The sequence below is a fragment of the Squalius cephalus genome (genome assembly GCF_949319135.1).
Source record: "Squalius cephalus genome assembly, chromosome: 7".
In the NCBI taxonomy this organism is placed as follows: Eukaryota; Metazoa; Chordata; class Actinopteri; order Cypriniformes; family Leuciscidae; genus Squalius; species Squalius cephalus.
Window position 1 is genome coordinate 22,863,370 of NC_137128.1, and position 144,179 is coordinate 23,007,548.

A 144,179-nucleotide genomic window follows, 5' to 3' on the forward strand; every position below is an offset into this window, starting at 1 on the left:
ACCATGCTTTTGCTTTCCCCCTCTTGCCTTCCTCTCCAGCTATAATGGCAGAAAGGGAGCAGAACATATTCAGAGTTCTGTTTTCATTCAGCGTTATTAGAAATTCAATTCTGTACAAATGATTTTGGAATATCACAGCAGTCGCTTTAGCTGTTCAGCGTGACCCATTTTCGTGCTGCTAGTCATGCTCTGGGTGCCGTACCTGCAGATTCAGCTCAATGGTACAATGCTTTTATTTAAAATGATCCCTGTAATACTATTTCTACCAGAGAATCGGGAGGCAAAATACTGTAACGAGTATACATTTATTAACAGCTCAGCAAGCAATATTATAATATAAAGTTCTTTGGCCCCGTCCGTAGCTCGCAACCTGAGGGCACGGAATCTGCATTTCCTGCCTGAAGACGAAGGCAGGGGCGCAGCCGACCCCCTGAGAGGAATGGACAGGGACCATCCTGGTGGTGGTGTGAAGGATGGAGGTAATTGATGGCGTCAGCATCTGCGAACTCAGACATGTGTAAGTATCGAACTTTTATACTGCAAGTATTAGAACATGATTGGATAGATGAGTCTTCCCGGCAGAACTTACGCTAAAGCTTTCATTTCTCACTCTCAAGTCCACTCAATGTATATCTTAATGGTCAAGACAAAGTCAGATATGCTTTTGATCAAGGCTGGCGACAATTGTGAATTCACAGTGGAACTGTGGATTAAAAAAAAAAAAGTGTTATTTTAGCATTATTTTTATACTAATATATTATCAATTAATTTTGAATTAGCTTTTATTTTCATATTTTCAGTTCTCATTTTAATGTTAGTTTTAGTCATTTTATTTGCTTTTGTTGACATTTTTAATTTAGCTTTATTTTTGTATCAGTTTTAGTCATTTTAGTACTTCAGCTTAAACATATTTTATTTCCGCTTTATTTTGAATAGTTGTAGTTTACAACATCACTGAATACAACATATCCCAAAGAAATTATGTAAAAAATCAGCTTCTGCACAGATCGACAGAAGCTCTACGTTGAAGGTCAATAAATAGTAGCTCATTAGCCAGGCTTCAAATGATTGAACAACATTTGTCAATAAATAAAGGCTGATAAAATATCTATGTATTTGCATTTATGCATTTGACATGCTTTTATCAAAAACTGACTGTGTATTCAAGAGATGTTATATCAGTAGGTATAACTATTAATATATTACAAACCCAAATCCAGAATTTGGGACCCAAAATGTCCCAACTTTTCTGGATTTGGGGTTGTATATTACGGTATGTAACAATCACTCGTACACAGCTAATCGTTCATTTTATTGCACATCTCACATAGTGAGGCGTTCCTGAGCAACTTCTACTGCCAACTACAGCGTTTACCAGCCAGACAGTGAAAAATGCTTCACTGCCCACTGCCTGTGTCTTGCCAGTCATTTTAGGATGGATTTCCTACACTATAAATTAATCATCTAAACACCTTCACCTAAATATCTTAATGCTGTTTTTGTCCATGCCACAGTCTATGCCTATGGTTTGCTCACTGGGCTTTGAAACAATATAGATTGTGAAAAGTGATATACTAATAAAATTAACTTGACTTCACATGTTAATTCCAAAGGGTGATTATTTGACTTCAGTGAGCAGTGCATTCGATGTGTGTTTTTGTTTCTGTGATTCCTTTCAGCACCTTTAACTTCAAACATGCGTTAAGGATTTGGAAAGTGCTAAACTGGGCCAGGTAACAGTATCAATCTAAATCTTAAGCGTGGAATTGACGTGTGTGCTCTCCTGTCTTCACAAACAAGGCTTATTAGCGTTGACATGCTAAATCTGCTGTCACTCCGCTTTTTAAATTTCCTGCCTCGCTGCACATCCCCCATCAGCAGAAACGGCCCCTAATATGCCTATACTGTTCACAAAGTGGCATCAATAGCTGCTTCTGTAAGAAATACAGGAGGTGCATGAGTCGAGAAAATGAGAGACTGCAAAAGTGCTTGTTGAAGACAGGGCTCTGCTTTTTCTTGGATTTCAATATATAAAGTCCCTCAGAATCCCACAGCTATCCAGTAAAAAATGAGGCTGAAAGGAGGAAGAAACTTTACCTCCACATTATACTGTATCTACAGTAACAGGTAGTCTTTCACTTTGGATCTACAGTGACACTGTCAATCAAAGCAGAACAGAAGGCATTAGGATCACTCCCTACTATGCTGAAAAGGGCAGCCAAACAGCATGTTCAAAGCTTATTAGCTCTGACCTATGCCACCCTAACACCTTATTGCATACTAGTGAGAAGCACCTCAGCCAAAATAGCCTAAAAATTTCACATGAACAAATCTCAGCTGGTCTGCTAAAAACCAGTGGAGTGTTATGAGATAATTACTCACCAGTTTTACTGGAACCAACAGGAACAATATGCCATTAAATCACTGCTACTCAAGGACAATTGTTTTGGAGTGCAGAATGGAAGCCAACAGTAGCATATATGTGGAATAAAAACAGTACCTGGTTTTCCATTGTAAGATCATGATGAACCTATATAAGAAGCAATGCCGTCAATAAAAATGCATCAGATAATTTCCTCCATTGTTCTATGGTGTTTCAGAGCAGAGCAGTTGTGGAGCTGGCATTTACTCCACAGGCAGCTGACCTTTGACCTTGGTTTCATTACTCATGTACGCGCCCTCAACCTTGCTCTATGTCCAGGCTCTTTAAAGGACACGCTTCAAAGAGTTTGTCTTATACTGTTACTCTTTGATAATCCAAACTCACAAAGGATGACTGAATATTTCAGAGCTCAAAAATATGGATGGCCTGCCTCCCAAGAGCCAGTTTGAAAGAGTTTTGAGCATGTTGACTGGATAGTGGGTGGTGTGGCGCAATGGATAAGACACATGCCTTTGGTGTGAGAGACCCGGGTTCGAATCCACTGTGAGACACCAATGTGTCCCTGAGCAAGACACTTAACCCCTAGTTGCTCCAGAGGCGTGCGACCTCTGACATATATAGCAATTGTAAGTCGCTTTGGATAAAAGCGTCAGCTAAATGAATAAATGTAAATGTAAAATGTAGTCACTTGCCCTAGTGACAGCTCAAGCTCCAAGATTCCACCCTTGAATACTTAACTAATGAAAGTTTGTTAATATACAGAGATTAAAAATAAAAGGTGGGGTTGGCGTGACGGAGTGATGCGTTGTGATTGACAAGATGTTTTGTTTAGAACTCTAAATGATTTCTAGCTTTAAAACCTAGTGAAAACTGCTTAATGAAAATCAATATAAAGAACACAATAATACAATTCTGACACTTTTGATTTATTTGTCTGTCTGTGTTTAATGATCTCTACACGAGGGCAAGTACAAACCTTAACTATTGGCCTGATCTACCAGCAGAAACTGTTGATTTGTGATATTTTTCCATGTTTTTCAGATTTCTATTATCCTTGCCATCGATTTAATTTTTGGCCCATTATCATTATCTATGGCATACAGTACAAAACATAGCTGATTGGATTATAGTTTCCCACACATTCTTATTGATGCATTCAAGTCATTTTTTTCCAAAATAGACAAAGCCTCTTGCAACATTGATGTAAAATTGGTGTACACAGAATCAACAAACGTGAAATTTTCAGCAGCAACACAGCACTATCCTGAAATGGAAATTGACTGTTCAGTCAACTGGCCCAAAACTCCCTCACACTGGACCTGATGTTTCATGATTTTTGTTGGTTTTCTGAGGGAAGGCTGACAGAAATAGGGATTGAGATCTATTAAAAAGTTCAAGATGGTGAAGCACTAGAGTAGTACCTGAAACAATACTTCAGTTCCTTGTGGATTTTCAGCCAACACCCTGAAGAGTACTGAAAAATGCATGAGGTATAAAAATATACCACACATTGTTCCATCTATGAAACATTTAGTGGGGTGGGAAACAGACGTATTATTTCAAGCATAATATACAACTAATAAAAAATTGTTAAGTCCCCTGAACCGACTAGGGATTTAACATGTGTTTTCTTTGCTGATAAAAACCAGATTGACTGATGCATTATGGAGGAGCAACATGTGACAGCGGGGGCAATCTCACAAGCTCTGTCTTTACAACAAAAAACAAAACAGCTTATCTGACAGGGAGGCAGCTGGGATTTAGACTAACTAGACAGGTGCAGTATGCTTATAGGCTCTGAATACTTAACATGCACATAATAATGAACTGTCATGAAGATATTATCACAGAGATAATTGGTATATATAATATTTACCCAGAAAAAGACTGTTGTGTATTCATGGTGATAACATTAATAATCTCAAAAATAAATTGCATCTGATTTTTCAAGTTTTCTATCCAACTTTTGGTTGAACTATGCTATATTACTTATTGATTTGTACACGTTACGGGCCAATGAACTTGGTCATAAGAATGCTTAAAAAAGGTTTATCTCATTATTAACATTCTGTTCACTGATATATCAATATTATTTTCTGTGGAACAAAACAGTAAGATATTTTAAATGTTCTGTCATACAAAAAAATCTGTCATCCAGATTTGGAGTTGTGTAAATGATGACAGAATTTTCATTTTTGAATGAACTATTCCTTAAATGGTTACAAGCAGTGGTCGAAGTGCCCCGGTCCACCCACATAAGATGTGTCAAAACTGGCCTGTATAAATATTAGCTATATTTTTTCTAAAATTATTATTTCTTACATAATTTCCATAAACTTTGCTAATGTTCTGTATACCACTATAATTACAGTAACTAATCCTGATTCAACCTCATGCTTAAGTCTTATAAGTACCGGAGAGATACAGGACATAACCCCAGCTAATATAATGATGGAAATATCAATGTAACAAGCCATGTGATTAGTTAAAGGCACATTATGTAAGATGTTTGGAATATCCAAAAACCACTAGAACAATGTTATATATTTTGTTGATTTGTGTACTTACATTATCCCAAATGTTTCTAAGAATGTTCAAATCCAGAGAAATAAGTAGTTTTAACCAGAACACGGACCGTGTCCGTGTGTCGCCTATCAATGACATCATACACTCGATTTCCGGTTTCCGATTTTTCGTTTTATTTTGTAGAAACCATGGAAACACTAAAGATGTTTGAAATATTATGTGTTTTATTAGACAGGTGAGCAACTGTTTGGATGCATTCATCAAAAGAAAACTAATCATTGTTTTACAGCTCAACACAGTTAGTCTTTTTGTTTAAATCTCATTTTCTTGATTTACTGCGAGCACCATATTTCCCATGCCTAATATCGATATAGCTCACTGCAGTGTGCAACAAGTGTCTCATATAGTAGCTGCCAAGTGAACGCACAGAGTTGTATTATAACAACTTTCAACACACTCAAATATATAATATGATAAACCAGCGCTGCGTTGCCCCACATACGCATGACCGGAATAAGCGAAAGCGGTCTGCAGCATAATAAAAGCTCCACTGCTCTCAAGCTTTGTGTCACACTTATCTCTCATTAGCATCACTCTAACGTTAATAAATCTTGAATACATTACCGATCATCCATGAATATGATTTCTGCCCGAGTCCCGTCGTATTCTCCACCGGCTGTAGAGGTGAAGTCAACAACTCCTATAATTCCGCGAAATCAAGGCGTCATTAAGCTACGCCTTTATTTTGAATAAACGAACTCTAGTGGGGAAAAATTACATAGTGTGCCTTTAACTTTCAGCAGTTTTTACACCTATTATCCTACATGTTAGTCTTATGAAGTATCTGTATCTGAAGTACCAAAACTATTAAAAAATAAGGATTTACAGCAGCGTCAACCACACGTGTTCTCATTTCAGCACAGCACACTGTGAGCAGGCAATCCACCGTACAGAAACAGCTTCAAGCAACATAACCTTCATGCCCCCAATAAAACAAACCAACAGCCATTCAGCCTGCCAGCAGGAAGTAAATGCCTGAATTTGTAGGCTGATGATGGTACTACAGCTGATGCCCATGGTGGCCTGTGCTGAACTGTTTAGAGATTTGTTATGGCATGTATGGATCAATGTGAGCTTTTTTTCATTAAATACATAAAATATCAACATTTTCAAAAGGTTTCTTGTAACTAGTGCTTGAAATGGGGGAAAAAGTGCCAGTACTCTCTTGTGCACCAGCTGGCATATGCAAAGCATCATAAAAGAGAACTTCCGATAAGGTAGATGTCTCTGCTTGCTTTCAAGTAATTTTTCGAGATGAGAGGTAAATCCCATGATGCCCTCTGGGTAGTGTGTTGTCATTACTAGTGATGGGAGAAAATAAGCTTGAAACATCACAAGCTGGTGATACCTGCTGGACAAAAGTGTGTAAATTCTACGAAAACACCCCATTCCATAGTATTTTTATTTTATTTATTTTCCTATTATGGAAGTCAGTGGGGTCCATCAACTGTCTGGTTACCAAAATTCTTCAAAATATCTTCCTTTGTTTTCAGCAGAAGAAAGAGATTCATACAGGTTTGAAACAACTTGGGTGAGTAAATGATGAGAGAATTTTCATTTTGAAGTGCTATTCCTTTAACAGAGGGGTGGCTCAATCCTCCTCCTGGGGAGCCACTGTCCTGCAGATTCCAACCCAAATTAAACACACCAGAACCAGCAAATCAAGGTCTTACTCTGCATACTAGAAACTGTGTTGAGGCAGGTTGGTGCTAAACCCTGCAGGACACTGGAGGGCCCAGGACCGAGTTTAGACACACCTGTGTTAACATAATTTGTTATCCATAATGTACAGAGTCATTTACTTGTACATTAAATTTAATTGCACTTAATACATTTACTGTATATTAAGGGAGGGGAACATTTAGATGAACTTAATCTTCTTACGTAAACTTTTTTTTTTCTTCATGCATATCTTGTTTAATACATTTTTCAAACCCCTCAAAAAAAAAAAAAAAACCCTGTTGATGATATACAATCAAGCATACAAAGGGACCTGAAATAAAATGCCACGGTACATGATGAAAATGACCAGACTTCATTCTAAACGAACTATTTAAGGCATTAATACTGATAACAAGGCCTTCCCTAATCTGACAGATGCTTACTAGACTCCTCCTGCAGGTAGACATATCATAAAGATCCACTATGCAGCCATTTATCTCTCACTGCTCATTCTCACTCTAAGAAATATCGCCTAAGACTTCTGCTGCCTCCCGGTTTGAGATCCATCAGAATGCACGGAGCATTGATACATTCGCATAATAAAATGAGGTCAATTGGCTCAATCTTGCATGTAGAGTGGGTCAAATCCTGCTGTCCTTCATTTTATCTCACATATCTTCACATTCTGTTTATCTCTCACCACCATCAATATCCATGAGCATTTAAAAAAAAATTCCATGCCCTGGTCTGACTCTATAAATACACAGTGTGCCACCAGTGGAGCATCACGCTTGGTTAGTCCTGCCATCTGTCAGGAAGGAGCAGGCAGTGCAGAGCACAGGCCAGGCAAACCACCAGGAGCAGTAGGGCCTGGTCACAGGAGAGCCACATGGCTTGGCCTTGTCCCTCAGCCCTGCTTTTGGGTTATTCAAACTCACAGGCATAAGGACAGAGATGCCGTCTTTAGACCATCGCTGGTTGCTGTTGGCTGTAAGCCTCTGAGGTCTTTGGTCCCTTAAAACCAGCCTGATATTAATGTGGGGCACAGATGAGAGTGGTGTAATAATGGACTGCCAAGCTTTTAGGAATGCTGTATAATGGGTCCATCATGAACCATGGTATTTATGTAACTACTGTATGTAGAGCAGTTTCACTTCCATTTACTTTGAAACTTTGAGATACTGTAGGTGTATTGCTAGATAAAATAATGCAAATGAGATCTCATGAATGTCTTCAGCAATGAGAATAAATGATTGTATAGTTATCATTTACTCACTCTAATGTTGTTCCAAGGAATGTCTGGGTCCAAACAAGATCAAACAATATTTTTTGTTTCACCGAAGAGGAGTCATGTAGGTTTGAAACAACTTGAGGGTCAGTAAATGGTACATTTTGGGGTCGCCATACTCTCCAACTTTATTCTCAGAGGAAAAAGATCCTACTAACAAAATTCCAGAAAAACCTTTCTACTGAGGTAAAAGTTGTTGGAAGATAAGCAAATTGTGACAGTTTATTAGTAGACAATTTGTGTATGTCTTCCTTCACTTATATCATTGGATATATGTTATTATATTTTTACGTTGCTTTTGTTTAAACACACCAGTTGGCTTGTATCTATATTTTATTTACCCACAGAAGCCAGTTGGCGCCTGGATTTTGAACCCTGCATGTGTCTCCTCCAGAGTGCCAGAAAATATCTCATCAAAGTCTTTACTTGGAAGTCTGCAATCAAAAGTAAATAAACAAATAAATATCATTAACTCCAACATTTCTCAACAAATTCTTCAAGGCTGAATCTGAGCTATTGTGTGCGATCTGCATTACTTTTATAGCTGTATGTATACTAATATAATAATTCTCTTTTATTTCTCCTAAGGAATTTTCAGAAAAACATCTGAGACAAAGTTGATACTTCCATGATGCATAAAATAAAGAAATAAAATGTTCCAGGGAAATAAAAAGCCTTCCATCTTCATAACCATTGGAATTAAATGTTATAATTTCCATTTAATTGTAACTGACACTGAATTCCAAATGAAACAGCTATCACATATTCAATTCAGAAAGAATAAGCTGACCAATTCCTCCATGAACAGCTCTTTCTCCATCAACAGCTCTCTGAACAACAACATCAGCCACGGACTCCACCCTAAATTAACTCTGTGCATAAATATGCAAATATCACAGCTTATTTTGGTCTCGCCTGCCTAATTACTTCTTCTGTGAATATTGAGTAAGATCATAGCCAAGGCAAATTTACTGATAACTCAAGCATTAGGAGCAGGCAGAGCAGGAGTGGCCTAAAACAGCTTAATGAAGTGCTCTTGCCAAAGGGCCCCATCGCACTCTGTTTATCTCCCCCCGACCTCATCGCTCACACTTCTGTTATCAGGAGTGTTTACACTGGCGCTCCGCTCACAGGCTGATTAATTAACCAGCGCCTCTGCCCCGTCACACAAGTCACATTGGGAAGAGTTTCACAGTGTGAAAGTGCAGTCCAACTCCTCCCTCCCTTTAAATAGCAAATTGATGGATGCAGTCTGTCCTTTTGCTGACTCCATTTCTTAAGTCACCAGCACTTTTTTCTCCACGCTATAATGCTTGACAATCTTTTCTGATGACACCTAAATTGCAAGCATGGTTGAATAAACGGTGCCACATGTCAGCGTTACCCTTGCCCGCATGAAAGAGGGACGTCGCTTTTGCAGATTATTCCCATCAATATTCCACTGTTTTTCTATCTTTTATATAGAGTTACCAGACTATTTTTAGCCTAAACTTTCTTTGCTATCAGATTTGCTATGAAAAATGTGTAGCATTTGCTATATTTTGAGCCCATCCACTGCTGAATGGCAAGGTGTTATGTAATTTATTGATACACTGACATAGTGAGTAATGCATACACTGCCGTTCAAAAGTTTGGGCTCAGTAATATTTTCTTTTTTAAAAGAAATGAATACTTTTATTTGGCAAGAATCTATTCAATTCATCAAATATAACAGTAAAAACATTTATAATGTTACAAAAAAATCTAATTTTAAATAAATGTTGTTTGTTTGAACTGTCTATTCATCAAAGAACTCTGAAAAGACAAAAAGGTTTCAATTTTAAGCAGCACAACAGTTCTCAACATTGATTATTTCTTGGGCACCAAATCAGCATATAGAATGATTCCTAAAGGATGACTGCTGAAAATTCAGCTTTGCATCACAGGAATAAATTACATTTTGAAATATATTAAAATAGAAACCTGTCATTTTAGATTGCAATAATGGTTCATAATATTGTAACGGATGTGGGCCAGTAAGAGCTGTGCGTCTAAACCTCACATGAGATATAGTCGCGAGTCTCAGCTGACCATTTGTCATCGGATAACACAAGGCCCTGTCCCAAATGGCACCCTAAGCACTCGTGGTCTTCCTACGAGTCCGCACTTTCGTGACGTAATGCCGCTTTGACTGTCAGGAAGAAGTCTGCTGCGGAGTCCACATCAGTGCGGGCTCGGCAAAAGTGCGCATCGAGGGCGCATATCGACCGCAAAGGGGGCGCTCACGAGCACCCTTCTGAGGCCTAAATGACAAATGGGACACCCTACGGTCTCACGGACTTGACGGACATGCGCACGCGGCAGCCATTGTAAGTCCACAAGACTGAAAGTGCATATGAAGTGTGCCATTTGGGACAGGGCCCAAGAAGTCAAATGCTGCATCCAAAATCAAACACTTCCCTACTATATAGTATGACAGTATGCCAACAGAGTATGTCCAAATTCATAGTATTAAAAAAAAAAAAAGGGGGAAAGAAGGATGTTTGGATTGCACACTGGATTCAAGTCCAATTCTGTGCAATTGATGTACCTTCATGTTTTCCACCCCTGACTCGCTCGACTAGTGTCTTTAGTATTTTAACCGTTAACTGTTATTAAATGAAGAAAATATTTGGAACAGGAACATCCTCATGAGCAGTGTCCTTAAATCTAAAAAAAGACATCGTAGGCTTAATGGTAAGGCTAGTTGAAAGAATCAAGTCCCGATGAATCATCTTTGCAAATGGACACACTCCAGAATGAAGTCTTGAAAGCAAAAGGTCACCTAAATGTCACCTTGTCCAATGGTTTTGACTTCTGCTCAACGAAAAAGAAAGATCTACAATTCATTAAAGATGCTTCAGAATATCTTTGGCTAGGCTCCCTGTCGTTTCGTGTTGCTTTCAGACTAGTTTGCAATTTTGATATTTTATCTGTATAAAAGCATTGAATACCAAACAGGTCTCACTAACAGCTCTTTCCAAAAGCTATTGCATTTAAGTGCACTTTCAGGGCAAGCAAAGTGATAGCTGATGTCATGTTCCTCCAGCCAGTCTTTTAATGGAATCATTCCTGTGGAGAAAGACCACTCAGGACAAACTACTGCATACAGACTAGCACCTAAGAGCACTAAAATCTAAACAGTATTATCCGCTTGTAATGTCCCCTGACATACCCATCTCAAGTTCAGAAAAGTTCATATTGAAAGACTTTTAATACTTTTACTTGACCAACCAGAGGCGATGCAGGCTACTATCATTTTCATATTAGAATTTTTACCTCAAAAAATGAACATTCTGTTATCATTTACTCACCCTCATGTCATTCCAAACCTGTATGATTTTCTTACTTCTGTTGACATACACAAGAAGATATTTTGAAAGACATTGGAGAAAAGAATAATAATCAAAATATGAGCAAATCATTTCCTTTTTTTTTATCCTTTAAAAAAAATCTGAAATTGCTCAAAACCATAATATAAAAACATGCTGCATTTCTTTCTTTTTTTATCTTTTTTTTTTTTTTTTTGACTTTTTTTGACTTTTTATAATTTGTTCACATTCACAACAAACTTTCCATGGCAAGCAGGGCAGTCCTAAATATTGAAAAGTCCTGAAGCCCAAGACTGACATCTGGTGGTTTATGTTGATACCGCACAATCGTGCTTTAACTGCCCTGCATTATGCAATGTGGGGAAATCAATCATGCCTATTTCTGCTACCACCCATAATCCTGCTGGGTACCTCATTAAGCATCTCCTGAATGGAAGCATATAATAGAGACATCCTAACTCAACACAGCGCACCACTGGCTCATTTTATCACCACACATCACCCTCCACTGCTGCCTCTGAGTGCTTATACACCCCATCCCTCCTGCCAGCCTTTCATCTCAATACATCCCACCACCCTACCTGAAACAGAGAGAGAATAAAAAAAAAGAACAGAGGTGGGAAGGCAGTAAGAAGAACCAAAAAGTGTTGCTGGGAGGGGGTTTGACCAAGGAACAGAAAAGAGGGAGAAACAGATAGATGGAGACAGATATGGCAAGTCTTGTCCTTGGAAGATGATCTTTGATGGCTATCCCGAGGTGTTGGCAGAGGATGAGAGAGAACACCAGTGAGTTTTTCCTCATGTCTTATACTTTTGGAAACGTTCAGCCTGCTGGCTTCAGGAAACAAGATTGTGGGAATCAAGTTGGTTTGGACCTGCACAAGCCATTCGTAAGCCTCTGCTGGCATTGAGCTTGTCATCTGTTCATTAGCATTTGACTGAATGTAACAAGTAGCCACTAGGGCTAGGTGATTGATTGATACTCATTTAATTTGATATATATAAATACTCATTAATTGATACTATCTATCTATCTATCTATCTATCTATCTATCTATCTATCTATCTATCTATCTATCTATCTATCTATCTATCTATCTATCTGTCTGAGGAATCATTGTTTCAACTAAACGGCAATTATTGACAAGTAGTATCATTATTTAATGCAATAATCCAACTGTAATGCCATTTTGTTAGAGTTTCTTAATCTTCTTTCCAACAATGTCTGTTTGGTTGAAACGAAGGTCTCTGATTTATTGATTGGTTGGTTGATTGATTGATTGATTGATTGATTGATCAATAAAGAGATGATAGATAGATAGATAGATAGATAGATAGATAGATAGATAGATAGATAGATAGATAGATAGATAGATAGATAGATAGATATATAGATATATAGATAGATAGATAGATAGATAGATAGATAGATAGATAGATAGATAGATATTTTTAAGACTATTTCACTTTTTGTGAAGATCATTGCATTTTATTCACTGTCGACCAATGACCCCACTGCTAGTGGTTGTGTTATTGTGTTCAAGGGTGTTATTTTCATGAGTGCTGGAACAGAAAAGCTCCAATCATAACACGCTGATTTAGGGTCACCCCAGACTGCTCCTTTGAAGGAAATGGCTTGTAAGTTTGAGGGCTGCAATTTTGCTTAAGTGACAGCATAGTTGAAAGGGGATGACTAAGAATCCATCAGCACGTCACACAACTGGTATATTCTACTCTGATCTCTTAACATGCATCGCCTCCCTAACGTATCATTTGGGACAAGAAGTATGGAATATTTGTCATCTCATCTGCACCCTATCACAGAATTATACAATGAATAATGTCATGTGGAGTTTTTATCATAAGAGAACGAATCACATTAGTCCTTGTCTCTCTCAGGATAAGGAGCATTATAAGTCTCTCAAGAGCAAGATTTGCCAGGGGTCATACTGTGTTGTTTGTCTTCTGCACAATAAAATCAGATGAAAACTGTGTCAGTTTTCCAGAGCAGTTCTGAAACAATCCAAATAACATGGGTCAATGTCTCCCTCTTGTGGCAGAAGTGCACAGTGCATAAACCTTCACATGTGTTTATGGTAGGCCTGATACATTGCACGTGACGTCAGTTGTACTGGCTGGCGGGCAAGAACGTCATTCTCTAGCAACGAAAACCAGTAAACTAATCAAAGATCTTGCCAGGACGTTGCCAGTTTTAATATACAAAAGTTGGTGTTTTGAGGTGTACACGACATGCCAGATAGTTGTTGTGCGATTGGATGCACTAACCGCGTTTGTTGCCCGCCAGATATCACGTGACTGCAAAGTATAGAGCCAGTACTAATCTTGTAGTAGTAAGGAAAAATGTGTAAGGGGGGAAATCATGTTTTGACTGCAAATGGGGCAAATGACTCACAAAACGCTTGCACACGCTAATATAATCTTCGACAATTTTCACAACATGGTGCCTTAATAAGATTTGGTCTGTTTTCATAAGATTTCAAGACTCAACATCATTTTCAGACACAAAAATATTCGTCCTATTTTCACATATACATGTATGATGAGGAGACTATCATGATCTCATTACTCAACGTGTATTATCTGGGGGGAGAATAAAACAAGGCAGGGACGGGGCGGGGAGGTGATGGGGGGGGGGGGGGGATCTATCCTGTTTATTTGATTCAAATAACGTCAATTAGTGTATTGTAAGGTATCTGACAAAAAAATCAATAACTTACCAATTGGCTCTTGAGTGACGCTTTGAAAAGGACAATATGCATAGCCTAGCACAATGAGTTGTAGCTAACAGCTGCAACAAGAGTCTAAACACCAACGTACAGTATAGCTGAAATACTTTTGTAATACGAATAAATAGGATACAGTGTGAACTCTAGTAGTCTAACTGATACAAAAGAAATACTAGCCTTCCAGTATATCATAAAGCGTAATATAGCCTACTAATACCAGTGTATTATAAAGCATATTTAGCCTACCTTAGGTTATCTTGAATCTTCAACTGTGCACACACTCCTTTATAAATATGCAAATATATGTAAAATTAAATCTGCACATGACCTTAGAGGTGCACTCAGTCGTTTTTCGCTATTTAAAAAATAAAGTTTCACATATAAAGAAATGAATGCACGTTGTTGTACATTCATTATCATTATAATAATGGACACTTTGAAGATGAATTCAAGGTGAAATATCAGTCTTCTATAGTCGTCCCCTCATGGCCGCCGCAATGCTGACATCACATGTATGAATGTATGCATGTATGTATTTAATTATTTAGGTACAGTAATGGACTAAATTGATGCTCTGCCTATAGGGAAATTGACATTTGTACCCTTTATTTAAAAATAATACAAATACAGATTGTGTAAGCATATTGCATAGTTGTGCTTGGACTGGAGTCAGTTTATGTGATAACTCAATAAACCATGCCAAATTGTGCTGACATAATTTGCCAGGCTGTCATACAAAGAAATCATGAACACATACAAAAACAGGAGAGAACCAAGACAATATTTAGACCTGATTATGGTGTAGTCATTGTATGCTTTTTCCTGTGAGCTTTTCAATTTTCTAGTAAGAAAAAAAAAAAAAAAAACCTGTAGCTGTAATGTGACTTTTTTTTTTTTTTTTTTTTTTTTTGCCAAATGCTTTTGTCAGATAAATACATTAACCATGTTTAGTGTCTGGTTCTTCCCTCATATTGATTTCTTTTTCTTTTTTTTTTATGTAAAAATAAAATATTTTCCTTATATTTTGATGTAGGGTCATTAAAAACAAATATCCTCTCCAGACATCAATTTTGGCCACCACTGTAAAGCTTTCATACAGTGAACAAGGTGCTTTACACACAATTAACATACTTTAAAACAAAACAAGCAACCCAAACAATATGAGCGCACCTTTCAACAGCTGCTATTCTGTGTTTTTGTTTTCTGAGACCAAAGGGAATCCAAAAAAGTGATAGCTTGCAGACATGCATTTATAAATCTACAACAGAATGGGACAAAAAGTTTGTAGAATATTTTCAAATGAAAGCACATTTAATGTTAGTGACCTACTCCTCTGTCACTATCACTTAATGTTCATAAACATGTAAAAATCTGTGTCTTTTCAGTTCCCTCATTTAACCCTGAGGGACTCTAAGAAAAGAGCTCCTCAAGTTGAATCCTTTTGATTTCCCTGCATGTTGAGAGTTGGCCCGTTACCCATCAGCCCGCGGCCAGTCAGAGGGTCCGGTGCCATTTCGCCATTGTTCAGTGGCCAACCGCAGTGTCCATCCCTAGCCTTTTTGCCCGCTAGTCTTCGCTTTGGCTGACTATATTTAGTCGATTATGAATATGCAATAGTGCTGAGAGTAATGTGGCCAGACACGCCACTGTCCGGCCCAATAATGTCAAAGTCATTAGCAGCAGGAAACAGGATCCACATGCGGGGGGATAGGGCCTTCAAAAAAATGTGGCCTGTCCACTCCGCTGCCTGTCTCATATGGATGTAGAACAATGACCAGAGCTAGCGATATGCACCGCTAACTGACCTACATATAAAACATCCTCCACATTCGCACACACGCATTGCCGTCCAAGAGAATCATGGGAGAAATGCTGTAGATCTGTCGGGATGGATGCAGAATCATGCTCAAGGTCTTGTGGTCCTTCCCTGAGATTATGAATCTATATAACTGTCAACATATAATGCCATAATACAATTAAAATCTAATTTACCCTTTATCCTCATGAGAATCTTTCAGTATGTCCAGCATGATTTTAAGCGTGTTAACATGGCAACCGCAAAATATTACAAGTTAGATAAATTAATGGACAGGACAGAAATGTCTCATCAATGCTCAGTTATATTCTAAACCGAACAGTCAAAACAGTTGGCCTCTAGTTAAAGGGATAGTTAACTAAAAAAGAAATATTGTGTTAGCATTAACTCATCCTCATGTTATTTCAAAATTGTGACACTTTCTTTCTTGCATGTAACACAAAAGTAGATCTTTCTATGTTCTCGTTGAAACTGAATGGATACCATCGCTGTCAATTGATTTTCAGTGTATAACGTCTTATGTTTCAGTCTGTTCCTTATACAAAGTTATTGTATGCAGTGTTTTTAGTATCATTGTAGTTTTTGTTAATACTTTAATTTATTTTTGTAGTTTTAGCAGCAGTTTTTAGTTGTTTTCATTCATATTATTTTAATATGTCTATATTGTTTTTATTAAGATTTAGTGTATTTAGTTTCAGTTAATTAAGTACTTAAACTTAAACCAAATAAAAAATGAGAAATGTTGCCTTGGCAAATTTCAGTTAATCTTTATTTTATTTCAAAAAATGACTTTTTTAATGATTTTAGTTTTAGTTAACGATAATAACCCTGTTTGTATGACTTCCTCAAACTTCCCCAAAACAAAATGTTGAGTTCAAATGAGCTACTTTTATCATGATTATTATTATTATCATATTTTTAGCTTGACAAGTGTCATTGTATGTAAAGAGCTTGAATAATCTGCTAAATAAAGAAGACAAGTCACAGGTTTGGAACAACATGAGGATGAGTAATGATTTTCATTTTTGCATGATATTAATTTCATTTCAACTAAAAGCTGAGACTCTATCTATCTTTATATCAATAGTGTCATCATCAAAGTGAGAGCACGCATGTTTAGGTCAGATTCTGCTGCTGTGAAGGAGATGCTCCTCATAATCACTCTTTGTGTCTGTAAGAAAAGGGCAGCAGATGATATGAGGGTGAGGTGTCAACCCTTGTCCACCGCGGATGATTCCTACAGGAAATGACTGTATGAGACTGTGTTCCTCCTGCCTGCCACACCCCATCCCATCACCCCAACTGGGCTCCATCTACAGGAGTGGTAATCCAGCAATATGCAAAGGTCCTAACAAATGATCTTCCAAAATTTCTATGGATGATTAGTCTTTGTGGTCTGTGATTAACTCATATTCAATGCAGCCTCTGGCTAAACCTTCTGCACAACGTTCATCCAAATGAATGTTCCATCAGCTGCAGGTTCCTGGTGGAAAAGGCTGTGTGTGTGTGTGTGGTGGTGGTGGTGTGTGTGTGTGGGGGGGGGGGGGGGGGTGTTTCTTAAAACATTCCACACAAAAAAACAAAAAAAACAAAAAAGATTTTGGTATAATATATTATATAATATCAATGGAAGCTTGTTTCCGCCACTGAATAATAAATAAATAATAATAATTGCGACTTTTTATCTCACAATTGCGATATATCAAGTCAGAATTGTGACTTTTTTCTCAGAATTGCGAGATATGAAGTCAGAATTGTGAGAAATAAAGTCGCAATTCTGAGAAATAAAGTCGCAATTTTGAGAAATAATGTCGCAATTCTGAGAAATAAAGTCGCAATTGGGAGATATAAAGTCAGAATTGCATGATATAAAGTCGCAATTGCGTGTTATAAAGTCAGAATTGTGAGATAAACTATTCTGAGGTAAAAAAATAAAAAGTCCCTTTTTCCCTTAGAATTGGACTTTATATCTCACAATTGTGAGTTTATATCTCACAATTCTGAGAAAAGATGTCAGAATTGCGAGATATAAAGTCGCAATTGCGAGAAAAAAAGTCAGAATTCTGACTTTATAACACGCAATTGTGACTTTATATCTCGCAATTTTGACTTTATAACACGCAATTGCTACTTTATTTCACGCAATTCTGACTTTATATGTCGCAATTCTGACTTTATAACACGCAATTGTGACTTTATATCTCGCAATTTTGACTTTACGCAATTGCGACTTTATTTCACGCAATTCTGACTTTATATGTCGCAATTCTGACTTTATAACACGCAATTGCGACTTTATTTCACGCAAAACTGACTTAAAGTCAGAATTGCGAGATGTAAACTCGCAATTGTGAGATAAAAAGTCGCAATTATCTTTTAAAATGTTTTATTTTGTGGCGGAAACAAGCTTCCATAAATATCGCTATACACAACCATTCAAAGTTTTTAAAAAGTTTTAGAAAGTGTCTTATGTTTATCAAGGCTGCATTATTTTTAAAAAAATAAAAATTGAAAATTGAAATTGAAAGCTTTGTCCCGTGTCCCACAAGACACAATCAGTGTCCCGGATTTCAATTATGTCTGTATTATTTTATACCTTCCCCGAAGTTACAATACCACAATAAGAAATATAACAAGAAAAAAATGTGATTGGTTTTTTAAAAATCCACCATGTTGTAGCTAGAGCCATAGCTAAAATAACCAACGCATTCGTAGAGAGGTACTTTTCTGCTGATGGCGACTGCATCGATGAAGTAAGTGGACTTCATCAAAACTCATTAAATATAGCTACACCAAAATTCGGATATCACCAAATACACACTAAATTCGGTAAATACACATTTATTGTTTGCATAGTCTAATAAATGAAAATAAAATAATTTAGTTTAAAATGTGATTTTTACCTATACTGGCTTACTATTCAGTTTATTATATTTAGTAGACTGAATAGGTCCAGTAGAGTAAATTACATTGTATCACTCGACCTGGGCAAATTGAGTGCCAGTCACAGAGCCGGTCACAATTAGTAAAGCTTAATGACGATTTATGACGAATTGTGAATGACGAATGACGAATGTTATCATCCAACGTGATGGCAAATAAGCTTTCCAACCAATGGAAATCAATGTTTACATAATATAATAGTAGTAAATTTATCTTTCACACACATGTCCTGCACAATCACATCTACTGTCCCGGTCAGCCTACAGTAAAAACAGCAATATTGTGGAATATTATTATTTAGTATTTTTTTTTTTTTCTGTGGCTGGTGAGAGTGGAATGTATGTGAGCATATTGTTGTGTATGTGTGTATTGATGTGTGCTTGTGACCCCACTGATGGGAGAGCGTCGGTGAGATGTTGATCAGGCCTGACAGGGTGTGATCATTACCGGGCCAGGCCAGTGAGGTCTCAGCCCTGCCACTGTAATGAGATCAGCGGGAGTCATGGCCGCTGCCACGCTGCATGACCCCGCTCATGCGACAGCAGTGCGCTGAGATGGCTAATTTAACGCTGGTCATCCAAGCACCCACCACCCCATACTGAGCTACTGCTTGTGTAGTGTGACCTCAAGCATGTGGAAAGCACATTCATGGGACACTGACATTTGAGTGACTGCAGTCTAATAAAAATAACAGACACTAAGTGAATTTAGAATTGTTAATTTTTTTAAAAGAGCATGGACATCAAATGAACAGTCATCTATTGTGTAAATGTATATTCTTTTTATTAATTCAATTTAATTATTAATATTGTATTAATGCTATTTATTAATTACATATATCATTTTATTTACAGTTTATTTTATATTACATATATGAGTTTGCAAATACTTTTTTATGTATTATTATATTTGTGTGTATCATTTTATTTTTTTATTTTTGTTTACGGTTTATTTTCGCAGTTTATTATTTATTTTTTTTAACTTTGCAGTATGATGAATGTTTGCGTGCCAAAACCCAGAAACAAGTTGGCATTTTAGCACTTCTACATGCATACATACATGTAATGTCAAGTCAATGTTTTTTTTTTTTTTTTTTTTTTATGGGTTTTTGGTTAAATGCCTGAAATAAGGTCTGTACATCAGTAAAAAAAAAAAATATATAAGCTTTTATGTGTCTCAAAAAAGGCGGTTGTTAACAAATGACTAAATGGGACTAAAGAGGTTGTCTGGGACATTAAACATTATCTCGCAGAACAGGTAAACTTGTTGTAAGGGTTATGTTTAGTTTCATTGTGTTTCATAAGTTCTCATTCATTATTGGTTGTCATGGTTATGATTGCTTTGTGCACCTGTTTCTTGTTCATTTCGCTTTCTCCTGTGTATTTAAGCCCTCTGTTTAGTTCTACTCATTGTTAATAAAGTTACACAGCTGTTATTTATCCACCTCTTTGCTGTGCAGATGCTGTGCAGATCAGCTCTGCATTGGCAAATGGTTCCCTTGGCTCCACCACGGGCCACCCCTTCAGCTTCGCCAGGCTCCGCCTTGGTCCTCAGTCCCCAGGGGACACCCTGGCTCCACCTTGGCCACTTGTCACCGTGGCTACGCCTTGGCCTCCAGGACCTACGGTGTCGCCCAGTCTCTGTGTCTCCTCAGCTCCACCCTGGCTCCCCCCAACATCGGTTCTGCCTCGGGCCTTCGTCCTGGATATGCTCAAGGTCCTCAGCTGTCTCCTCAATCCACCATCTCCTGCCTGGTTCCTCCTTCTGTCAGCTCCTCCCACTGTCCGTCTTCCAGTGTCCGTCTGTCTTCAGTTCTTTGACCACTTCCAGAGCCCCTACCCTTCCTCCTCTTTTCGAATTTGTTTGCTGTAATGGCGAAGACGCCTTCCGGGAGGGGGTGTAATGTAAGGGTTATGTTTATTTTTTATTTTGTTTTAGTTTGGTTTTCCCTGTTTCTGTTTGCCTGAGTTCTTATTAATTATTAGTTGTCATGGTTACTTATTGCTTTGTGCACCTGTTTCTTGTTGGTTTTCTCTGGTGTATTTTGATGAACAAAACATGTAAGATAATTAAACTATGAATCACTATGGGAACCAACTTCCGGGTTCGGCTACAAAAATATATCATCACTGAAGCATTCTAAACTCACGGACTTGTTTGAGCCAATGTTACGGTTGGGCTGCTATGTTTATATTGAAATGTGAGAACAAAAACGCACCAACCTTCACATTTTTTCAACTTATTTAAAATATAAAAAATGAACGTGTAATTTTTACATACAATTAAACTCAGATTTAAAACTCTCTACAGACAGGACTTAAGATTTTTAATACAACTTTTAGTTTTCTCAAATACAGTAGAAAACTTAAATTGAAAATAACCAGACATTCACTGCTCATACGACTCAGTTTTTTTGTTGGGGGGAAAATGCATGGACTCAGTATAATTTAAAGTTGGCTGGAAGCTGCTCAATATTTTACTGGCACCAAAGCTTATGTGTGCAGAGCTCAGATAATTCAGCAGGTTTCACAAAGAAAGCCTTTGCGAGTGTCAGGAAGGGGATTTCTCATCCCTCCTGCGAGTGGCTGATATGTAGAGCCTGTGCGTCTGGACCAGACGGCCTATCTCTGGGATTTGTCCTGTCCTTTCAAACCTGAGAAGATCAGTCGTGAGATGGAATGCCAAATGACACAGAGGCGACCGGGGAGGCTCCTACAGCGCTAAACAGATAAAAAGAATTAAACGGAACTGGTCACAGATGTTCCTATTGCCCTTTTTAATTTCCCAATGCACAGAGCTGGATTCACTGTCAGTGGCATTGAATGTGTTCTCCTGGTATATGGATGAAGAAAAACAAAATAGCTTGCAATATCAATGGTCACAGTCAAAATTATTATATATATTTGTTGTTTCAATGGGGATTAATTTAGGGATTTTTGTATTGTTGTCTATTTTAAAAATCACATTGTTCTATTAACTATAATGTCAAAATAAGCTGTATTTTAATAGACATCCGTGTGACCATCCTCTGTCTGGAGATCTAGATATATATCTACGACTTTCAGCAACTATATTTCCCCTGTGGAAGCGAAACAAGACTTGACATTACAGAGGACAATTTCACATTTCATTTCTGTTAGCGTTCACATCTCTCTCTCACGTGTTGACAAGTGGAAGATGTGGTTGAGCGGGATTGAGGATGTGTAGGGTGAAAGACTGGGTCAGTATGGGCCTGTGGAGGTGGGAGACATGTTAAAACCCTCGTGCCCCTCACACTCATCAGCCCCCCTCATTGAAGGCAGTGAGAAATGGCTGCCAGAATATGTATTTAAAACAAACTGCCAGTTCTCCTGAGGCCAAGCAGCCCAAAGCTGTTCTGAGTCCAGAGGCATGAGACCCTGACAGACCTGTGAAGTCGAGGTCTGACCTTGGCCCACTTTCACTCTCCGCACGAGGAAACGACAGAACTCATGGAGCAGGAACATCATGACATTCAGGTAGTGAGTTGCAGAGATCTTACTGATATTCATGCCTGGACCACCTAAAAAAAAAAAAAAATAATATATATATATATATATATATATATATATATATATATATATATATATATATATATTTGTGTTTAGGAATGGAACCACAGAGTCACAAATCAGTCAAATAAAGATGTTGATTATTTACTGTAACAACCACCTATTTGTTTATGTGTCTCCACAGCACAAAGTGGTTTGGCAAAAATGTTAATTGTTATGAATCAGAATAAATAATTTTAGTAATCATAAAATAATCGAATTTAATTTGTTTTTAGTTTTATATAAAAAAAAAATCTGTGTGTGTGGAGGGGGGAGGGGTTGGGGGGACAGGCTAAGTTATAATAAAAAATTATAATTTTAAATAATTTTTAAAAATGGATATCAATCACCAGTTTTTGTTTTATTTAAAACTTTTTTTAGTTTTCAAAAATCTGATTCATTACACACACTTTAAAAGCCACAAAGTATCCTTCAAATGTATCATGGTACTTTCTATCTCAAACCACACATTTATCTTCATTCTTAAAACATTTGTAAAAACATCTTACCTTATATGGTTACACTACCATCCAAAATTTTGTTTTTGTTTTGTAAAGAATTTCATACTTTTATTCACCACAAATGCATTAAATTGATCAAAAGTGACAGTAAAGACATTTACGTTACAAAAGTTTTCTTTTTCAAATAAATGCTGTTCTTTTGAACTTTCTATTCATCAAATTTTGTAAAAAATCTATCACAGCTTCTACAAAAAATATTAACGAGCACAACTGTTTCTAACATTGATATTAGTAAGAAATGTTTCTTGAGCAGCAAATCAGCATTAGAATGATTTCTGAAGGATCATGTGACACTGAAACTGGAGTAATGATGCTGAAAATTCAGCTTTGCTCAGTTTTAAAATCTTTTCAATTATAAAAGTTATTTTGAATTGTAATAATCTTTTCACAGTTTTACTCTTTTTACTGTATTTTGATCAAATAAAGGCAGCCTTAAAACATTTATAAAAATCTTATCCGAACATTGAACAGTAGTGTATATTTGCAGACAATAAATAAAAAAAATAAAAATTATATATAATTATGGGAAAAAAATACATCAGGATTTACTTAAAACACTGCAGTATTTTATTGTAAGCAAAACACATGCAACAAAGTAAAATGGGATAATTTGTTAAGGGCTGAATTTAAAATATCAGGCTATGAAAAGATGTGATATTGGACAAGAAATGTGCAAAATCTAAGTTGTGGATTGAGTTGACTAATGCCAGGTGTGATACACTGTGTATCCATATTTCCTTTACTGTACTAAAATGGTCCCTAAACATAAATTGGAGAACAAGAAAAGCCTTAAACCCTGTAAAACCTTTATAAAAAATAACACCAAAACAGAGAATCTCACAAAATACATACTGATGTGTATCAATACTGTTCAGTGAGCAATACAACATTTATTGATGATAATCATGTCAATTTTGAGACAAAGTTTGTGGGAATTGTGGCGGAAACCCAAACACAATAGTGTGGACTTCAATGCTTCATATGGTACATAATCGTGAAGTCTAATAATGCATTTATAGCAGGTGCGGTCAAGTCTATTTCACAAAATATATATACATTTTCACAATGGCAACCATCAGCAAACTAGAATTTGTGTTCTTATGTGTCAAAAGTATGTCATTCAAATAACAGATGTTTGTATTTCCATATGGATTAGCATGATTATCTTCAAACTATATATATATAAAAAAATGGTGTTTAAGAATGTCTTGAGAATGAGAGCTAAACAAAAGAAAGAAAAAGAATCATCAAAGCCATTATTGAAGGCAAAGGCAATGAAATATCGGTCACATATTTCTGTTTTTTTATACATACATAAGCTACTTTCAGTTTTTACATTTTTGGTTTTGATAGTGAATAGATATGAACATTCCCAAACATTTCCCCCAAAAAATCCATTAAAGAGGTGGAGCTTCTTCCTTTTTGGCAATGTTTTTGGTAGAACGTGTGTTAGAGAGCACAAATCAACGGGGGGTGATATGCTATTAGAAACTGGAGTCATATTAGTGATACATACACATCAGAGCAGAGATGATCGACTGGCTTCACCTCAGGTCAGGGTTTTGAAACTTGTTCAGAAGCCGCTGAACTGATTTCTGGGTTCGGGGGCAAAAGGGTCCATATAGACTGAATGGTTGTACGGCACTTTTACCTGCATCAACACAGCTAAGAGTGACCGTCGAAATGTCCAAATCTCATTAACCTAATGACTTCCCCATTTAAATGGATTCTGATTCAATGTACTGCAAAACAAACTTCATTACCCGGAGCCCTGACAGACAGGGATATATTTTCAACAAAAATTAGTTAACTATTGAATTTTTCAAGTTTTTTTTTTCAATTAGACAGAAGCGCTACATCAGTCATGATTTCACAATGGAAACAGTGGCTTCAGCAATACAAATCGGCCAAAAGAAATGAGAAGACATGAGCAATCAGGTAGCGCTTGTCTGTTTTTCTAACTTCCTTACAAATGCTGCAGAAAACTGAGAAAAGCTCAATATGTTTAAACAGCTATGAGCATGATATTTCATATTCTTTTACATTGTTCACACAACGGATTTTGGTTACCAGCAACACTCAGCTGTAATGTTTAATGTACATAGCTTGTTTCTAAAACTGTACACTCACAGTTGAAATTACAGGGAAAACATCAAGACGTCAGGATAGCATTTGTTATGGCGTGGCCTTTTGATGAAATCCTCTGGGTTTTTGCTAGTCAACGGAACATAATAAGGAATAATCATTTTAAAAATTGAGCATACTAAAACTAATAAAATGATAAAGAGCATTAGTGCTTGTTTTTGTCCATGATTTGGGGTAGAAAAGGACACCTGTTTGTATAAACCAAACAAATATATTGCTCTTTATGTCAAATTCCTTCACTTAAGGGAGAAAGGGAATAAGGGAGCGTTTGAAAGCAATCTGAAGTGAAAGCGGGGAGGAAATGTCATTATAGACCATAATGACTTGATGCTTCCGCTATTTCCGGAATCAGTTATATTTTCATCGACTCGCAGACGGTGTCCTCAAAAACAAACAGAGTGAGGAAATGACTCCAAATGAAATCTACGACGACAGAGTTGTTTGGACTGCTCTCTACGATAAAAGTAAGCATTTACCTTTATCTAATGGACAGCTTTTGATGGTTTTATGGGGAAAACATGATAATCAGCTTTCAACTGGTCAACGGAGTGACCTCCACATATCCTATTTCACGTTTTATACACAGATTTATAAGAAAAATCTGTTTTATAGGGCAGAAATTGTCAAAGGAAATACATAAATACAGATGAATTGATATCGGAGGATCTTTTGAAAAATAAACAACAAAACAAACCAAAACAAATAGTCAATATATCACTATTGAACGAACAAAAGAGGCAATAGTAATTGATCGTACCGATAAGGAGAGCTTCCTCCCAAGCACAATATCAAGTGGTATCTGTTTTTTTTAGTTTTTTTTTTTTTTCAGAAAACAAAGACTGTTGTTTTCTCATTTTTCTTTTTTTTTTCTCTTTTCTTTTTGCTGAGAGGTAGAATGAAGCATTTAAATTGAAACACAACGACTGGTTGTTCCATCATAAACAATAGCCTCATAAGACTGAAACAGTCACAGGTTAGTTAGTCGCCCTGTGCCACCTAAAAGACACTGTGAAAACTGTACAAACACATCTTTTTTTCCTTTTCTTTTTTAAAATGTTCAAATTCATAATTGTTTTCTAAAATCTTGTAAAGTATCCCAAATGTTCCATGGTGGTAATGGCATGATTGTGTATGACCATGTGGGACGTTAATCCGAATCTGCGGAGGGTGGATCGCTGGATCTTTAGCGAGAGCAGTCTGAAGATCCCACGCGCTTTTGTGGATGGATGGTGCTGATCAGTTGGAGGTGTCGGAATGGACACTCCCGGGTCCTTCCGTGGGCGAGGTCACTGAGGAGGGTGTCGGGGCGTCTTGCCAGCCGCCGTTCGCCTTTCATGAGGAAAAAAGCAAAAAGACAAAATGATGAAGTGTACATTTCAAAACACAACGCTCGTCCGAATGGAAAGACGTATGCGAAACGAAATCGAAACGAGAGCGACTATAATGAATTCCCTCACTATAAACACACTTTTGCAGAAAGTGAGTCACAAAGTGAGGCAGTAAAAAGGAACGACATTATGCTGCATATTACGAGTCATAGCAAGTCATTTCCAGAACACGATTTTCAAAAGACAGATGATGGAGGAATCAATTATTGCAAATTATCACATTGGCTAAAGGAATGAAAGTATAATTGGCACCTAAAATGGAGGCCATTTCATGTCCGGGAGACAGGTTGCCTAAAGAGCATTTGGGGCATTAATAGCAATTTCCATGCCATCAGAAAAAGGACTAGAAATGGGCTTTGGCAGCCTCTTATTTTCCCAGCCTGTTATTTTAGATAGAGGCAGTCTGTAATCAAAAAAAGAAAGAGCAGAGCGAGGAGAGAAAAAAACTTTTCAAATCTTCAGCTTTGGTGACACCCCATGTCTATTTCAAAGGCGTAATTACAGCGCATGGGCGTGAGGAAAGCTCCCCCACATAAACGCTTTATGTCTCAGGCCGTCATTATTCGCAACCGGAAAAAAAGGAGAATAACTTATCTGGGTGGAGAAGGAAAAACATCATGTTATTTAAGACAGTGAATTCTGTCTTAAATAAGATTGAGACACTTTCTCTGGCTACATTATCACAGCGTTGCGATGCAAATGTTCAGGATGCTATGGTGTTCATGTATAAAACAATGTTGATTTAATTATTGATACGAAGATGAAATCAGTTAAGTTGACATTTATAAATCTGCATTAGAAATGACTGCATCAATTTAATGCGTTTACCTTAATACGGGACAACATTTTTAAAGGGGTTGTGAATTGAGAAATGAAATCCTCCTTGATCTTTTGGAATAAACGAGGTCATTGTGCTATAAAAATATCCTGTGAGTTTGCCATAGATGGCACAGAAGCGCTGGGTCACTTCCACAGGACACACTCGGCTTTGCTTCAAGCCAGCTATTTAGAGAGACCATGTTAGTGTGTTTGTCTTTTTTTCCCTTTTTTTCCCCTCCTCACACTTTGCTGGCTCCCTGTCAGTGCTGTTAAGGTGGCAGATGTGTGATATGACCAATGCACTTGGATTGCTGTCCCAAATCTCTACTCAGCCCTCCCTTGAGACTGTCTGATCAATTTCCTCTGCTGGCGACACGGCTTGTCGCTGTGGATTTTACATGCTGGCCTCTGCCGCTTGTGTTCTCGTTCTCTCTCTCTCCCTCTCTCTTAAACACTCCTCCCCCAGTTCAAAACTGATGGTTGGAGCTGCTCGTCTCCTCTGGTTAACACAATTCTTTTAATGTGCGCTCAGAGCTGTGGTGGAGGACACAATCGAAAGCTTTCAGAGTTTGATGGTCAGAAAAGCACCTGCATCTGGGCTTCTTTGATGTTGTTAGTGTTTATGTGGCTGAAGGAGCCGTGGTAACGCTGACACTGATCATTTATGATTTACGTGTGCATATTTGCCACTGGCACCACTTATCAATATGGCAACAGACAAGCTAGAGCAGCTAGAGGTAAGCAGTGTTACCAAAACATTATAATCAAATATTACAATAATCAATGTGAGAGTATCTTAATACTAGATACGAATATATTTTAGTCTTGTCAATTGATAATTTTTTTTTAAAAACGAATCATTTTTCTGTAATTAATTGCGATTAATCGCACCTAACATTCAAATATTCAATTTGTTTTTATATCGTAATAATTTCATTTAATCTCCAAATTAATATAGAAACAACATAAATATAGTATAGCCTGTATATTTTGAAATATTTGTTTAATTGCATCTTTTTATAAAAGAAGGCCAGTATCACTGATGTGTGTATGAAATAAATAAAAAATTCTCAATTTTAGCCATTAATTATAGGCATTCAGCATAATTAAAAGCTATCATTTTTTACATTTATTAGGCTTGAAAAAACAACAACTTAATTTTAGTGAACTTAAACCAATCTTCACATAAACCCATTATAATAAATGTCACATTTACCTGTGCCCAGACCTGTTTTAGTAGTTTTTGACCCATGTAAGCTTGTAAACAGTGCTTTATGATTTTTAGGTAGGGCTAACAGGTAAGATATGTACAGAAATATAATAAGTAATCAAACACTCCAGAATCTTCTCTGCATAAATCATAAATATAAATGAATCCTTATTAAAAGCTACAAAAGTTCATTCAAGACCAGTGAGTGATTTTCTCTTTTTTCTTTTGTTCTTTGAATATTCTTAATGACAAACCGCAGTGGGTTTATTAGACTGCGGTCACTTTAAGACCTGCCGCACATGACGTGGATCTAGATTATGTTCATTTAACTCACTTTAAGAACATGAATGACTTTCGAGTGATTTATTAAAAAAGTGCGCATTAAATATGCTAAACTGTGCTTTTTTTTTTTTTACCATCCCCAAATTTTTTAATATCAAGCTTATGGCACTGGTCTTGAGAATCAGGTACAAGAGCAAAAGAAGAGAAGATCAAATTGAAGAGGCTAAGCATGGACTTACATTGATGCCCTGTGGACTGTATATCTGACTGGCAGCGAGGCTTTCACTGTATCCGCCTGTCTGACTGATAACATGGCGAAGAGTATCCACCTGCAGACAGAACAACACAACACAAACAAAAGACAGGGTCAGACAATACCTACACAAAACAAAGACGTTTGTGCTGAGAAAAGGTCACCCTGATATCAAAAGGATATTGGCAACCGAAAAGGTCATCAAATGTTGAATGAAATGTTTGTGCTGCAGATATCAAACAAAGGACACAATTTGTTCCAGAACTGATGAGAAAATAAACCCATGTTTACAATGTAATTGACAAATAATGTGAATGTGTGATTTTAGAGAATTCAAATTGATGAAAAACCCAAACCACAAATATACAAATTATAATTAATATATATTAAAAGTAGGGGTGCTGATTAAGGCATTTAATTAATTAGTTATGGAAATAATGCATTTAACGCACCCACCCAGCCCCAGACCTACGTAGGTTAACAGTTCATTCAGTTGATTGGTGACGAACATGAACTCATTGTGTGATGCAGCCAATAGAATGCAGTTAGAATTACCCTAAAATTCAAGATATCAGGGAAAAATGCCTCTGTATGAGTTTTTGTCTTATATTTATATCATGTGAAATAGTTAAGCAATATCACACGAGTATTTGTTTTTGTCTCAAAAAGCATGAGTGCAAATGTGATATTGATTTTATACAACAGTTAGATAATATTGTGTTGCATGTTAAACACAATATTGTCTGTTTTGTTTTTGTTTATCTCATATTTGCAAAAGAAAAAATCCTATAAAGCCACAGCTAGCCTAAATATTTATGCGCAATATAAACGTTACACATAAACGTTTGCAATAAACATATATTACCTGTAAATTCTATGTTGAATCATATAAAATATTTCTTTCTTAAGCTATTTTTTGTAGTGTTTGATTTGATGTTTTTTCTCATTTAACACAATAATGACTTTAAATGATCTTTTGGGGGTAATTTCTCAGCCAAATTTGATATGCGATTTGGGACATTAATTACTTGGAAAAAAAAAATGTAATAGCTTGACAGCCCTAATTAAAAACATATACATATACATATACACACATATATATATATACACACATATATATATATATATATATATATATATATATATATATATATATATATATATATATATATATATATATATATATATATATACATTTTATATTTTGATCAATTCTATCAAAACACATTAAATAACCTCATGTGAAATCTCTCTCATGTAATTCTTGCAGCACATGAACTCATTTCAGAAGATTTCCTCTGGGATTCCAGCACTGAATATTCATTAAGCACCCCGAGCCTTCGGAGAAGTTGCTTCGTTATGGGAGGAAAATATTACGAATATTTGGATGCAAGCGTGCCGGGCAAGGTCAGGCAGCCACGGTGGCGGACGTGACAGCATGACAGATACGCAATCCCGCTGACAAGAGCTGTATTGTTTCCAAGACTGTCTTTGATGGTCTATTCATTTGGAAGTTGACAATGGCCACGAAGCAGTGTACGACTGCTGGAGGCAAACTGTAACCCCAGTCCGTTCTCAAGGTCAGGAGGACCGTCATGTCAGCCACGACTGAGCAGAAATCTACACGCGTTGGACACTAAGATGAGCGGGCTGGAGCTGAGAGATGAACTTTGTTGTGACAAGGATATATACATGTAACAAGATGTTGACTATTTTATCAGTTATGACAGAGACATGCCATTCGGTATTAACGAAGAAGGTTCCCTTGAAAATATTGGCTAATACAAGAACAAATTATTAGATTTCAGGAACAGCATGTGCCTGCTTGCAAAAGGGGTTTGGCGAAAAGCAAAGATTAATTAACAAAAATACCCCACAAAAAGGCAGAAGCACTTTCCTAAGGTTCCTTTGTTAGAAATTCAATAAATATAACAAAAGAATTGGAGTACTAATGGTTCCAGGCCCACTGGGCAAGCCGCAGCCGTGACGTGATTTTGTGTGCTGGGTAATAAGGACCACCATTACGACAGCACAATGTGTGATTGGGTGTAATTGAATGAAATTAGTTACGGTCATCTGCCCTTTCTCTCAGCACTACTCCCTACCTGTGACTGAACGTTGGCCCCCACTTGGGCCCCCTGGTATGAGTCCCCATTCAGAGACTGCACACTCATGAACAAGTCCCCGGAGTTCATATTAAAAGAGCCAGCGGAACCTAAGAAGAAGAGAGGCAGAGAGAGAGAGAGAAAGATAGGGATAGATAAAGACAAGAAACAGTCATGCAACAGTAAGACTGAAGTAAGGAGGGTTAGTAGTGCAGAGCTGTTAATTTACGTGTGGGTTATATGATAAAAAACACACAGGCTTTGCTCCAAATGTCAGATCCAAGCTCAGAATGAGTCGAGAGAAATTATGATATGGCCAAAAATATTATCACAATATTCTTCCATACTGAATATCAGTATTTATCACAGTATTCATTTAAGTATTTAAAATGTATTTATTTATATTGATAAATATAAATTGAATTATATTGAAAAATAATTATATTGAAAAATGTATTTATTATTTATCAATTTATATGGATAAATAACTATATTGATTTATCGCCCAGCCCTAAATCAATTGTCTAGTCCAGTCTCCAGTGCGCTTCAAATAAGATTTTTTTTTTTTTTTTTTTTTTTTATGCAAGAGAACATACTAAATCAGGTTCCTTTTTAATTAGGATGCTGTCTATATAGAAAGTAGACAGCAAGGAAGCTCACTAGGTTTTGAAACAGTCCTGCTGAACCTGCCTAAGGTTGTTTACTGTTCTCAGTCTGGTCATGCTGGTCTTTAGCTGGTTGGCCAATACCCAAATCCCTCTAAAACCATCAAAACATTATGACAATAGACATTTCACAGAAATTTTGCTAATGTGACCGCAGCTTTACCTTAGCACAAAAAAAGCTATTGAAGTGTTTCAAGAACAACAATGGGTGAAGAAGGGATTTATTAATACTACTACAGTGATATCTAAGATGGACAGTACAGTTACTGTACACGGCCACAGCCAAGTCATTCAGGATGTGCTAATTGAGTCACACAAGGAATCAAAGAATGCTATTTGTCTTTTAATGGAGGAGACAACGCAAGATGCCCTAGATGTTTAAGAGAGAGCAGGGCTTAACTTAATTTCCGCTTTAAAAGCCGCAGGGCACTAATCAAATGTACATGGACCTCTAATCACTTCAAGGCTATATGACAAAAGGCTTGACCATCTCTTCATAATGACATCCAGGAGGTCAACCAGACAACAGTGACCGAGCCGACTGATACCTTAGGTGCATTCGTTCCAGAATCCAGATAAAGCAAAATATCATTTTAGACAAATAACTGTTAAGTCCAAGTGGCGAAATTTAAAAAAAAAAGTAGAGAAATAGTAAGCAGAGATTAGTAGAAGATTCATTTTTGGTATTGAAAAGCGAGAGTTTTGTATGAGCTGTGCTGCAGGTCAAGCTGCTGATTTAGATAAAGAAGGGAAGGATTTGGATCTCCTTCAGAGAGGCATTATGGTAACGCTAAAGTAAAGGAAGTGTACTGAAGGTAGGCTATTGTGGAATATTCAAAACACTACCATGGTGAACTTCTTTTTTGCCAGTTGGTGACATTAAAGTTGGCATTTCTGTTGAAGACCAATGAAAAACAAGCACATCTGTTGTTTGTGTGTAGACTTACTGCAATACTCACCGGCTGAATTTGGTGTGGAAGGCGAGTTGGCTTGGCTGCCGTGGGTGGAGACGTTGGTTGCGGTAGCGGCGGTTCTGGCAGCGTACATGTTGGCTTCTTCTTGGAATTTTCCAATATTTTTCTTGTATCTGATTCTCTTATTTCCAAACCAGTTGGATACCTGAGAAAACAAGAATTAATGGTTAAACCAGAATTCAACTTTAATGTTAGTTGAGAGCTCTTAAGTTTCTTTGTGCTACAAATGTCTAAGCATTCAATGTATTCTGTGTCAGTATATGAGGTGAAGGTTGGGGGGGTCTCACCTGTGAGACTGTAATGGAGCATTTCTTTGCCAGCTCCTCCTTGGCCTCCTCGCTGGGGTACGGGTTGCTTAGGTGGGAGTAGAAGTATTCGTTCAGGATCTCTGTGGCCTGCTTATTGAAGTTTCTCCTTTTTCGTCTTATGGGAAATGACAGAACAGAAAGAAAGAGAGAGAGAAAGCGAGAAGGAGAAAGAGAGAATGAGAAAGGGAAAGAGCAAAGCCAGCTTGATTCAAAGCTAGTGTTTAGAAAGTCCGTCACATTTGAACCTGCTGCGTGAGATACTCATAAAATTGTGCTATTTTATTTCTCATAAAATGTATGAGATACTTCCACCCACAAACACACGTATACACTCATACAGACCTGGCGTCGAGGAAGCGGGAGCGCAGGATCATGACCGCCTCGCAGGTGCTCTGCTTGAGCTGCATCTGGATGGAGCTGAATTTGCGATGGATGATGTTCACCATGCGCTCGATCTCTTTGGGGGAGATGGGCCGAGTGCGAGACTGCTCCCTCAGCAGGTTCATCACATGGGTTGTGAACTCATTACACGCCTGAACATGCACAGAAGGGCGGCACAAGGTTCAGGATCATAACTACAGGAGCTGCTCTCCTGGACAAATATCCTATCCTGAGATGAGTATGTGTATGTTTTCTTTTCTTTTTTTGGGGTGTGCTAAGGCCTACAGCATTTTGTTTTTGAAACATTTGAATTTACATAGGTCAGATCTAGGAGACTTTGTTTTACTCCAGACTCTGTTCTCTCACCTGCTCATACTTCTCCAATTCTGTGTGGTAGATCTGACGGATCTGGGTCAGCTTGGCCCGGTAGTCTGAGTGTTCGGCCGAGTTATCGGACCCGGAACCACCTGTCGCAGCAGCGGCGGCGGCAGCTGCAGCCGACCCGCCTCCTTTCTCGGGACCGGACACGCCCTCGGCTAACAGCATGTTGTCCAATCGCATGAGTTGAGCATCTGGTGGCTCCTCCTCCTGAGCTCCACGGATACTGAGTACTGTCAAGAACGAAAGAGAGGATAAAAACTTGAGTCATTTTTGTAGGCTCAAATGCTAAAAACAGCCTTAAGTCGTCATCAAAGAAATCCTGAAAGCCTCTTACTGGAAAATCTTCTGATATATTATACTGTTTATGACCATGTAGAGGTCATTTCTGATTAACTTAGTTAAGCTAAGATTTGCAATTTCTCAATACAACACAAGGAGATCTTAATATTATTGATCTGCCTGCATTGACACCATTGTATGAGAATTGAACTGAGCTGGACGATGACATTACAGTTTTCTCCAGAGCTGCCGTTTAGATAAATGTACTAAATTAATAACTAATGATTTTTACAATGGAAATGAATCAACTCTGAACTTACTTAAGCTGGACAATGACACTACTTTCTTTTAGAGCTGCTATACAGCCAAAACAAACTTTGTTGCAGTATTTTCCTGTTATCACTGTAAAGCTAGTTTGAAACAATCTGTATTTTAAAAAGCGCTATATAAATAAAGGTGACTTGACTCAAAAATGAGAAGCACATAAATATGTAATGTATACAGTTTTTCACAATTGCTAAGCCATATTTCTTGAAACCTTCACCCATTTTAAACACAAAACCAAATCTACATTCACAAAACTCTTCTGGCAAAACCAAAACCATATCACCTGCACTCAAAATCAAACAATGCTTTCAGATCATATACAAACCAGTCAATTATATTAACACTACAGGCCATTCATTAGACACTACATAAAACATGGAGAACACAGCATCCAGAGCGTGAGGTTCAAGAAACTAAGTATACAATATACAGTAAACAAAATCTGCAATTACGTAAAAAAGTATAGTAATTCCAACTAAGGTGAATGAAATTGTAAACTGTATGTACTGCAAGTATAGCATTGTATTGAATATTGTAAACTATTGAATTTCTGTATATTTAGCACTTGCATACTGTGAAAATACAGTAGTTGAAATGCAAACGGCCAAAAGGTCAAAGAAAACTCTAAATGAAAAGCATGTTACAGTACACTCTACAATGTTGTGCAACTGCAAAATCAATGTTAATGAGAGATTCAGCATTATGTCTTCATGTTCGGTCCAGCCTGAGGACTTTTTCCACATTAAACCTCGTTTAAGTTTTACGGAAATAATGATTTATTCGACAAATGCGTTTAGGTCTTGGTTAAGAGAATGGGGTTTAGTGTCTTAGCAATTGTGAAAAACTTTAATATGAGTGATCTCCATAAAGGTCAAGTTAAAGTAAATGTCTGCAATAAAATCAACATAATAACATCTCATTGTCTCCTTATGAGCTTTCATGGAGCTTGAGAAATGATATATGGCCTTCATTTTAATTGCTCTCTTCTTTGTGATAAAAAAAAATGTGGAACTATACACTGATCTTGGCAGGGGATGAGATAATAAAACCATCATTTCATTGATTTGCACTATAATTTAGAATAAATTATTACATCACAGCTCATTTTTGGTTCTTGATCCTGTGATATTTACCCAGTGAGGAGTAAAAGCATTAAATGATCATTATTTAAAGCATTATACTAAATTATTACTAAGATTATTACCCACCACACTGCTGCATTTTTCTTTATTTTCATATAACTGTCAAGTTCTCAGAAAATCTTTCCTTTTTCCAACTTAAGTCAATATACAATGAATCTCTACTCTTTGAATCTCTCTGATTTTATTGAAACACATGTACAGTATCACTGTTTATATTGGCTGTGTTACAAAGGTACTGAACAGTGAACGAACATCTACATTACTACAACATTTAACTCCAGTGCGGGTCCAATTATTCCAAAAACCTTAATCACCTGATTTAAATGTAAAATATGGTAAAAAAGTATTTGGTAAAATATGGTAAACAGAGCTAGGAGTAAGACACTCTTATTGGTAGCAGAAAGTATTATCAAATTAGCAAGAAACAAACATGCAAAGACTGGAGGATGTTTAAGATTCTGTGTGGGTCTGGTTATTCCTAAACTAAGAAAAGAAGATTTTATAAGTACTCTCAGAGGAGTTTTTGCTGTATTTGTGCGGTGATATTAGACTATGATAAACTGTTGTATCTTTGTGTGCCACTAGATGTCTCTCCTTCTGTTCTGTTCAGGGACGGCAGACCGACAGCAGACAGAACCTGCACCAGCCATTGATTCAACAAAGAGCAACCTGAGACAGCACACAAATCCTGATTTACAAATAATCTCACACATTTTGCAAGAAGAACAGCTTCACGATAAAGATCCACAGCGGTAAACAATGTTAAATGTAAATAAAACCAATACTCCTTTTTTAAAGCAACAATTCTGTCTTGGTTACAGTAACAGTGGACGTCAAGTGGTGACCAAACTGTATCAACATTGCTTATTTTAAGCAATTGCTTATTTGATTTTTCTTCAAATCTAATTTATATATGTATATATATATATATATATATATATATATACTCTACTGTTCAAAAGTTAGAGCTCAAATACAGGTTTCTTTTAGGAAACAATATATTATATATATATATAATTCTATTCAGAAAGGGTGCATTAACTTTATTTATTTTTAAAAATTACGGTAAAGGCAGTTATAATGTCACAAAAGATTTCAATTTGCTGTTCTTTTGAACTTTCTATTCAAAGAATCAAAGAATCCAGAAAAAAAAAGTATACCAGTTTCTACAATGTAGAAACAATATTTTTAAAGTTACACAATATTACACTTTTTTTACTGAAAATTTTGGCCAATACCGATAACCGATAATGCTTTATATTTTAAAGCTGATAATCAATATATTGGCCGATAAATCTAAATCCAAATTTTTATATAATTTTTGAGAGCCCGATTACAAAAACAAAAAGTCTCACCATTAAAAGCCATGTCCCAAGCACACAATTATAATGTTCTCATTACAAATTTATGTAGCCTACAGTATATCATCAATCTACCATCATGGCGAACAGTGCGCATCTGAAGTGTTTCAGCTGAAGGAAACATTATTTATTTAATATATCGACCAAATTTTCTTATCAGGCAAATAGCGATAACATTAAAAATGAACATATCAGCCGATACCTATATAACGGCCAATATATCGTGCATCCCTAGTTTTTACTGTATTTTTGATCAAATACATACAGCTTTGAAAAAAAAAAGAAATAGTGACCAAAAAAGAGATTGTGTGTAAATACAGCCTATAACATTCAAAACAAAAGATATAGGAAGCATTTCCCCTCCTTTTTAAAAGTATACACTAGTCCAACTATATGGAATTATATGATGTGTTTTTTATTTGCATTAAGCATTGTTTTTCTATGTATTCACGAGTTCACACTTCAGATATAGTATAAAATATGCGTATTTGGCGTGATGTCCGAGGAAAGTGCTCCAAGTTTGGAATTTGGCCCGAACCCAGAGCAAACCTGCAAAAACAACCAATGTCTGTTGCTGTTGCAATATACTGCAGTAGAGCCAACGCAAACGTTCCTGTGACATCATTCTGAAGATGACAGCGGAGGGTGATCGGTTTCCACAACCCAAACCCAATCAGCCCAGCCTCTTCCAATCAGCTCACTCCCACTGCAAATGTCAGGGGCCGTCAGAGGTCAAGAGGTCAGGGCACGGGTTGAGCGAGGTCAGATTTCTCCAGAGAACGCTGGCAGAACAGCAAACATCCTGCTTCTTTAGCGTGTCCTTCAGCGGCACTTGTACAGTATGTGTGTTTCTTTAAGTGATTATTTTTCTTGAACTCTTCGCTTCAACTCTTCAGCCTGTTTTCAACCGATCTTGCTCTGCTTTTCAAATAACCATGTCTGTCCAATTTCAGGCTCGTCTCAACTGTCTGCCCACCCAACTATTTCACAGCGAATAAAAAAACACAAGCGTATATCAATAGCTCAAAACCAGAGAGAAAGAGCAAGTCTTTTATGCCTTTATAATAGAAAAAGACAGCAACAGTGGAACGTGACTGGTGTATGGCATCGACTAAAGAAACCCAGGCCCAGAAGTGTGCAACGTTCATCTGGAGAGGAAATCTAATGAGGCAAATAATGATTTATTCATTCCAACCATATCCTCCAGTGCACAATTAAATGCATGAAATATATTAAATAAATACAATGAATGCGGATAATCATACAATTCACTTTGCTGTTGCTTAATTACCCCAAACCGATGCAATGCACTTTATTTATTTTGATTCAGTAATGGCATGGCAATCGATTAGGCCGTAATGCTGCCGGCCCTGTGCGTGTGTGTGTGTGTGTGTGTGTGTGTGTGGTCCATGCCCAATGCGCTGCTGATGTGAACTGAGCTGAACTCAACCACCCGCAGACAAACATTAGCAGTTTTCTGAGGAGCAGATCATTCTCTCTTTCTTTCTCTCTCTGTAGGGGAAGATGGAGTAAGACGACACCCTCAAGAACTACAGCTACGTACACACTGACGTTCTGCCGTCTCGAGTGTTTGGTATCCGCTATTCTGACCAAAGAAATATTACAGCGACAAAAGACTCGTTATGTTCAGCAATTTTAACCACAGCACAGTCGACGGAGGCGTCGTGTTTTGCTTATACGTAGAAAGGCTGCTTCACAGAGCGATCTCTTGTTGCCATGTCCACTCATTATACTGTAAGTATAATGCTTTTTTTTTGGTTGCCAGCCACCACCAGCATTTTTGATCATTTTCACAAAATGTTCATGGCCTCCAAAAAGATTTGTTGTATGAATATCTGAATATGCAATATATCAAAAGAAAGAACAGACACTCTGCTTAAAAAAAAAAAAAAAAAAACAATGACAAAAAACATTTGATTCTAGCTTAATGCATTCTTTTTTACCAACACTTAAATGTGGGCAAGTTTCATAAAAAAACACATTTTGAAAAAATGTTTTTGACAAAAAGTTTTTGTCAAAGACTACGTCTGGATCGGATTCAGAACGATGATCAAAACATAAATGGAGTAGATCGAGTCCATCAACACCCCCAAAGCTTCACAGTCCTATAGCTCGTCCTGGGTCAACATTACATTCAGTAACTTTAAACAGCATAATAAATCAAAACTGCCTAATGTTGACAATCACATTATTTTAGATATGCATATTACATATGATATCGCTTGTTTCTGCTGCTTCTTCACCTGTTTTTTGATCAAAAGATTCAGCACTTTTTCAGAAGTTGCGTAATAACAGTATTACACACAGAAAGCCATAAAGTACCGTCAATGTCGGGGAAAGAGTTAAGCTTGGCTCATAAAGCTATCGAGTTTACGGAGTTATTAAAGTAAGCGGGTATGGGGTCTTATTTTCAGCATAAAACATTTGGATTTATTTCGGTTTATTGTGGGCTTGTTCTTGTTCGATGTTTTTCTAGATAGATCTGGCAATTGGCAAAACAAATGAGTCAAGACTCATATCGCTTTCCCTGTGATTTCTTACACTGCACATAAAGAGAAAAAACATTTCTGATGCACATTAAACTACGTCATTAACAACTAGTTGTTCAGTTTGGTTCCTTACACACTGTGTATCATTTTTGTAAATGCGGTTGTCACTACTTGGATTTTTCGGGAGTTAATTCGGTTGTAGAAAGCGGTTGACAGTCATTCCCGTAAATTACTGAACTGTGTACGTACAGAATAGGATGAATTGTAAAATAAGTACTAAAAGGTGAATTGACATTCGAATTTAGCAGCTGCAGTGTGTACGTGGCTAATGTGTTTTCACTAATAAATAAAAACATATAAGATAGGAGTTTAACATGTATAAAATAATGATATATCATCCAATATATTAGGAAAAAAAAAAAAATAAAAAAAAAAATAAATATATATATATATATATATATATATATATATATATATATATATATATATATATATATATATTATTAGGTTACAGCAACACTATTGAGGTGTGTTCCAGCTGTAATGTGATTTTTAAACTGATCGTATGCATTTTATTTTGTAGGTTAATTTGGCTGAAAAAATACCAACAAAAAAAAAGATAACTTACAAAAGATAAAAAAATAACAAATCATAAATGACTAATCATAGTAACAACTACACTAGACAGAGTGACCTTCTGCCATATTTCCTATTTCTGAAGCTCCAAATGTCAATCAATCAATCAATCAATCAATCAATCAGTCAGTCAGTCAGTCAGTCAGTCAGTCAATCAATCAAAAGTATTACAACTATATCAATCTAAATGCCAGTCCCCAACGAAAAAACATAAATATAAAAATTCACCAGTGACAAAAAGACATTAATCCTCAAAAAACAACAAAAATGTTAACTTTCTGATGACATGCCAAAATAAATAAGAGCATAACCATTTAATTAATGTGTTCAGATGAAATTTACTGACATGTTGAGAAGAAAATTAAAGGTGGGAGAGACATGTTACCCCATCTTACCCTATCTTTCTCTCTCTTGTTCTCTCTCTTTCTTTTTCGCATGTGTTATTTAGCATCATGAACTTGCTAAATAGCAGCAGTTTTTAGAAGTCTCTAATGGACGATTTCACTTTTGGAGACTTTTCACCCTCCAAGCAGGAGGATTTGCCTTTTCACAGCTGATTTGCCAATCTAGAACCCACGCACCTGATAACAAGACCTAATTTCACTCTCCTACAACAAGGCCAAGCGGGTCGGGTATTCCCTGTGATAATCCTGACAAAACTCACATCTTCCTCATGTTTGTGAAATTGTAATCTTTTTAAAATGTATGCTCGATCGCGAGGTTGAACAGTATTGTAATCCTCCTTTGGAGCAATAAAAAGTGTTTCGTTTAGGCGAAACGAGGCGTTTGCGCAGTCAGGGGCTTCGAGCTAGGTTTAGTCAGGGGGTTTATCTTTTCAATGTCTAAACCAAGGCTGGTATCAACTTCAGGGAATTAAGTTGGGAGTCAAAGAGTGGAATGGATTACTGTTGAGACAGGAGGATTTGGCCTGATTTTGTTTCAGAAAGACAGACATATGGCACACAGCAGACTCGTGGCTCTTTAGTTCTCTGTAAAACCTCCTTGGAGAAGAACGTCTGAACAATTTTGCTGAAATGTTCAGCGTTGCTAAAAGTTGTACTACCATCTAAAAAAAACAAGGTATATTTATTAAATATGCTGATTTAATGCTAAGGAAACATTTCTTCTTATTATCAATGTTGAAAACAGTTGTGCTGCTTAATATTTGGGTGGAAAACCATATTTTTCAGGATTCTTTGATGTATTGAAAGGACAGAATATATTTTAAATAGAATTTTTTTACTGTCACTTTTGATCAATTTAACGCATCTTAATTTCTAGTGTAAATGTATTATTTTACCTAGCAAATTCATTTACTTCATTCTACTAGAAGATATAACCAGTCATAGTCTGTGGGGCAAAGTTTATTTGTTTCTGAGCGAGATTACAGCGATGTGTCTAGCCTGACTATGTAAAGCCAGAGATTAAGCAATCGTCCCTCTCTGGCATGTTTTAATTGAATGGTGACAGGAGACAATTCCCACCTCTCTCTGTACTCATCTATAATTAATCTGTGGATGGAGGAGGCCCTATCAATGACATTACATTGTGTTAATTGCACCGGAACGAATGTACACACACACAAGATACATAATATACTGATGACAGGGGAACATTCTGATGCATTGAATCTACTGTCTTGTTGTGAAAGCCTCTTACAAACCACTTCATTTTGTCATTTGGTGTTTACATGAACACAACCACGATCCCATAAAAAAAACTAGACAGAGACACGACCACAAAGCCAGCCAGTCAAAACAAAAAAAGAAAGGAAAAACTAAAAAATGCAAACAAGCCGCCCCGGCGCTGCTGTGTTTTCGTACTGCCCAGCCCCCTCCCTGGCCTCAACTCCCTGTGAGCGTCTTAAATGAAAGCATGTTTAATTAATGATGTTGAAGTATTCTGTCACAATTAGGAAGATGTATGGTCAAACAAGGCGCTTGTGATGGCCCTGACAAGGATGATGAAAGTTTGCCTTCCTGGACTGGCACTGGCAGCCAGCACTGGGCCCTGGAGCCTCTCCAGATGCAGTCAATACGGTAATGTGAGACCTGAGATCTCCAAGCAGACTCATGCAGTCAGCCAACAAGCATCTAAAGCACCTCACTACACAACACTTTACTAGTGCTTCACACACGCCTTGGTTAGAATAAACCGTTAAAAAAATATAAAGGTAAACCTTCTAACATATCTTTGAGTTTCATGCATGTTAACAATTTAATATTATAAGGCAAGTGTTATGACATATCCTAACAACTGTTACCCTAATTTTTGCCTAAATACTTAAGCTACTAACAGGGATGTACACACACAAACACACATACAGTATATATAGGCCGATCTCGACAGCCAATAATAATTGTAATGTTATGGTCAATACAAAGTTAGTTTTAATTTTCCTAAAATGCATAAATAAATTAAAATTATTATGTATTATATATATTTTTTTAAATAATGGTGTACTAAAACTAAAAAAAAAATTACCTAGCAAGTTTACCTAGCAAATCAGCCTAACTAGATTGATAATTTACCAAAACCTAATATTGTCTGATATCAAAATGCACACTGATAAAGTTTGCATCCATATTTATTGTTGTTACTTTTTTTTTGTGGTGGGGCCAGTGAAAATTTTGGCAAGGCAAATACAAATCCTTACCATTGAGCTCTGTACAATGGCTGTTGTAAACTATGATCACAATGGTTAAAAATATATATAGGCCTATGGCTGCTCGGTTATGGCAAAAATTATGATTACGATTATTTTTGGTCAATATTGAAATCCCGATTATTTAACACGATTATTGGTGGACGATATGATCAAATTCTTATTAACACAACATAACGTTAAAACTAATTAAATAAACAGTGTTTGTTCAGGAATTTTTTCAGGAAGATACTAACAGTATTGTGGTATTCAGATAAATAATAGCCAACAACAACAAATTGAATAATCAAATGTAAAATAACACTGCATAGTCTTACTGTACACATTAAATATAGATTAATCCTTATTAAAGCTACTTAAGCTATTCAGACAAGATCTTCCTGTCATTTGTTGTTTGATTACCAGTAATTACAGACTTCAGCAGGTTTATTAGGCTGCTGTCACTTTAAGAGTTAAAGCACAGATCCAATATACTGTTACACACACGTGTTTTCTTTCTCTGCTGTATATATTTACTTAAGACACTGTGTTTTTACGTGAATACTCTCCAAACAGCACACATTTTTGTGTGCATGCGTTTAGGCGTGTACCCAAAGCCCATTTGCTTACACACAGAAAGCGGCCTGAGGAACGGTGTCTCTTTTGCGGCTTAATGCGCTTTTAATAACACTAATATCAACCACGTCCCGCAGTTTAGCATCAGTAGACTGCCTTTTACAACACTCACTTATTTGGCTGATTTGGATGTTAAGGCTTGGCTTGAGGAAAGAAAGCACACCGTGAAGGAAAGGAAGGTGGACGGAATGCGGCACAACAATCGCTTTACCTCGATTATCTTGTTTTCATAATCGTTGGTAGCCGAAATCAAAAATCAATTACGATTAATTGCACAGCCTTATATAGGCCTCTGTACATCAAGATACCAACATTTATTGTACATACAATAACTGTTGCTTTGGTATATTAGTGGAAACTAAACCATGGTAAAATAAACAAACAACCACTTTGTGTCGTGACCGCATTACCACCTCTGGTGTGTATTATTTCTCTAATAATTCAACGGCCTGTTGTCAATTATTCCTTACTTAATAGTGTGCAAAGCATCAAAACGTTATAAATCTCATGGGCCATCTGTTCAGATTTTCTCTATTTCTGACTTTCTCTTTCTTGTCTGTGTCATGGTGGGCCTGTCACCAACTCGTCTGTGAGACCAAAAGAGGGACAGCGGCATGCTAATGTAACATTGCCGTCATTCATTAAACAGCCTGAATACAGTGAGAGAGACAGAGAGCGATAGAGAGAGACACTATCAATGTACAGGCAGCATAATAATAACATCCACAGTCATTCAGCACAGCTCTGTTCTTCACTCTTTGTTTGTGATGTAGGGATTCGGACTATGTTTTGCCAATCTATTTCATTCTGTGTTACTGTCACATGCTGAAAATCTCATCCCACAAACACAAATAAAATTGTTTTGCTGGTCCTGTATGCAACATTTACTTGCGTTTTGGTTTAGAGTTACAACAAAGAGTTATTCGTTTAAGTCAGCACTGACGTCTTATAGGTGGACTCTCCAAAATAATGACAGAAAGGCTCAAGGAATCAGAAGGTGACAGAATAAACACTGAAGATGCAGAGAAGGCGGGGAAAGAACTGAAATGGAATGGTAAAGTACGGTGTCAATTAAAAAAATGAACTGGAGTACATTGCCGTGATGACAGCTGGTGGGAGCTGAGATGACAGGCGTTACATTACGCAGCTTTGGTGGCTCCCGTTGTTCCCTCTCTTGCCCCCCCTTCCCCCTTCCCTGCGGACGATGGTCAGCGAGACGGGTTGGGAGGAGAGCGGAGAGCTGGGACACCACTGGCCCCCAAGCTACAGCTAATAACCGTGATTAGCATTAGCAAGCCTCCACCAGGCAGTCTGGTGCACACCACAAGACAATTTAGAGCTACGCACTTCTACTTAAAGACCTTCATTAAAAGAATTTGTTATTCAAAACAGGCGACGCAAAGTGTCCTCGGGCTATCAAAGTCCTGTCTTTTAAGGTGCCTCAGAAACGATCTAATCAGACTTCAGCTTGGTGCATTAAGCTAGCTGAGTTTTGATAGCCTTTGGGCTAAATTAGATATCTTTCGCTTGGGTATGTTGCCAGGACAGATCACAGAGACAAGAATGCATGAGAACGGCTCATTTAGTTCACGTTGTATGACATACAAACCATACATAACATCTGAACTTACTAAAAACACAAAATTCACACAGCTTTTGGCTGTTTGTCAATAACCCTCCACTTTGACACTTTGTATTGGCTTCTAACAGACACGTATTGAGTTTACAGAGTTACTCTATAATGTCTGTCTCTTAAAGAGCTGGAGATGGGAAATGATCCCTTTGAAAGACAGCGACAGTGATCAAAGTCAGAATTAATTATGCACGCTTGTCTCTCTCCCCCTCCTCCTCTCCCAGTGAATTTTGCTAATCTAATCGAGCTGGAGCGGAATGGTTTCCTCTCTGTCATCCCTTGCATGCGTGTGGTGCCTGTTTACTAAAGGGAGAGGTGCGTATGACTTAATCTCTGCTCCTTGGGGAATCCGCCAGTTCTCTGTATATTGCTTTCTTTATGAGGATTGCATGTTAGAGAGGAATTTCTCTGTAACAATCAACCACCAAGGAAATCAAGTCATCTTTCTCCTCGAATAAATACCTGCAGAGTTATACTTGAAGGCTGACACACACAAAGCAGCGAATATAGCTTTGAAGGGATTGTAATGTTCTCACAATCCATCTTGTTCTAAAGTAGTATGACTTTCTTCTGTGGAACACAAAAGGAGATGTTTTGAAGAATGTTCATGCTGCTCTTTTCCTTACAATGAAAGTGGATGGGGACCAGAGATGACAAAATAGCACCATAAAAGCGACATAAAAGTAGCCCATGTGACGTGTCCGTGTTTTTTTTTTTTTTCCTAACAGCTTTATGAGAGGAACTAGGAATGCACGAGATTAGAAAAAGCTTACATTTTTCAGCAATATTGCGATAGGGGAAAATCTGTAATTTTCTTGAAAATCTATGCATGTAAATAGTCAATCATGCTAGAAATTGTGGGATGTTTTTGGAGGGGAGTACACTTGCATAGACAATAAAAATTATTTAGAAAGCTAAAAAATTACGTTTTACTTGGAGGACTTTTTTTGAGTGCAAACCACCCTTCTATGGCTGAAAGATTTGGGGGAAAAAATGTTCTTTGCAAGAACCAATTTCAGCCTTTTTTATAGTCTTCATAGGCCATATTCCCACTGTTTTTGACCCATTCAATATGAACAATAAAACACTAATAATGATTTTTATCATGATTATTATTAAATAAAAACTTAAACCAATTAAGAAATAATTTAATACTACTGCATTTGTCTTATTTATCTCTTACTCTATTTTCAAACATTGAACCATCAATGTTTTTATTGTAGTGGTTTTCCGGCAAATAAATGCAGGTAAATGAACACAGTGTACACACTTTACTTGGAAACCTGCATGCCATATATTTATTTAATTAAATTGCAGCCTTTGAGATTTGAGAATTGTACTAAGCTATATTGTGATTTCATTTTTAGTTTTATTTTGCAGCCCTAAGAGGAACAGACTGAAATTTTATCCTGAAAATGTAACTTGAAAATCTTACATGACAGTCAAGGTGACCATTCATTTTCATTGTGGAAAAGAGCATTGTGGACATTCTTCATAACATCTCCATTAGTGGTTTCTAAAAACATAAGTGAATAATGACAGATGTTTCATTTTGGGTTGAACTATTCTTTTATTTCAATCTAAATATTACCAAAAAAGCAACTTCAAGTGAGCGATTTGTCTTTAAAAATAACCACGTAGCCGGACTGAGCGTGACTGTACTTTGAGGTTCATCTGTACAGGTGGGGTTAAGAGCAGAGGTGAGCGTGTGAGAGCAGTAACCTCGCTCTGTTATGGCCCTAAAAAGGGTCTCTATATGAGCGACAGCATGTAAAGGGAGCCCCCGCACACTCGCCGAGGTCCCCGTGGTGTGTATTTGCACGCGTGGCACATTTCATAAGGCTTCGCTCTTTGACTGGTGATGAGTTTATGCGAAAGTAATTAACAGTAATTAATCCTTAATTACCATAATTAGCCAAGTCGCAGTAAATTAAACCACATCTGGAGGCAGATGAAAGGGGCTCGGCAACCGAAGCGGTCTGTTTTCTATTTTTATTTATTTTTTTACTTTTTTTTTTAGAGGACCGGGGGCGAAACCGAAGCCATCTGACAGCATTTGGTGGCGGCTACCTGTTTGATCAAGACTCCTGTGTTTTTCGCTCTCGATCCCATGAGAATGACTGAGTGAGTGAAGCTAAGGGGGATGGAGCATGATGGGAAGGGGGAGGAATGAGGGATTCATTTCAAACTACAATAACCTCTCATCTCTAGGGGAGCATCTCCCTTAAGCTATGACACAAGGACGTGCAACATATGGCCACTCGCAGACACACAGACAATTGCCTGTGGTGTCTGGCTTCTCTGCAACATGGATGTCTGCATCTCACATATGACACCGGGTTCTCAGAGATAACAGCCGTCCTCATCAGATAAATCCATCTCTGTGCGATCCCGAGTCATTTCAATCCCTCTATGGATATATGCAAGCATGAGAGTGTTTATCAAATACAGCCCTATTCACATAAGACTAGTTTTCCCTGAGGAGCTCAAATAAATTTGTGTTTTTTACAGATGTACTTTGTGGTTTTAATCCAGTCCAGATCAACAAAGTTGTTGTTGTTGTTGTTGTTTTTCTTTATACAGCTAAAATTACAGAGTAATTTACACAATGGTTTTTGAATCAGACATCCTCTGAGAAATCTGATCTTGTCCAGTCTGTGATTGTGGCACATTATTTATTTTGTTAATAACAATTCTAGTCATTTATTTTGACCTTTGTTGAATACTGTAACTAAAGCTAATTTTCTTGTTGCAGAAATATGCAGAACAAAAAACAGGAAATTATATAATAGAAAGGACCCCTGCAGACCCTCATGACTATGTGTCAGGGTGAATAAGTCAGAAAATATCAGATAATTTGACCTTTGTTTGACAAGACAAGGTTAGTAAAATGCAAGGTTGTAAATGTCATCTGGTGCGACTACCCCCAAAAATGTAATAATTGCAATATGAAATGAAGTACAAAAATACTTTGTTTTAATTTGTATTTTATAGTATTTTTTAAAAAAATATTTGAAAAATAATGATTAAGATGTGTAAACTCACATGTATTAAAAGTGTAAGGAAAAGTGTATTTTTAGTTGGTTGTTAACAAACTATATATATACTATATATATATTAGGGCTGTCAAAAGATTAATCGCGATTAATCACATTCAAAATAAAAGTTTGTGTTTAAATAATATATGTGTGTGTGCTGTGTATAATTAAATTTGTATATATAAATACACACACATGCTTGCATATATTTAAGAAAAATGTGTAATTTATATATAAAAAATTATATTTATATATAATATAAATTATATATAAATATATACAGTATATGTATGCAAATATTTCTTAAATATATACATGCATGTGTTTGTATTTATATATACAAAATAATTATACACAGTACACACACATATATTATGTAAACACAAACTTTTATTTTGGATGCGATTAATCGCGATTAATCTTTTGACAGCCCTAATATATATATATAGATATATAGATAGATAGATAGATAGATAGATAGATAGATAGATAGATAGATAGATAGATAGATAGATAGATAGATAGATAGATAGATAGATAGATAGATAGATAGATAGATAGATAAACATTCAATCATTATTCACAGTTGAATCACTATAATTGCTAAAAATGAAATACAAATTTATTAAAGCTAAATAGTAAAGCTAAATTAATAAAACAAACTAAATTAAAAGGAAATGAATACTATAACAGTATAATACTATAATAAATAACATTAAAATAACACTGGTGTTTACTTGATGGTTGCACCACATGACATTAAAGACATTAAATTTGAACTTTTCTTGAAAAAAGTATGACGTTTTTTAAAACCATTAAAAACCAACAGGAATACAAAGAGAACATGTCTAATATTTTAGCACAATCAGATTTGTCAATGTCCCATACAAGTCTTGTTTATTTCAGTGGGTTTTGTGATGGATGTATCCAGAGCACATGACCTTCCTTAACGCTCACATACTCCCATCTTAATAAAAGCTGGAGATCCCAATCCTGTCAAATCAGTACACAGAATCATAGACATCCTACCTTAATAATTGTAACTCAAACATTGTTTAGAAAGCTAATCTCTTCCCAATAGTGCTTAAGTGATGCACCAATAAACTAAACACTCAAACAGAGAAATGAAAGTGCTGTGGGCTGTGGATGCTTGGCATGTGTGTGTCACTCTAATCAGTTATTTACACAGAGTGTGAGCAGATTAAATTGGGATTAGGCTATTTGCCACACCCGCAGGCAGCCTATGCCTCCATGTGCCTTCCCAGCCGCCCACTAAACCACAAAGCTTTACACTGTGTCCATATCCAACAGCTCCAACTCTGGCACAACATCCGGCAGATAAGCACTCGTCTCCAGAACATATTCACAAACATGCCATGTGTCAACACTGCACCAACATTCATACCAATGTTCCACATCCAATCACAACTCCCCAAAATTCAGTGTTTCTGCTGTGTCTGGTGGGCACAATAAAGAAGCATAAAAGAGTCCTTATGACGTGAGCTAAATTCAGAGTCTTCTGATCCACAGATTTGAGAATAGTGTTGGGAACCATTTTAATGAATCAAACACACATTACTGTTCAAAAGTTGGTCATATTTTTTAATGTTTTTACAAGAAGTCTCTTGTACTCACCGAGGCTGCATTTATTTGATCAAAAAACAGTAATATTGCTGCATTAGGCTACTCCAGTCTTCAGTGTTACATGATCCTTCAGAAATCATACTAATATGCTGATTTTGTGCTCAAGAAACATTTATTATTATTATTATTAATGATGAAAACAGTTGTGCTGCTTAATATTTTTGTGGAAACCGTGATACATTAATTTTTTCTGGATTCTTTGACAAATAGAAAGTTCAAAAGAACAGCATTTATTTGAATTAGAAATCTTCTGTAACATTATGTCTTCACTGTCACTTTTAATCAGCCATTTGCAATAATTGTTTTAAAATGATTTAGTATTGAAATCATCTAGTAAATAAATAATTATGGCTAATTATTTAGTCATTAATTTCCTCTTCTTTATTATTATTGTAATTCATTACATTTACATTTATATAGCGCTTTTCTGGGAACTCAAAGCGCTTTACATATGGAAGGGGGAATCTTCTCAACCACCACCAATTTTTTGTTTTATAGGAATCAATATGTTGTTTGTCAACTGTCAAAATCTCTTCATTTGTGTTGCACATAAAAACCAACAGCTTTGAAATGACATAAGGGTGCCCTAGTGAAAAAAAAAACAATACCAAAATGCATTTAAAATACCTTTATTTCATACTAAGTATACTACAAATCCATTGACATATTTACTGACATATCGCTTGAGACTTAGTGATATAAAAATTATAATTAAACTTCATTTGGAGTACTTCTTTATTTTCTTAATATGAATTAATTCATATTAAGCCTAAAATATGTTTTAATATCACTAATAGTAAGGATAGTATGATCACTGTATAATATCAGTCTTTAAATGCAAAATATTTAAAGTGTACCTAAAGTATACTTGCAATAGTTCCACTTTAGCACAATCAAATACACTTAAGTCTATGTTTAGTTGGACCTCAGCACTATTCCCGGATAACTAAAGTGCATTAAGTACAAAAATAGTTGTTCCAATTTAGCAGACTTAAAGTATACCAGTTTAGTATACTAAAAGTACAACTGCAGGGTATTTATATAAAGTATGTAGTTTACTTAGCATAACATAAATGTATTCAAAATATATTTTAGCATATTTATTTTTCACTAGGGTGATTACATTATGTAAAAACTCTTTTTTTGAATGAACTTATCTTTTAATTATCAAGAGAATCTTGTAAACTGCACTCTGTATTTTAAACAAATGGTCTGCATGTCTCTGCAGGATTGGCCCACAGATCGTTTGCTGTTGAGGTGTAAATTAGGGCACTGGTAGAAGGCGAGAAAAGTCTATTAGCACACACGCTTGGACCCGATTTCGGCGAAGAAATTGGATCTTAAATGACCCCAAGGTACATATAGCGGTAACGGAGGGCAGGTTCAAGTCCGGTTTAACGGTTGTACATGTCAACCTGTTACTTCAATAACACATTGCTAACGTGATCTCACTCCAAGTCCAAGTCAGAGAGGAGATCTCACACTGTGTACCGGACTTGACACGTCTTATGTAAACAAGAAAAATGAGAGGGCTTGCCAATACTGACACAAGCACCATCTCTAATTGGACTACAGCCTATAAGCCTTTTTTTTTTTTTTTGGTTAACAGTTTCCTCGTACACTATAAATGTCTTGTGGAAGCAAGCATAGTAGTGTTTTTGAATCCGACTACTTAAAAAGTAGTAACAAGTCTCATCTGGAATCTGCAGAGGAAAATGTCAAGTTACCTTGCAAACAAAAGAATATTTGGCCATACACTTTCTATTCCCACACACATTTTGTTATCGTGATGTGTCTGTCTCCCGCTGAAATGTTCCATTTGCAAGCTGTGGTGTGTTGGCTTTGCTGAGGCTGCCTTGTGCAGTAAGTAAGAGTAAAACAACATGAGACATCAAACTTCATAACAACTCCCATCCACAAGACACCAGGCCGCTAGAGACCAGCGTTTTATGAGTGGTAAGCAGCAGGCCCTGGAGAATGCAGGTTTGTGCTCAGTGACGGGACTCTTTGTTTCAGTTACTGCCAGTCATAATTTTCACTTACTCCAACATAACTAAAGACTTGTCAATAGCAAGTTAAGCATCAAGTTGAAAAAAAGAATATAAGATTATGTGAATAAAGTTTGTTAAAGTCAACATGAAATCAAAATGGATTATTCCAGTTTTTATGGTACTGTAGTGTAATTAATGATTTATCTGTGCACATCATTATTTTTGGTTTTAATTCATGTGCCAATTCATGTTCAAACAACATTGGACCCCATAGACTTTTATTGTATGGACAACAAAACAACAACATTTAAACATTTTTCAAAATATCTTCTTTTGTGTTACAGAAGAAAGTCGTACAGATTTGGAACGACATGGGATTCTATTATCATTTACTTGCCCTCATGACATCACAGATGTTTTTGACTTTCTTTCTTCAGATGAACACAAACAAAGATTTTGCAGTGCAGAATTGCAGAGGGACGTCAGTTCTCATGCAAGTTTAACAACCGGCTTGCATCATGCTTCACAGTGTGCTGACATTCACGCCATTGTGTTCATGTGAAGAAAGAAAGTCATATACATCTGGGATGGCATAAGGGTAAATGAGTAAATGAGAGAATTAACATTTTTGGTTGAACTATCCCATGAGGAAATCCCCAAGAAAATGGTGTATGATCGAGGTCAGGTGAGCCCAAAAACACAAGGCTTCCTTAAAGAGTTAGTTCACCCAAAAATTCTGCCATTAATCACTCACCCTCATGTCGTTCCAAACCCGTAAGACATTCGTTCATTCGTTAAAACTCGATTTTATGATGCGATGCACAAACAAAGCACCCGCATCGCTTCAGTAAATTGAGGATAAACCACTGGAGTCAGATGGATTACTTCTATGATGTCTTTACTACCTTTCTGGGGCATTATAGTGGTAGTTGTGTAGGCTGTCAATGGAGGGACAGAAAGCTTAGATTTCATTAGAGTTTTTTTTTTTTTCAATACGGTCAATACTCAAGTCACATTTTCAAAACTCTTCACACATTCAGCAAAACAGAAGTCTATACGGACCAAACTGTGATTCAATAACATTCAATAACCACATTTCCTAAAATGCTAACACACTGCTTTCAAAACTGATGAAAGCACATTCAAATCAGAATGATGGCAAACTCTATGCATTTCTGCAGGAATTATACTGAAATATAAAATCTTAGCAGAATATTTACAATGAAATTAAATAAGACCTATTACAAACACAGTTGCAATTTCAGCTGAAAGCCTACCCAGATGTCCTACTTTTAGTCTCTTTTACAGTAATATTTTTGGTAAATCGGGCTGGCTTCAGAATGATTTTGTTTGGAAAAAATGGATCAAGGAAGACACATTGGTGTGGAAAGAAGAGTGACAGAGAGAGGGAGGACTAGAACCCTCACAGTACTGTACATCCATACATCCATCCATCCATCAATCTATTCCATCCATTTTCTAAAGCGCTTGTCATGTGTAGGGTCGTGGGGAGGCTGGAGTCTTTCCCAGCGTCTCGGGTCGTAGGCAGGAAAACACCCTGGACAGATGGCCGGTCCATCACAGGATGAGACACACACATTCATATTCACACTCAAATCTACGAGCAAACTTACAGTCTCCAATTCACCTGTCCTGCAAGCCTTTGGATTGTGTGGGAAACCCAGAGGAAACCAACGTCAACACGGAGAGAACATACAAACTCCACACAGAAAGACCTCCTGCAGAGCTGCCTCTCCAATACTGCACATATGCCATCATGCTATATATGTTGTTTATGGTTTGTTTTTTTTGTAATTATGATTGCTTCAGGGTTTTGTTGTTGTTGTTCCAACTTTATTATTTTTTGCAAGTAAATTACTGTGTCAATATATAGAAATTAATTGCTGCATCTCTTATTCATTATTTATGCTGTAATACAGTCAGTAAAATGAAAAGATCTTATTCTTATCATATAATGAATATTTATGCAAAAAAAAAAAAAAATTCAAACGAAAAATAAAAGTTCATGATTTATGTAATGCTCCCTGTTGTTAGTGTTTTTTAGGTCAGTGTGTTATGAATGAAATGCAGGTTTTCTGAATGAGAATTGCTGCCAGTGTTTATTTTGATACATGTATGAAGTGTTTTGTTGGTCAGAGTGAGTTTTGGAGGTGAGATTAACTGTTTGGCCAAGATTCATCTTGGTAATGTATGAAGAGTTTTGAAAAATGTGGCTTCAGTATTGACCAATGCTTGTTAACAAATGAAAAAAAAAACTGTAAGAAGTGTTCTTCATTTGTGTTCTGAAGATGAACGAAAGTCTTATGGGTTTGGAAGGACATGAGGGTGAGTGATTAATGACAGAATTTCCATTTTTGGGTGAACTAAGTTATTAGTTGACTATATTTCTTGAGTAGGCTTACAGGAAACACACATAGTAATTGATTTTAAAACAATCTAAAATGAAATCAGTTGCCACACCCAAATCTACTTTAGTAAAAACAATCTTTTCTCAGAAACAGACAGCATTCATTAATTTCCCAAACCTCATATCACTGAGGAGAAAACAGAATGAACTCTTAGAAAAAACATGTGATCCAATTTTTCACATATTCAAAGATAATTGTCACAGCATGGGATTTTCTGTTCTGATTGTTTTGGGTTGGAGATTAGCGGCGCAGCTAATCTTGCTAATTAGTGCTAACAGCGTTACTCACTTGACTCCCCAGTGAGACGGGGACTCCTGCAGACTCGACGAGTTAAGAAACGAATGTGGCTGAACATGCAAATGAGCTCAACATGGACCGGGCTTCGAGGAAAGGCCGGCCTGGACAAAACCAACGCGCCCCAAGGTTCACAACACTTCAATCACTCAATCTTTACTGGCTTATGTGGGTCGCATAACAGATGCATATGTGGGTCAAAGGGAACCCCCGTTGTCAATCAAGAGACTAAAGTAGAGAGAGGAGGTCATTTGTATATGAACTCATTAGAGAAAATAGCGGGGGGTCATTTTTACATCTCCTTCTGTCCTTGAGGCGATATGTATGAAAAATGAGAGGCAAGTCTCGGAAGGCAGCAGCCACGCTTGACCCGAAAAAGACACTGCGGTCTGACGCTACAGCTAAATGGAAAGGTGATGATAGAGCTACAATACAGGGCGCTTCACATGTTATACAAACACAAAACAAAAAGGAGAGAGAATCCTGTTTCGTCTGAAAACGCCTCAATGCGAAAACCAGTGAAGTGCATAACTGTCAAGGGGAATCGGAGTCTCGGCTCAGGGGCCGGTCGATTGCGCTAAGAACGCATAAAGCATCCTCATTCTCCCTCTCTCTCCTTCGCTCTCTCCATTTGTCATTCTCCTTCCTCACCCGGCTGGCTCGGAAGCTTTTTCCCCAACCCATCCCTCACCGAAATGCCCATTGCAAATAAGCTATGCATGAGTCAACACAAAAGGAAATTGAGCAAACGCTAGGCGTGTTTGCGCGGCATCTGCTTTGAGGGATTGTAGTGTGACTAAATAGGCAGCTTTCTGTCGGTCAGCCCATCCACACCTGCCTCCCCAGCTGGACTGCCGCGCTCTCCTCTGCACACAGCCCATTCCAAATAACTCCCAGCTGCTGACTGTATTTTTAGCCACGGCTTTTATTTTCACACCTGCGGGGAGTGTTTTCACAGTCGACTTTGGGCTTTCCCCCCTCTGGCTGCAGGCAGGTACAGTAAATGGAAACACATGTTGTTTACTCATCAGCCTGTTTGCGTGAAGAACAGGCCTATATCTGGCAAGGGCCTGGTTTTGAAGCGCTACGTGACAATCCATCCTTTGGACGTGTAGCTCTAAAGACATCGCACCTGCATATTGAAGGCTTGTTGTGAAAGCTAGGTACACAGTAATCTTTTGTCTATGTTGCAGTGGCCTATATGACAGGATTTACTGAGACCTAGTGGCGTGGATGAAGCGTCATGTAAAAGCAATAGTTTTCAATCCTATAGCAGTGATTATTTATTTATAAAAGCATATTACCGAGATAAAGTCAGTAGTATTCAATTGGTCATGTGATCTAAAAATGGAGGCCCCACGAGGTGACCTGCTCCATGTAAAATAAATCAGCTTTTACTAGGGTACTGATATGACTTTTATAGTTTATTATAGGATTTTTTTTTTATATATATAAATGATTATTTATTATATTTTATTTTTGATTAATACAATTAACAAAAATGTCAGAGATAATTAAACACAATTTAGCCAAGGCTTATTTCCACTGTAGTCCCCTACGCTGTAAAGATGGGAATACAGCAAACTGTACAACAAATACTTCCAAAACACATAATTAATCTAAATAAAAATAATATCACTTACCAAAGAGCAATCTTTTTACTTCGTTCTACTTGTATAATATAGATACTGGTATACTATTCCAAGGAATTGTACTTGTGCTGTATATAAAACGTGTATCTCCCCACGTCTCGCATAAACGTACAAGATTTTATACAACTAGTGCATCTTTAATGCATGCAAAACCTGAGCCATCTCCGGCACACGGCAAACAGCGAACTTGACAAAATGATTTAAGCGTGCCACTGTGGCACTTGGTATGATCTGGGCCAGCGCAGACATTAGCATGATAATGAATGCCGATTTCGACACTTGGAAATATAGAAATAGGATTTTTGTAACCGCGCTGCAGGCGAGAAGCTGAAATATGCTATGGGAGTGGGAGGTTTCGCTTCATCTTCTCCATCCTCACGTACAGCTGGTTAAGGGTAGAGATGGTGGGATTACATTATGAGTCTGACCTAGTTGGGAGTTGCCTCCAGAGGCTCAGATACTTGCCTCAGTGGCTGGGACTGGCTGTATTTTCTCCCGGCTGGAGAAGTAGAGAGAGAAAGAAAGAGATGGGCAGACAGGCCTTCGCTCAGAGTCTCAGTGTTGACTCTGGGCCTCTCCGGGACATTGCTGTGTGGGGGCGGTGGTTACAAAGCATGACTGTGCTTTGGCTCAGGGGCTTTATGAGCTCCATCTCTCTCACACTCTCAGCTCTGTGAACCTGCACTTCTTAATTTGAGTCTGTCTATGTTAAACTCACATGGGCTTCTACCAAGGTTGGGCTTTGACCTTCTCTAAACAGGATGTGTTGTAAAAATAAGCACAGGAGAGGGCTCTTTGAAGCACTTTGGGCCTGTTTATGTGACTACGTACTGTAACTATAAATGAATGAAATCAAAGGTTTCACAAGCACATGAAAAATTACATACAGTGTGGTCCGGAAGATGCTTTGCATTTAATTGAATACTTTTTCCAAGTATTTTCCAAGTATTAATAGTATAAGCACAAATATTCAGTTAAAAACGTAATTCAAAAATGCATTAAAAATTCAAAAGCTTTAGTATTTAGGATTTTTATAACGAGATTTACTTATAATATAAATTATTTACTTTTATTATTGACATATAAATAGTGATTTTTTTTAATCTACCACAAAATGTTTATGATAATAATGTCCCTAGAAGCTGTGAACAGCTAAATAATGAAACTATACACCTGCTAAGTTTTCGTTTAAAATAATGATAATAATTTATTTATAAATAATAATTATTCCACCCAGCAATGCAGTTCTTCAGCAAACAATTAGCATAATGGTTGTCAAGCAACACAAAGGCGCAGCAACACACATATGCAGAGGTGCAGTAATACTGATTGTAATGAGGGGTGTGTGTTTATAGGGTGTTTTATAATGGCTTTAAGTGCGGCTCAGCCAATCATAATCAAGGACCGGAACTACCTGTTCTATAATAATATTTTTATTATATATTAAAAAAAAATTGGGAATGCTAATAATAATAATAATCAACATCCTAAAAATCTAATCTAAATCTAAAAATTAGTTCAAGGTTGTGGCCTTTTGAAACCCACTGTACATGGCAAAAGTAGCATTTTGTAATGCAATCTTTTTTTATGTTCTGCTTTGTTGCACCATCTTAAAATGTCACTTAATATCTGTTAAAAACAAAAACAAATCATGTCTAGTTCAAATCGATATCTATGGCAGATGATGACAAAGAATAAAGAACAAGACAAGCAAAATGTAATGTGAGGTGCCATTCTAAAATGTAAAAAAGTCACTTTATATTCCATTTCAGTACATTCTAAAAGTACACATTTTGAATTAGTATGCGAGTGAGTGAAAAAACACGAAAACAAGAATACATCAAGGAATAGGTCAAAATAGATATAGCTTTTTCCTGCAGGTGTGTGCTTCTTTCTCTCTCCATCTCCTGTGTCAGAGCCAGCTAGCCTTTATCAGAGGGGTTGAGGGGAAATGTGCTCTAGCCAGATTAGCCTCTGCTCTGTGCCAAGGTTATAAACAGCCTGTTATCGGCCTCCCAAACAGAGTAATCCGCACTGTATCAGCACCCAAACATATGGGGCCACACAAAGACAGATAGGCCCTGATGGACACCTCATTTTAATTGTGATGAAAACAGCATTTGAACATCTTTCAGGAGACTAGGGAGTATATATTTCCCAGCGCCTCAGCCTCCTTGTGTCTGAGATGTACATACACCATGTTTAAAGATGAGGGGTTTTGTGTCATCTCTGAAGGTCATTATTCATTTTCCTTGTTTAACTTCTATCACATTTATTCAGCTTAATTGATCTTTGTTCAGCGCTCAATCTGGTCCCAAGGCTTTCATCCGTGTGCACAGCTCCAATATTCAATAGCAATGTTATCTGAGACACTTCTTACTTCATTTTAAGCAGCCATGTGATTAATATTCATTGGGTGGTGGTTAATTCAGTTCAGAAACATAAAAGAGGACTGCACTTCAAGTGAGATAAAACACCTTTTTAAATAATACAGCGCTAATTGAAAAGAGGAACCTACGAATTTGGAAACAGGGGTGATATTAGGTCTGTCTCAAATGGTATAGATTGTTTCGAGTGAGTTTGGCCTACGGTTTATAATAGCTTTCTCAGCCATTACGGAGGACAGCTAGATTGAGCGGTAATGGCCTTGGTAGCCATGGAAACATTATCACGGTAGTAAAATGCTACATGACATCAAGAGCACAGTGAATCGATGAAAATAAACAGCATTATGTCTGATCCGCCATGAAACCCTAGTGTTTAGAACGCAAATTTATGAATGAATTACCTGACCGTCAGGTTTAGCAAGACTCTCGCTTGACAGAAGTGCAGTGCTGCTGACGCCCCCGGTACGCCCCGTGCCTGGGAAACTCATCCACGGGAGAAAGCAATAAATTCCTCAATTTTTATATACTGCCCACAGATTTAAAAGTCTTGTTCAATAAAGTTTAAAATGTCACAGAGGGGCAATAACCCAGATCATATAAAAGCTTGGGGCTAGGAAAGCTATGCAAAAATGGCACTCGGAAAGCTATTGCAAAAATGAGTCATTTTCCTTTAACGCAATAAACTTTTATATGTTTCAATCAGCCATAAAAAAAATGGTTTTGCAGGTTGTCAACGAGGGAAGAATTGGTAGATTTTATTAATATTAGCACATCGTCCAACAGGCTCTTTTTTGCCACGTCGATCTGTCTTCAGTTTGTATGAGTTTGAAAGGACTCGCAAAACAGAATTCACTCAGAATTGAATGTGAATGGAATATGAAATGAATGTAAATCTATTTAGATTGTCGTTCATTGGACTAATAGTACTGTTAGAGTTAGCCTGGGTTTCCCCATGCTGCCTTGCGCGCAGCGCAATTTTATTCACGCTGCTAGGCAGCCTGGACACCATGGACCAGATTTTCCCCTCAAAAAGGGAACCAATCCCAGAACAGGGAGGGAGCAGCAAGACGATGATGACGTCTATGCGACACACCGAAGCAGTTTGTTTATATCTATGGATCCAACATGGCATCAGACGCGAAGTTACCTTTCGATGCAGCCTTAGATAGTGTTCTAAGTAGTTTAGAACGCAAGTTTATTTCGTCTTCTTCCTCGTCGAATTTCTGTCGCTCTACATACGTCATCTGGTATAACTGAAACGATTGGCTATGAGCTACGTACAGGCGCATTTGATAGACATTCGTAGCGCCCAATAAACGGCTCTGGGCATTCGTAAACCACGCCTCAAATACGAGAAAATGAACATGTGGTTCCCAGACCACGTCTCAATGAGACGAGGTCTGACGTTAGCCAGGCTATGTTAGAGTAGGAAAAGAAAAAAAAAACAGATTGAAATGAAGATACAGATGGATACAATGTAAAAAAAAAAAAAATTATATGTCAGTAAATTATACAGGATTTTCATGAAGCATGACAGTCTGAAAGGGTTAGTTCACCCAAAAATTCTGTCATTAATTACTCACCCTCATGTCATTCCAAACACGTTATACTTTCATTCCATAAAATTAATATTTTGTAAATAAAGTGGTAAATTATGTTGTTGTTTTTTTCACAAACAAAGCACTCTTAAGCACTCACGCTTCAAAAAATTGAGGTTAAACCAATGGAGTCACATGGATTATTTTAATGGTAGTTTTGTAGACTGTCAATTGAGGGACAGCAAGCTCTCAGATATCATTTGTGTTCCAAAGATGAACGAAAGTTTTACAGTTTGGAAAGACATGACATAATTTTCATTTTTGGGTGAACTAACCCTTGAACTTCAGACACTCTTGAATTCATGTTTCTTATTATCTTTAAACATTACAATTGCAGTTTAAAAGTTTAGGATGAGTAAAATTTGCCATCACAGGAATTAAATACATTTTAAAATATTCAAACAGAAAAGGTATTTTGAACTAATAATATTTCACATTTTACTTTGATCAAGAAAAATGTAGCCTTGATGAACAATAGACTTCTTTCAAAAACAAGAAAAAAAGCTTACAAACCCCAAACTTTTGAACAGTATTATACAAATTTCTTCGCAAAACTTTTTTTTTTTTTTTTTTTTTTTTAAATGTGCATGTGGATGGTCAAGGAAAAACACTAAGTGTCCAGCATACACAAGATCTCTTTGAACTGTTTTAAAAAGCATCCATTTTCTAGTAATATTCTAACAAGTGGAAAATAGTAATAATAAAGAATTAGTAGGTATGTCTATATTTTGACTTCTACTACTGCCAACGAGGGACTAAAACCAGCCATCTGCTCACCTCTGCTAACATGCAGACTTCCATCCCCGAGTATAATCTAGTAAATGTCAGTGCGCTTCTTTTTTAACATCATTTCTTAAGCAGGTGATGAACCGCGACCACAGGCGTCCCTCTGTTTACGTAAATGTCAGTGTATCAAGCATTTGCGCGGCTGAGTCGGAGTGCTAGTCTGGGAAGACATCTCGGAGCATCCTAGGCCCTCATTAGATCAGTGGCTGCTGTCAGGACGCCGGCTCGCCTGCCGATGTGCTTCTGCTCTGGCTGGCTGGCACACAAACACTCCTGGTGTCTGTGCATCCTCAGCCACACGTGAAAAGGGAATGGCATTGAGGGGTTAACGTCGGCTCTACTCTGCGTGCGTGCGCGCACGCTCAAACGGTCTGTTCCAGCAGGCTGCTTTAAGCCATTACCTCTCGCCACATTGCCGTGCCAGCTCATATGCTGGATGGCCTCGCTCTCCCATGAGCACCCTGCTCCAGACCGTTACACAACCCAACAACCACCCCACACACGCACACCTCTTCCAACACCCCCCAGGTCTATATATCACATTTAACACTCTGACAGTAACAGTCTATAATGTTTCAATTCTACAAAATCACTCTGCCAACTCCAGGATAGCTGAGCGCAGACTGAGGAAAATAAATAACCCCCTCGGCCAGCCACAGTCCATTTCAGAGAGGGAAGAAAGAAAAGAAAGGGAGGTGGGGAAAGGGGCAATTTTAGCCCTCATAGACTTTTCCATTTCCTGTATGAATGATTACAGCATGCTGGCAAAATGAAATGGGGTAATTAATTTGTCACTTGGTTTGTTTCGGCAAGATTTGGCACCAGAAGTTAAGCAGGTTCTTGAGCGCAGGAAGGATTCGAAAGTGAGTAACTGGATAAATACACATTGAAAGGTTGAATAAATCAATAAACGCTCGCTGAATGACTGAGGAGGTGAAAATGGACTGTTGCTTTAGCTATTGTTACATTTACACAAAAGTTTCCATTTATAAAAAACAATCCCCACAAGCTCACAAGGACTTTTGATACCCTTTCAAAAACGTCAACAATTGGATTTTTCTATGGTAGAAAAAGATTGTTTAACCTCTAGCCTTTTAAATAACATAGATTTGTGCATTCAAACCAGGCGACATGCTGTTGCGTGTTTTTGTTTTTCCCGTCTCATTTTAACGTCGCCAACCTGGGAAGATTTACCTCGGCTAGATTCAATCATTCCGGCTATACACAAGCTTCCTGTGTTTCACATCCAAAACCCAAAGATTTGTTTTGCTCCACAGGAGTATTGACATAGACATATTGTCAACTGCTCTTGCTCTTAGGAGCCATTCATTTAAATTCGCCCATTTGAAACACTTCAGTTTGTCACCATTATTCATCCCCAACACACCACCAAGTCAACAGCAACAATGGCCCTATTTTTCAAGCTAATGGTAGGGCTTGCTTGCCATTAGCTAAAAAGGCATCTGCTTTTGAATAAGCCTCTCCAAATGTGACTTCTGTTTAAGAACGAATTTGAATAATTAATTACACGATAAACCAGGCACGAGCAACAGTAACGGAGCTTCGGGGCTCAGACGGTGAGTTTGAACTCTTTTTTTCATCCCAGAGGCCAAAGGGATTTCTCATTTGAGAGCTAATCTTCAAGGATAGCAATCTCAGCCGAATTTAATGAAACAGAAGTAAAAGATAACGTCACATTCGATCACGTCAACTCTCGAGCGCTTCCTGCGCTGTGCTTTTGAGGTGGCACTCATCCATTATGGGCAGAAATGTGTGATTTCACCGTAAAGAAATGAATTTGCCTGGAGTGCCGGTTCTCCACTTCAGTCTAAGGGGTTATTTGCTGACTCTTGACCTGAGGTCATAACCTGCACTCTAGCTGTCAAATCAAAGACCGGTCAACTCACAATTATGAGGTCTACACTCCAATGAGGATGTGATTCATATTCCCAAAGAGAAATCCAATAACTGGCCAACAGTCATCTTTACATATACTGTATATATGCACAAAATAATTACACAATTACACAATGCTTCCTTAAAGCAATTAAGCCAACTACTCATTAAGCAGGTTGTACACATCCCTATTCTGTTTGGACCCATTCAGTTATTGTATTTTAGCCCTCCCAAATGAATGCGTAAAACAATTTACCCACCATAACACATTCATATATCTCGAACCATCTAATACAGCCCCGCTAGCACTCAGAATATCGTCCAAACCCAAGTTTGTTTAAACAGAAGCTAATATCCATTTATACCTTGAGCATGTATTTATTTAATAAATCATTCAGCTCTTCTGAGGCTAACAACCTGCCAGTTCCAGACTTTAGGTCATCCTGCAAGCTTTTATTTGTTTACCCCCTTCTCTTTATTCTTGCAGAGGGCCGTATCTGCGGGTGCCGGCGCTCCATTATACATGAGCCATCCTTGTTCCATTCCTTTGCAGGGCCACACTGTCTTTATTATTTAATTAAGTCGCAGAGTCGTTACATTAATAATTGAGTGCGAGGGGACCCAGTGCAGCCCGCGGCTGTGGCGGATGGGCCTTTCCTGGTGTGGAGTGTATTAAAAAATGTGTGTATTTATGTCCTAGGGGAGTCTGTCCTGGCTGCATAAAATTGAATTGGTTATATCTAATATATCCACCCCCAAAGGGAAGGAGGGAGATCGAGTGAGAGAAACGAGAGAGAGAGAGAGAGAGAGAGAGAGAAAGAGAGAAAGAGGATGAACGTTGGAGGGAAGGAAGGAGGGAGGGCTGAATGAGTAGATGAGGTGCTTGAATCCAGCCATTGGGGAATAGAAAGCTTGGCTTGGCTCTTGGATTTGGCAAGATGCACAGGGCCTTGACGTTAATGTCCCTGAATCAAATCAATGGATGTCCAAATCCTGAGTGTGTGGTGTGTATCGCCTTAAGGCTGAGAAGGAGAGAAAGACAGGGTAGAGAGACAGACAAGGCAGACAGAGAGCAAGAAACAAGAGAGCAAGACAGATTAAGCACATTCGTTCACCGGGCCTCTTTGTTCTTCCAGGATGTGTGGATACGAGGACGGCTTTGTGCGAATCAATAAGACCAAGAGGTGGATCGGGTCTTAAAAAGGATTAGCGGCAAAACAAAGCTCGCATAAACGTGTTAAAGACTCCCCGGTAGGAGCGCGTTGAGGAGCACAATGCTGACATATACGATAATGTGCGCCTGGATTTGAATATACCAATAGCGCGGCTCAAACAAGCGGTTCAAAACACATTTGAAAAGGAGACCGATTCTCGTTCGTCCTTATGAAGGATTTTACGTCAACGTCCATTCATTCTGCGCTGCACCTTTAAGCACCCTAGCCTGCGGGCTTCCAGACGTATGAGCTTTTAACACTACCATTAAGGCCAAGGCCTAAATTATTGATCCGCTGCCTCCATCAGCATAACAGTCACGTCCCCGGTATCACAACCTAACCAGGCCGTGCCGGGCCATTCCGCAGCCACAGTCTCTGATCTCTGGAATAATTAGGGGGGGTCGGACGGAGAAGTCTTGTGGTCTTGGTGGGGGTGGGGTGTTTAATATCCCCCCCACAGGCCTGAGATATCTCTCCAATCAAATCCGCCAGCAGTGCCTAAAGATGGCAGGTCTCATCCAGGCCCAAATACAGCAGATAAGGTGGCGGTAAAGAAATAATAAAAGAATAATGTGAAAGGAGAGAAAGAGGAGAGGAGAGCGCCGAGCAGGAGCATAAATAAAGATGTGGCGCAGCGGTGTAATGAATTCTGAAGGCCGGGATCAATAATATCAGCACTCTGACTCTACCTTATACATACACAAAGAAGAGTGAGAGCGGGAGAAGGGCTGCTCACATACAGTCAAAGAGATAAGACTCCACTGGATGACAGAAATGCTACGAAAGAAACATTTTGAAATCACTACTGAAAAGTAGGGTTTGGTCAGAATGGTAGACTATTCAAGAACCCTCTTGTCAATTATGGAGGTCAACTAATGATTCGAACAAGTTAACAATTGTTGTGTCTGTGCTTAAAAGGTGATGAATTTGGAGGTGCAATATCTTGTTTTGTTTTAGTTTTTAGTTTTTTTGCGTTCAGCCGCGTGTTTTAGCGTGGAACTTAAAGTTGAAAAAAGTTGAATGCACCATATTGAATTTATGGCAGATTACAGATAAGCAGATTCTTGTTTGTATTATGTAGCTGTTTAAATGCAGATAGTATAAATATGCACTACTAAATGTACTATGTACTTCTTTATGTACAGTAAAAAGAAATAATAATACACTAAAAAAAGGTTTGTATGCTAAAATAAGCTATCATTACATTATAAGGAATAGTACGAAACATTTGAAAATAACTAAAATCTGCTATAAAAACAAACTACTCTAATTATAAAAGAGTGCATATACAAATATATATTTTACTATAGTAAGATTTTTGTTTTCATTAAGAAATTAATATTTTTATTCTGCAAGGACACCTTTAAATGATCACACAATGCAGTGAAGACTTTCTAAAACTGTCAATTCATCAAAGAATCCTGAAAAAAAATATGCAACACAACTGTTACATTGATTATATGCATACCATTAATAATAATGAGAAATGTTTCTTGAGCACCAAATTGTCATATTAGATCAGCGAATCACTTTGTACCGTGGGTGTATTTCCACCTCTGGTGTGCATTATTTTTCAATAATTCAATGGTCCAACATCACTTATTTCTTACATACTGTATATACACACATATCACATATATTGGCAGAAACCAATATGGCTGACATACATTGTGCATACGAACAAATAGAAGACAGTGGAGCACACAATCTGTCTCTTGTGATCCTATAACCTGTGCCTCAAGTGTAAGCAAACAGTTCATGTTACTGTGAGTAATTTCACTGCAACATACGATTTGTCTCTGAGGCATGCAAAACAATGTCATAAATTGGCATGGCTCATTATAGATAAGTTTGATTCATTCATTGTTAAATGTAGTGATGTGATTGCACTTTAATAAACACATCTGATGGTTTAAAACCTGTGTAATCATACATGGCTTCTGCATGGCCAGCCAGTTATTCAGACAACCCACTAACTAGTTAATTTTTAAAACATGATGTGGTGAAAATAAAAGGTGTGTGATTTGATACAGTGACTTTCTCACAGCAGGAACAGACAATACAGCATAATGTTGAGTATTGAGGAGATGGAGAAAGAGTCAGGCAGCCTGCGACAGCGACACACAACCACACACACACACACACACACACACACACACACACAGGCTGCTGATGAAGTGAACTAGTGTGGGGGTGGGGTGCTCTTATCTGCAGCGGTGAGATCAGACAGAGAAAGACCAAACAAGCAGTCAGCGCTGATGGTCTCCACTGGAGAGAAAGCGAGGGTTGAAATGATACCAATACTAGAGAAATTTCATAATTCTCGATGGCAATTTTCGATATCACGACAAAATCTAATATGCTAAATATTGGTAGAAATTAGGGCTGCAAAATTAACACATTTAAAGGGATAGTTAACCCAAACATGAATATTCGATCATTATTTATTCATCCTCATGTCATTCCAAACCTGTAAAACTTCTTTTGCAGAACTCAAAAGAAAATATTCTCCAAATATTCTCCAAAAAGAAAAATCCATGTTTTTTTTTGTCCATACAATGGAAGTCAATGGGGTCCAAAATTGTTTTGGACCACATGGACTTTCATTATATGGATGAAAACTTTTGTGTTTTGGAGAAGACAAGTCATACTAGTCTGAAACAACGTGAGGGTGAATGTAATGTTCCCTGAGCAAAATCCATTCAAAGGGATTTTCTTTGTATCCATTCAAAAAGTTTGCAATGACCAAGGACATTCATCTAAATATGAACATAAACCAACATTTAACTAATAATAGTTTAAAAACTGCAACGGACACCTATAATCACAGAATTCTAGAAGTTGTTGGGTTTTGATGGATAATTGTGTTCACCCTTTTAGTGTATGTTACGTGAAATGCGATCTTCAGAAAGTGCGGTTTGATTGGACTATGTAAAGCAAGGCTCCAGACGGAATGAATGGCTTTCGGTGAACAGTACATCAGTGACAGACTTATGTTCAATAATATGGAAATGAAACAAACAATCTATAGGCCTATTGACTTCTTAAGCCAATTTTTGTCATGTCTATTCATTGCTTTAATCTGCCACATAAATCTAATGTCTTTGAATTGTCTTCATTTGATGACTCTTCCCATCAAATGTTAATTTGCAATTAATTGAGGCTACGTCTACATTAATCCGGATACATATGAAAATGGCATTTTCTTTTCAAAACGCTCCCCACCCACACTAGCATTTTCAATCATTTTCCAAATGTTGCTCATCCACACTGAAACTGAATATGCATAAATCACCTTACTGCACATGCATAAAACTTAATAAAAGCTCACAAGATGATACTGAGAGAACAGACATAATAAAGTTCTCATGCTATTCTTCTGGCACGATCATTTTATTAGCAAAATACTAGGGGTGCTCCGATTGATCGGCTACCGATCGCTATCTGCCGATAATCGCTTTGGGAAGTTTGATCGGCGGTCTCCAAAAGGCCGATCTCATTTACTAATCTCATGCTGACGACGCATGAAGACGAGCGTCTGCCTTGAGAGGTATGTGACTTGCAGCGGCACCGTCTCAATCTCTGTGGTACAATATATATTTCTTTATTATATAACTTACAAAGTAATTTGAAAACTTTCTGTGAGACAAACAGCACGAGTGAATCACTGGGCAAAATGCGCAAATGGCTTCACATCACCACATAGCATCTACACTATAAGCGAGCTACACGCTGCACAGTTGACACAGGAATTGTCACTTGCACCATCAAGGCAGTGTCGTATCATCACTAAAGTTCTATAATTTACAAAGTCTTGCCAGTGTTTAAACCACTCAGCACTCGCACTTGTCCTAGAGAGCGCTCATGCAAACTCAAAGCGCACACATATAAGGCCGCCTCACAAACAGCTTGCAAGTACCAAATTGTGCTTAAATGGTCAAATACACACAAATCTATGTACAAAATTACTGTCTTGACGAGTATGCACGTAAACACAGTTGGTTTTGTCTTAAGTGAACAGTTGAGAAAATTGTGTAACAGTAGGCTATATTGGATCTGTGCAGCTCTTAAAGTGACATCAGCCTAATAATCCTGCCGCTTCTTTGTCTTTTGTTGTTTGATTAACATTAATGACACTGCTTTTCAATGACTTACTTTTGTAACCTTAATTGTAAGGATTAATCCATATTAAATTTATTCAGGGAAGACCATCCAGTATTTGATTTCTTTAGTATTTCTTACCTCAATACTACTGTTAGACCTACCTGAAAAAACTTTAAGCACTGTTTATGTGTTCGTTATTTGTATGTTCTTATTTTATACTGACTGTTCACTTGTCTTTTTTGTGAATTCAATTCAGAGTATGAAATCAGGCTTGTGCTGTGTGTAAGATATTGTGCAACAATTTCCCCAATGTAAAAACAAAAATGCACTGCATAATTACATCAAACATTTAGGTGAAAATTATATTTTTTTGTGAAAAATAAATAAATAAATAAAATACATGGTCCCTTCCCGGCCAAGAGTCACCTAAGGGGGGATTTCCCCTATTTTCAAAAATGAAATTCAGGCCCTGAATGAATGTCTGTAAAAATCCTGCTTGGAGCATCCCTATAAATGATTATACATGATAAAAAGAAGGCTTCAAATAGATCTGTATCGGTGATCATATCGACAGATACTGCTTCCTGTGATTGACTCAAATACCTTTTCAAATACCTCCACCATTTTCAAATTAATCCACTTGGGAGAGCGTACGTATCTCACAAAAGTGAGTACACCCCTCACATTTCAGCAGCCATTTTAGTATATCTTCTCAAGGGACAACACTATAGAAATGAAACTTGGATATATTTTAGAGTAGTCAATGTGCTGCTTGTAAGCAGTATAGATTTACTGTCCTCAACAGTATACAAATAACTCAACATACAGTCATTATTGTCAAAATAGTACACCCAAGTGATAACAGTAGTATGTTGTTTAACCATGCAATGCCACATGTTCATGTTTTTGACTGCTTGACAGGACCATACAAATTTGTGTATCTTGAATTAGAGCAGTTCAAATTTGATGCTTTGAGAACAATTCTCTCATACTGACCACTGGATGTTCAACATGGCACCTCATGGCAAAGATCTCTCTAAGGATTTGAGAATTAGAATTGTTAATCTCTGCAAAGATGGCCTAGGCTATAAGAAGATTGGTAACACCCTGATACTGAGTTACAGTACAATGGCCAGGGTCATACAGAGGTTTTCCAAGATGGGTTCCACTCGGAACAGGCCTCGCAAGGGTCAATCAAAGAAGTTGAGTCCTCGTGCTGTGCATCAGGTGCAGAAGCTGGCTTAAAAAAACAGACGCATGAGTGCTGCCAGCATTGCTTTAGAGGTTGCAGAAGCAGAAGGTCAGCTTGTCGGTACTCAGACCCAGGGCTGGACTGGCCATCGGGCATACCGGGCATTTTCCCGGTGGGCCGACGTGCTTTTTGGGCCGATACATCTCATACTCATACATAATTTTTATTATTATTATTTTTTCTTTTTTTTTTAACGGCCCATAAAACTTGTACATCGGCGGCCCATTCGTTTTGTTTTGTTTTGCTTAATTGGCGGCGCTGGGTTTGTGCCGGTGTAATGCATTGGTCAAAAAAAAGTCAGTGTTAAGTTTTTTTTTTCTGACAGACCGGCCCATGAAACACGTAGATCAGCGGCCCATTTGTTCTTTTCTTGATTGACACTGGGCTGGCCCAATCACAACTTTAAACGAGTGAGCGAGCGTGCAGCAGTGTCAGTGTGTATCTGTCAAAATAGTCAGCGAGATGGAGAAGAAACGCAAGGAATGTGCAGAGAAATAGCGTGAAAAAATAGAAATAGGCCCTTAAAGCAGACACTTTATGTGTCAAAATATATGTTTTCTGACCTTCAGCAGCTCCTGTGGCAGATGATGATAGTAAGGAGGATCAGGAGAGAGTGAGAAAGTGTAGAGTCCACGGTAAGCAGAACTACTTTCAAAACACTTAGGCTATGTCATGAGTGTAGGAACCCATAACCCAGTTACAGATAATTTCCACATCTGCATAGTTGACGATTACCGCAATTCACTAGAAATTTAATGAGAGGCGTTTGTAAACCATGTTTTCCGCCAAAATAAAAGCTTGATGCAGTTTGCGTCAAAATAAAAGATCATGTGATTATCTCTTTCAAGTATAGAAATTGGTACAAAACTAATTATGAAAGTTTCCTTTATTTTTTAGTGCATTTGTTTTACAAAATATGGCTATTACTGTCATTGGATTAATATTATAACTATTATTATGTAGTAGGTGTAATGTAAATAGACACTGTAACTAAAAGAGGTTTGAATTTTTCTTTGTTTAATTTGCACACTGAATATGGGTTGGAGCTTTTAATTTTGAACTCTCAAAGTGCACCAGATTGATGAATTTAACATTAAAATGTACAAAAAAATCCTGTGAGAAACACTGGTATTGCTATGCCAATGCAGCTTATAGCTTGTTTTTTGGATTCATCACTGTGGAGTATAGTTCAACTGTATTAATAAATGTCAAATTTTTACTTATTTCATCTGTTAACTCTCACTCATTCCTCTACTCACTCATTACATGGCATTAGTGGTTTTAAGGAATAGGAGATGGTATGCATATATTTAAGGGCGTGCAAAGATGGGTGGTGTTTATGATCATATAGTGGGCCAGTCTGGGCCAAAATGCCAGGGCCGATTTTTTGTCCCAGTCCAGCCCTGCTCAGACCATACGCCACACACTGCAACAAGTCGGTTTGCATTGGCGTCGTCCCAGAAGGAAGCCTCTTCTGAAGCTGGCTCACAAGAAAGCCCACAAACAGTTTGATGAAGACAACCAGCATGACTTACTGGAACCATGTCCTGTGGTCTGATGAGACTAAGATAAACTTGTTTGGCTCAGATGGTGTCCAGCATGTGTGGTGGCGCCTTGGTGAGGAGTACCAAGAAAACTGTGTCTCGCCTACAGTCAAGCATGGTGGTGGTAGCATCATGGTCTAGGGCTGCATGAGTGCTGCTGGTACTGGGGAGCTGCGCTTCATTGAGGGAAACATGGATTCCAACATGTACTGTGACATTCTGAAGCAGAACATGATGCCCTCCCTTCAGAAACTGGACCGAACGGCATGATAATGACCCCAAACACACAGCCAAGATGGCAACTGCCTTGCTGAGGAAGCTGAAGGTGAAGGTGATGGAGTGGCTAAGTATGTCTCCAGACCTGAACCCTATTGAGCACCTGTGGGGCATCCTCAAGCGGAAGGTGGAGAAGCGCCATGTGCCTAACAGCCAGCAGCTCCATAATGTCATTATGGAGGAGTGGAAGAGGATCCCAGTAACAACTTGTGCAGCTCTGGTGAATTCCATGCCCAGGAGGATTAAGGCAATGCTAGATAACACAAAATATTGACACTTTGGACACAGTTTTGACATGTTCACTTAGGGTGTACTCACTTTTGTTGCCAGCTATTTTGACAATAATGGCTGTATGTTGAGTAATTTTCAGAGGACAGTAAATATATACTGCTATACAAGCAGCACAATGACTACTCTAAAATATATCCAAGTTTCTTTTCCATAATATTGTCCCTTGAGAAGATATACTAAAATGGTCAAATGTGAGGGGTGTACTCACTTTTGTGAGATACTGTATATATTTATATATATATGTGAGTGAGTGTGTGTGTGTGTGTGTGTGTGTGTGTGTGTGTGTGTGTGTGTGTGTGTGTGTGTGTGTGTGTGTGTGTGTGTGTGTGTGTGTGTGTGTATTGTGCTAGTGTGGTGCATATGTGACAAAAATGGGTGTATATACTTATATATATATAAATAAATAAAGTATATACACCCATTTGTGTCACGTATGCACCACACTAGCACAATCTCCAGCCCACGGTACAGTCACGAATGGGAACAATGAGTGTGGAGGGATTTTCAGCTGGCCTCTGGTAATAACAGACCTCATTATGTCCTCATTATGCCGCCAAGCCAACGTTATGATGATGTTTCAGAAATGTTATGAACCACTCCGCCACTCCTATAAAAACTCCCTCAGTAGGCCTATGCTTCGGGTTATGCTCCCATCTGGCTACGGGAGCAGACATCATGTCCGACGCCTGTCACATGCGCGCCGAAGCCATGTAGCGGAGCGTCACCTGGCCCGTGCAAATTCCTCCCCGTGCCGTGGAAACGGGGTGATGTTTTTGCCAGTGGGAGGGGTTATCCTATGCAAATGAGGGTGCTGGAGCTGTATCAAGGAGGCCCGAAGGCTGTGATCATTTTCTCCCACCATGCCAGCTCGGCTCCCCGATCGCTCATACAGCACCACAGCCTAATGGCAGCCCATTAACATAATTGCCAACACAACTAGTGTTCCGTGTCTGAGAGTCATTCCCTATCCTTCAGGAGAAAAATACGGAGCAAGAGAGAGAGACAGAGAGAGGGAGAGTACAGAAAGGGGGAATAAATGGATGGAGGGATGGAAGGTGAGTCATACTGCAAACCAGTTAAACCATTATCATATTATAATTGTCTATTGTCTCATTCAGAGAGCTGAGAGTTCGTTTTGAAACCTTACATAAGATGTGTCTGTACGAGATATGGAGAGAATGGAAAGAAAAGGGTTTGAGAGATGATGAGATGGATAAGAAGTGGGGGGAAAAGAAAGCCAGAAAAAAGAGAAGAGGACCTTAAAGAACAGTAGAGAGAGAAAGAAAGCTGATTGGAGGTGGGAGGCCGGTATTTAGTCGGGCGAATGTGCCAGACGCGTGCTGGAGCACAAACCAACCTGCCAGGCAAAATGAAATTCCCATTATTTTTAATTAATCCCTAATTAAAATATATTACTCCACAGATTCCGCAAATCTCTCTTAATATGCAAATGCAGCCCACTGAAAGATATTTACATATCATTAATTAAAGAAGTGCATTCTTTCAGTCTAACGAGCTGTGGTCCAAGTCTGCCAAAGAAAACCCCAACCTACACAGCAGAGAGAGAGAGAGAGAGAGAGAGAGAGAGAGAGAGAGAGAGAGAGAGAGAGAGAGAGAGAGAGAGAGAGAGAGAGAGAGAGAGAGAGAGAGAGAGAGAGAGAGAGAGAGAGAGAGAGAGAGAGAGAGAGAGAGAGAGAGAGAGAGAGAGAGCAATAGTGTGCTGGACGCCAACTGAAACAGGAGATTGGGAATATGGCTGCCACCTCACTAGCAACATATTACAGCTAGGGTAGGGTAGGCAATGTTTTATAAACATTTTTGGGTAACACTTTAGTTTGGGGACCATTTCTCACTATTAGTTTGCTTATTACTAGCATATTGGCTGTTACCATGGTCTGTCTGAATACTCGATTCTGATTGGCTGGAAGGTGTCCAATAAAATCATTTAATGCACAGGTAGTTCCAAGTCAGTTGAATAACCGTTCTATACTAAATGTGCTGTTTTCAGTGATGCACACACACATACGTCACTTGCACACAGAGAGCGGAGATTGCGCTGCGCACACAGAAACATCCAGGAGCACAGAAATTATCAATGCTGCCCCGCGGCTTTTATTAATAAAATAGCATGTATGTATCTGCATACCTCCGCACATCACACGTCATTAGTGTGTTCACATTGCTTGTCACCGAAGCAAGAATGCTAAACAAAAACTGCACACCCTAGCAGTCATTGTAGCCAGTAGCCACTTTTACTAGAATCATTTATTTATATATATATATATTTATACATATTATAATACATGAAAAGTGTCACACAGACAAATCTGCGAATGTTTTTGAGTGGTTATGCAAACTTTGGTGGTTATGTCCCCATTTCAGAGGCTGCATCCTTCGAAGGGCCGAGCGTTGTTAAATGGGACGGTCTAGCCTACTACGGAGTACTGCTCTTTTCAACTAGCAACTGTGCCAGTGCCAGTGATGAGCGGCAGTAACGTTTGTTCTAACCTTTTTTAAAAGTTATATTTAACTACCTGAAAATAAAACAGGGTTCACTACTTGTCCAAATATGTTCACCTCTGTCTATTTATGTACAAAATAAAGAGTATAAACTATATAAAACCATGTCTTATATAAAACCACATCAAGATATGTCAACATTTGAATCGCATACAACATTTGAAGTTGATCAAATTCTATTTTCTATTAAGGTTATAAGCCATTACTTTTAAGTATGCCACTTAAAATTATGTGAAATCATAAAAAAATGGGTGAAAGGGGTTAACAGTGACAGTCAACAGACAGCTTACATATTACTTATAATTAGCTTGAATGATCGGGATCGCTATCGGCCGATCATGATGTCATTACCGGCTGCAAAAATCCTGATCAGAGCATCCCTGCTATGGCACAATCACAGGGAAATGTAGTGAGCACAAAGTACATTGTTGTCACAATATTCAAAACAATGCTGCTTAAATAGTGTGAGTATAAAATAAATGTGTATTATAAAATCACCCTGCCCCGCAACACATACTGCATAGTTTCAGTTAAATCCAATTTAAAACCATATAGAATAATCAACTGATGTCTGAATCTATGGTTTTGCAAAGAAAGCAGTTTCCGAAAACTTGTAGGTGACATTTCCCATTTAAAAAAAAAATTCATATGTCATCCTCAGGGTGATTCCTTGGTTTATATTGCGCACCTGTGCAGCCAAATTCGACGTACAAACACACTGACACAATGTAACTTCGATTTGAGAGGGAGCACAATAAATGGAGGCGACTGGGCAGAATTCATTAAGTTGATAACCGCGGGCTCCATTACACAACTCCACCGCACTGTAATGACTTCTGAGGGTTGGGGGAATGAGAAACATGGCAAAAAAAAGAGTAACATGTAGAAAAAGATTTGACTGAAAAAGAGAAAATTACGAAAAGAGAGAAATGCTTGGCGGCTTTCTCTTTTAAACCAAAAGTCATAGAGCTATGTTATATTGTGATAACATACAGCTTCCTGGTTACTGAGCTCAGCAGCACAAGATAAAATGTTGATTGAATCTCAGAAACATAAAGAGAGATAAGAGATACTAAGCACTTCAGTTCACTAGCATAACCCAAGCAGTCATCTGATACCAACTGATTAAGAGGTTAATTGCTAAAACAGACATAACATGAAGAGAAAGTGCTAGCATTACGCATAGGAAAAATGATCATGACACCTACAAGACAGATTTATAGAGCACTGTCGGTGCTGTCCATGACATATTATGATGCTCATGAACGTAGCTACTGTTCTCAATCAAAGGTCTATCATTTCACATTGATTTATTATTTAAACAGTGATTAAATGCTTACTGTATGGTAAAAGTAACGTTTTAATTAACAGTAGGGAAACTCTTAGGGAAATTTAGTTTAAGCCCCAAGTTCAGTGTTAATTAAAGTACTATAGCAAAAGCAAATTGGTAGTGATCATAATAACCTGGCATACACTGTAATCCGCAATCATTGAAAAAATATTGTGATATTTATAGTACAAAACCTCCAGCTGTGGTTGCCAGAAATTCATTGTAAAAAATGTAGTAACAGTTTTTCAGGTATTAAAAGATGACATATTTGTGCCTTCATGTTTTACAACTTATAACTGTTTATTTAATTAAGTGATATAATGTTAATATACTGATCGACTTGGACTATCAAAATCAGCTTTCACCTAAAAACAGCGGTGCAACGGATCACTAAACTCACGGTTCGGATCATATTACAGTTTTTGAGTCACAGATCAGATCATTTTTCGGATCAGCAAAAACAAAAATTGTGGGATTAATGTAACTTTGCTTTTCATTTATTACTTAAAGCCCACTTTAAGTACTTCGATACCACAGCAAAAAATCTAGCTTTTAATAATTATATATTATTAAAGACAAGTCAACAGTCAGTAATAAAATAAGAACAAATACACAAATTACAAGCATAGATAAATACAATATAACAAAGTTACAAATAAAGTAAGGTCTTACAGTATTATTCAGGTACAGAAATGTACTCATTAAATGTAAAACAACGCTATAGTGTTCACTGTATAAATGAAATCCAATCCTCACTATTAACTAGCATGCATATTACTAGGATATTAGCTGTTTCTTAGTACTTATAAAGCACATATTAATGCCTTATTCTGCATGACCATATTCTACATCCCTTAATCCAACCCAAAAACTAAATTTAACAACTACCTTACTAACTATTAATAAGCAGTAATTAGGAGTTTATTGTGGTAAAAGCCGTAGTTAATAGTGAGAATTGGACCCTAATCTAAAGTGTGACAAAGATGTGTTTTGTTGTTTGATTATTAACGATATAGACAGCAGCAGATTTTTATAGGCTGCTGTCACTTTAAGACCTATTGAACGGATCCAATATAATGATACACATACAGTTTCTTTCTCAACTGTTTACATTCACGTAAGACATAACTGACTTTGTTTAAGACAATACTTAACATTTCGAATTTGTATAGGATCTTTCCAGAAGACTTGAAGAATAACAGAATACAAGCCTACTACAGTAATCGACTTGTAGTAGTCGATGAAGGGAAGGGATGGAAGATATTCATTAGAGAGATGCATCTATCAATGTATTGGTAGGGAAAGGCTGGCATTCAAAGTCTTTGACTGATCCCTCACCAATCTATCGTGTGGAGCTGGCTAACGATAATCATGATTCTTAATGACAGTCCATTCATTTCATAAATCCTGTCGGACTTGATTGCTGAAGAAGCTTTAAAACCCATCCTTCATTAATGTTAATGGGCTTTTTTAGTGGAGGCCAGTTGTGGTTAGGTCTACATGGCAGGTTTCCCAGGCTTGTTACATTGATTCCCTCCACACTGAACCCTGATTGGCACAGAGATACACCATTCATGACTAAGATCCGCCTCATTGGTGTATTTCAGTCCTCCTTGGGCGATACAGCGATTGGACAGTTGACAGCTTGTGAAGCGGAGATGCTAACAGCTCTTAAAGATTCATCGTTTTGAACGCTTGCTTATTGAAATCACACAATGGATCGTAATAGCTGCTATAAACTAAAAGCTCCTATAAAAAGAAATGTTGGTGACATCCCAGAGGAAGCCAAAATTACAAAGAGAAGAAATCTACTCCCACTTTCTGACTGCACGGCAATTACAAAGGAACAAGGCAGATGCTTTTTTTAGGATCAAATTCAAGAGCCACTTAAGTGAAAATGTCAACCTACAGGCCTCAGGATCATCATGAGAATCATAAGAAATGATTGAGAAGCTACACTCAATAAGCATAATATAAAAGTGCCCTATAAAAATTTGCAGGCAGTAACGGTTACGAACAAAATAGAAAAAAAAAAAGGAAATAAAAAACAAGCTCAGAAATAACAAACCCTGAAACGTTTACTTCTAGTAAAACTGTTCGCTTGGCGCAGATTGTTATCTAATTTGTTTTTCATTTCTCCCTTTAGCAAACTGCAAGTAAACAAAGAAGCAAGAGGTGTCAGATTAATGTCAAATCTGCAATAAAAACACATTGTTTTCACACTTTATTTTCTGCATTAGTGTCTTTCTAGTGGTCTTGTGACCGTGGTATTCTGGGACATTAAGCATTATAATTATAACATCTCCTCACTCCCTAATTAACCTAAACATCCATATTTCACAAACAACTAATAATACTCGCATTCGTTACAACCCACTAACATAAATAAACGACTTAATTTGGCATGGGAATAACAGTATTTATTAGTGTCAGACCATTTTACACACACCGGACGCACATAAAAACGCGCGTCTCCTCTCACACTTTACACTGACACATTTGAATATGATGAACAATGTGGCAGGCACAAAAATAAAAGACGTTATTAATATTTTATAAGCCGCCATGCTTTCAGCATTCGGCTGAGAGTAATGGGGGGCTAGTGTGCGTGTGGTCGGGTGGAGGGGGGATATCTGTGAAGACACACTAAATTTGGACAGTAAGGAGTATCACCCTGTCAGCGCGGTACACCGCACATTTGAAACGGCCCATTTAACGGCAGCACGCGCCTATCCGCTGTGCTCATTTGCATACTTCAGTGAGGCCTTGATGGATGAAGATGGATGAGAGAAAATCAACCTCGCTGAAACAACTGTTATATCAAGGTTAAACTATCCACAAAGCTCTTAACCTGCGCAGCTTTATCTCCCTTCCGCCTCCACCGATATCAATTCATCAATAGCGCCTTATCGGGGAGGATTTCCGAAAGACGCGTACTATGAGGTGTGGTAATAGGAAATCAAATGAAAGCAAAGTGTATGCAGATATAAGGAGGCACCTGCTTACGATGCTGTCAGGGGATATTACCTAGAAAAAAAACATTGGAATGGCAGCAAGAGGAGACGCCAGACAGCTGCTTTAGCTCTGGGTCTGATGCTGAAAGGTCCCGTTTTTTTTATTTTTGGCCAGAGACAAGAGGAAAGAAAGGTCTGAACATCATAGCTTACAATGTTAGACCATTAGGGATGTCAAAAGTGTTGGTGCCTCCTTATCAAGTCAATGCAAATAAATAAATAAATCAAAACAAATTCAGTCTACAGTATTGATAGCACAGAATATCAACTCAATTGCACCTTTATCTTTGATAATATCCTATTTTTATATGCAAAATCATTTATAGGACTGCACCAAATAAATCAAAATAAGATCAAACTCATTGTATGGCCTGTTATTAAACAGCAAAAAATGTAATATAGAATAAAATAGAATGTAATAATAGAATATAATATATTCTAATATAATATAATTATTAGAATATAAAAATATTAGGGCTGTCAAACGATTAATCGCGATTAATCGCATCCAAGATAAAAGTTTGTTTTTACATAATATATGTGTGTGTACGGTGTATAATTATTTTCTATATATAAATACACACACATGCATGTATATATTTAAGAAATATTTGCATGTATATACTGTGTATATATATTTATATTATATATAATTTATATTATATATCAATATTTTATATATAAATAACACATTTTTCTTAAATATAAATGCATGTGTGTGTATTTATATATAGAAAATAATTATACTCCATACACACACATATATTATGTAAACACAAACTTTTATTTTGGATGCGATTAATCGCGATTAATCGTTTGACAGCCCTAAAAAATATATTATATTATGTAATGTAATGTAATGTAATGTAATGTAATATAATATAATATAACATAGTTTCAGTGTGAGATGTTATGTTTTTTAATATCACAATATGATTTGTTTGTTCAAATCGCACTGTCCTACTTTGAATTCGAATTGCATGCTGGGAAAAGACAATAATGTCAGGGTGAGTTCCTGTTTAAAGCAGATATAAATAGAGAAAGGACATCAAAATCTAAAAAACACAGTCAGTAGGGTAGAGTACACAATGTCACCAGCTGGCCTGACGACACAAGCCTCCGATGAGAGTCCTCCAGTCGATAAGGATTCAATGGCGGAGGTTTGGCTTCAGGTCGAGGTAAACTCTACTGCACATGCCTTGACATCTCACTGTTCCTTTTTCTGGCAGGAGGCTTGAAATGCAATATATCACTAGAACAGCCTTCTTCCTCCCCTGCTCCCAAATGCACGCACGCACACACACACACCTGCCACCCATGTTTCCGCCTGTGCTCTCAGCAACGGAAGACCTAGACAAGAGCAGCTAAAAGTGGTTATGTAGGACAGCGGAGCACAATGCTGATTATGCAAAAGGCAAAAAAAGAAAATGACAGTCATTAATAGGATTCCAGGAGTTAACTGTCCATAACTAACACTGCCAAAGGCGAGCTGGCAAACAGAGGCAATCAGGAGTGCGTGTGCGTGTGTGTGTGTGTGTGTGTGTGTGTGTGTGTGTATTCAGGGACAGCGAGCATACACTGCACAAACAGTTCTCAGTTTAGAAACGAACTATAATAGCAAACATGCAATTAGCCGAAAGATGCAAGACCTGCGTCCTCAAGGTCAGACGCTATTGAATATTTTGTGTTCTGCGTAAAGGAAATAATTACCACCCACATAATTATAGAAGGTGACTGTATTGCAATTCGCAAACGCACAGTATTGCCTTCGAATCATTTCATTCTTTATCTAGCGTACTTGCTAGGGGAAGCCCACTGAGCTATTGCGAGACCTTGAATTCCTTGCCACATGAGGGGCTCTTTGTTTCCCCTCGATTAAGCTTGCCTGAGTGTTCAGGGCAGAGAGTGTCACGGTTCCTCAGTGTGTGTGTGGTGTTGCCAGGCGGCCGTGGTGAGCGTTGACCCCTGCTAAAGCTCCTGCTCCTCACCCCGCTGTGCTAAAAGCTACCTACGCGCTCACTGGCCACCATGTTGGGAAGTGATCCAAATCCACCTCCTCGTACTCCCCCTGCGCGCTCTGCTCCTCCACAACCGGTCACATCTGCTGTGCCGACAGCTTAAGTGTGGATTTTACCATGTTGAAACACTTTCTTCTATCACAACTTAATGTGCAGAAAACAGTAAGACAATAGTTTGTTTATTTCTCCCGAAAAGTGTAAATATTGTGGCGCAATCAAAATGTTTTAAACTGCCTGACAGAGCAACAGTGCCTCAACCAATGGTGTGAGTTTGGGGCGGGGCTATCTGTTTGACTGACCAATGACAGACAGGGGGGAATGTTTGGGAAATCTGTTTAAAAGTTCATTGTTTTTGCAATTTTGTTTGGTGATGCTAGAGGAGTAGAAATTTCTAATCTTCGAAAGTAATTTATTCAAATTAATGGTAATTTTCAAATGTGTACAAAGAAAACTTATGAGTATATATTGACACTTTTTTCCTAAAAATCTGAACATTTTGAAAAATTCTAAAGTTTGGGGTCAGGTAAGATATGTAATTTTTTTTTTTTTTTAAGTAGTCTCTTAAGCTCACCAAGGCTGCATTTATTTGATCAAAAATACAGTAAAAACGGTAATACTGTGAGATGTTATTACAATTAAAATAACTTTATTATTTGTCAGTCATTACTCCAGTCTTTAGTGTCACATGATCCTTCAGAAATCATTCTAATATGCTGATTTGTTGCTCAAGAAACCTCTCTTATTATTATCAATGTTGAAATCGGTTGAACTGCTTAATATTTTTTGTGAAAACAATGATACATTTTCTCAGGATTCTTTAAAGAATAGAGAGTTTAAAAGAACAGCATTTACTTGAAATATAAAGATATACAAATAAATACAGTACACACTTTATAGTAAAGTACAGCTTTAACTCAGAATAAAATGCATATAAAAAGTTTATACTGTATGATTTTTTCATTATCATGATAAATACTTCAACTCAAAGTGATCTTAATTTATTCTAACTCATGTTACATGTCAGAATGAAAACATACATTAAAAAATCATATTCAAAAAGTACTTCAGTATACACTATATGCCAACCAAAAGATGATGTCCATTTTAATGATATGTTCTTTAAGATACTATCTCATGAAAATGTAGGCTACATTAATTTTTAAATGGGAAAAAAGTGTTGGCAAGTCACTGTCAACATCATTCACCAACAACATTCTATTTAAATCTATAACCAGACCTAAAACAGTGTTTTTTATAAATGCTTTAAAGTGTTGCCAATCAGATACGAACACCACCGAGGACGGTGCCTTAATTCATCATTTCTCTCCCTCACTCTCGCAGAGAGAAAATATGTACACTCATGTATGCGTTCACGGAGGGGGTTACGCAGGCTCATAGCCAGCCCTTTTGTTTCTCACGACAGCGCCAGCTTCATTAGCATAAATTAGAATATTTCACGGCAAGAGAGCGACTCATAGCTATGCGTTACCTTCACATAACGGCACACGTCCTCCGCACCCCTCGACTCTATCTCCTCGCCCGCTGTAACATCTAACCCCCTGCTGATTAAAGAGAGTGGAGGGGATCTTTAGCACTGCCACACCACGCCAATAGCATTACATTAATCTACATTAGAAACATTCATTACATGCTAAACCACTCAGGCAACATGCCTCTTCCCCAGCACATTCCGCACATCATACCATTAGCTTAAAGTACAGTATATGGAATGAATATGAAAATGCACTTCCCTCAAGTAAAACACTAAGATATGGCTGAGGCAACACTATAAGTGTATGGTGAAATCTAGCAAAGGTACAAGATATCAGTGTCTTTTTATTACTCTAATACGCACTATTTAAAATGAAAAGGTGTGTAAATGACATTTTTGGGCTGTGAATAGATCTACATGATGTGTCGGGTGACATTTCTGTGTGTGTGTGTGTGTGTGTGTGGGTCCTCGATCCCTCCACGTTTCCCTGAGCACAGAGGTACGACAGCGAATAAATGTTGATCAGTGTTGATTCCGTCCAATGAGCGCGTGTCGACTGACAGTGTTCCTAAGCTGCGGCGAAAGGCGGCCATTAATCTTGGTCTGGTTTAAGTAGCATATATTAATTTGTGTCATTTTTACTAAGTCGAGACAGGAAGGGGCGCTCGCCAGTCCGTGTTTGACTGCTCACAGCAGCGGGAGGGAGGGGGGGCTGATGGCTGGGGGGAATATAGGGGGATCTTTTATGTATTGCGCCGCTACTGCCGCCACTGCCGTCGTCAAAATCAAACAGCAGGACGCGGGAGAACGGCAATCGCCGGCCTTTGAATTAAACTAAATGAACTCCCGGGGTGTTGGTATGGCAACCGTAGCTGGAAACGGCACCGCCTTTTACACTTAAGCCACGTAAGGAAATGAATGAATTGAAATATGTTTGTAACGATGAGGATTTTGTGGCAGAGAGATCCCTAATGCTGTTATATGGATCACAGCCATTGACTGCACCGCTGAGGGGCTGAGTCTGACTCCACAGAGACAATAATAGCATCTGCAGAGCCTTTTACTGTAATTCGCTTTTTTACATTGGGCTACAAACTGCACCACAGACTAATATCAGACAGAAAAAAAAAGAGCTCCGTCGCATCTGCAAGCAGATTTCCTCTCTAAAGCAATTTTTAATCCAATAAGTGAGTAGATGTTTTCACTGTAATGGCTCTGAATATGATATCTGTCAGACAACTATGAACAAAGCTCAGTTTGCAGAATGGCTGGCACTGATGCTGCAGATATCCAAACCGGCCTGAGCTGCCATGCTTATATGCACATTAGATGCATTCAAATCTTTTGAAAGGAAATATTAAATGACCATTGTGCCTTACACTAAAACAAACAATGACTAGCAATCCATTTTGTTAGTCAGTTCATGCAAAAGTGAGAAACGGCATATCCCTTATTTAAAAAGTAATGATGTACGCAGTAGTACTGTACGAATAATGGAAATAAAACCAATATCACAATATGGCTATGTGCGATTAACAAATCACAAAGGCTGTGACTGAATTAAGTAATATCAGAATTTAGCCTGGACCTGTGTTCTTTTTACGCAAAAAGCTCATGTTTTCAGGGTCTCGGAGCGGCTTGGTTAACAGTAAATTCTTCTTCACACAAACTCTATCTTTGAATCTGCTCTGAGTTTTGCTTATAACGTTGAGAATGCAACATGTGCTAACCATTTTCCCAAACTTGTAATATAAACAAGCAACCAAATCAGATTTAAAGGGTCCATGCGGTAAATAAACTTGAGGGTTTTGACATTTAAAACATTTATTAAGACAGCCATAAACATTAGTTGGCCATTTTACAGTTATTATTATATTGTTTTTCCTAAATACTATTTTTCTTTTACAGTGAAATATTACAATAGTAATATTTCTTATTTTGTTGAATATATTTATTAAGTAATAATAACAAAAATAATAATATTGATGTATAATCAAACATTTTTGGGGGCAAATTGTGCAGACCTACAAAAGTATACCTGGACTTTTTTTATTTAAAAATTGCATTTTAAATCGCGATCACAATTTCTACCTGAAAAAATGTGATTTTCCCCCCAAATTGTGCAGCCCTAATCCAGGAATAAGGTTTGGTTTGCCACAAATTACAGTGCTGATGATTAATGTCATGTGTAGAGATAATTTAATGGAGGAATGAATGGGTTTACATGTAAATAAAGGTTTTGATCCTGAAGCAATGTGAAATAATATTAACATGATGTCGTCAGCCAATACTCTGTACGGAACACAAGTACGAAAAGCAACCGTTTCAAACAGGACCACTTTAACCTTAAGCCATGTCAATAATTATTCCATAAAATGAGGTTTTCGGTTCCTTTATTGACCATCAGCAGGAGGAAAACACCTCCCACACAAAAAAGCGCTTCTTCACTATTCACACGGGCAACCTGTTATCAGAGCTAATTAGAGACTCCCACCTCCGTTATACATTTCTGTAATTAGGCTCTTAAAACATGATTAACATGTCTCAATTACGCCAGTCATCATTTGCATAATTTATAAGGAGCTCTAATTGCGAGTGAGTTTAGACTTGAAGCTGGGTAATAACAGAAACACACAGGAAACATTATGCTGCTACTGAGGCATGTCCGTTCCAACGGCCCTAAGTATGATTAGAAATCACGTTCCAAATAAAACAGGAGGAGGAGAGGCTCCCCTCATGTCGCTGTAGCAAACGCAATATTTCTCCACAATTCACCACGACGGTCGTTAGATATCTCGCCAGCTCTAAAATTACGTGGCACGCAAAAGAACAAACGAGTTAAGGAATGAAGCCCAAACTTTATTAAGTTGCAAGCACTACTAACGCGACAATAAAGGTAAAAGAACACTGTGAATAAATATGTGAATATTACAAGAGCAATATATCAAAATACAGCCCTCACAAAGTGTACTCTGTTGTTTACCTATGTGTTTATCTCATAATGGCAATTTTAATATATGAAAGAAAGACATTTATTTGAAGTTGAAAGTTATTTTGTATGAAATTCCCAGCTGAATCTTGTTAAAGGTCATTACTTTGAGACTTGTTTGTTAGCAATATATCAAATGTCTACATATTGCTTTTATCAGCATGCATATGCAAAATGTATAATTTGTATGAAATGGAAATTAATTTGTCTATGTTATTGATCATTCATGCTTGCATTTAATTTAAAAATAGATAAATAATCAAAATGTCAACTTCTCTCAGGTGATGCATGTTGGACTTCTCAAACTTAAACCCACCCCTTCCTTACAATTGACCGCAAACTCACATTCAGATCTGCCACTATCCAATCAACAACTGCTGGATTTGACGAACTCCCTGAACTACAGTTTCACTCGGATGTAGGTCTCAATACGGAAAAAAAGATCTCTTGCTACTTCATCGCACCATAAATGACAAGAAAGGTTACCACATTTAACATTGGCCAATGAATTAGGGTCAATGGCATGACATTCATTTTGTCCAGAATTTATTCAAAATTAGTGGTTAGTGATAAGTACAGTATATTTTGAAGAGAGAATGTTTTTAATTTCTCAAATAAAATTGTTTTTAGGGCATAATTGGGGTGACAAACCCTCATGACTAAATCTCTTCATCATTTAAAAAAAGAATATCGGATCATTTTTATGGCAAGGCATAGCTGTAAAATGTCTAAAATGTGTTCTAACAGATTCCTCAAAAATGAAATGGTATTAATTAATAATTCATTACAATATTTGAAAAAAAAACATTTTACTTTGAAAAATATATTTTAAAACTTTTTGGAACATAATGATTAAAATATATTAAAATATGAGATACCTTTTTACTTGACGGTTACATCACATGACATTTTTAGAGTTATTAAATAGAAAATGTAATTCTTAAAAGTGGTCTAGAAGTTGTTCACAATTTTATGAAACCAACATGAACACAACAAGAAAGTACATTTCGAAGTTTTTTAGAAAAGTTTTTTCCTTTTCTTTATTCGTCATTGACCCTCTATGGCTCAGAGAGTTCACGCTAAGTTTAAGTTTATTTTTCAAAGCTCTGTTCATGATCAGGCAAATGTATGTCAATGTGAAACAGACCTAATGAAAGCCCCAAGGGTAAAACAGAGCTGAAACCCGATACCAACGAAACATCCAAGTTAATGTCCACCTTTCCAAACACGACCATCTATATGTGCCAGTCGCTGAATTCAAATACACACATTGGCCTTGCATTTCCCAGAGCACGTGGTCCACACAAATACACGGACACTTAAAATAATCTGAAACGCTTGCAGTGCTAAAGCAGCCTTGTTTAAAAGCCCCCACCCCGCATCACATCCTGTTCCGTGAGCCGCAGTACTTGTTTATACTCGCACGCCGGCCTGTGCCGTGTTAGCTCGGTCAGGCCCTGTGTAAAAATACACAGCGAGGTCAGGAGTTCAGGCCGGCTCTGTCTGCTGCTGGCACACCGTCCTGCCCCGCTTGTCAGCTGCTTGCCAGAGGAGGGCTCATCACCACGACTGTCAACACGCCGACGCCACCGCGCAACACGTGCTGCGCGCCGGGCAACTCGCAGCCGTGTCAATCTCGGCAAGACGGCCGTAGGTTACGAAGAATTACATTTTGTGCTCTCTCAACACGTCTGCAGATGAAATATATTAGCAGAAGGAAAATTTATTGTTCCTGTCGTAGAAACTGTGTCGTGTCTGAATAGGAATTACGAGCTGAGGTGGCCGAGGTGACGACGCACTTGATCCAAAGTTCTTGTAAATCAAGGTTATTGTGAGCAGAAAAAGTAGATTTTTTTAGACACAGAGCCACTGTTTCACGCTCTCGGCCGGCTCAATGACCTCCACAGTCTGTCATGGAAGCTAAGACACCACTGTTCCACAGCACACTACGCCATTTCAACAAAACAGACTAGCTGCGGATTTAATAACCTCGCTTTTCTGGATTACACCTGGGACTCTACGGCTGCAACATTGTAAAACCATCAACGAGGCTGACTCTTTATTTAAAATAAATAAATAAAGAATTAAAAAGGGGCCTGACAAAAATGGTGGCTGCTCTCGTTTGGGCGCTCTGAGCTCAGCACATTTGCAGTAAATGTCACGGCAGAGGTTTGAGCCATTTTCTCTGTGGCGGCGGTGGATTTTTAGTGGTGTCTGTCTGTGCAGTGTGAAATTACACCCTCACATTAAAAAGAGACAGAAGTGAACCGAAGTACAGCTCACGGCTAATTCCGTAGGAGAGAGTACATGGTGGGGGGGGGGGGGGGTTAAAGCACAAGGATCTTTCAAATCAACCATCGGGGCTTGAGTTCATTTATTTTCAGTGTTAGCTAAACCGTGTTGCCGACAGCATTTTCAACAGCATAAAACACTGACACCTAAAAACACTGAATTTCTTTTCTTGCTATTTTTGGGGTGTTTACTTAAGTCACAAACATGTTACTATCAATAGCATCCACTTAAAAAGCATAAAAAAATCATTTGTTCTCTCTGAATTCCCAGGCCAAGGCTAAAAAAAACTAGCTTGCAAATGCTTCTGGCAGAATATTTGATGGTTTAAATTAAAAAGATATATTTATATTTATAAAAAAAAAATAAAAAAAACACTTCCTGTTCCATTTGACAAGTTTCCTTCCTTTCAATTCCTTCCACAACTGGAAAGCCCAAACTTTTTTATGGTTTCAAAGTGAAACAAACAAAAAGCAGGAATCAGCTAATGTTAATATTCCGATATGTACGCTGATCAAATGCAAGTAGGTTTGATTTTGATGATCCAATGCTCCTAATGAAGTCCTGAGAGAGAAAAGCGACTGCGAGGAAGCTGAAATGAGCCCCCCTTGACAAAAACAACACCAGGGCTGCGTTCAACTACAAACAAAAGCTCAACATGAGGGGTGTGTGTGTGTGTGTGTGTGTGTGTGTGTGGGTGACATCTCACATGAAATATGATGAAGATAACAAACAAACAACTAATTCCCACACAGGAGAGTGACATCACAACTATAATTCGACCAAAAAAAAAAAAAGCACCATCTTCATAATCGTACAATACTAATAGCTTGTTTGGAGTCAAACCGGGTTTATCACTCTAGTCAAAAGCTCTGCAGGTTCCTGGTTGCCAGGAACTGTGGGAAGAGAAGCAGGAGCAAAGAGTCAGGAAGAGGTCCAAGTCACTTTGTTCTTCATCTTGGAAACGAACTTTGAGTGAACCCCGGGTGACGCCAAGGCAGTTCAAAAGAGTCAGGCATAACTCTTTCCCTCCTTGGAAAACCTTGCTAAACAAGAGGAGGGAAAAAAGCGAAGCTAGTGCCATGAGGACCCTGTGATCGCTGACACTGTGGCCCTCAGAAGCCCTCTTCATTCGGTTCAGAATTTCACTGAGGATGGGGGAACCTCTCCACTGCAACGCCTTTCAGACAGTGTGGCAGAGAGCCAACTTCAGCTGCCATGTAATGAAATCTTTGTAAATTACACTTTGGGGCTAATTAGAAGGAAGATACGGCTGTGTGTTGTGGTGGTTGTTGTGTTGTTTTTTTTTACATTTGTTGTTGTTTCTCACTGTAGCAATCTGCCTCGAAAACCTTCACTCAGGGACAATCGCATAATCAAAACAGCATGTTCATTTCACTCTAATGAATAGTGCTTCTGGTGGACTTTTTAAACTGCTCTTAAAGTGCCGTACTCAACCAGCTGCATTTTATGCACACAAAAACCTCAAAACTTATCCAGTAATAATGTAGAATCCACATCTAACCAGACAGCGCAGCAAAAAAAATTAAAAATAAATGGTATGTCACAATAAGTCGAGTTTATAAAACTCAGATGGGCATTATCAAAACCATGAGGCAGAGTATTTTAAAGCTAACAGTCAGAATCACAATTTAATGAGTAAAATAACATCCTAAAATCATATTCTCTAACTAAAGCCATTGATATTCTCATACACTGTTGGCTATAAACAAAAATAACACGAGAAAAAGCCTCATCACTATAGCTTTCAATGCAGCATAACTTAACCACACAATGTAAATGCTGTATTCAGTAATAAACTTTAGCTCAGCTGCACAAATTATAACCATAGCATAATAATAATAGCTATCTATTTGAGGAATCTGAATGCTGTATAAATTACCAGATATTTGAATAACATGAATTTTTGTATTATTGTAATATCAGAACTTTCACATGATGCAGTCTAAATATCTAATAACGCACAAGACGTTATGCTCACAAGACACAATACATCACTGTATTAAAGAGCTCTGTAGCAAGAAAATCAATATTTCAATATTCAGCTTAATGTGATAACTGGATTTAAACAAAGACTTGCAAGTTTTCGCTTTCTGTTCTCTATGTGAGACAGGAAAACCCACCTGTTTTTTCTTTTATTTCACACAGGACATTGAATAGAGCCGGCTTCATTCTGTGACAGTTCAGTGCATGTTTCCTAAAAACACAAACAGAAAATAAATAACAAGCCGTCACTATGCATGACCTGTCAAAACTGTCAAAACACAGACATTAGGCTTAGAAGGAATGTCTGCTATGTGTGATGGAAATTTTTTGTATTTTACAAATGGTTTTTAATAGAAGACAGCTGAAAATGGCACTAAATTGCGCAGCACTTTTGGAAGTGATAAAATGTGTTAAACGAGCAAAAAAAAAAATGGAATATGTCATGTGAATCACAGAGAGCACCATGAAGTGGATTGCAAAGTGGAATTGCTATCAAATACTCAATTAAGGTGACTGGATGCTTTCCTTTAAAAAAAAAAGTAGAACAACAAAACATGTCATGAATAAATATCAAACAGCAAATATAAATGACATATCAGTCTAAGAGTATTTCAATATGCATGATACTTATTAATAAGGCTTTAAAGTCAAGTTGTTCAAATATGATTTCAAATGTAAAATGTTTGCATTCATTTCAAAGTGTTTTAGGAACACCTGTGTTGACAGTTATTAAGGCTAATAGGGTCAAGTGAATGAATTTGACATAAATTAGTCTTCATCTTACTGCCTTATTGATTTTAACTACTATAAATTGATGTTATATTACTTTTTTTTTTTTTTTTAAACATAAATTTGGAAAGTACCAGATTTAACAACGTTCCTTCCATATGCAAAGCAGAAACACTGTATAGAAGCCACATTGTCATTGTAGACTTATGAACTTTCTGATAAATACGTACGATTAAAATTTTGTAAGAATGCATGCTCAGTAACATTTATTTAATTATTAGATACTTGCAGTGCAAAAACTAGGACTGAATCCACCCGCAACATGTAGTAAGTCTATATGGCACTGAATCAATGCGCCTTCTCATTTGTAACCTGCGAGATCCGGAGCAATTGGAAATCGAAACGATGCATCTGGGAAGAAGAAGACGACAGCTCCAGATTGTGCACAGAGGCGCTCGGAAGTGGCTGTAACATATTTGTAATGCAATATAAAAAAAAATGTACGCCTGTATAAAAGTTTGAAAGAAGACGCAAAAAGAAAGTCGGTGCGCTACGGGTGGCGCGTCAAAATATAAAGCAGCTGACTTGTTAAATACCGACGACGTGTTTCAGTAGCTACTATGAAGATAATAATAAAAAAGACAGCATGCATACACTCTTAGATATATACCTGGCCTGTGCCTCGTCCAGACTTTGGTCGGTTATAGTCATGATTTGTTGTAATATGTCTCCAATGTCCTGTTTTCTTCCCTCGCCGTCCGCTCCTCCCGTGCCATCCTGCATATGCTGCGCCAGGCCGGGGTGTCCGGCCATGCCCACCCCGTGAGAGGAGTGCATCAACCGGGGCTGATCATCCATCCTCGCCGCTGTTCTCTAGACTCTGGTGACTTTTTCAATTCTTCCCTAGGAGAAGGAAAATTCCTTCAGAAACTCTCGCCGTCACTCCCCCTTTCGCTTTCTGGATGTCTGGAGCGCGCTTACAACATGGAGAGAGGGAGAGAGGGGAGAAAAGGCAAAGCTCCCTCTCACAGCTGGTTTGGGTGAAATCTGATCTGGAGAGCTGCTTTAGGATCAAGCCACTCCTGCACTTGCCACCAAAGCCAAGACAACAGAGCCCAACTTTGTCTAAGGGCTGCTGTAATCCTGTGTAATCTGCAACTCTGCCGCGTAACTCCTTGTTTCCTTTGACAGCTTTACGACTGAAACAGCTCTAAGACGTGCTTTGAAGGCGTTAAACGTGGGGAGAGAAGTGCTTTTGTTTCGCACAGGTCTGCTGGCAACACTGACACATAACGGGAGGCTCCGCCCACCAACACTGGCACACAGCGATGGGGAGCCGCCCATTGCCCGTGATTGGACGAGAGCGCGCTGTTGTCCCCGCCTCGGTTCTTCCACGGTACGTCAATCATATTCCTGAGGAAGGTGGGTCGCCGTAATAAGCTTTAAGATGTGGCGTTAGCGCTTGGACTGGACAGGGTGGTAACACGGTGATGGATAGGGGTTGAAGATGAAAATAAATAATGGCGTTTGGTGTAAAGCCTCTGTGTCCGCTCGGGACTTCCATGTTATCTTATTCTGTAAATGAATGTGGTCGTTTAAGATCTGTTTTCATTTGATGCCACCGGTGACATTTATGAACAACATTTATTTTTGCGTTTGAAGGGTCCAAACAGAGTTGTTAATGTATTTTACTCAAAGTTGTCAAGTATAAATCAAACATGGCTGGTGTAAATAGTCACATGACCAGAGGTGTTTGTACAGAATCTATTGAATCATAAAGATTAGATTACCATGTCATATAAATCATGATCATAATAAACATGTAGGCCTAGTGTAAGATGGGAGGAAGATGCCCACCTTAAGAACAATGGCATTTACTCTTAAATTGTGACACAGATGTAAGTGTGGCATGTGCATAATATTGATGATGCATCAGCCAATGTGTTATTATGGGAAATAAATAGAAACATTTACAAATTTTGTCATCATAGCACAAAATTTAACAAAGTAAAAGCAACACTACATTTTTTTTTTTTATCGTCATTCCCTTTTAACCATACAAGCCTAGTAATAAATAAATAAACCTAGCTGGGAATGAATTCAGAATTACATGGGTTAAATCTGTTTGACTGGGATTTTTTGTAAAGCATTTGACAGGACTATAAGCTGTATGGAGTCTCTTATTAAAGAAAAGTGGTTTGCAACATAATTTGCAACAAGACATCTTAGTTTCCTGTAAACACCTATACAGTATATTTAATATCCATATTAAACACACACACACACACGTGTGTGTGTGTGTGTGTGTGTGTGTGTGTGTGTGCGCGCGTGTGTGTGTGTGTGTGTGTTTAATATGGATATATAATTTCATATTCCACATTCATTTCCACAAAAAAAAACAACAAAAAAAAAGACCTTCATGCTGCTGAAAGACACTATGGTCACTCAATGTGTCTTGGGAAAATGATCAGACAGGCAGTTTGCTCAGCCATGTGGTCTATTTAACGGTATTAAATTCACTGGCTATTGACATGGAGCTCAGAATGTGGCAGAAATGTCACGCTCTGGCTGCAGGTGCTGGGAAAAGGACCAATAAAGAGAGTGTTAAAGAGGCCATTTCTGATGCCTGAGTACCTATCACTGGAACAAATATTCAGAAGCACCACTCCAACTATTCATGTGATGTCTCATCTCCGTGCTCAACATATGAGGTGTGTCACCTTCCATTATGTTCCTTATGAGAAACGACACCACTTTAAACTGTCCTACTTAGAAGGCGACTGCTGACATATACTGGTCGTATAGGTAATATCTCAACTTTTTTATTGGAAACAATATCATCAATTTCAGAGAGCAAACAGATATGTGAGGGATAATGTATAAATCCTTCAATGCATTTGACTAAATCTTCAGAGCTCATGTATTAAATTCAGCTGGTTTAAGCAAAAAATGGTTATTAAACAAAAAAAAACCTTCTAAGAAAGATAGATAAAAACCCTACTAAGAAGAAAGATAGATAACAAGTGCCAAATTACAAATAATTGAAAATGATAAATGTAACACTTAATTTTCTAGCCTAGTTCTATCTATAGGAACAACCAACTCGTTAACATGAGAAAATGCATCTATTTTTCGATGTTGTGATTTCATATGAATTCATACAATGTGATTCGTACATAAACATAAGAACGCGCAGCTTTGTATGAAGCATATTATATGGCCCCTCCCCCCTTTCAAATAGCCAATAGCATTTAGTCAACCCGAATCCATATCTCCAACCCACACTGCTCCGTGACATCTCAACGCCCGGTCGCTTTAGCCAGGTGGTATTTATAGCATAGGGGGCGGGACACATTAGATTCTAGAGAGAATTTGATTGGACAGAAGATGTGATGAGAAGCTGAAGTCCGCGGTGATGTCATAAAAATACGTGATCCTTTTATGGAAGTGAGAGACTGTTTTGAATGTTTATATCTCCTAAATGCAAATTTTGTCTTCGTTTTGAAACACACTAGCTTATTCTTAACCTTAAGGCTAGCATATTCATCCTAAAAGCTAAAAAAAAAAAATACATTTTGATTTCAGGGGGCCTTTAACCATCAATGGGGTATAAGAAGATTGTACTTAATTTAATTTATACGAACTAGTCATCAATTCTTCAAAACAAAAAAAGTTACGAAATTGCAATGAGCGACTAGTGCAATTCGTATGTTGTATTGGAACAACTTAATGTTTCTCTGCAAATAATGGCAAAATGGGATTACTCTTGGTAAAAGACATTTTTCACACCGTGGCAGAAGTTAAATCGATCAATCTGATTTCTCATTAGTTGAAGAAGAGGAGGAACTAGTTAATGGTGAAAGGAATCGGCCCTGCTGCTGTGATAGTATCTGAAGACTGCTGGGCTGGAACAGATGTATAGGCTAAGTGACCTTCCTCTGTAAAACCAAACCACACTGATTGTCTGACCTCTTCACAGCTATATCCTACAGCCAGAACAGACTCTACAGCATCACGTATACCGTAGACACACAGCTCAATGTCAAACATCTTCAAACGAAACAGGAAAGAATACGGTGTTGACTCACAAATAGTTGGCTGCTTGTATACTTGTCCAGAAATGTTAGCAAAAAAATTAACTGCTGCATAAACAGTATGAACATCTCTTATTAATGAAGAAAAATGCAACATCAGGCTTGAATATAGCCTTTTGATATAGTTTGCCATATTTGAACATTTCCCGGTCATTCTAGCAGTGTCAGAAATTGCCCGCACATTAAAAAAACGATGCCCAGTCTGAATTTACAATGAGCTTCACGCAGCAAATAACACACTTACAGATATTTGACATTCTCTTGTAGACGCTTGAACTCTTGTGGTTTGAATTTAGAGTAGTTTGGTTTTCCCTACCGATCAGCACTTCTGTATTCCCAGCGGTGAGAGGAGCACATTGTGCTGCTGCCGAACACTTTTCTAGCTCACTCGTTTCATTCATATTTATGCCAGCTCATCTAAATTGTCCTCTCTAATAACGTGTGATCTGCATACGCTCACTTATATCAAGCACATTCATCTTTTTCAAAGCTTTGGAAACATTTAAATAGTTATAAATGGAAATGGTTGTGCAGTGTGAGGCTGGACAGTTGGGTCAATCAAAAATAAGAGAGTCCACGATAAAGAAAAGGAAAAATCTAGTGTAAAACATGTGACAAGTTTTAGAAATGTACTCTTTATTCACATTGGTTTCATTTGGTTTTGAAAAACTTTTATATAAATTACAAGAAAAGTTTTGATTTAATGACTCGAATATAAAAATGTCATGTTTTGAAAAAAGTAATATATTCCCTTGCACCACATGTGTGTTAGCATCTAATGTATCATTAAGATTTTTATTTATTTTACATAAGAAAAAGTTTGACAAATCATGAGTCATTAATTAATAAATTTCATTACGTTTGTGTGGTTTCGGACCACATGAAACCTGAACCACCAGAACCATCTTGCCTTGTAATAAATTGTCATTTTTTTAATATTACTTGCCACAGCTTGCAAAATATAGATGAATACAGGATTTAAACGCAAGCAGTATCAAATTTAACATAAGTCAGAAAACATGAAACCAGAACAGAACAACCTAACATAACGTGACAAGAACAGACAAAGAACGGAAGGAAACACAGGGTAAAAAAATACACTAAACAAACCAATCAACTAAATGACCAACAGGTGTGCAAATTAATCAAATAATGAATCACCAAGGAAACGAACTGAAAACTAGGACACAGAAGTGAAACATAATACAAAACCCACCCAAAACAACACAAACTCAGAATGCCTGTTACATTACTCTTAGGGGCCAAGCAGCGAAAGGTGTGTACCTATTGTAATCGGTAGTGTTCTTCTTCATCTTCTTCCACTCTTGAGTCTATGGCAGCTTATAGAAACACTTGCGGTAAAGTTAGGAAATTTGGCAGACAGATAGATGACAGTCGGAACTGTCACCACAGCATTTTTGTAGTCTCTAACTCAATCGCTCTAGCGCCACCAACTGTCCAAATTTGCACTCATGTTTATGTTTATAACTTTTAAACAGTAAGGGCTAGAAACAAAATTCAAGCTCAAACTCCTCCTAGACCTTTTGTCCGATTTTCACGAAATTCGAGTCAGACCATGGTGGCAAAAAAGTTACAGATTTCATGTCGATAGACAAAACCGTTTTCGTATACCGCATCAACAAATATGATGGCATGATGCCAAAACGACTCTAAGGCCACATTTACACATAGCCGGGTATTTAGAGAAACGAATATTTTCCCGTTTTCCCCCCGTTTTCAATAATAACATCGTGCACACAACATCGTTTTCAAAAAAGTTGTCATTTACATCAACCCGCATAAATACGCCATCATAACTATGCCAAACCTATGGGCGGCAGTGTAGGGAGAAGGATAAAGCCATGCAAGCCAATCAGAATCCACAGAATCGACAACAACGAATAACACGAGCGACGTTAAGCATTTTCTGGCGCATAATGTGACATTTGAGAACCTAAAACCCCTTTTCTCCCAGTTGACACGGCAACACATAACGGCATTATCAGAAATCTCCACTTTGGCCGGAGTTTTTAGAAATAATCGTTTTCTGTGATAAAAACGGGGTTTCCGTGTAAATGAGAGGCCAAACTGCAGGGAAATATCTGCGTCTTCCCTTCGTGTAAACGGGCCTAAGGCTGTATCTCTGCAATGCTTTGTCATATTGACACCAAACTTTGCATGTCATTGTCACATTACTCCGACCACACCCCATCAATTTGTACACAGTGCCACCTATTGGTCAAAAGTGATAAACCATTAAATCATATTACTAGTGACTGTCTCTGATTTTTCAGCCATTTTGCCTAAAATCATCTTAATAAGTCTTAAATTGCTCATTGTTGCAGTTCGTCTGATGCTCCCAGTCATAATGGCATGACTTATCATGCCCTCTTTGTGCATGGCCTCTTAATAGCTGCTTGGGGCTATATTTATTATTATTCACAAAGTTAAATTATTATTAAAAGAATTAATTATTTTAATGAGTCTTTTTTTCTTTATTATGATATCAGGACAGTTGTTCCACCCTGACATGTTTTACTTTAATTTATTATTAGAAATTAAAAACATGCATCATAATAGATGTAGTTAAGTCATCATTTAAGTCATTGTTTATATGAATTGCAATTTTAATGTATATTTTTAAATTAACTAATAGTCGCATACAAAAAATGAGCGTCACAAGTCATGACTCTTAAACTCTCAGCGAAATAAATATTAGCATTTCTTTTGGCTTTTTTTTTTTTTTTTTTTTTTTACTTCTCATTTTCACCACTGGTGATCTTCGACACCAGAGGACAGAAAAAATGATATAAGGGAAAGACTAAAGGTTATGATGTCACTTTGTGATGACAAGGGATCTAACGCAATTAACATGTTACAAAATATGAAAGTGTTTTTTTTATTTCGTGCAACATTGTGAAGGATTTCCAGAAGCTTTGGGTTTCGTTAAAAAAAACCTTTGGGATTTAATCTATCAATCATTTATTATTCTTAAGTAAGACATTAGATTCTCATCACCTCTGTCATGCCACGATGTAACAGAGGCTGAGTAAAGCACATGACACGTCTATTGATCAATGTTGCACGGTGAGTGCAGACCAGGTTGAGAAGACATTGCAGCGCTGCAAGCTTCAAGTACATCTATCAGGGGGAGGCTGTGATGAAATATTCAGTTGTTTGGGGCGCCGTATCCCCCAAGCATGTATAAAAGGCAGTGTGAAATAGAGAGACCTGGACACAGCTTGAGTCTGCATCAAGTGCAAACCTGAAAACCTCTCCATCTCGCAGACTTCAGGTGGAGCTAGAGGAATTAAACTTTCATTGAGCTTTTAATGGGTTACAGGTCAGCGGTTGATTCAGCATTTTGCGCTTTCCTAAAGCTTTGGGGATAAGAAGAAATCTACCTGTTCACTTAGCATCGCACCTCTGAGGAAAAGCTGTCTTTTTTTTCCAGTCATTACCTTCATTGTTATAAATACAGCCTAACACACAAACCCCATGATCTGAGTGATTTCAAACCCGATCAAAAAGCAGGAACAATGTTACCCTGCTATTTCATATGCAAAAGGCTGTTTTCCATAGAAAAATGCTGAAACGTTGGTTACTGGTAACTTTAGCTCATCTAAATGTCCCTTTTTGAGTGTTTCCCCCGATCATCCCTCCACAAGGCTGTCAGTTTCCTAGGCCATTGTGAGGACACACACCACGCAGCTCTTCCTGACCACAGTAAAAAGGGAGCGGGACCTGTCATAAAGCATTCTCGTTTACGGCTGCAGGGTGGATGCTTGGAGGAATAGAGAGAGAGAGAGAGAGAGAGTTAGAGAGAGAGAGAACACTACTGTAAATGTCAAGAGATGCTACTGGAAGGCCACTCAGCACCTCCCAGCCTCCCATGCGAAAAGGCCACTTAGAGCAGTGGGCAGATAGCAGGCTGAGTTTATGTGCTGACCCAGCGCTCCAAATCAAACTTACAAATAGCAGGGGCTGGGCGGGCTGGGCCGGGGGAGGCTGGGGAATGAGAAAGACATTGAAGGAGAGAGAAATTGAGAAAAGAAATAAACAGGACTAACAGAGACCTACATGTAACACTGACAACACATCATCCACCTTAGCTTACAGTAAATGCAGGTTTGGGAACCGAGCACCTGAATAAGAACTCAATTCTCAATAAAATTAAACTGTGTTCACACTTGGCAGGTTTGGTTTGGTTAAAGCAAACTATAGTGGGATTACTCTGTTAGTGCAGTTCATTTGAATAAGTGAACACTGCCATCTGAAACCGGACCAAAGACATCTAAAAAGATGACTGCCATATGTACGCACATATTGTCATGATCCTGCCATATAGACCCTTTTACAGTTGGTAAACATGGTGACGTATTTGTGTGGGCGGAGCTTAGCTGGAGGCAGAAAGATCCCTCTGGCCGCTTCACTAACGCTAGTTTGCCAGTTTTGTTAGCTTGTTTTTTAACAATGACTGTAGAAAATCCAAACTTGTCTTAATGTGCAAGGTCACTCACTGTCCAGGACCGAAATTGTTATTTGCAAAAGTTAATTTTAACGGACGTAACCAGATGACCGTACACGCTCAGTCAATGGACGATCTGACAGGATTAACGTTAACGCTACCTCCGGTTGAGTGGCCTGACTTCTACACCTACCCGATAGAGAAACCGAAGGTAAAGAAAAACTGATGGCATATATATATATATATTTAGATGCCTATAACTATGTGCTGAATGGTCATGTAAAGACTTGTGTGGTACGATTCGCAGTTCTGCCTAGCCAGCGCAAAAGAGGACGACAATGTAAAGAGTGACACTACGGTGCAATTTTAATGATATGAATATTTTCTAGAAATAATAATTCCAGATAGAGCATACTAATTTTTCATCGATTCTTGCACTCAACAACACAACAAGATGACATTTAATAATAAAAATAATAATTTAAGCTCCTTATTATGTAGCCGAATCTGTGCTGGTTTGTACTGGCCTCCAGTTTTCCTGCCTCTAGTTTTCCGTTTGTTTTGCCTCCAGCTAGCGCCGTGACGTAACTGTGACGTCGGCGCAAAAGGGGTCTATAGTCCTTGTGTTTTTATTAGTCTTGAGGCAGGATCATGACAGACCCATGTTTTATGTGCAAACACATGGCCTTTTGTTGGGCCATGTGCTTGTGTTGTCTCGTCATCTAGCCCCGCCCTCCTTGTTATCCTCGTTTAGTCATTATTGCTTCCCCATTATCACCTGTTTCCTTCATTAGTTTCTCTCTATTTAATCCCCTCATGTTTGCTGTCCTGTGTCGGTTCATTGTCAAACTTTGTCAAGCACATTTGTGAGTATCCTGTCAAGAGTTGTCGTCTTGTTGAGCTATTTCTTGTATCAGCTGTTTGTTTTCTTCTAGTTATCTGTCAAAGTCATAGTCTAGTTAGTCACCATTGTCCTGTCTTGTTTTGCCCCCTCGTGGGCTTTGTTTTCCCTATTATTTGTATATAATAAACCGTGTGCTGTGACTACTGGCTGCGATTGGGTTCATTCCCTTCATCACCCTTCCAACATCATAACACATATGGGCACATTTAGCCCAGCGAACAGCATGTTGTTTTGGATTTTAGGTAAGTTCCGTCACAAAATATATATAATTAAAGCTATATATATATATATATATATATATATATATATATATATATATATATATATATATATATATATTTTTTTATTAGGGGTGTAATTGTACATGTATTCATCCCGAACCATATAGTACGGACTGCATGCAGTCGCACGACAAATACATTCAGTCACAGGCGATCCACACTCCAATACAGAAGGGGGTGCGCGCGGCAGTGCAGCGCTGTTTGCTATCAATAAAAAGTGCAGAAGAAGAACAGAGGATGATAGATAGGTTTACATCTCTCAACCAGTGTTTCAACTGCGGAAAGATACACTATATTGACAAAAGTATTGGGACACTCCCTCCGAAACCTTGAATTCAGGTGTTCCAATCACTTCCATTGCCACATGTGTATACAATCAAGCACCTAGGCATGCAGACTGCTTCTACAAACATTTGCGAAAGAATGGGTCTCTCTCAGGAGCTCAGTGAATTCAAGCGTGGTACAAGCTTATTGCCACCTGTGCAAGAAGTCCATTCGTTAAATTTCCTCACTACTAAATATTCCATGGTCAACAGTTGGAAACAACAGCAACTCAGCCACGAAGTGGTAGGCCACGTAAATTCATAGAGCGGGATCAACGCATGCTGAGGCGCACAGTATGCAGAAGTCAGCAACTTTCTGCAGAGTCAATAGCTACAGACCTCCAAACTTCGTGTGGCCTTCAGATTAGCTCAAGAACAGTGCGTAGAGAGCTTCATGGAATGGGTTTCCATGGCCAAGCAGCTGCATCCAAGCCTTACATCACCTAGTGCAATGCAAAGCGTCGGATGCAATGGTGTAAAGCACGCCGCCACTGGACTCTAGAGCAGTGGAGACGTGTTCTCTGGAGTGACGAATCACGCTTCTCTGGCAATCCGATGGATGAGTCTGGGTTTGGCGGTTGCCAGGAGAACGGTACTTGCCTGACTGCATTGTGCCAAGTGTAAGGTTTGGTGGAGGGGGAATTATGGTGTGGGGTTGTTTTTCAGGGGTTGGGCTTGGCCTCTTAGTTCCAGTGAAAGGAACTCTTAATGCTTCAGCATACCAAGACAATTTCATGCTCCCAACTTTGTGGAAACAGTTTAGGGATGGCCCCTTCCTGTTCCAACATGACTGCGCACCAGTGCACAAAGCGAGGTCCATAATGACATGGATGAGCGAGTTTGGTGTGGGGGAACTTTATTGGCCCGCACAGAGTCCTGACCTCAACTCGATAGAACACCTTTGGGATGAATTAGAGCGGAGACTGCGAGCCAGGCCTTCTCATCCGACATCAGTGCCTGACCTCACAAATGCACTTCTAGAAGAATGGTAAAAAAAATCCCATATACACACTCCTAAACCTATTGGAAAGCCTTCCCAGAAGAGTTGAAGCTGTTATAGGTGCAAAGGGTGGGCCAACTCCACATGAAACCCTATGAATTAAGAATGGGATGTCATTAAAGTCATTATGCATGTAAAGGCAGATGTCCCAAAACTTTTGGCAATAAAGTGTATCAATAAAACAGCTTGAGAATAATAACCAACTTAGCATTACATTTACCTCAGGCATTAGTGTCGATAGCAGGTTAGTTCACTAGATAAATGAACTCTAGAGAGAAGCATTTTGTATTAGCCAATTCTTTATATTTACTTAACCTATTAGTAATGTCTTGATTATTTAATGTATGTTTAAAATAAATGTCTCATGAAAACAAGTTATGACAGCTACTGTTATTATATTTCAAAAATGAATTGGAGTAGAAACTGAACTTTATAATTAGATTTAGAAGTTATTGCAAAACCAGCCTTATGCGCAATTTACAGTACATGTCTTTTTTATTTGAGTGTTAATTATTATATCTAAAAATAAATAGCAGCTCAATTTAATAATTTGGACTCTGTTGTTAATTGTAACCTTTAATATTATAGTAATGTGTAATTAAGGGCTCCCGGTATAGTTTACAGCGTTAGCTAAGATAGATTTTTTTATCCTTAAGAAAATTTGAATTACAATAGAATTATAAACATATACACATTTTGTTAAATAAAACACAGAAGTACAAGTGTGAACACACCCTGAAATACCAGAACTGAATGAAGTTTATGTTTATTATGATCATTGCACACATGCAATCTTTCACCACTGCTAAATCTACAGCACGAAACAAAAAGCATGATCACTGAACGTCTGAACAAACGATTTCTGAATGAACAACTCTCATGAGTGTCACAGGGATGAAGATGAAGGAGAGTTCAAAAAGGTTTCTATAAACAAAATGGTTCTTTAATGAAAACAAACTCAGGTAATCCACAAAGAGAAAGTAACAGCGTGTGTAACATGCATGCACGCACAAACAACAACCAACAAACACAGAGTGAAGGTGAGGAACTTAAATAAACACTGATAATGAGAAGATGATGAACAGGTGTGATGATCTGATGAGTGTCCATGACAACTGAAGAGTGGCGGGAAAATCAAACAAAGGAACAGATGTGATGAATGAAAACAAACTGAAAGTCCATGAAAGTGAAACTAAAGATGAATAAGATAACTGTGACAGAGAGCCTGAGCCGGTACTCTTTATTGAATCTAAACCACAGAGCTCAACTGTTGTCCGACTCCCCCAAACGATTGAATTAAGTTGCATTTCCACTATCTGTGGCTTTTGCATACAACTGTCGAATTTCGCCCCGTAGTAATAGACACACTGAAAGTTTAAAGTTGGCCATTATAGAGCTGTCTCAAATTGCAAAATCCTACCAGTGCACTGAAACGTTCGCTCCCAAAAAAGTCCCACAATGCACTATGATAACCATGCAGATCCCTGCTCAATGCTCAAAATGGCTGCATCCCAAATTGCATGCACTCTTGAGTAGGTACTTATTTTTATTAATTACCTCACGACCGCTAAAAAAGTACGTTCTATATAGTGAGTGTGTGTAGTATGAGTGTAATCTGGACGTACTACATTCGAAATGTTGTCATTATCATGTGACCTACCAGCGTCAGTTACGTCGCTTCACTGCCATTAATAAATCATCTCCCATGGCCATGGGATAGTAAAGTGTCCACACCGAATCCCGCCGAAAGTAGTATGTCATCCTGGTACTTTTTGCCTACTCTTTTTATGAGTACTGTGAATTCAGACATACTACTTTTGTCACATACTGTTTTTCGCCTATATATATATATATATATATAATGAAGATATCCCTTCTGCTGTTGTTCATGAATACCAGTAGTGATGTTGTACAATGAGGATGTTGTCATGTCGCCAGAAAGAGTCAGTGTTCCAATGTGAAGTGAACCAGTATCCTTACTGTCTTTACCAGTGCCCGAATTCGTGTACATGATATACTTGTCCACGACCTAAGAAGCTAGGGAATTGATTAAGACGCACACATTATGAGTTTCGTAGTATTTTATAAAATATAAATAAATGAATTAAATATGTTTGCCACATTTTTTATATTAATATATAGTTAATACCAATTATTGCACTGCATTGTATTCACTCTAAAAGCATACATTTGCAATTATTTGTTTTACATTTATTTATTACTGAAATTATGTCATTTAATTTCTTTTTTTTCTTCTTTTTAACAAATATTTAGTCTTTAAAAATACAAAAAAAAAAAAAAATCTGTAATGGAACTGTTAAGGAACCAGAATTGTTCAGAGGAATCATAACCAGAATTGCTCAATTCTTTATGATTTCCATCCCTAAGTGTTAACATGACTTTTTAGACCATCACACTCAATGCTTATTTTTCTTCTTTCCTCTTTAGAAAGTGTTAGGAAGGGGAAAAATCCTAACTAATGCAGAATGAATTTTCAGTGCTGTTCATAGCATTTTTCAGGCGTATTTGCCTTAATGAAATGGCTGTTCCTTGTCACAGTGTGTTGTCTTTTATTCCCCCTCCCTTTCTTTATGCCGTCTTATAAAATCCCTGAGCAACTCCTCGCGGGAGTGCTGTGGGAAAATCCGACTGTCAGTGACGACAAGACAAATGAATCGCGGTGTCAGGCGCGTCTGACTTCAACGATGACAGATTGAGAAGAACTGTCCCTCTGTCGACAGGCATGCTTCAGTTTTGAATTAATAAATCTGAATAAAATATTTCCCCTCTCATAATAAGGAGCTCTGCCGTATGTTTCCATTCCCAGTGAGCGTGTGCGGTGAGTGACCAAGGTGGACAGAGAAGACAAGCTAACCGTAATTCCACCTGGCCATCAGATTCCAGTCTGTCTGTGTTTGTGTTTCTCTAGAAAAAAATAAAAATAAAAAAATAAAAGAGGAAGCTCTGAAATATCAAGAGTCATGAGTCACTGAAATATTATTTGCATTGTATATAGATTTGAGAAATTACTGAGAAAGTTGAAATTACTTAAAGAATAGTAATTTTCTTTTGATTTTGAGGTGAAATGTTACCTGGACATGCATTCATCACCTATTCATTAATTGGGGTGCATATTGTGAAATACTGTGGGAAAATGTAGGGAGAGGAGTGTCTCTCAATTTCGATAAGTGTCCAAAACTGTTTCTCAATATAGCATCATAATATCACATAAAAAACAAATAGGAGTCTATATGTCTGTCGCAACAATTTTCCACAATCCGAATTGATTTATTGCAGAGAGCAGCTGCTTTAATTGCCGTAACTAATGACCTTTTAGACTGGCAAACAAAATCCCTTAAAAATGAGGATAACCAAGCAGTCGTATTGTTAAATAGGTGTAAATGGTGCTGGAACAATAGGGAAAGCCTCCCCTGGAATCTGTGGCCCACAAGGAGCAGGATAATGTATGTGAACATCTGGTGTGTGCAGAGGGCTGCCAGGACAAGACAAAGCCACGTGTCCAGGCATGGATGCACACACACGGTCCCCGGCGACACACACATGGACACCTCACCTGGCCAGCCTCAAAAAAAGAGGAATAAAGATTCAGAGGAACAATGGCTCCTGTAATAGAACTGGCTGGTGCTGAAAAGAGCTGAGGATAAAAGAGAAAATGCTGAAAGAAATGAGGAAAGAAAGAAAGAAAGAATGAGAGAAAGAAAAAAAATAGAGGGAGAAAGAAAGAAAGAACACATCCATGCCTACAGGGCAAAGAGTATATAGCTAGTGATGGAAAGGAAATCTGCATCTAAATGTGACAAATCTTTATGCTCAAAGGCTTAGCAAATGAATATGCATGAGAGAATAAAATTATATGCCTTTAAGCGGGGCACTTATTGTGTGTGTTCACCCTCAGAGGATTTTCAAAGGTACAGCTGAATATGAAGACAATATACTGCAGAATCAAATAGCGAATACGGCCATATAAAAAAGCCCTCGGCCAAGTGTAAATGTCATGACACCATTCAATGTCATGCAGACTGGAGCCTCAGAGGGTTCAGGCAACGCAGAGAAAGATTAGATATCTGCAATTGCAATCCATAAAATTCAAGAGCAGTTTTAACAACTTCTACTATAGATACAATAGTGCACATTTTTTATTACACAGTTGTCTATACTTGATTCTGGCTGGTCAATCACAACATTCAGTATATACACTCACAGAAATTGCAAGTAAACTTCACAAATAATTACAAAGGCAAGTACACTGAATTAAATGTGCCAATTTGAAGTACTGAAATTACATTTTGAAGACTGAAAAATAGTATTTTCTTGTAAAACAATCATTTTTACCGTCCGGTTTAATGTCTCTCAAATCACTCAGTCTCTCTCGTCTCACATTATACAAACTCAGATTAAAATCTCTTAATGTCCAATTATTTATTAAACTGATCACCCCGTCAGTTTATTTTGGGATTATGACTGGCTGACACCAGTACATTATCCCTTAAATACTGCATTTAATGTATATACTGTTCTTTTAAATATGTAAAAGTATACAGTGTGCTACTAAAGGGATATGTCTTTTAAAAAACTGCATTTCTTTCAACAGATACTCATGTCCTTTCTTTCTTCTGTGGAACATAAAAGATATCGTAAAGAATGTTTTGCATCTGTGTAAGTCAGTGGTGTCCAATATACTATTGGACCCCATTGGCTTTCTTTTGTGTTCCACAGAAGAAAGTCATACAGGTTTGGAAAGACGTGAAGGTGAGTATAGTTTTGATCCAGATGGGGTCTGGCAGCAGTGGCCATCATCCACAACCATATTTGGGTTAGATTGGGGGGAGAGGCTTTTGAGGACAGGATACTTGTTATAATGGACTATGTGATGCAAGGTAGACCACAAAATGTCTTACCCTCAGGTTAGAGCTGAAGAACCTCTAGGTGCTGGACAACACAGTAAGAGCATGACGGGGGAGGGGAACTTGAATGAATGGGCCATCAAATATTGAAGAAATGTCAGATGAAAACAAGATGCATCATTTGAAAAAGGCACTAAATGTGCAGCCCAATCAGCATGAAGATTGTTGGGAAGATCACGGAACTGTGGCATGGAGTTCTTGTGGCAAGCTGGTTAAAATAACACATTTTGACATTTAACAATTTTTGTTTAGCCACTAATGCTACCAATACTCTGCATGACTTCCAAAGTCGTCAGATTGCTGTTTTGTTCACACTACACAACAGTCTGTGGTTGCCGATGTCAGTTTCATTTCACAGGTCTATATATTAAACCTGCATCTGTGCTTCTTAAACCTACAAATCATGTTGCATTTTCGATAATTCAAACACAAGCGTCTGTCACTCTGTAAACGAGCAGATTTGCCTCTGATTTTGAGCTTTCGTCTGCACTCTCCATTAACTTTCAGTGAGCAATCAATGTTAAAATCGTGTGTGTGGTTATAAAAACGTGAGGAATAAAGACTAATATGCCATTTCTCTCTTTTCTCTCTCTTTAGAGTATGGAAGCAATAGGTTACTATCGTAATCCCGGTTTTCTGAAACATCGAGTGGAGAGATCCACCTATGGGAAGGACATCTGTATCTGACCTCTGCAGAAGCATCCAATTGCACCAAGTCTGGCTAGACAGACAGAAGCGCGCAACCAATGCCAGGTAAGGCCCCACCCCCTTACCTGAGGGCATATAACGCCTGCAAGCGCTGTTATTCTCCAGTAAGTATATTCGCTTCTCGTGCGGCAAGCAGGGCAAAGCTGGTGGATCTCTCCACTTGATGTTTCAGAGAACCGGGGTTACGATAGAAACCCTATGGGAGAGACATGGACAGCTCCCTGATTGCCCAATACACTCACAGTGAGGTTCTGTAAGCCAGAAAAGGACGGTCGGCCCAGGGAGGCGGTACCTGACACGTCCCATAATCATGAACCTGCAATCTTGACGCACACACATAACTGCTGTGCACATGCAGGACATGAAACATGTATGTGGCACACACACGATAATAACCCCAGCAGCACATACACTCACCTAAAGGATTATTAGGAACACCTGTTCAATTTCTCATTAATGCAATTATCTAATCAACCAATCACATGGCAGTTGCTTCAATGCATTTAGGGGTGTGGTCCTGGTCAAGACAATCTCCTGAACTCCAAACTGAATGTCAGAATGGGAAAGAAAGGTGATTTAAGCAATTTTGAGCGTGGCATGGTTGTTGGTGCCAGACGGGCCGGTCTGAGTATTTCACAATCTGCTCAGTTACTGGGATTTTCATGCACAACCATTTCTAGGGTTTACAAAGAATGGTGTGAAAAGGGAAAAACATCCAGTATGCGGCAGTCCTGTGGGCGAAAATGCCTTGTTGATGCAAGAGGTCAGAGGAGAATGGGCCGACTGATTCAAGCTGATAGAAGAGCAACTTTGACTGAAATAACCACTCGTTACAACCGAGGTATGCAGCAAAGCATTTGTGAAGCCACAACACGCACAACCTTGAGGCGGATGGGCTACAACAGCAGAAGACCCCACCGGGTACCACTCATCTCCACTACAAATAGGACAAAGAGGCTACAATTTGCACGAGCTCACCAAAATTGGACAGACTGGAAAAATGTTGCCTGGTCTGATGAGTCTCGATTTCTGTTGAGACATTCAGATGGTAGAGTCAGAATTTGGCGTGAACAGAATGAGAACATGGATCCATCATGCCTTGTTACCACTGTCCAGGCTGTTGGTGGTGGTGTAATGGTGTGGGGGATGTTTTCTTGGCACACTTTAGGCCCCTTAGTGCCAATTGGGCATCGTTTAAATGCCACGGCTTACCTGAGCATTGTTTCTGACCATGTCCATCCCTTTATGACCACCATGTACCCATCCTCTGATGGCTACTTCCAACAGGATAATGCACCATGTCACAAAGCTCAAATCATTTCAAATTGGTTTCTTGAACATGACAATGAGTTCACTGTACTAAAATGACCCCCACAGTCACCAGATCTCAACCCAATAGAGCATCTTTGGGATGTGGTGGAACGGGAGCTTCGTGCCCTGGATGTGCATCCCACAAATCTCCATCAACTGCAAGATGCTATCCTATCAATATGGCCCAACATTTCTAAAGAATGCTTTCAGCACCTTGTTGAATCAATGCCAGATAGAATTAAGGCAGTTCTGAAGGCGAAAGGGGGTCAAACACAGTATTAGTATGGTGTTCCTAATAATCCTTTAGGTGAGTGTATATGTGTATATATACACCCAGGAAGGAATAAAAATGCATTCTTGGTGACAGGAATGTGCATGGCCTGCTGGCCCATTCACCCCCTATTATTTTACTTCCAATGGGGTTACAGGGAAGGGCTAAGAAGACCCCACCCCTAAAACTGAATGTGCTACCGAGATTCTGGTGACATCCAGCCGGTAGTAACGCACAAAGGTACAGTATGAGGAGAAGCCCAACTCATATGCCAAAGCTATAGCATCCACAAGCCAAGGTGAGAGGCATTAATGCTGGTCGCTCTTCCAGGAAGCACTGGTCCTGGTCATATATGTCTGTAAGGCATGGACAGGACACAGAGCATTCAGCCTCTGATCCTCCACGGAGGAAAAGGGTGGAGGGTGAAAAGCGGATAGCTCTAACACCTCCGATGTGAAGCATTTCGGCATGAAGGCCTGATTAGGCTTAAGGGAAACCTTATCTCCACTAAGAGAGAATTTAGTGCACGAGGAATGAACCGAGAGTGCATGTAGCTCCCTTTTTCCATGAGGTCTTGAAGGAAACACAATATCAGGAACTGAGCACTGATATGATGTGAGACCACAGCCATCGCACCACCCTTCAAACACTTGCCACTTACAGCCATATAAGAACCGTGTAGAAACGGCCCTGGCATTCTGTATAGAAGCATAAGCACGCGGCGAAAGCCCCAGTGCGCTTAGGTCCGTCCTCTCACGGGCCAGGCCCAGAGAGCCACCCTGTCCGGGTGTGGGTGATAAATATCCTCGTTCGCTTGGGACAATAGGTCTGTACGGAGGGGGAGGCGCCATGGCTCGGCATATAACAGAGGGATTATTCCGCGACGTCGCAGAAAAATAGAAACCGTTTCTAAAATAGAGTAGTCGCGTGTCCGACAATCGTCGCGGTTTCTATTTTTCTGCGACGTCGCAGCTGGAACAACAAACACAAAGTGTGGCAATGATAAAATCAGGCAGCCTACTGTTTATGTGCTTTATTTAATGTTAAACGCCGTGTCGCCGTCGCGGCTGGTTAGGACAAAAACTCTGATTAACATGGAAAAGATACCTTTTATCGTGTGTCGCGGTGTCGCATCTCGTGTAGTTAGTAGTACACGGTGTTAAGTATATTTGATTGTGCTAAAATGGAACTATTGCGTACACTATAATTATCGTGCATTTAAAGACTGATATTAAACAGTGATCATACTCTCCTCACAAATAGTGATATTTTAGGCTGAATTTTAAGTGCAATGTGCAAAAAAGAAGAACTCCAAATAAAGTTTAATTATAATATTCATATCAGTAGGCCTAAGTCTCAAGCGATATGTTTATGTCCCCCACAGTCACCAGATCTCAACCCAATAGAGCATCTTTGGGATGTGGTGGAACGGGAGCTTCGTGCCCTGGATGTGCATCCCACAAATCTCCATCAACTGCAAGATGCTATCCTATCAATATGGCCCAACATTTCTAAAGAATGCTTTCAGCACCTTGTTGAATCAATGCCACATAGAATTAAGGCAGTTCTGAAGGCGAAAGGGGGTCAAACACAGTATTAGTATGGTGTTCCTAATAATCCTTTAGGTGAGTGTATATGTGTATATATACACCCAGGAAGGAATAAAAATGCATTCTTGGTGACAGGAATGTGCATGGCCTGCTGGCCCATTCACCCCCTATTATTTTACTTCCAATGTACAAATTTAGTTCAATTTTCAAAGTCCTCTTTTACTACCAAGCAAAATGTATAAGGTTGTGTTTGGTTAATGGCTTATAACTTGTTAGTAAATTATGAATATTTACCAAGGCAATAATTAAATATTATATTTATTTATATATTTTTTATTATAGTTTTTGTTATATCATTCACAATGCTGTATGGGAATTAAAGGTAGGTAGGTCATTTGTTCCAGAAATGTTTTGTTATGCTGGTTGAAAGTCTTGTCACATCCTGATAGCAATCACTAAGTTAAGTGGTCTAAATGTATTTATATGTCGTCTATGTAAGGCGTAGGACCATAAAATGTTCGTCCAATCATTGCAATTGGTCCGAATGCAAAGATACAATGTCCTACCTGCCAGTCAACATATGCATTTCTATACTTCCGAGCACCCTGACCCTGCAGAGTTAACCAGACGTCAGTCACCGAGCAAAACAGCAGCTACCTTTTACAGTTCCTCCTGAACCAAAACAATGAGCTTACTGTCATTTGTAAGAGATGGAAACCCAAGATGTTATACTCTGAGCGGTTTGTGACTCGAATTTATGCGTTTCAATGGTAACACTATCAACACCGAAATGAATCTGCAGCAGTCAGGTGATACAGGTCAGTGCTCTTTAAGTTGTTTTTTGTTCATTGTTATTGTAATGTTATGTGCATGAGGTACTTGCTGTACGTGTTCATGCGTTTTGAAGGAGGCGTGGCTTTGGAGACGCTGAAGGGATCCTATTGATAGACTCTCCAAAAAATTGCCTACCCTACCTGTAACTCAAAAGTAACTGATTTCCGTATACTTGTTTGCTTCGAATTAAAGTTTTTATTATGCGATTCATCTCAGAGCAGCTTGGTTTGATTCACAGCTTTAAACTTTACTGAATTTTTTTTTTCTAAATGCATATGGAAAAAATAGTTCCCAGACCAAGGCCGCTGAAAAAGTGTTACCCTACTCAGAATGATGTCTCAATCAGCCCTTAATTAACACCTGGGGTCAGCGTTTATCCAGCAAGATTATTTACTTGATTTACGGTGGATACAACACCACAAACACTAAGCAGGCCACCTTCTCTGCAGGAAGTTTTCATCTTTCATACGCAGCCACATTTAATAACCTAATAATGATGAGGCCAGTTCCCTGTTGGCTAAATATTTCCTCCACACAATAAGATAATACAAAAGAAAGGGGAAAACACAAATAGAAAAAATGGGGAGGACAGAGAATGAGGGAGAAAGAAGCTGCAGGAGCCTGAGCAAAATGACTCTAGTCAGGAAGGAGTTAAGGCCATAAAGATGTACCTCAGCCCTGACCCTTCACACTCCAAGGTATCCCCTGCGTGGAATTCTTATTCCCCACCAAACTGACAAAGTGTTTTTAATCTTTTCTTGCCCTCTCTCCTGGAGATTGGGGAAACAAAAATCAATACTCGCTGGCAGGCGATCTAGCAAGCGGGTGAATTACAGAGGCCGCACTCCGGCCACAGCCGCACAGAGGGAGGCCTTGGAGGCGAGGGACCTTGGGACTGGCGTTTGAGATGCAAGGGTCAGCGGTTCAGCCCAGGTCCGCAGTTTGAGGAGCGCCGTATTTACTGCAACGGCTCACACCGTAATGAAAAACAACTCTAGGTGAGGAAGAAAGGGAGAGAGAGAGAAAGGGAGAGAGGGAATCTCAGTGAGGATGGGGGGGGGGGGGTGTTTTATGTCTGTCAGCAAGCACTCAAACAAAAGCTTTGGAGAAGAGGATCGGTACGGGTGCAGGACGAGTCATGCGTATAGAACACATTATTACTATAGAATAGCATGTGTGTCTATGGTCATTATCTGTTGATCATACCAATCACACCCCTTATCATACTAGAGAGAATGAACTGAACTTTTAAAGGCATAGTTTACCCAAAAATTACATCATTTACATAATTCAGTTTTACACACAGAAACCAAAATGTAAATTATTGAAGAATATCTTGACTATATATTAAAAGTAAAAAGCTTCAAAATAATTTTTAACCCTTAAATGCATGAATGTTTCGTCAATCATTATTACATAATTGGGTCTTTAGCGACATGGATCTATATCTAACACGGTTGGATCTCTACCTGTCGCGATAATATAAAACTCTCCTGATATTAGGGTAACAATAAAATAAATAAATTACAGAAGAATAAAATAAAGCATATTTTGTTACCTTTTGGAGCTTGGAAAGGTTCAGTTTGAGCAGATGCTTTATACCATCATCACTGTCTTCGTCAGAGCTCATTTACCAGTACATTCAGCATCTGGCTTATATTCACCATCTCAAAAAAAACTATCAATTTCAACATCTTCAAAATCAATATTTTGATCGATGACAGCTTCTTCACCAGATCCACCATCAAGTGACAGTGACACTAATTTCTGATTGCGTTCAGTACTTGCTCTGCAGTAAACTGAGCCATTTCAAGTTATTGCTGATGATACTTTCTAATCTTTTGTTTTCTGTGCCTGCAGTAACTATGAGTGAAATGTCACTTCATCATTGTGTATCAGACATTGCCACCTTGTGGAATAAAGGTGAATTGCACATATTCATTCATCAAATATTCAATTGTTGTTGCACAGAAAACTGTTACACACCTCGGGTCATTAGCGACCCTAAACAATTTTTACAAAAAATGAATGGGAACTTGGGTCACTAAAGACCCGAGGTATGCGTTTAAGGGTTAAAAAGCACTACAAAAGGTATCATTTAAAGTGGTTCATGTGACAATGAATTCATTATTCTTGAGATCCAATATATTCTTGGAAATGTTCAATTAATCATTTGATCCATTTCACAAAACCAGTCTGATTTGTTCAGAATCCTGTCCTTAAAGGGATAGTTCACCCAAAAATGGAAATTAATGTCATCATTTATTCACCCTCAAGTTGTTCCAAACCCATATGAATTTCTTTCTTCTGTTGAACATAAAAGAAGATACTTTAAATAATGTTGGTAACCAAACAGTTGCTGGTCCCCATCGACTTCCATATTATGGAAAAAACAAATACTATGGAAGTCAATGACCGTCAACTGTCTGGTTACCCACAAACAAAAGCACACAGCAAAACTACTAAAGCTTAAACTAAAATTCAAATTAAAACTGAAAATTTAAAAATGAAAACTAATTCAAAATATTAATATAATAAAATAGCATATAAATACTACTAAAATAACACTAGATACAACTGAGGCAATATAAAGGGAATACTTTGTGAATAAACTGACTTCAGTCGGTTCCTCACACAGTTGCTTTGTGAATGTTTGAGCTTTATGAATTCAGAATTCATGCGCATGAGATGTACAGACCAGTACAGTGCAGTGCCACTTTTATGTTGTTGTTTTTGCAGTTGTTTTCTCAATTTTAAAGCATGACAGCGCCAGTCCTTATTCATTTTCATTCATTTAAAGGTTGTATCAGCGATTTCAGGCCCAAACTACTTTTCAAAAAAACGCGTTTCATTTATGTTTGGGCCTGAAATCGCTGATACAACCTTTAAAAAGATACCAGAGTATTGTTCTTTTATGTTCCACCAAAGAAAGGTTTTGATCAACATGAGGGAGAGTAAATGAAGACTTTCCTTTAACTGGTCTTCTTAAGGGTATACAAGTCCAGATGTACACATGACACAGACTGAAGCAACGTGAAATGGTGATGATATGAACAAACTGGATAATTAATCATTATGTGCAATCTTCAAAGGCATGGATTGGGAAAATCTAGCTTTTACTTATTACTCTGTGTAATCAGTGCAACTGAAAATATCCAAAATATGTTTCCCATTATATCTCTTTGGTTTTTCACATTCCTAATACACTCAAAAGCTATTCAACAAAATATAAAGCGCTTACTATTGAACAGCTAAATTTAGAAGTCCTTTGCAATCAATAGGCCGGCTGGCACCTGTCGATTTGTTTCTTTCTCTGTTAATTATCCACTCTAGCTCAGCAGCTGTCGTTAGCAAATCAAATAAAGCCATGTACCATAAATCCGCATTCTTTTTCTAATGTGCTTTTAAGAGTTTAAAAAGACATCATAAAAACCTGCCATTTTAAATTAAGCACGCGGTAACACAATAGCATTCATGACTTGTAAGTTTTGCTCTATGAGATAATAAATCAAAGCCAGTGACAATTCAACCTCTTTACTGATTATTAAGATTACTGTCCCTTTTGCATTCATAAATCATTCCAAATATTGTTTATCAATGTGAAAGAGAATATCAGAACACACTTCTCCCATATATTTGGTGCCATTTCCAGCAAACTCATTCATGACTGACAAGGACAAGCTACAGTATATATTACCAATTCACCAAATGAAGCCTTTTTTTATTTTCTCTTTATGAAATAAGCACCTCATTTAGGTAAACAAACATTCTGTGTTGATGGGGAGATTGTTTCAGGAAGCTGTTGCAGAAATGTCAGATTACTCAATTATCCCACCACCCGACAGCTGGCAGGCAAAACAATTAGGACTGTGAAGATGATAATGATGATGATGATGAACTGAATCTATAATGCCTTTATTTTTTAAAACAAAGCAAAAGAATTTCTGCCGTGACCCTGGGCTTGTGGGCCTACAGCAGGGCTTGGTCCAGATCACACAGGCTGATGCTGATTTGGGACAGACAAGGTAATGCTGGAACGACAGGCAATGGTAATTATGCAATTTTATTTATGGCTCCCCTTTGAAGGCATGAATCCAGAATTGAGGCCACTGTAGAGTATAGCAGCATTTCCATTGAACATTTTGGAGCCCTGGGAGTCCATTGCTGTAGATTGATTTAGACAACAGGAAGGAGGTGAGTCTTTCTGTGATCAATGATTGAAAGGTGGCTGATTTGCTCGCTCTCAAAGGGCTCTTTTGCCCTTTTTCTGAGGCAATAGAGGAAATAACTACGCTCACCAAAAAAAAAAAAAAAAAAAGTGTTTAGTAACATGAGATTAAAATCAACCAGAGTCCAGAGTCCAAAATGAAAAAAAAAAAAGTATGAGACAAATTTACTAGCATAAACATGTCTTTGCAGCCATAATGACACTCGGTTACTAACGTAACCTCGGTTCTCTCTAGAGAGGGAACGAGTGTTGCGTAAGTTTAGCTTACACTATGGGAAAACTCCTTTTCTCGAGAATACTGAAGCAAGAAAATTATCCTTCATTTTCCAAAATGTAAAACGCATTTGCTGCAGCAGGCAGACCTAGGCGAGACAGCTTGTGCGCCTATTGGCTGCTCTGCAGCAACTGCTGCAACCTATCAGCGAATTTTGGCATGACTCCAGCGCCAATGGGAAGCCTTCCCGCGCTACGTCATGGCCCGCCGAAATGGGTGTGGCTACAAGCCTATAAATACCCACCGCTGATATTGCATGATGATTTCAGTCGAGTGAAGCGAAACCATAATGCAGCACAAGCACAGCAGCGTACGCAACACTCGTTCCCTCTCTAGAGAGAACCGAGGTTACGTTAGTAACCGAGTGTCGTTCTCTTACGAGAGTACTCTCGTGTTGCGTAAGTTTAGCTTACGCTACGGGAACCCCATGTAAAACGCCGTGCGTGCGAAATTTCCAACACTAATGTCCCAAGGGCAGTGTGCCCGGGGCTCATATCAGTGGCATACACACAGAGCGGTAGGCGGGGAGGAACGACTCGGTAATGTGATAGGTGCGCGCATATATACACAGTTATGGCAGTACCTCAACCTTACAACTGCATAAGCCCACAGGACGTTGCAGCATATCAACAGTCTAATCAAGCTGAGTTGGGTAGACAGTGTTAATATGATACATCAGACTGAGAACAGCCTGGCCTGTAAGGCAGGCACTTCTAGGTTATAAAACCTTATAAATGTAGACAGCGAGGCCCAGCCTGCTGCCATACAAATATCATGAAGTGATACCCCACTTGTCCATGCCCACGACGAGGCCATGCCTCTAGTCGAGTGGGCCCTCACCCCCAAGGGACAAACCATGCCCTTGGAGGCATAGGCTGACGCGATAGCATCCACTATCCATCTGGACAGGGTCTGTTTCGAGATGGCCAGCCCTTTGACGCGGCCACCGAACAAAACGAAAAGCTGCTCTGTTTGCCTATAGGCGGCAGAGCGTTGCACATAAATCCTTAAAGCCCTCACTGGGCAAAGGAGGTTAACCCCAGCCTCACTGTCGGATGCAGGGAGTGCTGAAAGGGAAATAACTTGCGCTCTGAATGGAGTCGCAAGCACCTTCGGGATGTAACCATGCCTTGGTTTGAGGATAACTTTGTTAGGCCCAAATTCCAGGCACGTAGCGCTTACTGAGAGCGTGTACAGGTCGCCCACTCGCTTTACTGAAGCTAGCGCCAGCAGAAAAGCGGTTTTGAAGGATAGGTAGTTTAGTTCCACCGCATGTAATGGTTCGAATGGTTCACCTTTCATGGCCTCAAGGACCGTGGAAAGGTCCCACGCTGGAACCGAGGGTGGTCGAGGAGGGTTCAGCCTTCTAGCACCCCTGAGGAAACGGATTATGAGGTCGTTCTTTCCCAGTGACTGGCCGTTCACGGGCTTCGCGAAAGCCGCTATAGCCGCCACATACACTTTGAGCGTGGATGAGGTTCTACCGCTGTCCAGCAGCTCTTGCAGGAAAGAAAGCACCACCGCTACCTCACCACTTAGCGGGTTAAAGTCATGAGCTGAACACCATTCAGCGAACACTGACCATTTGGACGCATAGAGCCGCCTAGTAGATGGAGCTCTAGCCTGCGTGATCGTGTTCAGTACTCCCTCTGGGAGGTGAAATGGTGATGGTTGATCGCCCATACATGTAGGGCCCACAGCTCGGGGTACAGGTGCCAAACTGCACCCTGGGCCTGGGACAGCAGGTCCTTCCTCAGCGGAATCAGCCATGGAGCTGTGTTCCCCAGTTCCATCAGTTCAGGGAACCATACTTGATTCTCCCATAGCGGGGCTATCAGGAGTATCGAGCAACTGGTTTCCCTGATTCGCTTGATTACCTGTGGTAACAAGGCGACCGGGGGAAACGCATAGAGAGGGCGCCTGGGCCAATTTCGGGCCAGCGCGTCCCTTTCTTTGGAAAAGAACATCGGGCAGTGAGCGTTGGTCTGTTGGTCTGGAACAGGTCTACCTCTGCTTTGCCGAAAATGTCCCAGATATTTTGCACCGTCATGGGATGCAGAGCCCATTCTCCTGGGGAGAGCTTGGCTCTGGATAACATATCTGGGCCCACGTTCAGGACTCCCGGCACATGTGCCGCTCTCAGCGAGCGCAGGTTGTGCTGGCCCCATATGAGGAGGCGTCTTGCTAGTGCAAGAAGGCCCCAGGACTTGAGGCCGCCCTGGCGATTTATATACGACACCACCGAGGTGTTGTCTGTTCTGACCAGAACGTGGTGGTTCTTTACCACCAGGAGAAAGAACTGAAGGGCGTTTTCGACCGCTTTCATCTCTAGACAGTTTATGTGTAGACGCTTTTCTGCATCTGACCACAGGCCCATGGAAGGTCTCCCTTCATACAGGGCGCCCCAACCCGTGTTGGAGGCCTCTGTCGAGATGACTTTGATTTGAGAGGCGGCGCCCAAGTTCACACCGGTCTGGTACCAGCCGGTTCTCATCCACGGTTTCAGAGCTGCAACGCATGCCTGATTTGTCGTGAGACGGAGCGAACCGGTTTTCCACACTTTCGCTGGTACGCGCCGTTTCAGCCACAGCTGAAAAGGGCGCATGTGTAGCAGACCCAGCCGCAGCACCGTCGAGGCTGAGGCCATGAGACCCATCATCCTCTGAAACATTCTGAGGGGAGGATTTTTCCCCACGGTGAATGTTGCTGCAAAGCGCTGAATAGCTGCCGCGCGCTCTCGCGTTAGGCGCGCTATCATAGACCTGGAGTCCAAATCTATCCCCAGAAATGATATTTCCTTACTGGGGGATAGAATGCTCTTGGTCCAGTTGACTCTGAGGTCTGAGCTGATCCAAATGGGCCAACAGTAACGTCTTGTGTGTCACCAGTTCCTCCTTCGACTGGGCTAGTATAAGCCAGTCGTCCAGATAATTCAGGACTCTCACGCCCCGTCGTCTGAGGGGCGAGAGCGCCGTGTCCATGCACTTCGTAAATGTCAGGGGTGCTAAAGACAGGCCGAAGGGAAGGACGGTGTACTGATAAGCCTGGCCCTCGAAGGCGAATCTCAAGAAAGGCCTGTGACGGGCTGCTATTTGGATCTGAAAGCGTCTTTCAGATCCACTGATAATTACCAGTCCCCCGGTCGGATTCGAGTGAGGATTTGTCTGGTCGTGATCATTTTGAACGAACGTATCATCAGCGCTTTGTTCAAGCGTCTGAGATCTAATATAGGGCGGAGTCCGCCGTCTTTCTTTGGTACTAAGAAATAACGGCTGTAAAACCCTGACTCGCTCTGGGCTAAAGGAACGCGTTCCACTGCCCCTTTTCTCAACAAATTCGCTATCTCGGCGCGAAGTAGGTGTGCTACTTCTTGATTCACCGACGTTTCGACCCGTGCTGTGAAGCGCGGTGGTCTGCGAGCAAATTGTAGCGAGTAGCCCTGTTTCACCGTCTTTAATACCCATCCTGAAACCCCTGGTATCAATTCCCATGCTTTCGCATGAATTGACAGGGGTAGAATGAAGTCTGGGTCCCGGTCGCTCACGTTCGAGGACCCGGGGAGCAAACCATGAAGAAGCGGTTCGCTCATCATGTTCATTTTGAATGGGACAGACAGTGTTTTGTGCGGTGGCTCTGTAGCTAGCACTCCGGTCGTATGAACGGGGAGATGCTGCATTACAGACAGCAATGTGAGCTTGCGGCGCGGGGCGCAGAGAGTTTTTCACAAAGTGTGTGTGCTGAAAGGCAGACACGTGATCTGCACTTGAAACACTGCCAGCTCGTGCTGGGTTCATACGCTGAGGCGGTATGTGTGCGCGTAGCGCAGATACAGTCGTTTTCACGGGCAGGGGTGGGCGCTGTACAGCGGGCACATTTCCTACACTTAAAACATGAACAGCGTGAGCCAGTTTGACTGATATGAACCCTGTGGTTGTGTGAGACACTGCATGGGTAGTGCTTGTGTGTAGGGGCGAACACTGGGCAGTGGGCACTTCTCCTACACTTAGTGGTTGAGCGGCTTGAGCCAGCTTTATTGTATTCGACCCTGGATAAGTGTGACACACAGAGAGGGTAGTGTTTATGTGCGTAGGTGGGCACTGGACAGCGGGCACCTTTGCTACATTCAAAACACCTTCGGCCTGAGCCGGAATATGACCAGACATAATGCTCTTTTTGAGATTTATGTGGGTCGCCGTAAAAACAGTGTTTGTGTGTAGGCGAGCGAGTTTTGGAACCGGCTCGTTGACTTCTAAGTACACTCTGCGAGTCGCCTCTGCTGAGGGAACTGCGAGAGCGGTTCGTGCTGATTTCGACTGCGGTCCGGCCATCCCGGGCCTGGTGCTGTTGCTGAGCGGGAGGCGGAGGCGGTGGGGGGGCCGTTCTTCGAGCGGGCGGCTGCTTCTTTGCACGGCCTGCTGCAGAACTGGAATGCTGCGTCAGAAAATGTCTCATTGCCTGAGATGTTTTCTGCACCTCCGAATAACGCTCCGCGAAGCCTTTCACAGAGGGACCGAAGAGACCAGTCGGAGAGATAGGAGCATCCAGGAAGGTGGCGCGGTCGGACTCTGACATGTCAGACAGGGTGAGCCACAAGTGACGCTCCGTGACGGTGAGAGAAGCCATGTTGCGGCCGATGGCCTGGGCGGCGGCTTTAGTAGCTCTGAGTACCAAGTCCGTCGCGCTCCTCAAATCCGTCACACACTCCTTAGTTTGTCCAGCCTCGTCCAGCGAGCGGAGGAGGTTGGCCTCGTGGATCTGCAAAACAGCCATAGCGTGCAGTGCAGATGCGGCCTGACCGGCGGCGACGTAGGCGCGGCCGATCAAGACTGACGTGGTCTGGCAGGCTTTGGTGGGCAGAGTCGACTTGGCGCGCCATCCAGCGGAGGGCGGACACAAGTGCGTTGCCACTGCTTCCTCAACCGGAGGAACAGAGAGATATCCCTTGTCCTTCGCGCTGTCGACCGCAGAAAATGTGGAAGAGACAGAGGATCTCAGCCTGGCCGAGTACAGGGCTCCCCACGATTTGGAGAGCTCGTTGTGAAGCTCGGGGAGGAAGGGAGCGGGCCTAGAAACAGGTGCAGAGCGGCGTCCAGAGAGAAAGCAGCCATCCAACCTGTTGGGCGCAGGCTCCTGGGGCGTGGTCCAGACAAGGCCGAGGTCTTCGACGGCCTTCGAGAGAAGGCGGAGAAGCTCAGCGTCGACCGAGGCCCTCACGCTGGACTCCTGTGTCGACAGGGCGGGGTCAGGGATAGAGCCCGACCATTCCTCGCTCCCGGACGCCAAGAGAGAGCCGATGACCTCCTCCATAACATCCCGCTCTGTCATCTCGACCGCAGCGGGGCGCTGACCGCCGAGGAAAGAGACGGGGGACTCCGAGAAGGAGGCTCGCGGGGACGCCGCTGGCGAGTTCTCCTTCACCAAAGGTTCTGGTGGCCTTTGAGAGCGGCGCTTTTTACGGCGCGGCCCAACAGAAGGAGAAGCGGACTTGACGCGAAACAAAGCCTGTCGAGCCCGCAGGGTCGAGAGAGGCAGAGACTCGCATTCCTGGCAGCCGCCATCAGCGAGCGTGTGGTCCGCGTGGTCCTTTCCCAGACAGGAAGCGCAAAACAAATGGCGGTCCCCGTCGCTGAGAACGCCTCTGCAAGAGCCGCAGGACATGGTTGGCATTTAAAAATGCCTTTGCTCTTTTAGGAAAACGCGTGTGTCGCAGCGGCGAACACACACGGAGCAGAGGAAAAGGATATGGGCGCCGGATAGCGCAGCAGGTATGGCGAGCGAAGGCAGCAATCCGGCTGGCGTCCTCGAAACTCGAGCTCATCCCGCTGAAGGTTGTTCGACGGCACAGCTTCTTTCCAGAGATCCAGTGATGTGAAGTCACTCGCTGAAGGAGACGAAATCATCATGCAATATCAGCGGTGGGTATTTATAGGCTTGTAGCCACACCCATTTCGGCGGGCCATGACGTAGCACGGGAAGGCTTCCCATTGGCGCTGGAGTCATGCCAAAATGCGCTGATAGGTTGCAGCAGTTGCTGCAGAGCAGCCAATAGGCGCACGAGCTGTCTCGCCTAGGTCTGCCTGCTGCAGCAAATGCGTTTTACATTTTGGAAAATGAAGGATAATTTTCTTGCTTCGGTATTCTCGAGAAAAGGAGTTTTCCCGTAGCGTAAGCTAAACTTACGCAACACGAGAGTACTCTCGTAAGAGAAACACATATTTTGCATTATTACTTTATTCATTTATGTATTTAGACATTTATCCAGTGACTTACTTACAAATAAATTGTATATATTTGAATGCAAATATATTAATTTATTATATATTAATTTATTTGTTACAAATATTTCTTACCAGCCATGAAATGTACTTCACATTTATTTATTCAAATTTATTTATTTTTTACATTGCATTTTATATTAACATTTATGCATTTAGCAGAATTGTATCCACAGTGATTTAGATACAAATACATTTATTGAAAACAAATATATTTGTTTATTGTATATTTATTTGTAACAAATGTTTCTTACTGGCCATGAAATAAAAAAAATTCATTTACGTTTACGCATCTTGGAGATTTTGATCCACAGTGACTTACATGCAAATATATCTGTCCCTATTACAATGGAATTTATTTGTTTTTTTCCTTACATATTTGTGAAAAACAGCGCAGGTGTCATGCTTGGTTGTTGAATCGCACAACGAAGGAGTAGAAGGTAAAAAAGACTTTAATATAATCCACAAAAGTACCCCTGACAGCAACATAGTGTCGGCCCAGATCTGGTACGCATGGAATCCATAGCCCAAACTATGTTCCTGTCTGGGACACGTCAATACAAACACTTAACTTCAACAATAATGGACGAAGAACTAAGGAAAACTGAACAAAATCAGAATGGGAACAAACTAGAGCGTGAATGAGTAAGCAAGGGAACTAATAAGAACAGGCAAATGGGAACAGAGCAAACAGAGAGAAAACAAAACAAAAACAGAACACACAGCATTACAGCAGGTCATTTGCAGCATTATATACAGTAGGAAATGAGCCTGTTTTAGTCAGTATGTCTGACAAAAACAGTTAGACGCATTGTGTTTTTGTTTGTCATATCTTTTCATACCAGCCAACTGGCAAGCTTTATTTACTATAAAAAAAAGTCTAATTTTACTTGCCGAATGTTCATTTTGGAGCCCCACAACCATATCTTACCAATATCAAAAGCAACGCCAGCCAGATGAATCATCCTTTTGAGCAAACCAATAGTTGTGGAGTGATGCCCTATTGTTCACAGAGATGTCCATAATTTCTACTATAGTTTAGCTTCAGTAGACCTTTGGGGTTTCAACCACCAAACAACAAGCTCCTACACAGAGACTTTTCAAAGACGGCTTTGCACTTCGGAGTTTTGCAATCTCATCTTCGTTTGTTAAAAATTTCATGTAGCACCTTGGCACTTATCAGGAACACTCTGCGAAACTAAACGACCTGAACTCTGGGCAACCCCCGCTGAAGGGCTTTCTCTTTTCTGTCTCTCATTTGCATTAGCATATTAGAGTGTTTTCTGGGAAAATGAGCTATAGAAATTAATTCAGGATTAATTGGTGCCTTTATCTCGTTAGGACAATCTAATTTGGGGGATGATGGAATTGTTTAGACTCCCTTTTGCATAATTGGATTGCGGTGAATAGCTGTCATTATCGTCTCTTTAGCGGTGTCTGCGGACCCCCTCTTCCTGGCCTCCACCTCGTAAAGAGCCATCATGTGTTCCGCCAGTATTTTGCTAACCCCTGAAACACAAAGCTGAGCCAGAGACGAGCATGTGGCTAACAGCACAGCAGTGATTAGCTCTCATATAAAACCATTAGTGCACAGTCAAAACTGTTCATGGGCAAGCTCGTACTCCATCCCATCTGACACACAGCATATACAGTAGGTGCTAACAAAGGAGACAATGGATTGAGCTTGAGCAAAAATAGATGCTCGGCTGTGTACTTGTTTTTTTTTAAATAGTATTTCAACTTTCAGAAACAAGTTCTCAGAGGGCAAATGTACTAGCAGTTAAACGTGCCAACGGTGTATTTCACCATTACTGTGTTATTATACTAGCAGTTTTGATTGGCAGCAGCTTTTGACAGTAGCCTAATTATCCGCCTACAACCAGCTTCATCACACCCTATCATGCTAACAATAGTATCAATTTAAATTTTCCAAACCCTCATCCATCAACCTAGATATGACCCTCTGAAGGGCTACTAATCATATGTAGAAAATAGAAATAAAAACAAATGATTAAAGGAAGTGTCTTAAAGTTAACATGAAGTATATTTTATATATTTTACTTTATTAATGTAATATAGGCTACATGCCCGTTTTATATTTTTTTCTTGATGGGAATAATGTAGTCCCAGCCTAATCTCATTAATATTTGTAGGTATTTGTACATAACGATCACACAATTTGTGTATGATTGTTGGATACATGCTAAAACATAAAATACGACTATTTAAAAAATAGTTTCTACGTACACTACCGTTCAAAAGTTTGGGGTCAGTATGATTTTCTTAATTAAAAAAATGATACAAGGCATATTTGTTAAGGCCAATTCACATTGCAATGACAGACGTCACTTCTCAGATATCCACAACCCGAAAAACAAGTGCCAACCAACGTCCAACAGACGCCGACAGGGGTAACACACTGATCCGACAAAACCTGACAAAGCGCCTTTAAATGAAAACTATGAAGGGAACCGAATTACAATTAACCCTTTCACTAAAGTGGACAGCTACTCAGAAAGCCATTTCTTGCATATGCATGGGTTTTGATGGATAGTTGCACATCAACCACTACAGTGGACACTAGTGCATCATCCTATACACTGCCACCAGATTTTTTTTTTCTCCAAACCAAGATGGCCAACAGCCAGTCAGAAATGCCAAGTTGTGCCGGAATATCCATCCATTCCCTCTAGGAGAGTCTTGAAGGTAAAAAGAAAAAGTTGTAACATCAAGTAACATCTAAGGAGTCACATCATTGTTAACTTTTCCAAGTATTGATTTTAGATTAGAAAATTCTGATTAATCATGCATCACTACCTATTCTTTATACTATTACTGTTACTGTTGTTCTTGAAAATACTTAATCTGCAGTAACTTTTTTGGTTGTAAATAAATGCATTTGTTTTATTAGAACGTAATTTGCAGTTACGTCAAAAAAGTAATCTGATTACGTAATGCATGTTACGCGTTACTCCCAACACTGCTGTTTTCACAAAACTCCTGATAGCTATTTTTTTCCAAAGTCCAAAAACATCAATAGATCAATGTAGATTTCAGTCTGAGGTTTTCTCAGAGAGGAGAGCTATGGTAGAAATTTGTCTATTTTAAACATAATTATCAGCTAATAAGTGTAAATCGACATACTCTGGTAGATTGGAGGGAGCATGATCATTTTCTACATAATATGAGTTGGACCAAAGACTTGAAAGGGACTTTGATTGTACCTCCACCAGATCTTTGATGGAATCACATCTTCATGTTCTGATATCAAAAGACATGCAACGTTCAACTTGTTTTAAGTTCTTCTCCATCTTCTAGTCGAACAGGGACAAACTCAATTGCATTTGCAATAATTTAAGCTTTATTATATTTTTGTATATATTGTACAGTTTTCACATGATTTTATATCATTTTAGTCATTGGTTTGTGAAATACCCAGTATTACTGTGTTATTACTGTATTGGGCTATGTTTAATACAGTATATCTTCAGTTAAAACCAAAAACGCATACTGTCCACTCAAGTGGACATCTGAAAAACTCTTTAAAAAATATGTGTAAAAATTTTTTAGATCTCGTTTTGTATGCCCAAAGAGCAATAAAAACACACAGCGGAAAAAAATCCTGACTGATGTTGACAGAATTTATGGATGAAAGGGTTACAATGAGCTTCTCATGCCAAAGACCGTGGTCAGGGTAGCACCATATTTAACTTTTTAAAGCAATGAAAATGAGGCTGTGAGGGACAGAATACAGTGTGATCAATGGATTGTCCTGTTTAAAACATCTAGTGTCTCCCCTTAAATTCAATATGGCATCTAACCTGACTAAGGTTCACACATCCAAAGCGTGCGCACAGAAAGCCGCCTCTCATACTGAATAGTGCGCAATACTGAACTGAATTCTCTTCCACGATTAATTCTTTTGCACTTAAATTTTTTAAACAACTTGCACTCAAAATATTCTCTTAAACACAGTCGGTTATGTTTTAAGTGAATGTCAACAGTTGACAAAGAAAACGTCTAACGGTATATTGGATCCGTGCGGCTCTTAAAGTGACAGCAGCTTTTCCAGCTGCCGTCTCTAACGTTAATCAAGTAACAAAAGACAGAGAAAATTCACTCGCTGTTCTTGATTGAATAACTTTTGTAAATATATTTGTAACGTAGCCTATATTTTATTCATAAAGTTACATTCCATTAATTACTATACCTGTATACATGAAAATCTTAAAACACCATTTATTTCAATCATATCTTTGTTCAGTTGTATTTATTTGTGCAATTGCTAATTTGTTTATGTGTTCTTTTTTAATTACTGAGTGTTTACTTGTCTTTAATAATGCTTGAAATTTATATCAGTTAGGCTAGTGGTTTTTGCTATGGTATTTTTAAACCATAGGAAAAAGTTCTTTGTGAAAGTGTTCTTTAACCGGTCGATTTTTGTTCATGGTTTTCAGCTACAGTGAAATGTTTTGCAATAAGCCTTAGTATAAATGTGAATGATATCTAAGTTGTTGTTTTTTTACCTTATTGGAATCAAAATTAGAAATCGATAAGAATTGGAATCAATAAGCAGAATCAGAATCAGAATCAGAATAGTGATGCTCAAATGATACTCTGAACATACTTTAATAATATCATTGAACAAATAGGCCTACAATAAAATCAATATATCAATTCTATGAATTTATTATATAATAAATCTAAAAAGATTTGTAAACATTTGTTCATCTGGTTCTTCATACATATACAAATATGAGTCCTAGAACCACGTTTTACCTGCGATTACTAATGAGATCACAATGAATATCCTGATTCACTCAGAGTCATCACATTACAGAAGCAACATGGGTTGCACGAAAAGGGTTTCATGTTGACTTTAAATGCTCATTTATACATGGTCAGATATGCTGTTCTTCAGCACATATGGATGTTTTGCTGGTTTTTATCACCGTGCACTATTCTCAGAGCTGCCGCATTAAGACGTTCCATTAACAGTGATCGCTGATAGAATGGGGAGGTCACTGGAGTATCAGTTGATTCACTGTTGTCAGCACCCACAATTCTTGTCTGCCTAAACTGCTTGGTAACTATGGCAACAAGGCTGGAGGGCCCACCATTGTCTCGCATGTGGTGAAAGGAATCAAGGATATTTTTTACACAGCAAGAATGAGTGTGTGACAAAAGCGAACAGGAGAAATGAAATGATACACAGCCAAAGATCGATATAAGACCACAAAGCACTTATCAAATTTGATGTGCTCATCATAATAACTTTTTTTTCACCCATACTAAATGTTGATGACTGAACCCTCCAATGAAGTTTGAAACCATCTTCGCTTGTCTCCCATCTTGTGAGCTGTATCATCATGTGCAATTTGAAAGCATTATTATTCAAGCACAGTTCCTAATGCTATTATACTGCAGGCCATTTGAAGTTGTAAACAACAGTAGAAAGAGAAATGAAATTCAATGTGCCACTACCAGGCAGCATACAGTCAATAAAGTCTATCCCATGGGGAGAAAGGGATTTTTATAGGTATTTTTCAGGGGAAATATGTTGGGGTTTGTCTCATGCTACACAAATTGTCATTTTGGCGGCACTATTAAGGTTAGAAAAGCATCTAAAAGTCTATTGTTTTTATCTTTAATAAGTAATATGTCTATAATGAAGTAATGAATACTGGTCATTTTCTATCGAAATACTGCCTGACGGTGTTTGGCAACAAGTAAAAAATACATATGAATATCTTTGTGTTACTGTAACATTTGGAAAATAGAGTATGTACTTCTAAGACCTTTTCTTTAGGAGGTTCAAGTTTTAAAGATGGAGTCAGACCCTCCAAACCTCCAACCATGATTCTGGAAATTCAGGATATTATAATATCAAGAACTGTAAAATTTAGATGACAGTGATGAGGTTTCAATTAAAAGTGAGCTGTCTGCAAAAAAACTGTTTCGCATTTTATATAGGTGTCTTTAACTACTATGTATTTACATTAAAAAAAAAGTACAATGTATTTGTTGTGTCAATGTTATATTGCAAACACTTATACATATAATTACAGAAATTACTTACAGCTGTAGTTACATGCAGGTATTTTTAAATATAAGTACAATGTAAAAACATGTATGTGCTGTGAAAATTAAAAAAATATTTAATGTAATGCATCCATTTTTTCTGTCATCCTTTGTCTGCGTTAGAGTATATGATCATGCTATCATTCATTCAGGTGCTATTAAACCGCAAAGAAAGAACTCAAATCTTTACTGGCGCGCTGTCTGTGAAGCGGCTCTCTGTGTTCAACACCTGATGCACAGAATGCCGCTTCACTTCTCTTTCGCACTTGAACGGTCAAAAACACACAAAATTATGCCAAAATTCCCGCTTCAAGTATTCTCGTAAGTACAGTCTTAAATGAGTTAAAATGTGTAAAATGAACGTAAAGAGTTATGAGAAAATAGGTTTTGTGTCAGATCTGCATCATGTGCGTCTTAAAGTGACAGCAGCCTAATAAATCTGCTGCTGCTGTTTCAGCTTTTGTAGCTTTAATAAGGATGAATCTATATTTAATTAATTTATGCAGTGAAGACTGTGCAGTGTTTGATTATTTGATTTCTGTATATTTACTTAATTGTTAGACCTACCTGAAAATCTTGAAGCACTGTTTACAAGGTTACATGGGCCAAAAACTATGAAGAACAATGTGCATTTTAGCAGGGCAGGTAAAAATTTGAACCGGCCCTCCTGAGAAAAAAAAGAAAAAAAACAGCGCTGAGCCCTGATATATTAAAGGGCATATTACGGTGTGTTGCAGAAGAAGGCACGAAGATGATGAATAAAGTTCCAACACATAGTTTAATAACAATCCACATGAAAAAGCAGTAATAACACACGTAAACGTGACCGGAAAAGTGACAAATTAAGTTGATATTAATACAATTTATTGATTATAACTTATTTTGAATAAGTTTGGTGACCTTACTTTATTGAACTTAATATAATCAATTACCCTCTACTTAAATAATGAGCATTGTGAAATTTTTGAATGGTCATGCGCAGTTCTACATGTAGTCAATTCACAATGGATTCTGAGGGGAGAAGCACATGGAAAAGTGAGTTGGTGCTTGTTTATCAGGTTTTTTTTATTTCTGAATTGCCTAATATACATTAATCGATTGTGTATAATCAGATTGAATAACTTAGCGTTACATGGTGATATTGGATGTGATGCTATTTTATTGAAGTTGTTGGATTGTGCTAATCGAAATTAGCAGTCTAGCATTTGTAAGTAACTGATATTTGGCTGCATGTATTCAGTAAAGAAACTTGTTAAACAGGGATGTTATATTTTATATTATTTCAATTTTTTTGATTTCTTTAGATTAAAATGTTTGAACACTACACAGTGATACGTAATTTAAAAAAATATATAAATCTTTATAGTAAGAATTTAGTAGGTTTATATTATTTTCTTAAGTTGCAGAGGTTGTTTTGTGGAATGAGACATGTAGATTAATATTATTTTCTTAATTTTCAGGATTTGTTTTATGGAATAAGATATACAATGCAAATGTAAGTATTGTGGGGGTTTTTGTGGCAGTGTCGCTTAAAACATGGAAGCTGCACCAGAACTAGTCTATGCCTTCACACAAACTATTTGTGTTCATTCAAGTTATTGAATGCATTAAAGATGAATTTAACAAGAAATCATTCCCAACATGCAAACCAAACAATTATCCCTTTAACACATTAACCAAAAGCCCAATGTATATTTAACTTTTTTTTATTTTACAGATCAATGCAGAGTTTAATCACATCACAATCAAAAGCCTCAAGCAAGAATTCTTCTCAGCGCTTGATCAACATGCTGCTCGAAACAAAAAAAGTGGCAGTTGAAAAGAGACTTTCTGAGTTTCTTGTGCAAATTAAATATAGTAAGCTTGTCAATGCTTCTTTCTTAAACAAAATTCTGGTACCTTTTTTTTTTTTTTTTTTGTAACATATTTATCAGAGTGCTGACATCACTGAATTATTTTGTAACTAGATTTTTGAGCTAATTTAATATTCCATTTTAAACTCGTTTTTTTTTTTCAGAGCACTCTCATCACTGATGGCATGGCCTTCCTCTCATTCTTGGAAAAGAAACCTGTTTTTTTTTTATATATATACTAAATGTTTACAGGAAAAACTTTGATTCCCCACACATACATTATAGTAGGGCTGGTCCGAATACCATTTTTTGAGCTTCGAAGCTTCGATAGGAATTAACATCGAATATTCGAAGCTTCGGAGGGAGGGGGCTGAACATATTCTTCTCTCTAATAAAGGCAGGAATCTCTATGCGTCTGTCTGTTTGCATTTAGATTATTTATCTTGCATTTAGAACCGTTCATCCAATCGACTTCACGAGTGCAGTGTCACATTTGGTGCAATAGACACGCGAGACGTGACACGTTCAGAATTAATAAACTTTTAATACAGAACAGCGCGAGCGGGAAGCGCGCGCGCGCCTCACGCGCAGGGCTCCGAGAACGGACACTGCACTAGTGATACAAAACACAGCCTAATATTTTTCTGAGTAACAAATAACTCTCAAATCAGAAATCAGCAGCACAGTAATTACTGACACAGTAAAGGGTAGGCTAATATATTCTTTCTATTCTATTTCCACAATGTCAAAGCAACGCAGCTTATAGCCTACAAGCTCAGGCATGCACTTCTGCCCATACAAACTCCGCTGTTCTGCGCTCTAAAATAAGAGTATTGTATTTCGCCCAAAAATGCTACAAAAATAACCGTGTGAGAGCGTGTTTTAGGCTATATCATGTTATAGCCAGATATGACGACGCTTACAGCACGCGTCACCGCAGATCAGCATCTATTCATCAAGCCAACGTGCAAACTATCGCAAATCAAAGTGAAAGTGGGTCGCAGATGCTTTAACACACAATCAACTTCATTAAAAGTAAAGAACCGAAATGATCTTACCAGGGCTGTTGCCGCTCTCTTATTGCGGTCTTTGATTTAGAAATTTTAGCTGACGATCAGTAAAATGCAGCTTATCTGTTGCTAGTGACGTGCACTCCATTACATCTGCCTATAGCGCGGGATTTGAAGTTCGGATTCATATCCGTTTTGCAAAAACACATTTATGTGTTCATTGTTCATATTGATAAATCAGAGAGAACTATCCGATCTGAGAAAACGCATGACAGCCCCTCAAGCGCGAATGGGAACCGTTTCTAGGGGGATGCCAGGTGTGAAAAAAATGTTAAAAAAATAAAATAAGAATTTAAACGAATATTCGAATGCCAAATTTGAAAATCGAATACCAACCCACCGAACGAATATTCGAATACTCGAATATTCTGGTACAGCCCTACATTAGGCATTCAATATGCTTCATTCAACTCTCTTATCTTGGATCAGACATGCAAACTCTGCATTTGTTTCATTTATTTTCTTTTATTTAATCCAACATTTTTTTTCAACATCATTTTTTTTTTTTTTTTTTTTTTTTTTTTTTTTTTTGTCAGTTTCAGACAATACTTAAACAACCATAATTAATCTCTGCTAGTTGTACGTAGACCTGATACTTTGTTATATGGATTTTGGATATGGATTTTCATTTGTAATGTATCCAGAATTTTAATATTGCTGTTCCTGTTTTTATTAGGACTGATTGACACACCCAAAACTTCTTTAATCAGGATTCTGACTGTGACAAGGGAACACAGCCAGGATTCTCCCTCCACAAGCACTATTTGGAGTCTTCTTGCACAGCATTATTCTAGACGGAGCCATAGTCATGGACGATTTTGAAAACTTGCCAGGTGCCATGTGCCTAATTTATGCGCTAAATTCTGAGTTTTTCTTTCCCTTGGACACAAATCTCTAAAACCAACACTACATTCACTTAAAAACCTTCTGTTGAGCGAAGGTTGTTTGAGATTGTGTTAAAGGTATAGTTCACCTAAAAAATTTAATTCTGTCATCAGTTTGTCACTCTCATGTTATTCCAAACCCATAAGACTTTGGTTAGTCTTTGAAACACAAGTTTAGATATTTTTAAAGAAAACCAGAGAGGTTCCTGAAACTCCATTAAAAGTCCAGGTAACCAAAACTTAAAAGATCTAAGAAGGTCATTAATATGCTAAAATCAAATGGATTCATTTTACAATGACTTATATAACCTTTTTGGATCTTTTAAGTTTTGTTTACGTGGACTTTCAATGGAGGGATAGAAATCACCTGGATTTCATTAAAAAAATATCTTAATAATAATAAGTTAACACAACGTCTCGGGTTACGTATGTAACCCTCGTTCCCTGAGTAGGGAACGAGACGCTGCATCGATACTCGATACTTTGGGGAATGCCTTCGGCATGAAGCGTCTGAAGTCAACTATGGAACTATTCCAATCTTGATTGGTGCAACGTCACCCGTGACGTCGCATGTGACGGTGATCCGGAAGCTACAAAAGGGTCACAGGAACCAGGAAATGTTAGCTTCTAATTGGTCAAAGCAAGTCGTTCTCAGGGGCGCGAAAAGTGTGGCCGAGGGATGCAGCGTCTCGTTCCCTACTCAGGGAACGAGGGTTACATACGTAACCCGAGACGTTCCCTTTCGTAAAGGGAACTCCCGCTGCATCGATACTCGATACTTTGGGGAACGAATACCCACGCCGCCACACTGAGAGAAAAAACGCCCTGGTATAAAGCATCTGGTACACTCACGGACGATAGAATGAGTAGAGGGCAGATCCAAACTAGCTTGTCATAAGATTTGGTGCAAGAAGGGGAGGTCTGGAGCCGGAGGCTCGACTGACCTCATGGCTGGGAGCCCCAGACAGTAGAAAATATTAGATGAGAGGTGAAGGCAGAAGCGCACCTTGTACTTCAAATATGAGTGGTTTTAGATAACCAACTGTACTCTTAATAAAGGGAATAGCTCCTAACCCTTGATGCATAACTAGATGGACTGACTCCTCTCAGCCTGAGTCCTAATGTAGGAACCTCAAAGGCTACGACCTTGACCATCCGACACATGCGATGGAGGATGGAATACCTGAAGAATCTTAACATTGCCTACAAGTACCTCAGTACCGGGCAAAAATAACGTTGAGTGGCTCCCACGCTAGCAAGTAAGAGGGGGCAGCACCACCACTCTTCCAGGGAGTAAGACGAGCAGGAAGCAGACTCAATAGATTCTCCTATATATACTTATATATCTCAAATATATATTTGTATACCTCACCCACAGGACATGATGGGTGCCAGGGATAACCCATCAGCCTGATGCCAATAGGCTGGATGACAGGATTCATCCTCCAATCTACAGGAACATGGAGTTTCAGTGGGAACGTCCTTTCGAGAACACCCTTAGAGGCTTGCGGAGGGCACTGAGGCCGCCACAGAGGCCCTAAGCATGAACAGGAGATCCCGTTAGAGAGCGGGATGGAACACCAGTACTGAAGCCAGTGGGCAGTAATAAACTGGGTTCAATGCCCTCCCTAACTTAATTGTTTAGTTCCTAGTAGAGTGGGGTTCTAGTATGGATGTCCTGACCACCTCGGTGGAAAGGGCAACCTAATTATGGGTGGGACCCCCTCAGGGGCCAGACCCATAGTCTCCATAACTCTGGTCGGGGATGAAATAATATACCATCAGCCTGAGACAGAAGATCTCTCCTAATAGGAATTTTCCATGGAGGACTCTCCAAGAGACTAATAAGGTCCGAAAACCAAATTTGGGCCGGCCAGTACGGAGCTACAAGGAGTAGTCTCACTCCGTACCTCCTGACCCTTTCTAGAACCCCAGGGAGCAGAGCGATCGGGGGAAAAGCATACAGATGTGACCTCAGCCACATCTGTACCGTGGCATCCAAGCCCAAAGGAGCTGGATGTGAGAGAGAGTACCAGAGCGGGCAATGAGAGTTCTCATGAGAAGCGAACAGGTCAACCTCCGCCCGGCCAAACTCTCTCCATATAAGCTCAACCACTTCAGGGTGGAGCCACCATTCCCCGGGCCTCGGCCCCTGCCTCGACAGGATGTCTGCTCCCATATTTTCAACCCCAGGAATATAAATAGATCTGACAGAGAGAAATTTGTCCTGGGACCAAAGAAGAATTTGATGCGCCAGTCTACAAAGAGGGCGAGATCTCAAACCTCCTTGGCGGTTGATATAAGAGACCACCGACATATTGTCTGTCCTAACAAGAACATGATGGCCTCTGAGGTCTACAAGGAAGTGCCTCAGGGCAAAAAATACAGCCAACATCTCCAAGCGATTAATATACAATGTGAGATGATGGTCTTTCCAAGTACCTCGTGTGTAACGGCCCTCCATAACCGCACCCCAGCCCGTGAGGGACGCATCCGTGGTCAGAGTTTTTCTCTCACATGGTGCTCCCAAAACCGGGCCCTGAGACAGGAACCATGGTTTCTTCCATACGACGAGAACGAAGGCATCTGCGCGTAACTCTGATCGCACGAAAAGGGTTTCCCAGAGGAGAAAATCCCTTGTTCCTGAGCCACCACTGCAAGGCCCTCATATGGAGCAGACCAAAGGGTACTACCGTGGAAGCTGCAGCCATAAGACCCAAAACTCTTTGAAAGTGTTTGACAGTGATAGCCTGGCCTAACCTAATACTCTTCATTGTGTTTAAGATAGTATTTATACAAGCAGGAGACAATTGTGCCCGCATTGTGACTAAGTCCCACTCTACTCCCAGGGACGTAGTCCTCTGAAGAGGAGTTAAGGAACCTTTCTTGACATTGAGTCTCAACCCCACGCACCTCAGATGGCGCAAAACAACATCTCGATGTTGAATTGCTAGTTCTTTTTGACTGAGCCAAAATGAGCCAGTCATCTATAAGATACGGACCCCCTGAAGTCTCAATGGAGCAAGGGCCGTGGTCCATACATTTAGTGAAGGTGCGAGGGGATAAGGCTAGGCTGACTGGAAGAGTCCAGAACTGATGCGCTTTTCCCCCCAAAAGCGGATCTCGGAAACTTCCTGTGATGGGGTTAGAAGGGAAAGAGGAGTTAAGGAGCTTGTGGATCTATCAAGACAGACCAGTCCTCGGAGCTGGTCTGACTGACAGTCGGTAACTTGAATCTGAACCCCCTCGGAGGTTGATCCAGTACCCTGAGATCCAAAATAAGGCCTAACTCCCCCCCTCATAGGAACTATGAAGTGCCAGCTGTAGAACCCGGGCTCCCGTAACCAAGGAAGAGCCCACTTTGAGGTTTCCTGTGTTAAGAGGGACTAGACTTCCTGTTCCAAAAACCGACCCTGCTCGGGGCTGGCCGACATGTGAACCACCCTTAGTAGATAATATTTGTATATTAGCTCCACCATAAGCAGGACCCCCAGGCTATATTTTGAAGACCCCTCGGGGTGTCTAAATATGCCATTATGGGGACCAGTCCCTCGAGACTGGCCTCGGCTATAAATTTCCAAATGGCTTTGGTGACCTGAAGCAGCTAACTGGCAGGAACTAACCGAAATATGCTCTCTACAGACCTCCTGAGAGGTGGCGAACTCGACAGTGCCGCAACGTCTTCGGGCAGATACTGCGATTTGTGTTCGCTGGAAGCCGATGTGTCCCGAAGCGCCATCGGCGGCAGGAAGCAAACATCGATTTCCTAAGGGCTGCATAAGGGGGCGAGACTCCTGTACTCGCTCTCCTGGGGGAACGCCCCTAAGGGTCTGCGTGTTACGACAAGACCTCTTAGTTGAAGCCTTCTTAGCCCGAGAGACAATCCTCAGACCTGTCTTCGGTATGGAGAGCTTCGTGCGAGAATGTTTCTTCTGGCCCCAAGCCTTATACGGGGGGGCACGAGAGGAAACCTTCTCAAAATATGAAGAGCTGGCGGCTGTCCCATGAGGCTGCCCCCTGGCAGCAACCCCATGAGACCTGGACTGACAACTGGGGATAGCTGATTGTCGCTCTGCCTCCTGAAGCCTCTCGACAACGGTTCTTGCCGCGTCGTCAAAGAGGCCAGAAGGTGAAAGGGGAGCATCGAGAAGGAAAGCCCTGTCTTTCTTCCCGATCCACAAGCGAATAAGCCATAAATGTCTCTCTGAGACGACTAGTGCTGCCATAGAACGGCCAATAGCACGGGCCGTCTCTTTAATAATACGGAGAGATAAGTCAGATACTCTACGATATTCAGTAATATAGAGTGAGACCTCCCAGTTATCATCCACCTGCTTGAGGAGGTCAGCCAGGTATGCCTGTAATAACCCCATCGTGTGTGGGCATGCACCAGCTCGACCACCGCCATATATGCTATCCCTAACAAATTCGATGTACGAGATTTGGAGGGAAGTGTCTGAGCTATCAGGGGTGACGCAATGTCGGGGAGAAAATATTTCGCAAAATATTCCTCAACCCGAGCCATCACCTAATAACCATTTTCATTAGATTCCCTAATGGATGAGTAAATATATACATGGGGGAAAATAATTGAGATGAAAATGGATTTTTCCACGATCTTGATACCTCAGTATGGAGATCAGTGAAAAAGGGAAGGCTCTGACACGAAGATTGTAACTGGGTCTGCAGGAAGCGCTCATTCATTTTATTTTTCTTAGTCAATTCCTGCTTATTATATGGCCATTTAACATTTAATTTAACCACTGCCCTGATTACAACCTCCAGCAACTCCTCACTAACGGGAATATGGGGTGGCGAATCCCCCTATCCACGTGATTCAGTGTTAATAGATAATATCTAACTCCTCGGAGCCAGATAAATCAAACGCTGTGTCTTTAACACGGTCGGAAGAAGCCGCAGCGCGGGCTTCCGAACCGTGCGCGAGACCAGTGGAGCTGGTTAATAAACACTGAGAAAGGGTCACAACCGTCTCAGTATCATATGCCAGCCCCACGTGCGAATCACATGCATACAAGCGGCGCGCTGCCTCAACAGACGCGGGACCTGATGCACTGGAAACGCGAGCCTGATCTAATTGATCGAACAAGCTCAAACGGGAGCGGAGCTTTTTCATTGAAAACAGTTTGCACAGACAGCGCCCTCGAGCACCGCCCGTGCATGCTCCACTCCCAGACAAACTACACAAAGCGTGTGTGTGTCATCCTCGCTTAAATAACGTGGGCAAGGGGACGCACACTGCCTGAATAGCTTCTCTTTTTTCGCCATAAATAATACTCTTTTCACGGGACAAACAACACCAAATAGAACAGACAAGATGACATAGAGCGCTTGCTGAAGACCAGAAGCTAACATTTCCTGGTTCCTGTGACCCTTTTGTAGCTTCCGGATCACCGTCACATGCGACGTCACGGGTGACGTTGCACCAATCAAGATTGGAATAGTTCCATAGTTGACTTCAGACGCTTCATGCCGAAGGCATTCCCCAAAGTATCGAGTATCGATGCAGCGGGAGTTCCCTTTACGAAAGGGAACTAATGATTTTGAGTTAACATTACTTGACCAACAAGGTTTTTTTTTACTAAATTAATTATGTTTTGCCAACTAAAAATGAATACACTACTTTACTTAGAAAAAGTGAGGAAACTGATTGCCAATTTCTAAGTAAAGTCAACTTATTACATTTTACAATCCATGTAATAGAGACATCCGTACTGTATCAAGTGATACTGACCTTCATTCATTGTGCTATAGTAAAAAGATGCCATTAAACAAATATTTAAAATATACTGTTTTTAAGTAGTGTCTACATTATTTTGAAAGTATTACAACATAAAAATCTATATAAAAAAAAAATGTAAGGTTAATTACAGGAAAAATTTTGATTAAATTTTTTTTTTATTACATTTTTTGATTGACAGCACTAGTATGTACACAATAAGTGCATTGTATCAATGTTTAAATGTTAGTACATAGGGTGATTGGGACACTTTTTTCCAGTCATCTCAATAGCAAAAAGTGTCCCAATCAAACTGAATTCACCCTAGTTAAAGACACCTGATAAAAAGTGGGACCAAATATTGAATAGTAAGTAAATATTGATAACTTTGAATCTTACGCGTCTTTCAGATCACAATCAGTCAGCACATGTTGAGAAGCAAAGAAGAAAAAAGTAAGAAAGAAAAAAGGAGGATAGGAGAAAAGCAGAAATGGAGAGAGGAGAGAGCGAGTGAAGGAGCACTCCTACGGGAGTTGGAGACATTAGGACCCATCAGCTTGACATACGAATCATTCTCTCATGTAAACATAAATATGAGAGTGTGTTCCTGAAGTCGTGGCAATTTCTGTTGCTAGGCTACGTTGCATTAAGCAGTGTAGCTGTCCCTGTTCATTTCGCTCCAGGGATTTCAAAGATAGCAAAAGAACCTGCCACCTATAATGAAGATTTTCTCCAAATATGCAGCCTTTGCAAGCTCATAAACATGGCTTTAAATGCACCAGTATTAGGTTGTGAAAGTAGTTTTATTGTTGCATGCTACTAGACCCTGTGCTGCGTACAGAATTAACTTAAAACTTCATTAAGAGAGCGCAGAGATGCTCAACCGGGACTGGTGAGGTGGGAAGAAGTGTATCAAATAAGCCCAAAATGTTTTAATATCAAAGAGCAAAAATGGGTAGTATGCAGCTAAAATATTTCAGTATTTTGTGATGAGTATAAACAACACATTTCTCCTGCAGAAAGTTGGCTGGATGCTTCTTTTAGTTGAGATGGATGGATGGATGGATGGATGGATGGATGGATGGATGGATGGATGGATGGATGGATGGATGGATGGATGGATGGATGGATGGATGGATGGATGGATGGATGGATGGATGGATGGATGGATGGATGGATGGATGGATGGATGGACACGGCAGCTGCCCAATGGATCTCTCACAGTATTATTTACTGGCTTTCAATGTCAACGGAAACACTTCTGAAGTGTAAGGCGTTCTAAGCGATATGTGATTGCATGCTGCTAGAAGTAACTGAATGGCAATTTAAGTATCACAAGATCCTGTTGATTTAGTACATATGTCCTTCAACAGTTTGATTTCTGAAGGATTCATGGGCCTGTGTATTGCTTTTCCTGGTGAAACAACAACAGCAACAAGAGATTTTGGAGAAAATTATTTTCTGAAGAGGAACTGTTGTGCCGTGGGCATGTGGTTTAAAAAAATGCCTCTCATTTCACATCCTCACCTAATGTGATGTTGAGCGCGTAAATAGATGGATGCCTATCGCAGCACATCAGATTCAACATTCAACACTGGGATATAGAATTTCTCAGCGCTTAAATTGCATTGACGCATCGCTGCAATGCTGCTCTATGCATTTATTAAATGCACACAAACCTGTACGTTCACAACAGCATTATCAAAGTCATTTGCTTATCTTTAATTTCAACCTCAATTCAACATATTGAAGAACACAGGCTGAATTCGATAAACGCTGAACATGTGTGGAGATAAAAAGTGGTTGATGTGTTTGCTTGCCTGTAATTCTTTAACTGTCTCAGTGGTGTTATTCGCTCATAACTCTGACTGATATCTGCACCGGTACAGTCAGGGTGTCTTTCTGGTTTTATTTTAGTACGTGCTGCCGTTCTTCAATGTGTGCTCAGCATTGTTGGCCTGAAATAAGGTTACTATTACAGGCCAGGTTCATGAAATTGTATGAGCGGTCCTAATCCATGAATAGAGGAGTATGCAAGCCCAGCATAAAGGATATCCCTAAAGCCCTGAGCTGAGAAAGACAAGAATAAATGACAGCGACATGACAAATAGAAAACACAACTCAACAAAATGCGAATAGATTTGATTTCTGACAAACAGCATAGGAAACACCAGTGCAAAAACTGAATATGATGACACAAAATAATAAAAGACAATCAATGATGAATATACAGTTAAAAAATCTCCTGTTTATTTAGAGGTAAAATGGCATTTATATCTAGTTGCAAATATATAAAAAAAAATACATTTAAAAAAGTTGACAATAGGTATTATGGAATGAAATTTTTGTGCCTGAATATTTTACAACATTATGTCAATATAAATTTTAAGCCAAACAAATTGTGCACTATTTTACAGTGAAATTACTTATAATGTAATTTTTTTAACCATTTATACGGTTTCACAGTATATAAGTTACTGAAGCATTTTTACAATGTTGCATTTTCAACATTTTTCTATAAAACTTTTTTTTACAGAGAACTAAATATTTTGTTACAATTTATTATTAATAATCAGAATATATATATTTATATATAATATAATATATACTATATATATATATATATATATATATATATAAATGCATACAGTATATATATATATATATATATATATATATATATATATACTGTATATATATATAAATATATAAATGCATACAGTGTATATATATATATATATATATATATATATAAATGCATACAGTATATATATATATATATATATATATATATATATATATGTATATATATATATATATATATATATATATATATATATATATACTGTATGCATATAGTACATACACACATTTTATAATGGTTATTTATTTATGTTTTTAATTATATATTATATAACAGGCAATGTATTTGCAGACATTATATATACACACAAACACCACATGATATAAATACACACACACACCTTTTGTCTACTTGGTTTAACTGTAATAAACAGATTTGTGTTTGCTACGAAACTATATGCCATATCTCTAAACAACATATTGAAGCTCATATAGCTCCTCTTTGAAGTGAATGTCTCAGAATAGAGATTTGTGCTACACATTGAAAGTCTGGCTCACAGTTTGCTGGACGATGTCCAAGAAAATCTGCTATCATCAAAGCAGTAGAAACGCAACACTTCTCTACATCATTTCCTCTATTTCTAATAATCTTTTCTGTCTTTAGATTTGAAAACTGCCAAGTCCTGATGCTCGAGTAGGTCTTCTACACAATAGACCATTATGGTTTCAGAATATGGAGGTGAGTTCAGTGATCAATAATACTTATATCCCCTAAAATGGCAAGAAATAATATCTGAGGCTAATGTGCCTGAAATTCTCATTTAAGAGTCTGTGTGCTAACCTCCTTAGCACGTCCCCTTGAGGAAACGGGGGATATGATTAGGAATTCGTTAGCAGGCTTCTATTTTTATGCTGATGACACACTTTTCTCTCCTCTCTCCCAATGTTGCTGGCTCTTGACTTTCTCAAATGCTTCTCAAACTAGATCAGCTCTTTGCCACAGCGACGAGAAATGTGACACGCTGTTCATTAAGAAAAAAAAAAAACAATGGCCTCAGGGAGATGGTGGCAGTGGCATAATGGATGAATCTGATTTGCACTTTACATTGTAGAAAATGGTTAAATTTAAAGTTGCTTGATTATGCCTGGAACTAGAGATTGATGGATTTGTCTATTGATCCATGGTGGGGGTCTTCACTTAACTTTTCATGTTAACTTTTTAAAGGAATAGTTCACCAAAAAAACAATTCTTTCATTGTTTAATCACCTTCATGACGTCACAACGATACATTACAATAAATGGACCATTCAAGATTCATGTATCATAAAGGTAGTCCGTACAAATGGTCTTCTATATTCTATGGCTGCATCCGAAATCTGAAAAATACAAAGGTTGGAAGGTAAAAATGTAAGTCCAAATCCAATGATCAAGTCACAGCCTTGTTTTGACCATCATCTGATACATTTTTGAAGGCAGCATACAGTACATGTATCCTGCATATGATATCCCACAATCCTTTGCTTTCTATTCAGTGAATTGCTTTGTTAAAAAAAATAAAGATGCCATTTGAAAGTTGCAGTTGGTGGTCAATTTGTGTCTAAATGTATGTTTTTCACCTACTTTCCCCAATTTTGATAACATTTCTAGTAAGAAAATCATATTGTAGTAGCCTAATTAAATATAAGCTTAGTTATCACAAAAGCTTGCTCTATTTTGTTGTAGATCATTAAACCATTACGCTCCCTAAGAAGTCTTTCCAAAATCAGTTTCAATTTCAGATGCAGCGTAAAAGTCATGAGACACAATACTGAGTGAAAAACAGACAAAAATGTATTAAAGTGTGGCAGTTGTTATTCACAGAATATCTTTCACGAGTTCCTTTGCCCATATAATCTTTAAGCTAATAAGGTTGAGCGTATTTGGCTTGCTGTCCGCAGTGGAGGGGCTCAAGGAAGCAACTTCAACTCGAGTTTAGATATACCCCCTAGTGGGACTACTAATGCTTAGATGATGAGTATGGTAACAAGATGCCTAAATTATGTTGGTGGAGTTGGGGAGGTGGAGGGATGCCAAAACAGCTGATGCCAGAGCAAGGTGTGTGGCTGCTTATATGCTCCGGCATTTAATTGAAAGATTAGATGGGTTCACTCCTCCCGAAATTAAGTTGTGAAATTCACTAACATCTTCATGAAAGAATGAAGGAATTGGATGTAACAGACGTAGGCCAGTAAGAGCTGTGCGTATAAACCTCACTCCCCTGGCCTCAAGAGGCACGCTAGTGACTGACGCTAGTGACTGTGGTCTCTAGTGCCTTGTTTGCATGCTTGCCTCCCACACAGAAGACCTTGGTTCGAACCCCGCTCAAAGCATGTCGAGTAGGATTACATTTGGTGCCATGACCCGGGTGGGAGTGAGGTTTAGGGGGGTGAGTGTAACGGACGGAGGCCAGTAACAGCAGTGTAAGTAAACCTCACTCCCCTGCCCTCAAGAGGCGCGTTAACAGCTGCGGTCTTTAGCGTCCTTGTTAGCGCCCGCCTCCCACTCCAGAGACCCCGATTCGAATCCCACTCAGAGAGGGTCAAGTAGGACCGTTTAAATGGACATCACTACTTCTCTTATGAACATTTAAGTCAAATCTTTTCAATCACAAAACATCTGAATGATTAATTCGCAAACCAGACATTGCTAAAACAAAAAGTAAATTCCTAAGTACATTTTTGAAGAATGCACTTGTAGCCAACAAGTATGTATATTCTTAAAAAAAAAGACTTTTACGTTAAACACGTTTGGAACGACAAAGAAGTGAGTAAATTATGACCTTTTTCGTTTTTGGGTGACTTATACCTTATAAGATTCATAGAAATTAGAAACTATTTCTAATAAAAAACACATGAATAAACTCTCTTAATTCAGTTTTGTAACTCCTTGTTCTTGACAATCTTGTCTGCAGCGTCCTATTCACATAAAACACTCCTTCCACTGACAAAGCTATCGCAGCTCAATAAAGGAATGCCCAGATGCAGAAGCTAAACTGAAACTCATCTAATAATTATAATTTCTTTGACTGGTTAAATGAAAAACAAGTTTGAATAGACACAAAGCTTGGGGTGGAAACGGCTGTATCTGTAAAGCATCCCCTCTGTCCCCTCCTGCCCACTGTGGCTTTGGTATTGTGTTCATGTAAACAGGACACAGGGCCCTTGGACAGGGTAGGTGCGGAAATGTACTGTCTCCACATTTGTTTTTCATTGAAAAGGGGATTGCGAATCCTGACGGGCATGATTAATCACCGCGCGCCAGACATCTGAATACAGCTCGAAAAGGTTCAACTTTTTAATTCATCCTACACGCAATCTATTTAAACCAGCTGCTGCCTTTCCTCATGCTCATTTTCACTCTTTTCTCAGTGACCACTGCAGCTATTCTCTCTCTCTCCATCTCTTTCTCTTTCCTTGGCTTTCATAATTATCAGGGGAGAAGGGGCATTGAAAGCTGTTGTTTTTGAAGAGATTTCGGTCATGTCAACGGCTCGTGCCGCAGCCAACTGTCTTCCTCTCTCCGTTCTGTTGAATTATTATTTCAGGCTTACAGATATGACCAGGAAAAAGTCATATTCCCAACAAATACCTTTGTGAGTGAGGCTAGCTCTGTGTAATTGTGAAAGAGGTAGGAAAAGTAAGAAAATACATCTTGTTGAGGGCTCTGTATTTTGTGTCAGATTGATTTTCTGTTTCCCTTATTACCAGCAGACAACCCCAAGAGGGAGAAGTGGATCAAAACATTTTTGAAATGGTTCTGTCTCCGGTTCCCTTATTTTGTAGCTCACTTTAGAGCCAGTCCAATATTTCTCCTGGGGAGCTTGAACATACTCATCAAAATCTGTTGGGCAGCAACAGCCCACTAAAGCCACAGTGTGGTTGCTCCAATTGTATAAAACATCTCCTCCATTATGAGAACAGGCAGAAAAACAAACCACAGCATGCTTGGCATCAAAGTCATTTAGAAAACAGCAGACAGACAGGAACTATTTCAATAACCCAACAAAGATACCTCAGAAAAACATTTGGTTCATTAAACTATTCACATACGGCCTAACCCTTTCAAATACAATTAATTTCCACCTCACAGTTTGAGGTGAGGTAAGGATTACAAAACTTACTGCCTACATAGGCAGCTACCTTCTGAGGCAGCATCTTAAAGGGATAGTTCACCCAAAAACAAAACATTTGTCATTCTTTTCTCACCCTCATGTCATTCTAAACCTGTTTGACTTTCTTTCTTCTGCACTCTCAGAAAAACAGTGACAAAATTCATCACTGGGGTGATACCCCCTTCCAAAAAATGCACACTTTAGGGTTAAACAAGGTACAAAATTGTACCCATTGAAAGATTAACTCCCCAGTGGCAGCTTCTGTATCCTTTTTTGTGAGAGTGTGGGAAATAAAATAAATGTTTTGAGAAGTTTTTTGTTTTTGTACATACAATAGAAGTTACTAACTAAAACGGTTTGGTTCCCAACACTCTTCCAAATATCTTATTTTGTGCTCTGCAGAAGAAAGGTTCAGAGAGAATATTTATTTTGCAGTGAAATATCCCTTGTGTAAGTGAGTGTCATAAAAATAAGTGTCATAAAAGGGATGATTTAATTACACTTTATGTGACGATTTAGAAAGCTAAACTACACACACACACCACAAACCTACTGCATTTGCAAATGATTCCGATAGTGTTACTTAATAAATTCCATTTTTAATTGCACTGAACTTTTTTTTATTCATTCTCTTATACCCAACATT

General features: G+C 38.9%; 1 protein-coding gene across 4 annotated transcripts; it reads right to left on the minus strand.

Moving 5' to 3' along the window:
- Positions 1–23,418: 23,418 nt before the first annotated feature.
- pbx1a (pre-B-cell leukemia homeobox 1a) lies at positions 23,419–91,046 on the minus strand. 4 transcript variants are annotated; one of them, XM_079875728.1, is made up of 9 exons: positions 90,399–91,043; positions 89,137–89,210; positions 33,762–34,006; positions 33,357–33,547; positions 32,994–33,120; positions 32,692–32,851; positions 31,068–31,177; positions 28,949–29,038; positions 23,419–26,339 (listed from the first exon to the last, which is right to left on the minus strand). In XM_079875728.1, the coding sequence occupies exons 1-9, from the start codon at positions 90,584–90,586 to the stop codon at positions 26,247–26,249; spliced, it is 1,278 nt and encodes a 425-aa protein (XP_079731854.1). In that variant the 5' UTR covers positions 90,587–91,043; the 3' UTR covers positions 23,419–26,246. The 4 variants fall into 4 exon arrangements, with proteins under 4 accessions (XP_079731854.1, XP_079731853.1, XP_079731856.1 ...); XM_079875727.1 differs by having other exon boundaries at positions 32,994–33,129; positions 90,399–91,040; XM_079875730.1 differs by lacking the exon at positions 31,068–31,177 and having other exon boundaries at positions 90,399–91,046.
- Positions 91,047–144,179: the final 53,133 nt, after the last annotated feature.

Excerpts from the sequence above, each read along its gene's own strand:
- pbx1a (XM_079875727.1), bottom strand. The coding sequence starts at position 90,586 with ATGGATGATCAGCCCCGGTTGATGCACTCCTCTCACGGGGTGGGCATG. Across the intron at positions 29,039-31,067 it reads GGGCCAACGTTCAGTCACAG|GTGGATACTCTTCGCCATGT; the intron begins GTAGGGAGTAGT and ends TTCTGTCTGCAG. Across the intron at positions 26,340-28,948 it reads ACAGTCCACAGGGCATCAAT|GCGAACGGCGGCTGGCAAGA; the intron begins GTAAGTCCATGC and ends TCCTCATGAAAG.